The sequence below is a fragment of the Dermacentor andersoni genome, chromosome 3, assembly GCF_023375885.2.
Source record: "Dermacentor andersoni chromosome 3, qqDerAnde1_hic_scaffold, whole genome shotgun sequence".
Taxonomy (NCBI): Eukaryota; Metazoa; Arthropoda; class Arachnida; order Ixodida; family Ixodidae; genus Dermacentor; species Dermacentor andersoni.
In genome coordinates this window covers 32,400,106-32,544,284 of record NC_092816.1, presented here as the reverse complement: position 1 = coordinate 32,544,284, position 144,179 = coordinate 32,400,106, and the positions used below count along the sequence as shown (strand labels likewise).

The following is a 144,179-nucleotide window of genomic DNA, read 5'->3' as shown; positions in this document are numbered from 1 at the left end:
TATATATATATATATATATATATATATATATATATATATATATATGTAGGCTGGCGCATCTCAAGAAGAATCGCAGCAGCGCTTCTGTGGCTTCGGACATCGAAGACGCACGACGCCACGGTCCCAGGGTCTTCTCTTCTGTAAAGTGCCTGCCATCTAGCTAAGTGCCCTGAAGATGTCCGAAGGGCAATCCTCTAATCTTGATATTGTGTTGATTTTGTGAAACAAATTTGTAGACGCCTTCGTGTCAAACTATAGTTGACGTTAAACAATAGCTACAACGTCTCTTCTCTTCATAATTGATTGATTGATTGATTGATTGATTGATTGATTGATTGATTGATTGATTGTGTTTGACGTCGCAAAGAACACTGGGACTTAACGGGAGGTTGTTTTGGAGGGCTCCGGATCTATTTTCGCCAGCTAGGTCTTTAATTGGCACCAAATACAGGACACAGGAAAGTTTCTGCATGTAGTTCCCATCGGAAGGCACAGACCGCTTTCGGGAATGGAACCCGCGACATCGTGCTGAGAAGCCGACCGTTATAGGCATTGTATACGGCACCGTGCATGGTGGATCAGTAAACACTTAAAGGGACACTAAAGGCGAGTATTATGCCAACGTGGACTGTTAAAATACCACTCCAGAAACCAACGAGCGCTTCTTTAGTGCCATGAAAAGGCTTAGTTTAAGATAAAATTGCGTCCGAAGTGTCCGCATATCATTACCGCAGTTCAAACCTCTCGCTCCCGAGTGGGCGAGTGGTGACATTGCATACGCCATCACCGGCCTTTACCGCTGTTGGTGAGCAAAACGGCGCCCGACAGACGGCACTACGTTTTTTTTTTCTCTAAACGCAAACGCGCAGCCATGGGGAAACCGAGCCAGAACAGAGCGTTGGATTTGCCGCTGCAGCTGCTCCTGGCCAAGTAACGTGGGCCGTCCGGGCGTTCTGCGAGATCACACGTACGTGGCATTCTCTGCTACTTGCAGTTTGTGTGAGTTTCGCGAGCCAACATAACCAAGGCAGCACTACGCGACAACGAAACTACTGATACGCGGAAGTGCCGGCGGCGCAGAGTGGAGCGAAAACGAAACTTTTCGGCCGCCCGCGTTGTTGTCAAAGTAATGTCTACGAGTTCTCTAAAATCAAATAGAATTGGACAATCAGCATTATCTTCCGTGTTATAATGCAATGCAATGATATTTTTACTACAGGCTGTTGAGTACTAGTGGCACAATTATAATTAGGAGTGCCTACGTCATCGGGCTGGTACTTTAATGTCCCGGGGGAGTCTCAAATCGTGTCCTGCATTTACCCCAGTTTCTCGATTACTAAAGCTACGTTCTCGATAATATTGACGCCTTTGACAATGTCGAGCATTAATCTATATCACTTTAGCTTCACCTAATATTTGCCTTTAGTGTCCGTTAATCAAGCTGAACGAAAGGAACACTGAAGCTGAATTCACAGAGCTTTTTTGTTCGCAATAGCTCTTTGCCTCTGGTCGGCCTCTTTCGCAAATAATACTTGCAGCATCAACAATGGCTGGCATTTGTTCTTACGAACAAGCCTAGTGTACGAGTTGATTGTGAATACGGGCCCTGACTGTTGCAACAACTATAAGCGCGTGTGCACGCGCACTAACGCACGCTGACACTATATACACGAACACGAACACGCTCTTCAACATCTTCAGCTAACAAGGCATCCAAGACGCGCATTAAAGTACACATTGAGCAGTGTATTTAGAGAAAAGAGACCAAAGCCGCAATGGCGGAAACGGATGTGGCGGCTCGCTGCGTTCCCCAATGACGGTTCGGGATGGGGGAGGGGGGGAGAAAGAGAGAAAGATGGGACGAGCGAGCATTAGTGCGCTGGCCGCCAGGCCACCGCATGCATTCTGGACGCGCACTGATGCGGTTCCATTTTTGCTGTCCTCGTAACCTTAGCCGCGCCCTGCTCCGCTTGCATAACTGGGCCCCATAATCGAATGCCGTAATCTCTCGTTTACCCACATTTTCCTTTCCTTTTCCCCGCGTCTATTTAGTCGCGTCCTGCGTCTTTTCTCGGTCGCGCGCGTAGCACGGCCCCACTTGAAGAACGGATGTTTCTTCTCTGTCTGTAGTTGTGAGGAGCGAGAGAGCGGACGAGTGCCACTATACAGATGAAAAAAAAAAGTTACGGGAGAAAATGAAGAAACGAAGACAAGCTTGGGGAATGGCCGCGAAGGAAACCACGAGAAATCCCGGCGGTCGCGGGAAGATGCCTCCTGTCGTGAGGGTCGCGTAATATTACGCTCTGTTCATTCCGGGAACAGCGCCGGCAGCGAGGAAGCGCATCAAAACGCTACCACGGCTGTGCCGCGCGGGCGCGCGCTCGATTCGGGACTGTCGGGGTGTCGGGTGACATGCGAGCCATTGTGGTGTCTCCTATATAAGCTTTGCCTTATACCTCCGCCCCGCATCGTCTCCTCCCGCTCTGCTCTTGCTGCCCCCGTGGGCGTCTTCCTCTGGCTCTTCAGAGCGTGTAACTGCACACGTAAGTTAGTGGTTCGAGTACCGGGCTATATATACGAAAGAACTGCGCAGAAAAGGAAAGTCTGCAGAAACGCACGTATGCGGTCGGTTGGTCGGCTGGAGAAAAGAACAACGCGTCATGCACAGTTCTGGCGTTTCTTTTTTTTCTTTTCTTTCTTTCCGAGATGGCCGCTCCGGAACCGTGATCTGTGGCACTCAGCGGGGAGCAGGTCGTGCTGAGGGACAGCTTCGGCCGTTCTCGAAGTTCACTGCTACCACCGCAAAGAAGGAAAGAAAGAAAGAAAGAAAGAAAGAAAGAAGAGGGAGACAGCGAAATTGTGAACAAGCTGGCCTTTTAACAGGCCGTTCACTTCTCCGCCTCCTCTCAGCATCGATTTTTTTCCTTTTCGAGAAAGCATCATATGCGTGTTTCCCGGGCTGCGCCCCGAAAGAAGGGGCTCGTGCAATAAGAGATTTCAATAAGCCCTCTCTCCTGCTCGCACTGACCTCTGACATAAGGATGAGGTCTCTCCGCCCTGTGGTAGACTTAAATTTGCCCACTTCTTACGAAGAGAAACCGGAGACGCTGAGGCAGGAACTTGAGGTTGTGGCGGAGAATGACATTATGCAAGAGCAAGAGTGCGCCTTGCTCGCTCGCCTGCAGCCGTTCGTGGCTACGCAGCGGTGACAGGCGCGCGCGGACACCGTGCGTCCAGGAGGTAGCCGCATTGTAAGCGCATGGGCGGAGAACGCATTCCCGGACGCAGCGTTTTTGCGCACTCAGGAATGTCGTAGTCGTAAGCAGGGGAGGCGTGCAAAGCGCTGCATCGTCGTGATCCGAAATATCAGGAAGGTTTCGAAGGCTGTGCCTGAGAGGGCAGGATGCGTGTCGAAATTGTTTCCTAAAAGAAATCGTGCACGCTTTGAGCGTTCAAGGGTTTGATGGTCGCGTTGGCAACGATGATTATGAAGCGTTTGTTCGGGGCAGGACACGATCAGCGATAGAAATCTCGACATAGAAATTAAGGCGAGACGGATTAGGTGAGATTATATGAAGTGCGCCTACTGCTTGCTGCTTGCACGGTGTATAGAGCAATCCTTCGCGAAATACTTGCACCGATAACTGATACATCTGCATTGTTTGCTATCTATATATATATATATATATGAGAGAGAAGAAGGGGAACCGGGAAGCTCGATATTGTTATGACCACATAAGCCTACAGATAGTGAAGCCAAAAAAAGAAAAAGCACCGGGGAAATTAACCATAGAGAAAGAAATTTCAACTGAATTTCTTTCTCTATGAATTAACTGTAGCTGAAATTAAAATTTAGAAAGTAAGGAAGAAAAAGGAAACGAAAGTGGATGTAAAGATAACTTGTCGCCGGTGGGAACCGAGCCCACAACCTCCAAATTATGCGCACGTTGCACTACCAGTTGTGCAACGGTCACGGCCATCAATCCGTCCACTAACTTAGGTATTTATCTTTTACTCAATCTAGTCTTAGGAGTGTTAATTAGCCAGCGCCACTCAGAGCCACGGTGGGCACATATGAAACATTCTTTTTTTGCTCGATGGCGTCACTTAGCACGTGAACTTAGATTACTTTAGGAGCGCTTTGCTCGGACTCCTACGTTACAGTCTACCAGTGTTGTCAAATGCCTACAAGACGAACTTTCGCGCTTTGGAGAGCATACAAGATCCCTACGCACGTGTTTAGGGCTGCCTCGGTGCACGTCAACAGCAGCCACAATTGCCATCGCTGGGGCCATATGATCCAGATACACGTAGCTGTCGACTCTCTCAGAGCGTACATTCGCCATCTGTCAAGGATCCCCGACCATCATTTGGCCTCCCTACCAACCGAGAGACCTCAAGCGGCCTTTTCAAGAGTGATTAACGCTCATCAAGAGTGCATACCGTCATATTTTACACCGGCGATGAAGCCTTCATCTCCCCTGTGGTGCCTACGACAGCCTCAAGTGAATTTCGCTATTCTTGGAATTACAAAAAAAGTCCAATCATCCATTGCCGGCTCTGAAGCAACTTACGCTCCTATTACTGCACCATACGTATCATGACCGCATATATATATATACCGACGGTTCGACCTCACGTACCAGTTCAACTGCCGCATTCGTCGTTCCAGCCAAGAAGGTTACAATTAAATTCAAGTTGTCGCACACGACTACATCTACATCGGCAGAACTTGCAGCTCTCCATGCCGCTATGATGTACGTCACCGAAGAGCCAACAGAGAAATGGGTCGTATTTTGTGACTCTAAGGCAGCCCTTCAGAGCATCAAGTCTGCATTATGTCACAGAACTTACGAGCAGATGATATCTGACATCAGGGAAGTGCACCACCATGCTCTGGAAAGAGGGCGCACCATTACATTTCAATGGATTCCTGCTCACTGTGGCATCGCCGGCAACAAACTAGCTGACAAGGCTGCCTGGTCTGCCCACGAAGATACCCAGACGCGTTCAATATCTTTGACGAGGTCGGACGCTGCCAGGGAACTTCGCTTACATCCACGCAAAAAGTCGCAAGATCTCTGGAGTTCAGGTGCCTTCAAGTGCCGATTATACAAACAGGACCCCACGCTACGGCTACAACTGCCATCTAGCCATTCCCGCGGCGAAGAAACCTTGCTGTACCGCTTGTGGCTGGGAGTAGCGTTCACGAACTCATACTCCTATCGTTTGGGAATGGCCGAGAGCCCGATGTGCGATTCCTGTGGGTGCGAGGATACCATCGAGTACCTATTGTGTACCTGCCCCAGCTACGATGTACAACGCCTCTCTCTGCGGGAAACTTTACACCGACTGGACTTAAGACCGTTCACCGAGTCAAAGATACTCGGACCGTGGCGACACCCGTCACTGACACGAAAAGCGAATCGTGCATTAGTGCAATACTTGAAGTGCACCGGCTTAAGAGACCGTTTATAGTTTCCCTGTGCATAGTGTCCCGCCCACACGCACTCAGTGCTCACTCTCTCCCTTTTTCCTCTTTCTATTACCCTTTCCCCCATCCCCAGTGTAGGGTAGCAAACTGGATGCTCTTCTGGTTTACCTCCCTGCCTTTCCTGTCCTTGCTTACTCTGTCTCTCTCTTTGCTTGGCTTCACCGTCTGTTGGCTTTATGTGGTTTATATATATATATATATATATATATATATATATATATATATATATATATATATATATATATATACGCACGCACACACGCACGCACGCACAAGTGCAACTGACGGTGGTCTGCTCCTGATCACCGTCAGTTGAACTTCGCTCCTTGAAGAGGCTTGACGTGTGTCGAGCGAGCTTCGGAACAACACTTTGCAATGTGGTGAATTAACGCGGTTTACATCCCTGATCCGGCGCTTAAAAGAGGTGCGACGTAACGCTAACGCATTGCTCTTGCCTTTACCGCTAATACGCCACTAAATTTTTTTAGCGTAAGTATTGAATGGATCCTGACTTACCAGCTGGACCTTGACTAAGGATCTAGACATCTTCTACATGATTCCTTTTCTGAATAGATGATGATGATATAGTTGAATATCGGTGTCCGTTTTCGAATATACAAAAGGCCAGGGACGTTCCTGATATACTCTGGTGCGCACCACGTTGACCGTATTCCAGGTCATGTTCGACGTCTTCTGTATAAGTAAAACTCGCCCGCCGGGTGTTTCAGTCGAAGCAGCCGTGCCAGGAGACAGAAACTGTGTCTCTTCAAACGAATCTGGGACAGAGCGCTTGTTTATGTGTTTGATGAGGGATTAAGAGGCCGCCACCTTCTTTCGGCATCCTTTCTATGCTCCTGGCAAGCCGAGCATCTGGGACACACATCGGGCGCGGGCCCGACAGCACCGGCGTATACATCGGCGGCTGTAAACGTTTATCGACCGTAAAAGAGTTGGAACCCCAAAAGTAGAGGTCCGGGTCGCAAGGAGCGCGCGCAACACGTGAGCGCCTCTTTCTTCTCCCTTTTTTTTTTTGTCACTCTCACGCCGCGACACCTCAAGGCCGTGCGTAATCGGCTAAGATACGATTGCACACGGGGCCGGAAGGCCCGGCCCGTGCGCGTCAAACAAACCGTCTGCTTCTTCAGGCCGTCACAGTCTGTTTGGCTCAGGTGACGTCTGCTGCCGGGCCTCGCGCGCGCAGGTTGACGTCTATCACGAGATTCTACGAGAACGGAGTACGGTGCCTCGAACGTCTACTGAACGTGTACCGAAGCTGCTCTGCAGCCCCATACACTCCGCTCCTGTCCTCCCCGCCGTAGTCACATGCGAAGAAAAGAAAGGCCACGTATGAGAGGGAATAAAGAACGAACGATCCCTTGGACGACGAGGGCGTCGTCGCTTTTACGACCAGGCATGCGGGGACCCCGCCGCAACGCATCACGCCGTTCGCGCAGAGGCTGGCATAGTCCGAGTGTCATTAATGGAGTTTAATAATACGATATCTCTACTCGTAAAGCGCTCGCGCTTATATGGCGATCCGGGGCACGGGCACCCGTGGCCGCGTGCGCAAGGTATGCGCGATGTTTGCACCTTTTCGAGGTTCGAAATCGAGGGAAGGTGGGAGGGAGGAGTCGCGACCGCACTTTATATACGGTTAACGACGTGTGGCGCGACCTCGCTTCAGGTTTGTGGAAGTCGAGAAGAGAGGTTGAAACATACAAAACTAAAGAGAAAGATACCGGTCCTCCTATAGCCTCCTAACCCACACGCACCTCTGAACCGGTGGGCTTGACGGCTATATGGCTCGAGCCTTTCGCTCGAGCGTGTGTTCGCGCGCGCGCACAGTGGCACCGTTAAAAAGCACTCCTTTCGGGCCCCGAACGTATTCTTGGTGCTCGCGCCTGGGGAGCGCTGACGTGCGGGTAGTTTTATTCGCGGAAAATGCAAATTCCGTGACGGAAGTTATAAACGCTCCGTAGCGCGAGCCGTGCAACCGCGGCCCAGCGTCTGGAGTGAAGAAGTTTTATGGCACGCCGCGGGCTGACGGGCCGGCTGCCTTCTCGCAGTCCCGGCCGCTGGCCGCGAGTGACTGCTGCTGTCCTCATTGTACCGCCTTCCGAGATTCAGTGACGGTTACCGGAATAAAAATGAAGCTTTAGGGTTGAGAGAAAGGCTTTAAAGGGTGCTTTAATGATGCCCCCCTCGCCCCCCTCATATCCCGTATACCTTAACTCGATACGCCATGACTCCCGTTCTGAAAAGTTTCTTTTTTTCTTCTTTTTCTTTTTTTAGCGGAACCCACAGAGTGGTGCCGTTTATGGGGCGTAAGAAAAAGAAAGGGTTCCTATGAGGCAGGCGCATCGGAACGTCGTCGTGCCGTATGCCGTATCTACGAGGCTCGACGAAAGGGTATCGCTTGTATTTAGATTTTCATTTCTCTATTTTTCTCTTGATCACATTGAAAAAAAAATATATTGAGACAAAGGGAGACTCGGGAGACGTTTGCAAAAAAAAAAAAAAAAAGACAATCGCATCGTAAGAAAACACGAAAGAAACCCCGTTTCCAAGGAGTTCTGAATGAAGCTTCAGCAAAAGCCGACTCGCGGGCGGAGCTGCGACAAAAGTGACCGACGCGTGGACGCGCCGTGCCCGCTGGTGCAGTGGAACTCGTCCTTTCTAGGTTACGACCGTGGTTGACCGGTGCTGACCAGAAGTGGGCCCCGCACAGTCATGTAGTGGGGACAGTTCGACACGAGAGCTCACTCCCCATCGTAAACGTATCGGCGAGGGCGTAATAGGCATATATCGCAGTCAACCGATGCCGCAGCGTTTAATCATAAAACTGAGCAGCTGCCCGCGTGGCTTTTGTGTCACCTCACTCTCTCGCCATATCGTATACGGAGCTCGGGTGCGTCGGGACGCGGGGGAGAGGGTGAGGGCGTTTGGGGGGAGGTCTATAAAAGACTGGACGAGCAGAAGCACGTGTGCCGCGGGGAAGCGTCCCGCGGCTCCTTATATACGTGGCCGCTTGATGGATTCGCTTCAGCACCGCTCGTAAAATTAACAAGTCCCGCGCCTATTATACGGAAGCACACGTGGTCGCTTTCTTTGTTGCGCGAAACGGGCCTCACATTCTGTTTGTGCGTTGTTTGTTTGTGAATATATATACGTATATGTATACGTTAACGAAAGCGCATGCAGGATTCGCAGTGCTGCTCCTCGACTCATTGTTCTTTTTTACGGCCAATCCGTTCCTTCTTTCTTTTCCCCACCCTATTGTCGCACGCCACGTGGGTACGTAGCTGGTTTCGAAATCTCGGAGAGCGTCGATTGCGGATCTTACGCTTTTAGCTCCGTTTTATGTCCCCTTCTACGCAGAAAGTGTCCGTATTCCCGCACACTCTAGTAGTGGTATTTTTTTTATGAGCTCCTCCCCTTCTTCGGTCATTTCGTCCGGGTGAAAAAAAAGAAAAGAGGGATAATAAAATTAGGCTACCGTTTCTTTACGCGAAACTCTTCAAGGAGGGGAGCGCAACAGAATACAACCGCACGGCTATACGCATTTGAAGTGAGCACTTCTCCCTCTATCTAGGCTTTTTTCCAGGGTTTCTTCACAAAAAGGACGAGTAAAGGGAGTCGATAAGAGAAGGGCAGGGAGGACCACATCTGTATGGTTCGCTTTAGCGTTCGTGTTGAGTCCTGTATCCAAACGAGGTTGAAGTGGTCGGCTACACATACAATAAAGTGATTGACTTCGCGCCCCTATACGGACTTCTCACGCGGCCACCCACTTTTACTGTCTGGCTTTCATTCTCCTTGTGGAGTAGCTTTCGCTTGACCAACGGTTGTGTTCTTCCAGTGCACTGTGAGGAAGCCTGTAGCAAAAAAAAAAAAAAAAAGGAAGTAAACGCATCCAGGTTCACTTTGATCATGTCAACCTTCTTGTGGAGGACATCGTGAATCTCACGCGAGCGCGCGCCGGAGCGCCGAGCTGTGGACACCTGTGGCTTTTTCGCCAACACAGACGCACGCTCTGCTGCGTCGTGACGCAGCAGTTTTTTCGACCGATGTTTCGGCGAAAGTGTTCTTTGTGCTGAGTCAAGCCGCTATATCCATGCGCTAACTATGATACTGCTGCGTCAATGCGGGATTGGCTGAGTTGGATGCGCAGGCTGAAGCAGGGAGGCTGGGCTGTGGGGTGGGCGCTGGGAAGCACTCGTTGCAACTGTATTGCCCGAGGCAGAAGTACCATCCGTATACCAGTGTTTTCATCGGCGGCTACTTTCAAATGATATTGCCACGTGAAATTGTGTCCAGCGTTGTGTACAGCGTTGTGTCCCTCATGTTTTTTTTTTTTTTTTGTGGAGCGTTGGTGATGCTGCTGCTGCTGATGATCCCCTTTTATGGCTCGCAACCACTATGGGAGATAGGCTAAAAATCGGGCAGCAGGAGGTAGCATAAGGGAATTCTTATTCGAAAAGGAGAAACGCCAAGTAAAAAAAAAAGCAAGAGGATGCGCTGGAAAACTATAGACTAGTATGCGAGCGAGAAGTCAGTCTAACTGAAGGGAATATTTTAAAAGGGGGTTATAATCAGGGAGAGAATGAATGCAATGTTAATGAAGAAATGGGAGAAACCACTTTCACTGAAATGAATGCTTATTAGATAGGTAGAATAAAGCGACAATAATTAGCAGGGGACTCGCTTTGTTTCAGTTAAAAACTCAAACACTTCGCAACAAACGTCTCTGTGAGTATACCCTTGTGCCGAAGCCCCAAATGATAATATTACGGGTACACTGAATCCCAACCCAATTTCGTAGAGTGGAGGTTCTAGTAATATCTTTCTCTCGTGTGAATATCGTCGGCATGATAAAGAGAAGTGGCCTAGTGATTCAATTTTCTTACAATTGTGGCATAGAAGGGACATAATCAGACCAGCTCTATGTAAATAAATATGAAATTGCGGGATGCGACAGCGTAGTCTGGTGTATGTAAGTTCCACTTCCCCGGGAAGGACACCACTGTTTATCCCAGCAAAAACCGAGATGCTGAAAGTCTGGAGGTGTAATCAGCGTAATTTGTTTCAGTCATTTTGCAGGCAAATTTTTCTGTATCTTGATGCAGTGACGTAAGCTGTATCCGGTAAAACAGGAATCCTAAGTAGACTTAAAGATCTTCTGACTGAGAAATCTGGCATTTAGGTTAAGTATAACTCGTGTTGGCCTGGAACCCACAGTAAGTTATTTTTTTTTGTAAAGTTGTAGGGTTTAAATTTTGGAACACACTTATGATAGCTGCATTCGTTGCCGTGGAAAGCGACGAACATACCGGCAGGGAATCTGTAACTACGGCAGCTGATGACTGCTTCGCGGGAAGTTTGCGTAGCGCTAGAACAATCGCCAATACTTTTGCTATGAAAATAGGTGTGTAATCCGAAGGCAGATAGAAAAGGAGCGTCTAAGAGAAGGAGAGAAAATACTTACGCCAGCCTTCTCGTCTGACAATGAAGTATGAGTGGATATTAGATTGCTTGTTTCCAGGAGAGAAAAGTAATCTTGTAACTGGTCATTTATGTATTGGAATGACATTAGTCTAGCATTTGGGGGGAGAATATCGTCAAATTCAATCTGAAGGCTTCTCTTGGATTGCCTTGTGGGGTGAATACGTTGAATTCGCACATTCAGTGGTGTTAGCTGTGCCTGTACGAATACGATCTAAGGGGGGTGTAGTCCTGACCAATGATTATTAAATATTTACTTGGTTCATTAATGAAAACATACGTTAATCTTCTTTGAGAAAATCGTAAATTTTTAGGTACGTTTGGATTGCAAGCACCCGAATCTATATTTAAACATGGTATTCGTGCTTCCATATACAGAACGGTATTTGCAACACACTTAGGGAATCCAAGGCGCAATCGCAGAGCTTCCCTTTCCAATAGAACCAGAGGCTGAATTTTATAAGCTGCTGTTGATACTTCTCTTCAAGGTATTCGCCACCGTTAGAGAAAGAAGCCATCCTGGCGACTCGAGCTGTTGAGACAACAAGCGTCTCATGATAGTTCTTGAGGTGACCGACGTGATCATTGTCGTGTCCATGGTGACGGAGATCAGAAGGTCCATCAAACCGAAGAAAAAAATGGGGGAGGCCCACAGGGTGGCTGAAAGCACAAAGCCGGCACTAGATCACCGCGAGAGAAAACAGGTGGAAGAGCGTGGTTGTCATAGATCGTCTTCTGGCGCTGGTTCTCGGTGGTGGTAAAATGGTTTATCAACTGTCGGAATTCGTCGGCCTGTCGGGCAGTGGTCTCAGAGAATTTGTGCACACTTTCAAGCATAGGGGCAGTGTATAGGGTAGTGTGGGGTCCACGCTTTATGATAGGTGATGGAAATAACGCATAAAGTAAGAAGAAATCCCCGTATAGTTGTCTGGGTGGCAGTGTTATAGGCCAGCGTAACGAATGACAAAATGAGGTTCCAATTTGTGTGACCAGCTAGGCGCCACATACATGGTAAGTAAATCACCCACTGTGCGGTTGAAACGCTCGATGAGGTCATTGGTCTGAGGATGGTATGCTGCGGTAGTTCGTTGAATAACGTGACACTGAACGAGAAGGGCATGTATAGCCTTGGACAAAAAAAAAAAAGAAAAGAATCATGCTCTATTTTTGCTGAGCAGTTCTAGAGGATGGTCGTGACTGATGAGGAAACAACGAAGCATCGCGCGCCATAGTGTTGGAAAGAGCTGCGGTATCAGCTTATCGCGTGAGAGGGTCTACAGCGACGATGAACCAGCGGTTACCAGCAGATGTGTAAGAGAAGGGGCTCGTAGAGATAGATAGATAGATAGATAGATAGATAGATAGATAGATAGATAGATAGATAGATAGATAGATAGATAGATAGATAGATAGATAGATAGATAGATAGATAGATATCGAACCCACAGTAAGTATAATATAATACTAATATTGGGTCATATATAATATATAATACTGTGGGTTATATATTTGCTTATTATTATTTTGCTTATATTATTAATAATTCTTATATACATAAAACCCAGCGAGTGAAGTATTTAGGTGTTACACTCACAAGCAATTTAAGTTGGGAACCCCATATAGAAAACGTTTGCAGCAACGCGCTAAAAAAGCTGGCATTTTTGAAACGGAAATTGCGCCGTACTTCATCGACCGTTAATTTAACAGCATACAAAGCTCTTGTCAGACCAAAATTAGAATATGCGGATTTGATCTGGAGCCCTCATCAAAAATATTTAATCAAGAAAGTAGAAAGAGTGCAAAATTTAGCTTTGCGGTTTATATACTCCACATACTCGCGTTTTTGTAGCGTGTCCGTTCTTCGCGACAGGGCGAAATTGAAAAAACTAGCTCATCGCAGAATTGTATCCTGCATCAAATTTTTATATCAGCTGTACCATGGTCACTACAAAATAGCGCGTGAATGTCATTTACCTGAGCCCCCCATGCGCTCTGCTCGTACAAACCACAACAAAACAATTAATCAACCATTTAGTAACCTTAACATCCATCAATATTCTCTTTTTCCCCATGCAATTTCACTATGGAATAAATTACCTGAAGAAGTAGTTAACGCTAATACAACAGAATCGTTCGTTCAGCTTTCAAATAACCTTTTCTTTGACCTCTAAATTGCCGCAATGAAAGCAGTTTCTTTTGCGTTACGCTTTTTCATTGTTATTTTGTTTACGTATTGCACTGTTGTATGTTCATGTTTATTTCTGTTACGTATAGTGTTACAATGATGTATGTACATGTTTTGTTGTGTTCTTAATTGCTGATTGGCAGTTGTAATTTACGTTGTTGTATGTACCCACTCCTGCTTGGGCCCGAATAGGGCCTGCAGTATTTGTAAATAAATAAACAAATATAATATATAACCCACAGTATATATATACTGACTTGCGGAACAGCGCTACGGGAAAGCATTGCTTTGAAAGGTACTCCACACAATTTCAGTAAGTCGGCGTTGAACTCGTAATCCTCAGGACGAAAGGGAAGCGAGCACACTATGCGATTTTTCGGCTCTTTGCCCACGCGATGTGGCAGAGGCACGGCACTTAACCACTTTGAACGGAGAGGTTGACTCGTTGGCACACAGTGGTAAGTAACGTTTGATTCGCCGCTGCAACTGCCCTTGGCCATGTTCCGCGGACCATTCGCGCATCCCACGACATCACATGGACGTGGCATTCTCGCTGCTTGTTCCAAATGCAAGTTTCGCGAGCCAGCAGAACCAGCGCAGCACGACGCGATAACGAAACGGCTGAAACTCCAAAGCGCGCACGGCGCAGAGTCGAGCGCGCAGAGTCGAGCGAAAACGAAACCTTTCGACACCCGCACTACTGAAGGGTAACGTCAAAATGTTATTTTTTTTTCTTGGAATCGAACAGAAGTAGACAAGTAGCGTTTTATTCCGTCTTATAACCTAATGAAATGTTCTTTTTAATACGAGTAGTTGAGTACTAGTGACATAAATTATGATGAGGAGTGCCTTCGTCATCCGGCTAGTACCGTAATGTCACTGGGGGGTCTGAAATCGTGTCATGCATTTACCTCAATTTCTCAGTTACTAAAGCTCTGTTCGCGGTTATGTTGACGCCTTAGACGTTCTAGAGCATTGCTTTATCACTTTAACTTGGCTTCATAGTAACCTTTAGTGTCCCTTTAAGGGCCTTGTGTCGCAGAAAATTCGGCGTCGACGTCGGTGGCGTTGTCCAAATCATCTGTATATATTTAGGTACATGTAATACCACGCCTTGTAATATGACGTGAGATATACGTGGTTTATGTTGCGACACCATTCTATCACTTAAGTTGCTCATACCTTGCCTTGACAAAGTTGCTCCTCGGAATTTTGAGAATGACAGCCCCCAAACAGATGTCATGAAACAAAACACCGACAGCGCATGCATTTAACGTTAAATATTTTCAGACCTAAATATTAAAAGTGCGAAGCAATAACGGAAACCTGAATATGTAATTTTTCTGGCGCGGCTGGGCACTACGTCTGGGATCGGCCCACGAAGAAGGGCGCGTTTCCACCAGAAAGCGCGCCTTCGTGCATGTCGTTCGCCGACAACGATTCCCGGTAAACATTAAGGTTACATAAGCTGCAGTTGGCAAGAAGCGTGAGAAGCAGTCAGGTATTTTTGAACGCTATCGTGCTCCACTCTTAAAGGCGAAGCTCAAGCGTCCTGCAAGTTTTTTGCCAGCAATCGCACCGTCATCGCACTGTCATCGTCGTTGCGGTCGTCAATGGGCTAGGTATACTGCAGTATCTGATGTTACGGTTTTCCTCCGCGTGGTCACCTACCGTTTTTTTTTTTTCGTTCTCTATGCGGTCATTGATTTATTGACCACTCGTCATCACGTCTGTGAAGTTCATTGTCATGAAGAAGATACTGATTCTGTGCTCATTCTCCTTCCCTGCCAAACGAGACTTGTGCGACTTCCGGTGCCGCGCCTCCTCACTCTGATATATGTAGGCCAAACAGCCGGGCTTTGAAAGAAGGAAAAGAAAGAAAGAAAGAAAGAAAGAACGAAAGAAAGAAAGAAAGAATCTTCATCGCAAGAGGGTGCAGAACACGTGCAGGTGGCAGTAGCACGCGCTCGTTTTCGCACGCTCCGTGTGCAGACCACGTGCCCGAGAGAGTGAAGCGAGGGCTCGGCCTATAAAGTGAATGGACGAACGGACCTAGACAAACAAAAGCACTGACCTCAGCATCGCGAGGACAACTTTCCGCTCCCCCTATAGCCCCACTTTGATCCATCTCTACGCTTCTCACCATATACGCACACCCGCATGCCTACACGCAAAGGACGCAAGCGGCGAAAGCGAAGACTCTCGCACGAACAAACAACGCACCCTCACCGGCTTGCTCGTCCATGTAGTTACATAGCCGTCCTTCCCACGCGTGCCCTAGAAAAAAAGAAAAAAAAAATATTGGAGAGAGGTAGTGGGGGGAGCACGTGTAACAATGGTTTCGCGAAAGACGATCCGAGCGGTCAAGCGAAACCGCTGCAGGTGTGCCCTGTTTGTCCGGATCGCGGCACGGGCGATCGAGAGAGCTGCGGCTTGCTTCCATGCAAACAAAACAGAGCTACCGTGGAGTCCGTAGGTTCGACAGCGAGTGTAATTCCTGTGTTTGCAAACAGAATTTCGTTCGGGACAGTGTGGTCTCATAAAGAATGGTGTTGCTGATGTCCAAAGTGGCAGGGTACTACATATGCCAAAGTGAACGGGTTTAGAACGCAACAGCTGTATTTTGTAACAAATGATTCCACTTTTCATTATTTCATAATTATGTAGCGTCCAGTCACCGACCTTGGACAGTAGCACTGACCGCGCAAATGTCGAAGTGCCGGAAAGGATGAAAAATAGAATGAAACAAAATATAGTCACAGATTTCATAGTTGGCATACGTTTGATCCACATCTCGAGAAGCCACCTGGCGACTCTCGACCAGGCTCGGCGAGCCGCAAAAGCTAGTGGGGCCCTGCAATAGGGGCTTCACCCATAGACATCCCTCTGTTTTATGTTGCAATAAAGTTGCTCTTCATCTTCAGAAAGGACGAACCGTTCTTCGGCCTTGCGCGCGACGCTTCTGCCGTTTTCGAGAATCTATATCGGCTTTGGCACTTCGATGTCATTAGACAACGATGCTATCGGGCCCGAACTTATTATCGCAATGATAGAAGACGCTGCAGAATCGTGATTTATCGCTTCCAGGAACGCTTACAGAGCTGAATGGATCTGAAACGTGACGATGAATCGAAAGGAACAGACGGCATGTCTGCTGCGGCGCACAGGCCGGCACATTCTTCCTTTAGGACACACAAAGCAACGGCAACGTATAAGCCCGACTGCGGCCACAAGTCACGAAACGTGTGAAACATTTATAGGAGTCAAGCTCAGCGCCCTTCCGTGTTCTTCGCGCATGAAGACGGGGAGTGGACTGCGATGCCAGTGTTGCGCACCTCCTCCTGAATACATTGCGCGGGTTAAGCGAAAGAACCCAGACACAGTGTCGGGGCTGGGGGGGGGCGTAGTACGACGAGTGGTCAATCCTTTGAGCAGCGCTCGCACCCTTTTCTCCATCTCGCTTTAAGAGGAAAGCGTCGGCTGGGACAAAGTTCGTGCTTGCGGATGGTTCTGGCACCCTTCCGGATTATCCGGCCCATACAGTGGATTATCCGCTCCGGCGTGAATCAACCGGGCAGGTCCTAAATCAACAACAGACCGCCTTCGCCACAGTGCCGAAAGTCAAAACATGACGCGAAACTCTTATTTCTTTTCTTCCTACGCGAGTCTCACCGATGCAGGAAGGTCAGTTTCAAAAGCCCCTCGCCTTATAACGTCCCTGCGGATAGCTCCGTTTTTCAAGTCGGCTTAAAATCCATCCCACACCGAAGCGGAGAGGCGGCGTATATATATCGGGACGAAACGAAACGTAAGAAAGGGTTCCACCCATCCGCGTTCCCTTGGCATCCGAGCAAACTTGGCGCCTCCTTCGGTGAAAGAAAGGGGCAGGGTAGCCTTCCCTGCCTGCCCTTCGCTTTATGCGGGGGAGTAGCTTTGCCGTCCAATGTTTGCCCACGGTCCCGCTCGTCCTCGGGTCGGACCGACGGTCACCCAGCGCGCGGCATGCCTTTCTTCGCGCGTCGCTAATCCGTCCTTTGGCCGCGGCACCGGCGAAACTGGCCGTGGCCGCGCGTCGAAACGGCCGAAGCCGCTCGATCGCGTGTGCGCACATCTGTTGACCGAAGCCGCTGCGAGAGACGGATGGCCGCACCTGCAAGTCACGCGCACGCTTCGTTTTCTTCAGAAACGAGACGGCAACAAAGGCTGACGGCAACAGCAGTTATGGCAGAAGCCGAGAGGTACCTCTACACGGACACCACCGGGGTGCCTGTTTGGCGGGTAAACTTTTCCCATAAGGAAGGACGCTCGCGGTGCCAGTTGGCGCCACGTCGTTTAACGAACAATGTAGCGTTGAAGAGAAATGCGGTCAGAGACAAGGTATAGGGAGCTTGACGAGACGACGCTCTAATAATATGCTATTAAGATTGGCTGGTGCCTTTTCGTGCGAACTGCTTTTGCTTGGGAACTATCGATTATGTGCAGAATGGCTCGCAAGAACTGGTTTTAATAACGTTACTGACGGTGGTTGGCCGATGAAGAACAGTTATTACGAAAGGAAAGCTTAGTGAATTCGGCACCTTAAGCTCGTATTCACAAAACAGTGCGTATGATGGAGATGATCTCAAGATCAAACGTACAACAACCGCTATTATGAAACGAATTAGCGAAGAAGGCCGTCGGTTAATCGAAAGAACAGTTATTCCAAACTAAAAACGCCGTTAATGCAGCCCGTATTTTTAAACTTAACTTAGTTGAAATAAAGCGGATGCCGTGGTCACTTGAAGGCACGTCTCGAATTCACGCACACTATAGAACAGTTCGTAATAACAGCCGCAAACAGATCGTTACAGCCAACATATCGCTACAGTCGGCGGCGAGCCACCGAAGATAACTTCTTACGAATGAAAATCTTCCCGAGTTCAACTCCATACTCACGTGTCAAGTATATAAATGCGCCTGGCCAATGGTCGGCCTTTTCCCTATCGTATCGGTGGTCATCAGAACCACCATCCGCGAAAACTTAGGGACCATGACTGTCTTCCATTACTTGCCGCCGTAGCTTAGTGGCTATGGAGTTCTGCTGCAGGGGCGCGAGGTCGCGGGCTCGACTTCCGGCCACACCGGCTGCATTCCAATGGAAACGGAATGCAAAAGAAAACGCTAGCGTTTTTTAATCTTAATACATGTTAAATAACTCCAGGTGGTCCAAATGCATCGGGAGCACATACGGCATCTCTCACATCTCGTGTGGTTGTTCGAGACGTTAGGCACCACAGTTTGATTTAATTTTTATTCTCATACTGAGTACTAACTCCGGGAGTCGGATGCCGGTCGCGGCTGCCGCAGATTCTAGCGGGGGCACTGTAATGCTAAATACGTGCCTGTGTTCAGTGGCGCTGAAGGGCCCGTGTTGCCAAAGTTATTTCTGACGCCTCCCTCCCCCCTCCCCCCCCCCCCCCCCCCCCCCCACTACCACGGCTACTATGTTTGCCCACTTGTTGTCGAAAGCAAATTTAATGGTCAAATGTACGAGGATAAAATGCGGGGCACGTATAAGGGGCAGTTTCTTGAATTAGCTGAATATTCTGAACACTGTATTGCCAGTTCATAAAGATGACGCACGTGAATATAGCTTGCACGTAATACTTACTTGGTTTTGATTATAGGGGCTGAAAGAGGGCAATTTCCAAACCGATTACGAACGTTCAAGAAAAACTGCTTTCGAATTTCAAATATTTCTAAAGAGAGTGAAATGTAAAGTTTGTGTGGAAATGGTACGGTTAAAAAAAAAGAAAAAGAGAGAAAAGGATTGTATTTATTATTTTATGCTTGCATGTAATGTCATTCGCTACTTGACGCCCGTTCAGCTGAGGAGCTATGATACGAGAAACAACTGGTTTAAGTTGTCTGGTGCGCCATGACCAGTAGCAGTAATGAAATCAGGGAACAGCGCGTCACCATATGCACGTACAACGTTGTGTTCGTTGAAGGAGGCTGGTGCGATACTACAGCGCGTAACACTGCTTTAAAGTGAAACAATAAGTTGATTTCCCTGAATCAAGACAATAAATTTGTATATTGGCCACCTTGAAGCAAGACTTTCATACTGAGTGATTGAAAATTATTGAGCAGATGTTTGCACCTTGCGTTTGTTCAGGAACTGGGTCCGAATTCACAAAGCTTTTTTTTTCGTAAGTGTCCCTCGGCATTGGCTGGCCGTCTTTGCTAATAATATGTCCAGCATCGGGAGTGACTGAAATTTTCTCTTGCGAATAATAATATCGCAAGAGGTTTTTGCGAGTATACGGGGCCCTGGTGCCGCCGTGCGCAAGAACTCCCTGCTCACCTGCGGCATAATTTTGGGTAGTGTATCCTCGATTTGAATACAAACCGTATAGGAAAAACTATTCAATTATCGCTCGAAATTTTGTATATTCCACATTCGTAGTTCTCTACTTATCGATAAATATTTTATTAGACTGTGCTCCGAACTGCAGTTTCATGTGTCGTCTTTCCTCGTACTTTTTCTTTCGCCGTGGCACTGCCTTCAAGTATGAATCGACTAGACCGCGAAAAAAGTCCTTATTTGTCCTCAGTCGCATGTATTTGGAGCGCCTAGAGTAAAGAAAAGTCACCAGTTGACGAAACGATTGATCACTAAACAGGGGTAGAATTCGCAAAGCTTTTCGTTCCTAAGAACTATCTACCATTGGCTGGCCGTCGCCATTACTAATAAGATCTTCAACATAATTAGCTGGTAGCTGCTCTTAAAAAACAGCGTAAGATTTCTTTTTTGTGAATACGGGCCGAGGTCGTAACAAGCCGTTACACGAGGCTGGCCTGTCACGAAGTGTTCTTTCGTAAGAGACGTTTTGTTAATGCGACCGATGAATCTCCGCGGTGCTTTCTGGTTGCATTTCTCATAAATTTCGAACACGCACTTCAGCAATTTGTTAGAAGCAGATGCATCACGTCGTAATAAAACGCGAGGAAGAAATAAAGGAACACATCTCACGCTTAATTACTTGAAAATAAGATGTTTGAACGTGACGTAGCCGGAAGGGGATAGCACTCCGGGTCTAGCTGTTCCGGACATCGTCAAATTGTTCCATATTGTCGAATTAGCCATCTTGTGAGCTCTGATTGGTCCAGTGGGCTGCTACGGCCTCTCTGATTGGCTCAAGACGCCACCATTTCTGAATTCGACAATATGGCGGAATCTGACGATGTCCCCAATAGCATCCTGGCTGGAAAACTAAGCTCGCTCTGTGAATTGATCACCTCAGTGTCATACACAACTACGAACGTGGAAACGGTCATTCAACTTGAATTTTGTTTTCTCATGTTCGCGTTTCATTTTGACTAGAGTATACCTTGTTCTTTGGAGATTCAGTTGCGCACATCGCAGAGTTGTAGGAGCTCTTATAGCATGACGGGCTAAAACATGCACCGTGTACCAAACTTTGCTGTTGACAGAAAGAAATGAAATAGACAATGCCAAGGATTTCAACTCAATATTTATTGTCATTTTTTCATCAGGTGACAGTTTACTTACTTCACGTAGTGCTCACTAAGTCAGAGTTTAACGGCACATCGCAAGCCTCTTTAACATGCACGCATCTTTCAATGCGCTTAGTGCATAACATATCTGACTATATCACGTGGGTTGACAATACACGCTCTAAACATATCTGGATGAAATTATCCTGAACAAGCAATCTCATTCCTTTGTTATTTACATATTTACACATCAACGCGTTTAACACGAAGCGTTGTCCCAGTAGGGACGTTAATAAATACGGATGCAAAAACTAATACAGACACGCAACGCATAACTAAGTTCAGCAAGTGATCCATCGCAACAGACACGTGATCAAGAACAGAAAACCTATTATTATGCATATCGTTTAACACAATAAAGGCACATGGCTCCGACTTCTGTTTGCCAAATGACTGGATCTGTATTTCCTTTGCGTCAGCAGCTCAAAAGCTTGCACAGACTTCACGACAAGTAAATTCTTATCTTAGCGGCTATGTCTACCTTCGCGTGAAATCTCACGCATAACGTAGCGCTTAAGAACGAAAATAATTTTAATGGCCTTTATAAGTTAAACAACTTAATTCAGTTCTTTGGTACATAGCGAAAAGATTTTGATCTCTCACATTTCAAGCCACTTAGACTCCCCCATCTCTGCAAAAAGGAAGGGTGCAACAACTATCCAAGTGCAATATCGTATGAACGTTTTTTAGGCAATAAATGAAAGTTAAATATAAAATATCAGCACTGTCGGCCCCCGTGGTCTCGTTGGTTTTGCCGAATTGCCTATGTATACAGGTGGCGCGACAAACGCTTGGGATGCGTTGTATGCACGTATCCGCATCTTCACACTTGCTAAAGTGCTCTTTTAATTAAAAGCCACACTTTCCTCCTTTACTTTTGATTACAGTGCTCCGCACTATTAAAAAAATACTGCATCAATTGTAACGCACGCCGGTATGCTAACCTTGTCTACATAACTTGTTTCATAATAGTGTCGTACAGAATATACTTTCTTTAACTGCTCTAGTTGTGGCATTTCACCCGCCCTCAGAACTGTCCCTAATTTTGCTCAGGTACATCAGGAGGAGGAGGCAATAAAGAGAGATGTCAGCTATGTTAACCGGAAATGCGTCTGGTTGGCTACCTTACTCTGGGGGACGGTAAAGTGGGAATACATCAGGAGGGATACACAAGACAAGTTCTCATCAGATTTTCCCGGCAAACTGAACATCGTGATGCTTTCACATTACTTTGAACAGCTTTCAATCTCCATTTAGGAATAAAAAAGGTTCTTAATAATAATGATACATCTAAACTTTATGCTATACGATCTCCCGTTTTAGAATTTCAACGAGCGATTGCAGCGTTGACAAACTGGTCACATACAGGTCGGCCTTGTGCGGCCCTGCTTCAGCGCTATATGGATGTCCTGTTATTGAATCAAACCGGTCTGTCGAAGTATGCGTTGCTGTATGAAGGAAACGTTCCGTTTACCTCTTCTATACGCGGATTGACAGAATTCGATAACAGCGTAACCATATGGCAATTTCGTTCGCTCTCGAGCGGCACACCGTCTCCGTCGTGCAGCTACCACGGCCTCCACATGGGCTCGTTGGAGCCGTCGTGGTCCAGCCTCTCGTCCCTGTGCAGGCGGTAGTCGCGAGGTTCGTCCTGACAACCGGAGCGCACGAATGGCTCGGCGTCGAGAGAGGCCGCGTCGCCGTAGTCCGAAGACGACGACTCCTCTTCGCTGGCGTCGCTCACGGAGCCAGCCTCGTAACGGTAATCGAGCAGCCTTGCGGGACTCCCGACTCCCGATCGCAGGTCCGGCGCATCGCCGTTGGTCGACGAGACGGCCTCGTCCGCGTAGGCCGGCTGCACGCCGGTTCTGCCCGTGCTGGCCGCCAGGTGGTGCAGCCTGGACTGCAGGTGGGTGAGCAGGGTGTCCCGCAGCTGCGGCTCCATGGCGCTCGCGTACCGGGACACCTCGAAGACGCAGTGCCGGTAACCTTCGTGGAACCGCTGCGTGCGCTCGGCTTCTTCGTGGGAATCTGCAAAGCAATGGGAGTTAGGCATGTGGCAGTAGGCTTTCTGTAGTTATTTGCGCGGGCAGGCAAAGTGACGCAAGAAATTAAGTAAGGCGCTCTGTCAGCGCAGAGAAGGAGCGTGTAACTTCCCTTCCCTGCGGTGTTTTAAAGGGGTTATACAGAGGTTATGCCGGGATATTGGCGTATATTATAAATGTGGAGAAGTTCGAGGGTGAAAGGACAAAAATATAGGTAGAAGAGAGTGTTAAAGTGAACGCGCTCTCAGTGATAAGCGCAAGTGTGGAGCGCGCATGCGCCCTTCTTTCATTTGTTTTCTCCCCTGCCCTGTCCCTCCTTTCTCATATATATATATATATGCTGCGAAAAATGACATGGTGACATGGACCACTTCTTGTCAGAGGCGCCGTGACCACCGACAAAATAACAGAGAGAACGAAGAAAAGCAAAGGTGGAACCTAATGATGGCGGCATATTGTAATTTATGGTTCTGAACGATTATGAGAATAAAAATTTCCAATATCAAAAGTGAGCAGTGGCTAGAATTGCACTCTGTTCGCTATCCGCAGTGGGTGAAAAGCACTCGGCGATGATAGTTAAAGAAAGTGAATAGACAAGTGATAGCGAATCGTCAGAAGGAACATGAAATAAAGCCGGTGATGGAGATAAAACTGTCGCCATTTAACCAGATGAAAAAGAGCCGAAAGCAATTTACTGTCTCGACGCGGTTCGTATGTAATTATCATAAACGCTAAAGGTAAAAAAAAAAAAAATCACACAGTAAGGACATAGAGACGAAATGTATGAAAGCTGGAGTTCAGGAATACGACCGTATGCGCGAAAATATTACTTGATAACAGGTGGTATCGAGCTAGACGGTAACGAAGGTGCCGGTCACTGAGAACCACTTCGTAAGAAAAAAAAAAAAAAAAGGAAAAGCCTTTTGAATTATATAGTCCTCGTTGCTAATGACTTTGGCAGTACCCCTGCTTGCATAATGTTGTTTCTCTTCACGACCTGCAAGCTTACACGGATGGCGAGAGGAAAGATGCCATTGCTTACCACCTTCGATGTGGAACTGCCGCTGGCGGAGGAACTTGACGGTCATCTCGAGGATGTCGGCCTTCTCGATGCGTTGCGACCTCGAGCTCTGCTTCTCAAAGGTGCCGCCGTCGTTGGCCATTAGGAACCGCTTCAGCTCCGAGAGGCAGTTGTTGATGCGAGCCCTGCGACGCTTCTCCATCAAGGGCTTCATCACCTAGCCGGAGTGATTGAGAGGGAGAGAGAGAAAGATGCTTACTTTAACGAGAAGCTGTGGGTGTCTACCTGGCGTAGTACTCCAGGTGTCGGGTGAGAAATGATATTGTTACGTACAATCATCAAAGAAACACCTTGTGGCACATAGCGAACACACGAACAAATGCTAGCAGATACACGTTAGAGCAATATTTCGAGGGTGTAGTTCTTCGGCCAGAGACAAAGAAATCGAAATTGCCGAAAGAGAGGTTAGTACAGTCCTATGTGGCTATTCGCGAACGGCTTGCGTTATAGCTGAATGGAAGTGGGTCTGGTTTATTTTCATAACAATTCGCTAAGCACGCCTCGACAGTTTCTTTATCGGTTGCGCCACAACGTAACCCAGTGTTCAACCTAGGCACTGTGGCTTCAAGTTATACAGTCGACCAGCATTTCAGCGAGAATCCACTGGTCTCACTCATTAGCGCAAGTTGGCTTGAGTACTACCCTACATTGTTTATGGGAGGTCTTTGACGACCGGTCGAATTAAGTCGTAACAAAAACAACTTACAGTTGGAGGTGTTCAAAAACGGGCACCAAAGTTATGCATGAAGTACTCATCACCAGCGTTGTTAGGTACCTCATCATACGAGATCGCAGCAAACTCCAAATGAACGGTGTAGTCTGCTAAAAATATTTCTGTAGATATTTAGTAGTTGTGTTTTCAACAAATAATATTCAGCCTGAAAGAACTTGTGATTTACTTTCTAGCGGATTTGATTCTTGCGGCCTGCAAAGCACTTTGTGTGTGTATGTGTGTGCGTGTGTGCCATGTTTTCAAAGCAACGATCGTAGCCGATAATCCGCATATTTGCATACGTGCTTGTCTGCCATCTTTATATTGCTTCATTCAACCTTTACCTTCCATTACTTTCCTTCCATATGACATGAAATATCAATCAAAACTTTTATGCTCATACCTTCATTTTTGCACACAAGTTATTCCTCTGTTACAGAAGAGATAGTGAATTTTGACGAAGCGCATTCAAGGGCTAAGCAATGAGTTTTCAATGAGTCTTTGTGGTACAGTTGACAAACACAGCAGCTAAGGGCCTCTCACCTTTCTTCTGAGGAACGCCGTCGACTGTTGGTGGCACGTAGGCGACTGCATGATGGCTCGGGTCGGGCCGTAGGCGTCTTCGCAATACGTCGGTCGAAGCTTCGTCAACAGCGCGGCATGTCTTGAACACCGGGAAGGACCAGAAGAAGAACAACTCTCCAGGCCCGTAGGCCTAGCACGTAGGTCAAGCGAAGCGAGCGAGCTCACACAGGTTCTAGCGCCCCCGGAGACAGTACACAAGTCCGCTCAGGCGCCCGTCCAGGGTCAGTCCGAAACTCCGAAGCACGCGTGCGACGTGGCGCTGGTTCGGACGGGAGAGGAACCGCTGCCTCTTTGATTACGGAGAACTCGCGTTCTAACGCCGTCCCGAGTGAGCAGCTTTCTTTTCAAGGCACACGAAGACGTGGCGAGAAGGAAACAGGCGACATTGTTCATCGTTTTTCCCTTTTTATTTCCTTTCTTTTTGTCACCATGGGTAGGGGGCAAGGGTCCTGCCGAAGGCAGGGACACCGCGCATGCCTCCCCGGCGTTATGTGGACACCCCCTTCTTGTGACCCTCCCCACAAGACCCCCGCCAACACTTCTACGCTCGCTCTGTGCACAAGAGCCCGCTTCTCCTTGTTACGTGGGGGGAAGGGGGAAAAAGGAGGACCCCCCTTTTGGGGAAGATACCCCCGCTCCCAGTCCCGCCCACCGTAACCCTCCTGTTCTTGTGCTCGTTTCCTTTTGCTCTCTTCACCGTACCGTAGCTACGGTTTTCCTTTCTGCGCCCCGTGCCCAGTGCCCTTCTCAATGTTGCCTCCCTTCTCCTCTCGTTTCTTATCGTTGTCGCCGTCGACGCGTTTTGTTGTTTGTCTATTAATCGCGCCCGCTCCTCTTCGTCCGGACCCGCTCCTCTTTTCTCGCGTCGCTAAGGAGCGTTTAGCAAGTGGTGTGTAGTACCCGCTGACTCTCCAGGTGACGAAATAATGGTGACTCCTTCCCAGCAGGCGCAATGCATGCGACGCGCGTGCTCGCTCGCTGCGTAACCGCTGAAAGGTTCTTGCGCACGGGGGCGGTGTCCACGCGGGCTGCTCGGTTGCGGCCGCAAAAGGCCGGCGCGCACACACTGGTGGCCGCGGGCAGTGGTCCAAGAAGGGACATTGTACGTTCGGGAGGAGGGATGACGCAGAAGCGCTCTATACCGACGCCCTTGCGGTGAGACCGCGTAGGCGTACAAAAGCTGTCGAAAGAAAAATTGACTTTTCCGCTAATGGACGAAGTTCAAAAGGAGACCCCTTTCGGTACGAGGTTCTTGTGCTGTAACGCACGATGATTCTCACAAAATAGTTTCACGAGGGCAGAAAGAAAGCGTGTGCTTTAGTGCAAGTTTGGTGCGAAGATGTTATGGCGCCAAATATGCGAGATAGGCCAATATACAGACATCAAGTGGCGCCACATTCATCCGCCGCGCTTCCGACCACCTGCCAACATTATGTCGAGAGTGAATGCGTCACCAGCTTGAACGCCCTTGAACGCCCTGCGATAGTGGAGAAGGAGGTGGACGAAGAACAAAGGAGGTGGACGAAGAACAAAGGCAGTGTTCGGGCGACCATGTTTGTCTGCGTCTGCAACCACCTGCTCGCGTCACACTAGTCGACAGAATAAAGACCTGCCAGCCACTTCATCGGCTTCACATCATGATGCAAGTTCTCAACACCACGGCGTGAATCCAGAGCGCACAGCTCCACCACCGACACCGACCAGTATCATGACCGCATCACCGCAAGTCTTGGTCATACCCAAGTACACCGGATCAGCGGACGATGGGCCCGTGGAAGATTGGTTTCGCCTATTTGTGTTCCACGCATCCGCTGCATCATGGTCGCAATGGGATATGGTCGCAAATTTCAACGATTACGTCACCGGTGCGGCATTTCGCTTCTAACTCACGCACATACTTGAAAACAGTGAATAATAGAATAAAATCGAAGACGGAATGATCAGCCAATTTAATGTTTACGACCCCTCCATTATCGACGAGCTGCAGACATTTCAACTGGGTCGTCGCAGTCACACACAGTTTCGATGTAGCGATCATCATCATTCCGAAACAAAGCCCCATATTAACAGATCCTCGGCGAATTTTTCTTGCCATGATGTTCCCACGAAGAAGACGCGCAATCGCACGTTTAGCATGAACTTGACATTCCCAATAAAAGAAAAGCCACTGCGCACTAAACGATCCGCACACCTATTCGCTCCTTCGAAATCCAACATTGAACCAGGTTTGACCTCCGTACATGAGTCAACAATATCTACGTCTTCAGCAAGCTGCAGCGCTGATGTCGTTCGTCGTTGAAGCTTCTGACGGATTCTACCGCTCGTCTCAAATGCACGGGCCACTATGCACTTTCAAGTCACACGACTCTTGTATGAACATTAGGCCGCAGTGCATGATTGAGCACGATGCCACGACATCGCAGGCAGACGAACTTTCTTCGAGAGAACATGAGCGCTCAATCACCAGGAATTCGAAACAGCATGGGCACAAACTTCTTTATCAGCAACAAAAATCGAGAAAATAACGCAACAGTCAGTTGTTCTCGTGAAACGAAGCCAAATTGCTTACTGCCAAGACGAAACCAGAATACGAGTACCAGCACCAACCCATGTAACTTGCAAGGTGAAGACAATTTGGAACAACGTACATGGAACCAGATTCCCGTAAACACTGTATCCATCAGCGATAATTTCTCGTTTCGTGATGCCTTAACCAACATTACTTGCCAGAATGCGGTTTCATGTATTTGGATATCTTGTCCTTTTTTTGTAATAGCTTTTGTAATTGCTCATTGTACTGCTACTAAATTATTTGTCAAATCATATTTTTATGTTGTATTTTTTTATTTTTTTTTCTTGTAGTACTGTTTTGAATTTACGTGTTACCCAGTCCCCTCTGTAAAACCTCCAAGCCTTGAGGGTATAATAAATGAAATGAAGCGAAATATAGAGATCAAGGTGCTCCGCGACTCTCAAGTCTTCTTCTGCGTACTACAACTCAACAAGCCGCTGCCACTTCAGTAGCTTCGCACGTGCCGAGCAGCATCGCACGCTGTCAAATGACAAAAGCCTGTAAACTGAATGACGTCGCAGCAGTCTCGGAAGAGTCTTTTAAGAAGCCTGGCATGCTGCACTCGCCCCCAGACAAGTCCCACAACAAGGAACGACATACAAGCTACCTATTCATCTCCACGTCAATTTGCGCACGCAATCAAAGGCATATTCAAATAGATAAGCTGCATCAACAACTGTCGCAACAACATAACAAAGATCAACATCAACAACATCAAGAACAGTTGCAACGAGGAAAACGTCAGTGCGCAAGGCAACTAAACCCGAGGCGAACGCAACGAATATGACGTTTTGTAAGAAAGAAACGTTGTCGAACACACCTTCAGCACCACCTATCAGGACTGCTCCCTAGCCAAGGATTCTTGCGACAACGCTGTGCACAAGGACCAAAAAGACACAGACATTTTCTAGACGTACCAGACCAACAGAGACGCCGCCTTAATGACCCAGTCCACCGTAGGTTCGAGCAGGAGACACCGCGTGTCTCCAAGTCGCAACGGCACCTGAGTTCCCACGGCTTCCTTGCGTCCAAATCTTCCTTCATAGGGGCATGCATATGTCTTCCGGAGTGCAACAGCCAGCCTCGGCCACCTGAGCACTGGTGGACGTCACCGGACTGCCAGACTGACATCGTTCATATGTGAGGACATTATGACGGTATCAACTGCCCTTGTACCTACGACTCTCTCGGCGGGAGGGGGAAGCGTGTGACGAATCGCACAACACGTACGGTGCGCGGTGCAATAGTGGAGAAGGAGGTAGAAGAATAGTGGAGAAGGAGGTAGAAGAATAAAGGCAGTGTTCGGGCGACCGTGTTTGTCTCCGTCCGCGACCTCCTACTGGCGCGCGCGCACACACGCACGCACGCACGCACGCACGCACGCACGCACGCACGCACGCACGCACGCACGCACGCACGCACGCACGCACGCACGCACGCACGCACGCACGCACGCACGCACGCACGCACGCACGCACGCACGCACGCACGCGTATATTAAAACGATAAAAAAGGAGAAAAATTAACTTTGAGGAAACGTCTCCTCGCAAGACAGAAGACAGAATCCTTTTGAATCTCTTAGCATAGAAGATATTCAAATGTAATTAGCGACTGCTATGTACAGTCGCGTTCAATATGAGCTGCGACGCGCTGCCCGTGGAAGAAGAAGTGGCCCCAAGGCTGCATAGCGGCGGCGACAAACTAAAAGCCCAGAGAACTGAATACTGATCAAATTACTCATGTTTATGAAACCGATTTTTTTCTTGCAATGTGTTTGCACCTCCGTAAGGTCTTGATCGAAGCTCCTTCGACCACGGGTGCAGCGTGTTGCAACTCGTATGGAACGCGACTGCGCACAAATTTGCTTGCACTTCGACGAAATCAGTTGGCGTTCACCCAACGCCACCCACGGATACGCAGTTTCTTTAAATGCAAATATGAATTTTTAAAGATTCTTGTTTTGGTTGCAAAAAGTTCTTGAGCGAAGGCTTTCGTGCGAGCCACGCGTTGGCTTCACAACGAACCCAGCAAAAGGCGGTGCACGTGCTCGATGGATGTGCGCTGAGTAAAACAAAACACCTTTCAATTCAATTTGGCATGGATTCACTTTGGCATGACACGTCGGCACCTCACTATCTGGGTTGCTTCAAAACAAGGCGGCTTAAGCTGCCGTATAGAGTCGCGATTGTCATGTGTTTCCTCGCCGGCATACCTCTGGCGTTTCAGCGTAGGAACGCGGGTATATCGACACAATTGCGATACTTGAAGATGCTTATAAGCCAACAAATGTCCCATTGTGTAGGACCACTGCGCAGTGATCATTGTATACGAAAAGCGGTCTTCATGTACTAGAAACGGCGTGCCTTGTACCGGGAAATACAGCTGCGTCTTATACTGATGAACCATCCGACGCCTCGAATTCATGAGACCGTGAAAGCAGCTATAGATTGCCAACTGTTCACTGTTCGTAACAATACGGCGATACAATGAAAGAACGCTCGCGCTTCGGATTTCAGCATGCATTCGGTCGATGGTAGAACTATACAACAACGACGAACAAAGGGATGAAACACCTTCGACTGGCTGAACAGGAGCGCGCGACAGTTTCAGGTTCGCGCAAACTTCTGCTTCAAGAACTGGAGGAAGTGTTCACGCGCGGCGTGACACAAATGCACGTGCATGCGCCTCGGAATTCGCTTCTCGCCTTCGTCTCGCGGGCGTTTCTTCCACTGTCTGAACGCGCCATTCCGCTTCGTCGATCCTCTTCTGTCGCGCTGACGAAGCGGCAACGGGTAAACAGACTGAAGGAACCACGACACTCTGGCGCTGCGTACACGTGCGAATGGCCTCGGCAGTCGTGGCCCGCGTAGTCTTCTGAGAGAGAGAGACCATCGCTAAAAGGAGCGAAGCGAATGCAACCTTCCGCCGCATTAGATCGGGTTTCTGGGCAGGCATTCGATGCGGTCAGTTCGTGCGGGTACGTGTGGCGTGAAACTTCGTTTATCCCGGTGTGGGAACGAGAAAAGGTTCGCGCGTTGCGCGCAAGAAAGGTTCCTCCTACAGCCACGAACTGGACGGGACCCAAACGAAAAAAGAAGAACGCCGAGCTGGAACCGCAAGAGAAGGTGTTTTGGGAGTGCAGAGAAGGCAGAAAGGGTCCGGCCGATGCCAGAAGGTAACGCAACAGCCTCGGTCGAACCAAAGGGTGTTCGGGCGTCGCTCGCTCGCCCGCCCGCCCCCTTTCTGCTGTCAAAATATTTCAGGGCGCCGCCGTGACGCCGACGCTTCCATTCAGTGAAGTCGTTCGAGCGGACATCTTCACCGCGCAGCGGGGGCGACCGCCTCCGCGTTTACATAACAAACGGGAAAGATATCTTCGCGCGCACCCCGCGTACGCGGGAGACGAACGGGATAAAAACCGCCGTGCCTCTCTCCGTCGATGCCCCTGACCCGCAACTCGCGCCCGGGCTATACCGCGTCCCACCTACTATCGCGCTGCTTTCTGCGTGCCGGCCGTTTTCGTGTTCTGCGGTTCGCCTCGGAACGCGGCGAGAAATGATGGTATACATGCGGCTTGGTGTCGCGAATTTCCCTTGCAGTGTATCCAACTGAGATCGGAGCGACCTCGAAGCGATCGCGCCCGAAAGAGGAGTCATCCCGTGTAGCTGCGGCATGTTTTCTCGAGTCCTTTGTTATTGCTTAATGGCGCTCTCAACGAATGATGGCCGCGGTAACATGCAAATTTTCGTTTTCGAAGCACCCGTCGGTTTAGCAGCTACCCGTGTAGTGCATGGTGGCAGCGTATTTCCAGATTTATTTTGGTTCCGTAGGTTAAGTCGGCTCCGTTATAGGCTTACCGTCCCGGATAGCGACGACCTTGCTTAATTCGAATATTTTCTTTTTTTTTCTGGCATGACATATCTGATATTCGCCACATATCGGTTCGGGTCACGCCAGCTCGACGGTGCGCTTCGCTTGCTACTCGTGTTTCTGTGCGTGCGTGAGCGAATGTTAGCGTTCAACGGTTCTCTGCTGATATATTGTTGGCTTATCGGTCGTCTGTTTAGGAAGCAGAAGAAAGGTAAAATTTAGGGTAAAAATTGGCCACGCCCATCGGTAGTTTCTATGCGCTGTGCTTTGAGTTGGAGACAAGGACAAAGTGTTCACATATTCAGAGGTTAAAAACCGCTAGAGGTGTCTCCGTTCCTTCAAAATTACAAATACATTTCACTGTCGCCACCAAGCAGTGATAATAATAATTACCGTGGAAACACTAACGACCCACGATAACGCCGCTGAATGCAATTGGAAGTTACCTATCGCAGTAATTTCTGTGATACTCTCAGTCTATACATTTAACCGACGAACTGACAGTGACGCAATGAATCTCAAACGCCGATAAGAGCAATGCGTCTCGTTCGTTTCGATCTCGTCTATATCGACGCCATATCGTGGAAAGATATATGTCCCTAGAAGGGATGCCCAGCGAGTCGAGGTAATTAAAGCTCAAACACAGCTGCCGGATTAAAATCGGGAGCCGAGTTCCTGTTTCGCACGGGGCGAACGCACGCACGCGCGCTGCGGCATTTGGCGGCTTCCTTCCGCGTGCATGGCTTCACAACTGGGACACCTCGTCCCGTACAGCTCCCGCAGGAAACAGTGCGGTGCCCACAATGGCCGTTCAGCGCGGAAGGAAAACCACCAGCTTCCTTCACGTCGGGACGTCCTGCTCCGGTCGGGGCTCAGTGCAAAGCGTTCCGAGACCCTCAAGACCGCGGGTGGACCGCAGCCCTCGGGTTCGAGTCATTCAAGGCGTTTAATCCCCTTCACGGGCCTCGCATTCAGAGAGCTTTCGTCGCCACCCGCCGCTTTCTTCATATTCGCGAGCGATTTGTGACGCGATACAAATGAGCAGAGGAAGCAGCCGCATAGGTTGCTATACGCGAGACAGCAGCGAAAAGAGGAATAAAAAACAACAACTAGAAAACGCATAACACGTACAGCAGGACACCGCGACACCCTTGTCTGCGTCCTTTGGATGCCGCCCGCCCGGAAACAAACACTTCATGACCCTGACCGACGTCACGCGGGGTGACGGAATTTAAGCATGTAGACGCATGCGAGCCCGCGGAGAGCCCGAAACCTTCAAGAAGGCGAGACAACAACGCCGGATCGAGGGTAGAATAGACTGGGGGCAGTTAAGGTGTTGTGTAAACTCTTCGATCAAAACAACGCGACTTATGCCTTCTCGTATATTCCTTCCACCATCTCCGATCGATCCAGGCCTTTAGCCTAAACTATATCCCCCGCAAGGCCTCACCGCAAGCTCCCTCCCTCCCAGCTGCCCTCATCGTATGCTGCCTTCTCCACTACTTTGGTGGCCCTCTTCAGGAGGGTTTCGCGCATGGACTCAAAAACTAAACGGTCTTGTCCGGCCCGGTGGCCGAGGTCGGCCGGTGTTTTCCGCGCGCACACATAGGCACACACGCGGGAAGAAGAACGAGCCGGGTCAAGGAGGTGTTTGGGTGTCGGCACGGTGCGTTTATTTTGGGGTCGAAGGCTCGAGATGTGGACATAGCAAACTGAGCTGTGTCGTGCTTTTCCTTCTTTCTGTCCGTCTTTTTTTGTTTGTTTTTCACGACTATGGTGTGCGATACTATGCGGGAACCGAGAAGGCCAAGTACAAGGTCGCTTATCAAAGCCCGTTCTTCTCATTGACGGACTGTGCTTGCCCGCCGCAGAGACCTGGAAGAGAGTTTGGGAGAAAGATGTGGTTACGTGTTGGACAGCTTAGAGTTGACCGCGTCCGTTCAGGTAACAGTGTGTTCATCTGTGCGGCTTGCCCAAGTGGACAGCTTATTTTTTGATCGATTACGGGCGTCTATATTCTATCGTTTAGGTGTTCTGATTTTCCTATTCGATCCCTAGATAAAAAAAAGAAAAAGAAACTCTAGCCTCACCGGCTGTGTAGTATAGAAGCGCCCGTTTGTTCTGGTTTATAGATACACTGAAAACTAGAACACAAAGTGCAGTGGAACTAGGAATGGCAACCGCTCTTCAGGCGGTCGCCCTTTAACTACATCCTGCATCTGACTACATCCTCTGGTCACCGAGAGACCAGAGCACATATTCCTTTCTAAATTATTTTCCCGCCACGCTCTTTTAGGCACTTGCCTGCGATCACAGGCATCTCAATAACTCGCAACTATCAATCAGTAGCTGACGTCAGTTACATGATAAAAACACGTCATATAAATTATGGGATCCATTATGATAGGTGTACTTACGCAGTTTCGTGACCGCGGCTTCTGCGACGACTAGAAGTAATCAGGGAAGACTCTCTCCTGCGAATAAAAGACCGGTTGCGTTCTGAATAAATTGTAACCTCCTGCCGCAGCTCTTCACATTCTCCGCAATAACTCTGCACGTGAACTGGCGCACGTTCGTAGACAGGGCAGCCTCTGCCTTCGAGCACCGCAGCTGAATGCTCTAACCATTGAGCCACGATCGCACGCGTGCTTCTCTCGTACCAAAGTCGCCTTTTGAAACTGCTGGCGCGCGCGTCACGTGATAGTTTATCATATTCTTCCCTAGTGACAGCTATAGCGCTTTAGAGACGTTGTGTCTCAAATGTTTTTTTATGCCACGCGATGGTACCCCCAAAGTCGGTGAAGTCCTCCTACAATGCTACATCGCATTAAAATGACATCAGGCTTACATACATTAACACGCTATACCATTCGCAATTAGACGTCAGGGTACCTGAGGAGCTTGTGAATGATAAACAATTGGTTTCGATTAGCTGGATCACCATGGTAATCACAGTAATGAAACAAGGGAACAACATTCTGGCAGATGCACGCACAGCGCTGTGTTCGCTAAAGCAGAGGAGCCTTATACTCCACTGTATGTGGTTTGAAAGGTTTTAAACGTGGTGAGACCATCGATATAATAAATCGGAACAAACTCCTATATGGGCCGCCTAATAGCTAGCCATTCTGTTTAATGACTATGGAAATTACAGAGAAGTTAGCTGCCCCGTGTATTCATTAAGAAAATGATGCCCATTTGCCACAACCGCAGCTATCCTGCCGTGTAATCTTTCGAAACAGTGCGCGCATCTATCGCTCTGCCTTCCTCGAGAGCGGAATAAGTGCTTTAATCCTTTATGCATGCGAGAGAAGCGAATACTCGACAACTTCGAATAGTGAATTTTCAAATCGAATGCGAGTCGAATAGCAGGAACTATTCGATTCGTATTTGAAATTTCGGATATTTGCACACTCGTAATTTTTAGATAAGGTCTCTGTGATAGTGGATGTTCTACAAGCCACCTGTATACAATATATATATTATAAGTGCATATGAGGCTACTAGCCTATAGACAGTCTATACCACACCACCTGCATCTACGAACGCACATACCCATTGCTTTGCGGTTATGTAGTGCATAAAGAATATATATATATATATATATATATATATATATATATATATATATATATATATATATATATATTTATATATATATATATATATATATATAGAGAGAGAGAGAGAGAGAGAGAGAGAGAAAGAGAGGGAGAGAGAGAACGCGAAAGTAGATTGTAAGCTGTTCGTAGATACTCTACAAGCAACCTACATCTTTTCAATGAACGAAGGTTTACTGAATTTTCCCGCAGAATAAACTATGAAATGTTCTCCGCATGATCTGCGAGATAAATCTACGCTCGTAGATGCCTTTGTTTGTGCGTCCTTCATTTAACTTTCTGCGCGTTGCCCTTGCGTATATCACGTTTTCTTGCACACGTCATGCGAGCGGCTGAAGTCGTGAATTCCCTGAAGAAGCGTCGTACCAACTGCCTTTTGTCTACATACTGAAAGCTTACAAACGCAAAGTTGTGCGCTACATGCACACTCTGTGGTGGAGGTCCTCGCGGCTTTCAATGGAAGAACGTTTTCGAAAGTTCGCGTCCGAGGCCGAATTCGGAACCCATCCGCTGCAGCAAATCCGCATAAATTTCAGGCCACTACATCATTTATAAGTGTTAAGGTCAGGTGATCAGGAGTTTGTTGTGCCTTACACGCATATATGGTGACCTTCGTCATCAGGCAGCTCGCTCTCTCGGACAACGTGGCCATAGCCCTTTGTCAAACGTTACGAAACCACTGGTTGCGTGAACCGGTCATCGCTCTCTGTGCATTCGGATCTGCATGCAACACCATTTGCTGCAAAGGCCGATGCTCCTCGCCCTACCGAGCGTAGTGGCGCCTGACAGAATGTTGCACCCGTGACCCACAAGAAGGCTCGGCAACAGGGTTCTTTCCTCTCGTAGAGTGGCTTCTAATGCTCTGACATTGACTGTATCGTATGCCTAGAATATAGTCTTAACCTCGTTCCATGAACGTTCCAGTAAATTGAATACATTTCACAACATATTCCACTGAACTTGTAGAGCGTATTAAGAGAGTAGCGATTACCCTGGCATTGTCGCTCTGGCCGGTAAAGCGTGAAGCACCGCGTGTAAAACACAGTGCGCTGACACTACTCGCCTGTATGTGTATGGCGACGGCGGGCACCTCGGCTGACGCGTCGACGCTCAGCTCGGCGAAACCGTCTTGGCGCACGCGCACCACGTGGCCCGAGCAAGTGCGCGCGTCGTGGCGGGAGCCGCTCAGCACGTCGCAGTAGTAACCCGCAGGCAGGGTGGTGTTGAACAGGCCGCGCGCCACCGAACGGCCGTTGTTGACGAGCACGAAACCGCGGCGGAGGCGCGCGAACGCCACGGCGTCTTCGTCGTCGTCCCACCAGTTGACGGCGGCCGCGGCGGCCACCGAGTTGCGGAAGCGCACCATGTTGCGAATGGGCAGCCACCTGAAACACGCCGTTTTTTACTGTACTGTGCGGAGAAGTAAGCGCCGCAATATTTGAGACATATGCCGAAATTAGAGCATAAGTGACACGCTACGGTTAACTCTACATGTCACTCAGTGGTGTGTATTTGGCATGCAGGCTCATTGGCAACACTTTACTAAATGTTTGCGTGGGGAGGAAGATTGGTTGGTTGTGCGCGAGGAAACAGTTGAAATGTGCAAACCAATGTCGTCCGGAATGCTAATTACGTGTCCTCTCTTCGTGCGTTCTGCACCATCTTCAACGGGTCTACAAACTTGTATAGAATCAAGCAAATGTTCGGAGGCAGCTGCCCTTTCTGATGAGTCAGTCATCACGGAGTGTGCGGTCCTCCCCTCATGGTGCACACGAGTGCTTCGGAGCTCGCCACACTGTCATGTTACTTTCTGATTGACTGGAGCTAATGGTGGAGCTGACGAAATACGTTTCCACCGATACGACCATCCCTCGTAGTTTCCTCTCATGAGCCCATTATGCTTAGCAATAAGCCAGCGCTCGTGTCTCGTGTGCATGTGTATTTTCTTATGCTATTTCCGTCAAATATCAAATGTATTGTCTCTGGTAATCACTGATCTTTATTTGATATGCTGTAGCGCTGGCCTCATCATGTGTGAGTTCCTGACTTACATGGGCTTGTGGCACCATGCATAATTTTGATCCAGATAATATTTCCCCGTTAATGTTGAATGCATTAGCCAGCCTAGTAGTAAATGTGACAGCTTATAGCAGTTATCACCGTAATTCCTCACAGAATACTGGGAAACTTAATAGCTCCTGAGTGAGCCGCCCTTCGAGTGTGCGCAGTAAAGTGTCTCCGTGTCGCTGCTCGAAACTAAAGCGAGCCGCAGCGTGGAATCTCAGCCACGACGCTTCGGAATGCGGCTAGAGCTCGGCGTCAGCGTTTTCATCACGCGAAGCGCGCACGCAGTGCGAGCGTGCACAGTGGGAAATGCCGAGCCGTCTCAGCGTTTCACAGCATCGCTGCGAGGTTCACGTTCCTGGGACTGGAAAGCGCTTTGCGCAATGCGGAACGCAAGGTCCGGACCGAGTGCATGTATACGCATACCAAAGAAACGTGAACGTCGGATATGGATTCTGTACAATCCGCGTCGCAGGACAGCTGCCCCAAAGTGGCGTCAGAACTGAGTTGGCAAACCGATTCCAAGGCCGAGAAGCACTTGGGGCTTCCTCGGGACTGAAATTTGGACTGCGCATTCTTATATTTTCGTTTACTATATATGCGTAGCTTGAATGTCCCACATTGCGTGCATGCGTGTGATCATTTCTTGCTCGATCGTGGCAGACTCCGTATATTACGATGCAAGAGAGTGACTTTGTTCTAGTATATGAGGCACTTCCTGAGCGTGTTACACAACTCTCTGCACCGGAGCGCCCGCAGTGTCGTACTCGTCTGAGCAAATGCTAGAGTGGCGAAGCTGCTCAGTGCGGGAAACTATACGTGTAACTTTATTTGCGCAACATTACGCGACTATGCGCATCTTTAGTTGAGTGAAAGAATGCGTAACATTAGAATACAATGACCAGGAGAAATGAAAGCACTGCAGTCATTGCAGCTAGGTTTATCCTGCGTTCGCACCTCATCCTCGAAACGCTAGTGTAGGTCAAATTTGCTGCTTCTAAATTTTATTTCTGCAGCGTCCCATTGCTGTACCTGATGAGTTGCTCCCGCTTCACCTTGTCATTTAATCATTAGTTTCTCAACTGGCGCGGGCTTGCTTTGCAAAGAAGGAAGATGGAGAAACGAAGAGAAAGTCAAACTTTCACAACACAAAACGGAGAAGAACACTACTTGCGACTGCGAGCTGTGCTGGAATTTTTTGTGATCCTGGGGCAGTTAACTATAAGAATTGTACCACATCACTGTGGTCATCTCGTTGGCATTATGTCGCCGTTCGGAAACCAAAAGATCAGTGCGTATATGTTGTAGTAAACCAGGTCAAGAAACCCTTCATGAGCTCAGAACTAGAGTTGGGTAGAGATGAGCGTTTCAAGAAAAAGCGACTCATTAAGCGCCTCATTTCACTTGCCCGCGGCAGGGTGTGAAAGGCGAAGAAATGAGCAAACAATGGGAGTGGCACCTGTGTTCGCATATCCAGCCGTTGTAGCACTCGAAGTTCTCCTTCATGAGCACTGGTTTGGTGTTGAACAGGTGGTCGAAGGGCGGTCCCAGCACCTTGGGCGGCACATACGTGTCGAACTTCCTGTCGAGCGCGTAGCTACTCATCACTCGCGGCACGCCACGCGGCTGCGCCAGCATGAGCACGGTGGCCAGAACGTGTCGCTTACGGTCCTGATACGAAACCACGTCGCCCACAGCGTTGAACACGTCTACGCCGCGCTGCGTCTCGTGGTTGTCCACGTAAATCACCTGGGCAGCATGACCTGCATCTTGTGCTTCCATGATGAAGGGCCGCAGATCCTTTAGCTGGCTTCCTCGCACCTTATTCAGGGCGTTGGCTGCGGCATGTGAGTCAATTCGTAACAGCTGCACGCATGTATTTCATGTTCTTTACGTGAAGAGCGGGAGCAAACCCGTTGCACGTTGACTAGGCTGCCACCCACATTTAATATGGGTAACAATCACAAATCTAACATATTGAAAGTTATCAACATGCTCGAAACAATATTCCTGAACATCGCATTTGATGAACCAGACTTAGAGATCACGGGTTCAAAACAAAAGTGTCATCCGCTGAAATGAAAGTGGGGAATGCCCTAACTCTGTGATTACGGGACCGAATTGCGGTGTTTACGTTAGTCTGCGCTGGTGCTTCGCCTTTACCCCAGTTGTCTGCTTTTAGGCTACCCTTACGCTCGAACTCACCACTCGCATTTTCAGAATGCGAGTGGTGAGTGGAAGCGAGTGGAAGCGAACTAGTTTGTAGTGAAGTTTCAAGCGAAGTAGAACTCAGAGCAGGTTCCTCAAGCATCGCGCGTCACAAGTGCAATATTTCTGCAAAGAACACTTGAAGCAGGTTTTACACGAAGGTAACTCAAAACTCACCTCGGAACTGTAATCTGTAGAATATTAAATACGCAGGGAGAGCGTAAGAATGTCTAAACAAATGCGCATTAGAGTGTAAAGATAAGTGTTTTCATTTATGAAGCTTGCTCGCCCATTACAATGCGCCTTTTAGCGAAATATCGCGAACAGTTGCTGCTCCTTCATCAACCGAAGGCAAGACTCGACTTCGCATTCTATAGATTGTAAGTCATGTGATCGCATCGTCACTTTGTGCATTCAAAGTATGCTCACCGTACGTCGTAAAGGACGTGGCATTCGTAACAGCTCCTATCCTTTCGTACTCCTTCGTCCAGGGCAGGTTGAGTACCGACATCTCGTGATAAATAAACGGGCCATCAAAATGCGAAGCAAACCGCGGAGGGGTAACTGTTTCACCACCCTGGTGCACTGTCGTGTCTCGCTTTCTCACGTTCGAGGAAGTATGCGTGTGCACTGTTGTCCTTTCTGCGGTCACGCCAGGAGTATCCGAGGGTGGATCAGAGGGGGAATCCGATGAAATATCCGCAGGAGTGTCTGAAGGAGTCTCCGAGGGAGTATTTGAGGGAGTTTCTGAGGGAGTCTCCGAGGGTGCTTCGGAAGGAGTCTCTGAGGGAGCCTCCGGAAGTGTTTCCGACGCACTCTCTGATAGGGTTTCCGTCAAGCTATCTGAGGCAGTGTCAGCCTCGTAGAACTCTATCTTCTCCACGTCCGGTTCCTTCAGTCGGCTGTAAATGACCTCCAGGTCGTCTGGCCACATGTAGTCTGCACCGTCGATCCTAAAGCCGCTCACGCCAAGCGACAGCAGCTGCTTGAGGTAGTCAGTGATTTTGGAGCGGACTCCCTCAAGCCTGTGGTTCAGGTCTGCGCGATCACGGAACTTGCAGTTACGTACCTGAAAAAGTGTGAAGGCGAAGTAGAAAACTCCGTCATTGCTTGTGTTAATCCTTCTGAGGCGGCAGCTGCGCATAACCAGTGTTGGAGGAGGGCGGGGCCATGACACACGTAAAAAAACTTCTGCTTCAACTTTAACATAGAACACATTGGCTTATGGGTAGCAGATGGGGGAGTCGCTTGTTCATGTCCTTCCACATTTTCCTTCTCCTCAAGCTGGCTGAATCGGGCAGCTACACTAAAGAGTAAAGGGCTGAATATATTTGCAAGCTATTTGTATTGTAGGCTAGTGCTCCTTTAATCTCTTTTTATCTACATTTGGAGGAAAATGGACACCTATTCATACTTCAAAAAATGAATAGCCCATATCATTCTTTGGGCAGTTACACCCAACATGGGCAAAAAATTATCTGAAAGCCAAGTGCTGAGTCGTGCAGGAATTCTTTTAACTTTATCGAAATTATTTGGGAATTTCTCAAATTGCGGCCATCTCACAGAGGAACCAGCTGCTGCTGAATTTATATTGTAGATAAAAAAGAAAAGAAAAATGGATAGCAGTTGTTCGTATGTAATTGCCTTGCAATGTATTTTGCGTCTGTGTGCTGCCTGTATTGCGATGTTTACAGGCAAAACTACTGTTATAACTGACTTGTAAACAAAACGTAACATTTGGGTCAAATAAGTTATGTGGAAGTCGAACTCCTTGGACGACTAACTGGGTTAGTGGTTTTTCTAATAATATTGAAAGGGATTGTCAAAAGACGTAACACGATAATAAGTAGACGTTTGCGCGAATTCCCAGAAACATCAAGCGGAGTGAGCGAGCGTCAGTATGAAAGCACTGCAGCGTACCTGACACGAGTACGTGTCACGAATTAAGGACCCCCTCGCGTTAAGTGAATTTGCGTGCATGTGTACACTACTTCATGTCTCGTATTCAGGTCCCATTGCTGAGCGTACCTGTACTTCGTTGAAGTAGTCCTCAATCATGCCGCTGGTGGTGCCGCAATCGGCGTGCGAGTGGAAGTCGCTGGCGCTGTACGGGACGCCGTCATAGGCGAAGATGTCCGAGTTGAACTCGGTTCCGTCGTAACCATGGCCCTTGCCGATGTTTGAGGTCATGTGGTTCAGCACCACGTCCACGAATACCCTGTCACAATGATCGTACGTGCATTATACAATAGTCTTGTCATCAGCGTGGTCGACTGTTCATGCCGAAGGAGGGTCACGGACGCAACATAAAGGAGAGGACAACAAAGCCCCCGAAAATAACGCCAACCACCAGTCAAAGCTTTCTGCACAATGACCCGTCACAAACTAATTGCCTGGAGATAAATTAAGCGTGACAGCAGACACATACAGAAAAAGAAGGCAAGCAGAGAACGCAAGTACTTTGTCATTTGCTTCCGCGGTGTCCGTTGTCACCTTTTACGTATTTTAAGTATGCGCCAACTGTGTTCTCATCAGGTCCCCTTAAAAAAAGTCATTTATCTGCGCATCGTTTAAGAGGAGTTTGCGAGTTGCATCTATTGTGAAATGCAGTGATATCTGAGAAAGACAATGCCGAGCAATGTAACGTGTTCACATGAACTTGTCGGCTCCAGATAGCGTAATATTTGATCATTCCTTCACCCCGGATTCTAAGTTTTGATGAGGCGCTGCGGAGAGTGGATCCGTTTGAGATGTTTGGCCGCCTGCGAACACTGGCCAAAATAGTCACCGTGCAATGGGTGGGTGCACTGCTCGCGTGAAGTTGTCATACCCCCCTAATCGTTTTATACTCCTGCACATGCACGCCTGTGACTCATGTTCACTACGCTCCGACCGAGAAGACCTGATCTCGGAACTTCGTCAAGACATTCCCTATATTATTTGAAGATGTGCGTTCCCATTCTTTAAAAATATTACAGGTGTTTATGTTACAACTTGGCGTCCGTAATGCGATAGGATTATGGTGATCTGCCATTCAATGATTGTCTATACACATACACCTGAACTTTCTCCTGCTCCCACGGTCATCCGTGAGCTGTTAGACTTCATACGTAAGCTATTATACTGATTCTATTTGCTCATGATGAATCAATTGTACATGCTTCCACTATATATACAGTGGTTATTACGCCCTATGGTCAGTAGTCCATCAGTACCGCGACAGCATAATCGCAGCTCAACGGTTAAGGCTCGTGAATAAAAGCACACACTTATTTTGTCCTTCTTAGTGTCTGTGTCGCTTACAACGCTTGACATATATCGTGCACTGGTATTAGAATCACCCACCCTCCCTTACCCATTCCCTCAATTCCTTTAAGCAAACCTCCTTCGGGATGAGCCTTCTGAAAGTTGTGCATCATCACGGATGAAAGCCGATGATTTCCCTGTACAATGCTGCCGCATAAAAAAAAAAAAAAATGAAAACGACCAGCGAAGGCACGTTCTTTGAAGGGATAAATCATTCACTCTGGCTTAATTTAAACCTTTCACAATGGTCAACTGTGCAGAGTATTCAATCGGACAGTTAATCTGGTTTACATCTCCACCTTTCATCTATTCTCTCTCTCTCTCTCCCTGTTAAGCAGTTTCTGTTCATGCTTCCGTGTTCATTCGCTACTAAGTGTTCTTTACATGAAGGTGCTCACATTTGAATCAAATAAGAAAATAAACTGAGGTCCATTCACGTCATCCGGCCACTCGTGCATGCAGGTGTTTGGCAACGAACACTCTGGCATACCTTACGTGGCTCTCGTTACACCTGCGCACCATGTCGGCGAACTCTTGCAGGTCGCCGCTGGGCGATGCGATGTGGTAGCTGACGGGCTCGTAGCGCTCGTGCCAGGACCTCACGCTCACTCCGCCAGGGGTCGTGTAGAGCAACACGGCGTTCTCGCTTGGCGGGGACACCTGCCAGCGGTAACAGATTTCTATAGACCGAATCACTAGGTCTCCGAAAACAGGCAAAGTTGATATGTTACTGTGGCTTTTAAACGTGGGCATAGTTTGTGAAACGAAATGTTACGAAACTTTTGTAAACAAAGCAGCTGTCCCGTTCGGGCTGGCAATTAATACATTTTACCGTTTTAGGTAGTATAATAAATGCGTTTTACAGAGCTGCGAAACATTCTTCAGTACGAAGTTGATAGCAAACTTGGTACTTCAATTTCTTTATTATGCTTTCCAATCTTGAGCAATTTCTTAAAATAAAGAAAACTAATGAAAATAGCTTCTGATCTACGATCACTAGAATTTAATGATTTCTTCGAATGGTTCAACGAATGTTTTTCAAATCAGTCGGAAAAGTTGCATAATGAGAACATTCCTGCTTATGATGTACCGGAATCTAAGCTGATCTCGAGGCAAAGCTTCACATTAACAGAATGATTTCTTTCATTTACCGACCCGGATGTTTCGTTCAATTCATGCAAAGCTGTTCTCCCGCTAAATGCATGCAATACACTTTTACGTACCTGCACTGCTCCGTAGCCGAACGGTCCGAGAAAATCGACGCACTCCTGGGCGACGTCGGGCCAGGCCCATTCGAAAAGCTCCACTATTGTAGTGCGGTCGCCCAAAAAACCCGGGTCTTGAAAGCGGCGCTCAGCAGCGCACAGTGCATTACCCGACAGGCAACAAGCTATCACCACCAACCACGCCGTAATCCATTGTCTTGACAATACCGTCGGCCTGTACCACTTTAACGGAGGCATGTCTTCTTTGGCACGTGTTCAAACCGATTCGCACAACAGTATAACGACGAGAAGCGAAAAACTGCAGGAGGATGCGTTGTTTGCGAAGCGGGATGCACCTCCAATTGAAGCGACGAACAGCACTCCAGAACACGCAGACGTCGGCACTCTGCGTTAATGCCAACGTGTTCAAGCAGAACCGCACAAAAGTGCGTCGTCGAAGCGCATCCTTGCGTCAGTTTTCGTTCACTTTAAAAGTTAAGGCGTGCGTTAATCAAACCATGGTTGCCAAGGTGCTTTCACGACATGTTTCACTCACGATGCTGAACACGCTGCGTGATTTTGCTTAGAAGCGCAGGTCAAACATACAGCGTGCGCACGCAACATGCCACACAGCTTCACACGCTTGCTAACAGCCGTTCAAGACATAACCACTCGGTATGATATTTATATAGAGCAAGCACTTCCAGGAACAAGTTTCTTCGCCGAGCGTGACGCTGACGAATCCCCTCCTACGTTGCCTGCAGTTCACTCCGGCGCCACTACGTCCTCGACACTGCAGTGTACAACAGGCACGGATACCATGTGTATATTCTTCCACACAATGTCGTTGTGCTAGAAGTAGCGTGGGTTCAGGTCGCGTTCGGTTCCGCCTAGGAGCAACGTCGACACGTCGCCGGCGTTAACGCCCCAATACACACGGCTGGCAACAGGCACTGCACAAAACAGGTCAGGCAACGGAAAGTCTTCGAAACCCGTGCAGTATGCCGTCGGTCAGAAGAGGTGTTTCTGTCACTCGGATCCCACAGGAAGCCGTCGTTAAGCACGCAAGTGGTTCATCCGTCACAGGGGCTTCGTGCATACGGTGCGCCCACCTCGGAAAAAGCTCACAGATGCCAAATCGCAAGACGCACACTCGCGATAACGAATAAATAAGATGGCCGTGGCGCGCGCTATATCATCTCAGTGGACTGACGCCACCGGCGGTTTATCTTATCGGACGTGTATATACGCACATCGCCAGGTGTGGCGGAGGTGTGAGGAGAGAGGCGTACAGGGGCCCTCGGTTGGCCGGCACGCGTCAACTCGGTGCTGTGCGAGCATCGCCGCCGCCGCCGCCAGCCGTCGCCGAAGAAAGGCCGGAAGCTCGGCCGTCCTTCGGCGGCGTGCCGTTTTTTGACGCTCCCGTTGCCACAGCGAAGGACGGCGTGCTCGAAATATGTGCCGACACGTATACATGCTTGGGGTCGCAGGAAACATCAATCGCACCGTGCGGTTCCGTTTATTTACTTACGTCTTCGTGTATGCAGGAGTCCGGAGGGCGAATGCTGAATTCGTTCGGCACTGACTGGGTGCCGACGGCGATGAAGTCCCACAGATAGCGGTAATTGTAGCTGAAGTTTGGCTGATTGCTTTAAAAGAGATTACGACTATATCATCTTCATGCCCGAAGACAGCTTTGGGTGCAGAGTGGAATAACGCACATACAAGGCGCACAAGGCTGCACAGACTAAAAAAACTCTTCACTGCAACTCGGACCTCCGGCCGGACTGCACCGACGCGAAGCCTCTCTTCCGTTTCGGTTGGGGCTTGGAGTTGCCTTCACGAATGCCTACGCAGCACTAATGGGAATGGCTGATAGTCCTGTATGTGATGTTTGCCGATGCGAGGAGAACACTGACCACTTATTGTGCCACTGTCCTCAATTTCAAGCACAAAGACCGTCTTTGTCCAACACATTGAGGAAATTAGATGATCGTCCTCTGAGTGAACAGAAAGTACTGAAGCACCGTCTCGACCGATCATCGGCTCAGAAGGCAGTGAAGGCACTTTTGTGCTTTCTCAGAACGTGTGGTTTGCGCGAGCCGCTTTAACTCAAGCGCTGTCCTTGCACCGTCTCTATGCAATCTCTCTCTTTCCCTTCTCTCTCTTCCCCTTCTTACTTACCCCAGCGTAGGGTAGACAACCAGACTCTTGACTGGTTAACCTCCCTGCCTTCCTTATATTCCTCCCTCTCTCTCTCTCTTGTAGCTTTGCAGGTCGGTTCCTTCACATCAGCCGGCTTGTTACAAACGTTAAAAAAACAAATTTGTTTGCATGACTAATATGGTAAGATTAGAAAGACCGCATCTCCAGTACGTGAAGAAAGTAACTTTCTCAGCACGTTTCTAGTACTAGAAGAGAAAAGAACTTTTCATTTCTTAAACACAGACATGATACGTTTTGCGGTAAGATGGATGTTAACATGGCATCCTGGATTTTAATGTCAGCTCGATGTATCTGAAACGCCCTTCACTGGTGTTTTTGGTTGTCTGTGACGACAGAAGGGCCAATATCACTGAATCAGTGTCAATTTTTTGCGATAGCTGGGGGCAAGAGAGAGAGAGAGAGAGAGAGAGAGGAAAGGCAGGGAGGTTAACCGGAGGCGAGATCCTGGTTTGCTACCCTGCACTGGGGTGGAAGAAGTAGGGGCTGTAAAGACGACAAAGAGCAAGAGGAAAAGATGCAGGTAACAGAAAAGGCGTTCCAATCACAGGCGTTCATACAGGCCGGACGGTCTCAAGAAGTGCAGTAGCGCTTGCACGGCCTTTTGATGCGATGTTAAATCGCGTCGATGTTTCAAAATTATTTCTTCCGACAGAGGCTGGTCGTCCAACTGGTTCAGCACAACTGAAAACGATTATCTCTGCACACTGTGTCGCGGGCACTGGCAAAGAACATGACAAATTGCTTCCACGTCGCCGCAATCGCCACATGCTGCGGTGTCGGCCATCCCTATGCGGAACCCGTAGGCATTGGTAAACGCGACGCCAAACGATAGCCTACACAAAAGGGCCGCGTTTCTTCGGGGAAGTCTTGGTGCAAGTTGGAGGCTTAAGGTTAGATCCAGGGTGTATGAATGGGCGTGCATAAACTGTGGTTCATTCCACTCTGATGTAGTGCATTGGAGTGCAAGTAGGCGGAGCATCCTCGCAGCATTTGTCCTAGACAGCGGGATCGATAGGCGGTCGTCTTCTACATGAGCGGAACGAGCAGCTTGATCGGCACGTCCACTGCCGATGATAGCAGAGTGACTTGCTAGCCAGTGAAAAATTATTTCATATCCTTTCTCAATCTGGAAACCAACCGTTCATGCGGACCGCGCCGTAAGGCTGCCAATAAACACTCTAGTGCCGTCTTCGAGTCGCAGAAAATCGACTTTGTTGGTTCGTCATTAATAAAGTATAGTGCGACTCGAAGAACTGTAAGTTCTGCTGCCATCGACGTTGTCAAATTACGTTTTTAACTTGATAGTGGTGGACAGCTGCGGTAGAGCTTATAGCAGCACCAACGAGGCAACGCACCGAAAGATGGGACCGAGCTACCGCCGACACCGTCCGCGTTCCGTCCGCGTTTCGTCCGCGTTTCGCCGCGTTCATGCCGAACGCGCCCAGTGGCCGGAACTACAGCCAGCGACGGCGGTTCGGCAACTTTATTAGACTATTCGAGGAGGGACGGACTCGCTCGTAGTGTAGCGTCGGAAGTCGGGGCCTCTCCATCGCGCGACGTTTCTGATAGAAGTTCCTGTTGTAGACATGTGTTTACTTGTGTTTACGCAATTGCATCTCGTAAACACACGCACGTGACACCTACAAGCTCTTCGGTACGGTGGAGCCGTCGGTGTATATGTGGGTGTAATACCAGTACTTCTCATAAAATAGGAGTAAGGTAAGCTGTTCAAGGGCTGGCGATGACATAGATATCTGCTTTTTTTTCTGGACGTCAGGTATTATCAGGTTGGTCTTTGGCCAAATGAGGCACCAAGGAGGAGTCGAAGGTCTCGCGGCAGGAGTGAAGCAAGATGGTATAACCTCACGATGTGCCGATACCGCCCGCTCACCCTAGATGACACAGAGCTCTGTAAGAAATTCCATCAGGTCCTGGTGAAGACGTACGTTCTATAATTTTATATCAAATTCAGTGAATTTCTAAGAGCACATTAGAGTACGCGTATTGTCTTTCACAGTGCTCGTGATTGTATCTTCCAAATTATGTAGTAAATCACCCTGATAGAGGTCTTCCATAACAGACTGAAATTTAGGCCAGTCCACTCTTTGCATTGTATTACTTGAGTTGAAAGAGGACAGTCTTCTGATCTTGACATACGTGGGAATATGGTCACTCGCGGGCGTTTACGATGTCCGTAAACCACACAGTACGCCTGAGGAGACTTCGTGAGACTAAGACCAAGTCAAGACAGCTGCTGTATGTGGAGCCGCGTAGAACTGTAGGACTGCCGTCATCTAAAAGCCAGAGTTCGCTGTCGGAGGCGAAAGATGACAAGTCTGTGCCATCTCGTTGATTTTCGTACTTCCCCAGAGTGTATGATGAGCGTTGAAGTCCTCTGGTGATAATACATGGAGCAGGAGACGTTGACAGGATGTCTCGTAATCTTTTGTAATCAAATTTACTTGATGGTGATACGTAGGCACCCACAACACAACAGTAACGGTGTTTTTTCTTTACTGTTAAGCATACGTATTGGTTATCGTCTTGAGGCGGTTCAGGCTGAAGAATGTAAGTGAGGTCACGGCGAATAAACACCATAACCTTGCTGTTTTCACGAATAGTTGGCGACGTAAATGATTTATAGCAGGGCAGCCTGATTGAATTCGATAACTTCGGCTCGCAGATGATGATAATGATTGGAAGCTTGCTGGCGTACACGAATCGTCGGAAATCGTCGATGCGAGATCGGAGTCCCCGGGAATTGCACTAGAAAACTGCTGTTTTTTGGACCTCCTCCCGAAAAGATAGCTGCTGGGAAGCCATGGTTTACTCAAGGGCTGCCAGCACCGGACTTGCAGTGCACTTCTGGCTGACGTGGTGTGCATGTTGCTCAGCAACACGCGAATGGCACTCATTAAGGATCGCAGTAGCGATACCACTTGCTGATCAACATTTCGCACCTCATCTGACGGAGCAGCTTGCTTTACTGGATGCGGCACCTGCTGTTGCTCTTCTATAGGTCGTGTACTTGGAAGCGATGGCCATTGGTTTGAAAAGGGACGTTTCGTAGTTTTCTGCCGTCCAGCATCAACGTTTGCTGTGCTGGGAACTGCAGGTGACATCGTTACTTGAAGAGGTAACGCACTTTTCGAAGCAGTCGCACTCCTACGTGAGGGCCATCTACGACGACGTCGTCTATTTCGCACTGTTCCAGCGGCGTCCTTGTGGGCTGAATTGTCGTTAACCATTTGTTTGAGCACACAAAATTCTTTCCTAATCTTCGGGCAGTCTTTGGAAGAAGCGCTATGAGCGCCTTGACAGTCAGAGCACTTCAATACAGTCGCACTACAGTTTTGTTCTGAGTGGAGCTCGGCGCATCGGGGACACATGGCAGAATTTGTGCAAACGCCCTTCACACGGCCGATCCTCTGGCAATTAAAACATTGCAGCGGTTTTGGAACAAACGGTCGAACCGGTTGGCGCAAATGGGCAACCTTCACGTAGGAGGGAAGGCTGTCACCCTTGAATGTTAATTTCACACAAGGTGTCTCACAAGGACGACCGGCGTGCACAATAACATTGTTCTCACTCGCTGGTTTTATGTGCACCAGAAGGTCGGCATCGGGGATCTCAGTGTCAGTGTCATGAATGACCCCTGCGATGGTGGTACCGTCCGCTGGGACAATGAACCGAACCCTTATGTTGCCCAGCTGCGTTACACGCTGCAGAGGGCTCAGAGCACTCGGGGTCATCACGTCGATGGCGAAGATGTTTTCCCGTGTATTTAGTCTCACGTCCTTGATCTCGTTTGGTAAAGCGTTCTCAAGAAACAAGGTCAGTGCTTGTCTGTTGAGAACGCGCAGATCGTCAGCCGAGTTCCGTGGCACAAGCAGGATGGTATGAGGCCATCGTTGAAGCGCATCTTTTTACGGTGCGCGAACTTGACACTGAAGATGCATTGACGATCCTTCGCTTGGCTTTGCGCGGTGCAAGAGAGGTTCAAAACCGTCTTGCGATGACTCGTCATCAGCTGATCCGGAGTGCAGCTCAGTGTCAGCGTTGCAGCTAGGTGTATTTTCCCGCTCCCTCGAAGCGATTCCCGCTGATGAAGCGGAACGGGACGGGGCCTCGCGATGTTGCACGTACATCACCGTGAAAGGTGGGGCGGCAGACCCCACAAGAGCAGTGAAAAGTCCTGAAAAGCAGTGAGACGGGCAGCTTGTATTCCACAGAAGATGTGCTTCTTCTGGCGGCAAACATATGGTTAAAGTTACATACTGTTCAGATGAATGCAGTATACTCGCACAAGAATGGGGTTTACTTGACATGTTCACGCGATCTATGGCCTTTGAGCCCTCATAATTTCTGAATATTCTTAAATACAGTCTCCTCTTCACTGACGTAAAATTAGCGAGAACTCAGTGAAACATATGTTTGTCACTGGAGGAGGGAAGAAGCAGTCGCCAACGTCCGAATAGCTGGACAGCTTGAATGCAGGAGGTCACGGCCTCTTCTGCACTGGATGATGGCCGGAGAAAGAAGCGGCGATTTGCAAGAGCACGTACCAACAGAAAGAACCAACAAATCAAACGCTTTATTTTCACGTGAAGAAGGTAACAGGTATACAAAAAACAGGGTTTCCTTAACGAATCTTTCAACACGTGTTGTAAAGCGAACGGATGACTGTAGGTGTGCCTTCCACAGGTACACAGGTAATGATTGCAGTATACAACGATGACTGTTTTACATATGTATGACTGTCGGAATGACTCCCTCGTTCATCTCGCACTGCACGGTAACTATAGCCTCGCTCTGTGCGCTGTTATGTAGCATATGACGTCAAATATAAGGGGGTGGGGGGAAGGGAAGTATAAGTGACATCGATGTGTATACAGTGCGGGAATGCGAAGTTTTAAAAACCTCTCAACGCCGACATTCTGATGCCGTTGCAACGAATGAATACTGCTCAAATAACGGGTGATATGATGACTTTTATGCAAGTTAAGCAAGCATATGTCGCCTCTGCAAGCGTCTGAAAAGAGCATTCGACACAAGAAATGCCATCAGGAGTGCTTTTCTGGCATCGATCTGTGCCAGTAACAAACACGCAATTTAATTGTGATGAGCGTAAGAGGAACGAGGCGGATAATGCATCCGCGAACTTTAGAGTATTTGAACAATAAAAAAATAATAAATATGAAGAGAAGGAACTAGCGGGAATGAATTGTGTGGTTTCTAACGTTGCTGTTTTCGTGGTGTGAAAGCGTGCATAAACTAGTGGCTTAATTCTTTTCACTTTTCAAAGATGGACAGGCTAACAGCGTGTATAATAACATATACGATTTTGACTGATATTTAAATAACAAAAACAAAGAGACGGTTTAATGACGACAACAGCGACAAGAACAGAGTGATCGCAACTTTTTTGGCATCAAAAATAAGCAAACTGCCTTCCAAATTTGACGAGGTGACTGCACGAAAATACAACAAATAGGAAATAAAGCGAGAGAGGAAAATAACAAATGTGCTATTATGGGATGACATTGAAAAACTATGTAAAAATGCAAGTTACCTGACCTCCGGGAATGTGGCCGCCGACTTTGCATGCTTTCAGTTCTCGGAGGCCATGCACGTCAGGATAACAAAAATGTCTGGCGAATAGGAAATGGCGGCCGCAAACATTGGCCAGTAATGAAACCAACGGTGTTTAACAATGCACATCAGCCAACAACATTCTTTTTTTAACATGCAAGTGTCAACATTTTTCTTGCCTTCATTTTTACATATTGTAACAAGAAAAAAGATCACCGATATGGTCATACAGAACAGTACATAAAGCACACAAACACGCTGTAGTCGGCGTCGTAAAAGACAGCTTTTAAGAGAGTGATCTCACAGCAGACGGTGATATGCGTGAAACATGAATGGTCTGGAGTGTAGCCTCTGCACTGTTGATTTTTGCTGTAGTTGGAAAAAGGAAGCGTTAGGTTAAGCTAAATGGCAGAACACGCTTCTAGAAGTGTCTTCCTAGTAGCTTCTGGTGGTGTCTTGCCCATCGTTTCCCCCCAAAATAAAATAATAAATAAAGGAATTTCTCTTGCGTTCCTGAGTCAATAGCGTTCAGCCCGTCAATATTGATGCAATTTTCGTGCTCGAAATGGACCTCAATAACGTGAAGATGTTGTGATGTCTGCGATTCCACCAATAATTAATGATTGCCGTGGTTTGGGGTTATAAATCCAAGGGAAATAATGTTACGCCTACATTCTAAAAGCTAGCAAAAGCCCTTTCCACCGAAGGTATGCAAAGCGAATTCTGAAGGAGCAATTTTAAAGCCTAGGACCGCTTTTACGTAGTACCATTGTGTGGCCAGACGTTTACAAAGATTCTACATTGCGTTTTCTTTGAACACGAGAAAAAAACCTTGAAATACTGGTATAATGCAAATGAGTATTGTCATTTGCTGTTCAGTAGCGGTTCACAGCAAGGTCGCCTTGAAATAATCCAATAATAAGACACACGATGTAATTTTTTTCCTTGAATGAATGCTGAAAAGTGTATAAGGCCAAACATGACAATATTATCAATGCTATGAACAATGCGTTCCCTTCTGTCTCACTTTTGAAGTATACACAACTCACCGTAACGGACTAGGTGTATTACTATGGCAGAAGTGTCGAAAGGATATCGCAACAACAAAACATTTTTTACATAATAAGGGAAATGGCGTTCAGCTTACGTTACCAACAGCAACGCCGACTCATGCTAATATGAGAAAATAAATATTGAATGAAAAAAAAAAAACAAGCACTAAGGGTAGCTTAATCGTCTGAAGGCTCACCGGTATCTAGCTTCGCCTTCCGACACGAACTTTTCTTCGGAATGTTTATCTTCTAATCGTGATTTGTAGATAACCTGCCTATGGGCAACTTATTTTCACACTTTCTACGTTTTAGTAAAGATGTGAGGTATCATTGGCACCTTTACGAGGTTTATATTCACTTGCCGTTTAAGAAAAGGAACGACAATATGACTAATCAGGCAACAGAATTGAATTGCCAACAATCAAGCTCAGAAGTTGGAGTTGTGAACAAGAAGTGACGAGCGCATGTATGCGATCCTCTCTTACTGCTATAGTGTGTGTACAGAGAAGTTTATCCTTGTTTCAGTCCACATATGTCCGCGAGAGTAAGTCCAGAAACTGTCTTGTTATGCGGCGCCTTGCACATTCGGCCACATGGGGACCCATGACCTGCTTAATATCCACTGCTCTATTTGAATAAATAAGTGGATGAGACATGAGCGCTGCCTTCTAATATGCATTTAGGTCGCCATGATGGAGGTCCTGACGTCGTCGATGCAAGTGATTCACAGGCACTTTTCACCACTCGAAGTCGTCATGATGGATGTGTGGGTATACGCACTCGTAGTATGGTAAGATTTATAAAAGTGCGTATTTGAACATTGAAGGGTAACAATGTGCTGATAAGGGCATAAACGACGCCCGGCGGTGATTTTACGCATGAGGTGCTCCTCGTGAGAAGTAAACAAAACATCAAAACCTGCACGTTTGTTACAATTACTTGAGGCAGTCGCCGGTAACGGTTGCCTCTGAATGCGAAAATATGCAACCTTATAAAGGATACCACGACGATAATGTATTGGCCGGTAAATGGGGAACGGAGCCGAGTGAGATCTGGAACAGCTCCTTGTTCGACCGCAAAACCCCCGCTTCCAACTGTATATACTACCACATAAAAACCGTGCAGCGCTTTGTAAAGCTGTAGGTGGCGTCAGGAATTCAAGAGAGTGGATGTTCAAAGATATGCGCAAGGAAGATTAGTCATTAGCAGTCCTGTGCCTTGATTACTGTGCCGTACGTCGGCTACATACATGCTCCAGAACGTGCCTCAAAGGAAATATGGCGGGACTGAGTCCTGTGCTGATGCAAGCAAAAGTGACGACCCCTCTAAAACTATGACGTGCGCGAGCTGGGCTGTGGAAGTACTGAACGGAATTTATGCGAATCCGCTGGCAGAAGCTTGGTCAAAAGACAAGGCTAAACATATAGCACGTCGATAGTCCGTGCGTGAGCCCACTTAGTCCTTTCTGCACAAGCCTATCCACGCTTATCGCAATTCCCTCTTTGTTCGCAAGCATGCAGTTTGTTTTTCCGTGGCTGGCCGCCAGACGGGAGGAGGTGAATCATAAACCGTTATTACTTGAAGAGAGATTTGTTAACTCTGCCCCTGATTAGCTGAAGCCAGCTAGAGCTTTCATAACGCTGCATGGTCCTGGCGAGGCAGGGCGTAACTTTTGTTGCGATGATGTGAGGACTCGGCAAGCGATCAGTGTGGGCAAGTGTGTGTGGGAAGGCTTCGACAGCTGTAGACTTGAGGACAGAACTTCCGCAGGACGTATCCTTGTCGCGATGGCGCCGGTCAGGAACGCGACGAGCGTCCGCGGAATAAGCCCCGACGGAAAAGTTCTGTTTGCAGTGATGAAGCATCCGCCGATTTCGGCCCCGTCCATGTGCGTAATGCTGTTTTTTCTACCAGACGACGCATTTCTTCGTTGGGTTCATGGGACTGTCCGGTTTGCAGTGGTAGGCCCTGGCGAAGTCAACAGAATTGGACACCACGCCGACAACCCTGCGTGAATGAGAGGCGAAAGAGAAAATGTAGCGTCATAGGCGCCAAGAGACCTTCAGCGGCAGAAAAAAGCAGAATGGCTTCTACGATTACCGCGTTTTCGCCAATCCCTTCATCCTACAATCCCTATTCATATATTCAGAAAGCGTCTAGAATGTTAATAAGGGCGATCTATCTTACTTCCCTCTGTACGTTTTCTCTTTGCATAAGTATGGACAGCCTATAGCATTAGAGAAAAAGCAACGCCAATTCACGAGTGGCACAGTGGCTTCTCAGTGCGCGGTTCCTGGTCGCAGCTGAAGCCACAAGAAAAAAGATCCAACGAGCGCAAACGGCTCGCAAGGACGAACGATAAAACCAATATCTAAAAACAGAGGAAAAGCAAAAAAAGAAAAAGGAAAGTAGAAAGGCATGTTGCTACGTTGTTTTTTGAATGGTTGGCCGGAACAGTCTTGCCTTCTAAGCTCTTATAAGTCAGTACAAGTAGGCAAACAGCAGTGCCGAAAAGGACCGTCGCGTTATACCTGAAGCGTCCTGGACTGTGGTTTCCGGTGCGAATGGTATTGACAGCGTGCTCTGGCCTCGTGGTGCCACACCAGATCTGGGCGTAAGTGAGAAAGAAGAGCTGGTCGTGTGTCAGGTTCAGGCCAGGCAGGTGCGGTTCGGGACCCCAGCGCTTCACGCTGCTCTTGTACGCCTGGACAGCAAGCAGAGTACGTTGCTCAGCGCGAGTGGTACTAAGAGTTACGCGGGAAACACAATAGCGCAACCAGATTTTGACGTTCTGAACAGTGGGGAGAAAGAGATAGAGAGATAGATACAGAGAGAGAGAGAGAGATAATACAAAGAGAAGAAGGTAGGGAGGTAAACTGGTAACGCGTCTGGTTGACTACCCTACGCGGGAGCGCAGGCAGGTTTTCGACGTTGTGAACAGTGCGGAGAGAGAGATGGAGAGATAGATACAGAGAGAGAGAGGGAGAGAGAGAGAGAGAGATGGTACAAAGAGAAGAAGGTAGGGAGGTCAGCTGGCAACGCGTCTGGTCCTCCCTACGCCGGAGAAAGGGTAGGAGGGAACAAGACAGATGACAGAGAATAAGAGAAAGTTCTGTGGTGAACCGCAGCGTAAACAGTGATCGCACAGGGAAAAGAAGAACCCATTTCGAAGTGTCGGCAATATCCTTGTCCAGTAATTGCAGCATGCGGAGCGCTGCGTCATCGCACTTGTTACTCGTACTGGTTGGGGTGTCAGCGATGCGCTACTGGACACTCTTTTACACGTTCGCACCGTCTGCTATGTGTGTTGAGGCGCGTACTTGTGCTGAAAGCGTAATTTTGCGCTCATAAATTGTCACATAGGCATTTCGGGCTCCCTGTTACTTCTGAATTACTGCGCGTACTTCTAGTGGAAGTGTCCTTACCTGCTTTTCAACTACTTATGCAGTGGTAAGATGCTGGATAGATTTATGAGAATGGACATCTCCGCTTTCGGCTAGCGTCGATAAGAATAATTGGAAAGGCTAATAGTTTTGCTTTCGCGCGTACGTCTTTTCTGTTTTACATCTACATACGCTACATCTCTTACACAATGTTACTGTGAAAGGTTTTACGCTACAGCTAGGTTAGTCTGTTTCACTTTGTCTTGCGGTATTAATACAAATAACATACGACGAATGCCGCCGTCATGCTACCTATTAAATTAATAAGGAGAGAGAAGACAACTGCTTACTTTGAACGCTTGCTTGACGCCTCCATTGTCAGCGATGTTTTCACCTTGGGTGTTTACACCGTTGACCTGAACATAATGCACCAAATTATTAAATCAGATCACCTTGATCACAGTTGTTCTCAATGAGAACTCGCTATAACACTAGGACCTATTTTTAAAGAAAGCAGGAAAATTTCTTTCTTAGCGGTTTGCTTCGCAGCTTCAGGATATTTCCAGCTGGTTTCCTATTTTCCCTTTCGTTGCGGATTATTCCATGTCCGTGATCCGCAGTTTCCAACACGTCGCAAGTGAACTACATTCCCACTTAGCACCTGTATGGGCTTTTTTTGTTTGTATCTATACTTTCTATTGAATAGCAATGTTGAGTTTTGAACGAAAATTAAGTTTGAGTTGATCTAAAGGCATTGGAGTCTTCGTATACAAAGCGTAAAGCCGCGTTGATACCTTTTCTCCGCTTGAAGCACCAGCCGAGCATAATCACAGCAGCGTAGGCAAAGTGCATGGGAAATGAAAAAGAAAAAAAAGTAGAGGAGTAGATACAACCGTTGCTCTCCGGCCACGGTGGCCACATTTCGATGGCGGCGAAATGCGAAAACATCCGTGTACTTAGATTTAGATGCACGTTAAAGAACCCCAGGTGGTTCAAATTTCTGGAGTACCCTACTACGACGTGCCTCATAATCAGAAAGTGGTTTTGGCGCGTAAAGCCCTATAATTTAATTGATTAATTTTAAGCGTCACTCTCTTGAATAGCGTTCTCTCTATCTTGAAAGAAAGGAAAATTATGACCACAGCTTTAGTTAAATATTAAAATTTTAAATTATGGGGTTTTACGTGCCAAAACCACTTTCTGATTATGAAGCACGCCGTAGTGGGGGACTCCGAAAATTTCTACCACCTGGGGTTCTTTAACGTGCACCTAGATCTAAGTACACGGGTGCTTTCGCATTTCGCCCCCATCGAAATGCGGCCGCCGTGGCCGGGATTCATTCCCGCGACCTCGTGCATAGCAGCCCAACACCATAGCCACTAAGCAACCACGGCGGGCCACAGCTTTAGTTATTCAATATGAAATGAAATCGTAAACGAGAATGATTGGTCTACTGATCGATTGGAAGAATTCAGTTAAAATTCAAAAGCAGGTCGGGGGCAGCACGAGACGACGTGGTATAGAGGGCTGCGGAATAATTTTGGCCATCCGGGTGTTTTTACCGTGCACGCAGTGCTTGGTAGAGGAGCACGCATACCGTGACCACCGGGATGCGGTCGCTGCGGCCGCAAATCGAGTCCGATACTTCGTTCTCTGCAGAACGTCATTAGTCACGAAGCCGCGGAGACTAGCCGTGGTGGCGTAGTGGCTTTGGCGTTGCGCTGCTAAGCCCGAGGGCGTGTGATCAAATCCCGGTCGCTGTGGCCGCATTTCGATGGCGGTGAAATGCAAGAACGCCCGTGTACTATGCACTGGGTGCACGTTAAAGAAAAAGAAAACAAGTGGTCGAAATTATTCCTGCGTCCACCACTACGGCGTGCCTCATGATCATGTCGTTGTTTTGGTACCAAAAACCCCAGGATCTAACTTTCTATTTCTTTCTGTCTTCTTTTTTAAAGCCGTGGCGGTGGGTCCTAAACGAGACGAGGAGGAGAAGTAATTAAGGGAAGGTTTTTTTTTTTTTTTTTGCATAAGGGGCACGAGTTATTACAGAAACCAAGAAAACAACAGGGCCAAGGATACAATTATTTTCCTATTCGGGCTTCGTCAAGAGGTCCGAGCGAGGATCCGTCTGCATTATCACCAGGTTGGGCCAGTCGGGAGCGGTGGGTGATAACAAATGAATAGAATCGTGAAAAAGGGATCGCTGCATTATAATTTATACCGACTCAGGATTATATCGCAATACTCCGATATATACCGATTAATACTAATTCATACAATAAAAATAATTAAAAAAACATCATTGCGTGATCCGAAGACGGCTTCCTCAGTCAGAGGGACGTCTGAATGGACGCAATGCCTTCTTTGCTAGTAGAATTTATATCGTCTTTCTTTGCTATGACGACAAGGTGATTTTATTATTCTCTATAGGCTTGAAATATGCTGACTCGTCCAGTCATGTACAAAACTGTGCACTTCTGTGTGCGTCTTTGGACTGCTTCAAGTAGCATTTATTTATGCAACCCTACATGTTTATCTTGTGTGGCTTCCTATCTGACTATATTCTGCGGATTCCTATCTGATTATCTCCTGTGGCTTCCTGGATACAAGCACAGAACTTTTTTTTATTGACATGATGTAATAGGAGAGGTTGGTGACTTTAGAAGCCATCGGCTACTGCTCGTCGCTTGGCAAGGAAAAATATTGTCTCCAAATTTGTAGCAAAATGGAGCACAAAAGACTCGCAAAAACAGTCAGTCAGCAATATCACAAGGTTCTGTACATGAGTCCACGCACTCACAGTAGGCGATCACGTATTCTGTAGCATATGTAAACACATGTGCTTCGTATTGTTCGAGAACAGATAAAGAAGTTCAGTTTCACAGACAAAGAAGTTCAGTTTCACAGACGAGTGCACAAATCGTAAGTATACTCATACATAACACGCTCCATAAACTTTCGACAAACTTTCAAGCACAGACTTACAGTACGTCATACACGTATCTTTCAGCGGCCACTAAAATTTAATACATAGACAAAGTTTTCTAAGAAAACATTTTTCGTGCGACGAGGATTCGACGGTGGCACCTGAGGATGCCAACATCTCATCTGAAACTATGTCACTAAGAATATGCTAAATAAGGATGTCTCAGACGTGGCCAGCCTGTCTGAGGCACGTCACCCTGGCTCTGCGTTCTATATATTTCTTTTTTTTTATCCCAGCATGGCTTTCACGTAGACTTTGCATCGGCCTGACCACCTCGACTTGACTTAGTAAAGGATGCTGTACACGAAGTCACATTGTCACAGCCCGCATGCAGGTTGTCACTTACGGCCATGTTGACTTCAGGCAATACGTATCTGCTGTACTGATCAATCATGCACTGCGCCTTGGAGTGGAACAAGTTGAGCGCCTCAGGTTTCCACCACTGCTTCAGGTTGCCATGTTGGTCGAACTGACGTCCTGTAACAAGTACCATGGAACGTGCGCTCATGAAATGACGGCTACACAAACAGCCTCAACGAAATTATCGACAGAAATGTTCCGGACTTGAAAACCGCCAGGTATATTTAATACAGAGCATGTCATTTCAAGCCGATCTCGAGAACATGACTCGGTGCTATTGGCAAACGAATCCGCCTCTATAGTGATTCAGATGCCTAAGTGCTGCAAGTGCTACTGTGCTGTGCGGTGACAGTATGCGGCGACAGTGACCGAGTGTGATTATATGTCTGTGCTCCTTTCTTTCTTTATCTCTAATTTGTTATCACTTTACCTCCCCCTCCCCTCATTTCCCGGCGTAGGGTAGCAAACCGGATCTTCCCTTCTGGTTAACCTCCCTGCCTTTCTCCTTTCCTCTCTCTCTCTCTCTAAGCGAAGACTATCAAATTCCTGCCTACAATTCTTCAGACAAGAAAAACAAGACATTTCTGTCGCGGCAAGAAAAGGCTTTGCGTACTCACCTTTGTCGTCGAAGCCGTGGGTTATCTCGTGCCCGATGACGACGCCGATGCCGCCGTAATTGACAGACCTTCGAATAAGAAATAAGAAACAGTGGATGACTAACGCTACCTTTCTCAGTCTTTTACCATTCCCACAAGTTCATTGAATGTACAATGTTGCGCGAACGCAACAACGTGCCACCCACCTTAGAATAGCTTCGTGAACTCTACATCCTTTATGTAAGCGTAATGCTTTGTCGCAGTTAACACCGCTAAGAGCCCCTGTGATTAATTGCACCCGCGGTTAGAACATGCCCATCTGATGTGCTCAGAATGTTCGAGGGTACTTGACGAATGCGCAGTACGGGAAGAGCATCTTGCTCACTCACGAACCGGCAAAAGGTGCTCCCTATTCAGGAAGCCAGGACACTCCCGTTCTTGAAGAACTTTTCTGGGTGTAACACGCAGTAGCATCGTCATTGAAAGCGCACTAGCGCCACAGTGTGCTGGGGCCCTATAACGTAAAGCTATTCCAATATGTTTTTATTCCAATCTACTGACGTCACATTTACGTAACTGCCGACGCAAGCATCGGGCAGTGACTCGCAGTGTTGACAGAGCCGCCCAATCAAGCGCTCTCCTCGTTTATAGGAGGTCATTTTTGTTTGCTTTCAAGATGAATAACATTGCGTACGTTGAGCGGTTTTCTAATTGGCTGACAACAGGCGAGGAGCACGCTAAAGTGGAGAGGGTTTGGTGAGGCCGAGCCAACGCATTGAAAAAAGATTACGGGATGAAGAGGGACGTGCCAGCGTCTGCGATTGGTCCGCTTTTCCTTACTTTGCTCGCGGTGGGTGATCGAAAATCGCGATGGCATGCAATGGAAGGTTAAGAATGCCGCTAAAAAGAATGTTCAACAAAGAAGAGTTGGCAGAGCGATGTCGCGTACGTGCCGAAAGGGCTTGATAACGGTATACGGCCACGCAGAAAGTTTGTTATACGCAAATAAACCCATGCTCTCCGGCAGGTGCGAGTAGCCAGTGCCTGAGCGATCGGCGACAGCCATCTTCTATTCCTTTCGGAAAGGAGCAGTCTCCGGCTATTCAGAAAAAAATCCAGTTTTGTCTGGCATATTAGTGCATCTTTAAAGCGTGTGCGTCACTTTGACGCAATGAGTTTTCGAGGTTTTGTGACGTTGAGTGACAGACAGGTGAAGTAGGTGCAGCCTGGAACCTTTTGACCAATAGCAGAGAGCTAATGGCGAAAAGCCGTCGAATCAAAAATAATTATTTTTCTTTTTTTTCTGTCCAATCATGCATAATCAGTGTGTACACATCATATCAGATGAAGAGCTATCGCGGTTTTCGTGACGTTGCGTGAGAGACAGGCGAAGTGGGGGTGGTCCAGAAAAGTTTCTGACCAATCGCGGAGGGCTGATTGCAGAATTGGAACAGGAAAGTTTGGAATAGCTTTACGTTATGGCACCCTTGTGCACGTACGCAGGAAGGGCTTGACGTATCACGTCTTTATAGTGTTAACACATCGCAGGAACACCAATAAATCAACCATCACTTGAATGATGGCTTCGGTCTCTGTGCCGAGAAAGAGCCCATATATTTTCGTTTCACTCGAATGGACTTCCATATGAGAGAGCTTGAGGTCCACTGTAACTTGTCTGCCGGAAGTTTTACTGCATATCGAGATTCGCCTAGTTCTGTACAAATGCGCCCAACATTTTCCCGCTTTCCGCAGCTCATAGGAAGGTAGCGCGACAGAGTTGCCCAGGTACTCCTTAAGCCGCTTCACCGAACGATCATCGCCATGAGTGTGAAATCTAAGACATCCTGAGCTGCAAGCTCGACGGCCATGGTGCAGCACTAAGTCATTTTGGGTGTAAGAATGTTGACTGTGTGTGCCCACAGTTTTTATGCTATCAGAAATTCGTTGCTTTACAGCAATCACATTATTTAGAATCTCTAAGATGAAAATTTAAAAAATTCAATTAATACGCAAGCGTTATACGTATATTATTAACAATTACGCTAATGAACACAGATTGCATGAAATCGGTCAGTTTCGGACTAGTTAATAAACGAGAATTTTTTTGTTGCTTTTTTGCTGCACCTCACGAAGTGCGAACTCACCAGCAAATTTTTCGTATGCCCTTATTCGTTCCTCGTGAACAAAATGAGGCAGGTGATGACGCTGTTCTTATATTCGCCGTAATATTTGCGAGATTGGCAGGAATTTAAAAAAAAGTGATCGTACTTGGGATAGTGCTGGTGGTACAGAGGAGGCTGCAGCACTCCGGCCGGAAAACCTGCGCAATAACACGTCGACATGGCGAGCACTAGAATGACGCAGCTGTTGTCAAAGAGCATTTGTGCTAAGTGTAATAGGCTTACTGATGAAGTTCTTCGATCTCGTGTAGAACGCGTTGACGACGGCGGGGTAAGTGATCCACCTAAAAAGAGAATTAGACACGAAAAACTCTTTTAGCACGCATGCACATTAGTATGGCGTGCCACGGTAACAGAGGTATTAAGATTTTCAAAAAAAAAAAACATAAGAAAAGGTCTATTATTATTGTCGGAACGAAGAATGACTTTCAACTTTTGTGAATTTGTTTATACTATCATTTGCCGTTTGATGAAGTATACTTCACTTAAAGCGAGCAGAAAAAAAGAAATCACACTGGGCTCTAAATCTCGGGCTTATGTTTTAGGCCATAGGATTAGAAAACTTATACATCACTGTTGAGGTTTTATCATTTCAACGTACTTACTCGTTTTTGTCCACGTCGTTCCTGAGCTTCATTTCGATCTTCAGTGCGCTGTGGCGAAGGCTCTTGATGATGTTCTCAAAGTATGTGTCGGGTCTGAACTCTACCTGAGACAATAATATCATCGTGAGACGAACTTTAATTCCAATATATTTTTTGCGAAGAGTGGCCTGCAATCGGAAGTGCCTGGAGATACGCTTCAGTCAAATTTGCTTGCAAAAGCTTGCAATGAAAATATGGCAATTGCTGCGGCTAGAAATGAATAATCCAGTTATGGGAATATAAAGTCAGCAATGTATGCACTTGGACATCGCCGAACAGGCAGTTGATATTAAAGCGCTGGGTACTAAAATCCAGTGTAATTTTGGAAACGTAATGAACAAGCATGATACAGTTCATATTCAGTATTTACGCACGTGACGGAAGAGACTAGTGTGGTCACAAATGTCAGGAGCAAAACACTCGGGCATCAATGTGCTTACCTCGTATTCTTTGTCCAGTTCTTGCGGAGCTGATATGTACTCAGGGTATCCTATCTTCTGAGTCATAAGCTCGGCCTGCAATTAGCGCGTAAAGACGTCGGCATGTAATGCGAGTTTCGCGAGAAATAAGTCATCTGCGTCTGTAAGCTGCAAAATTAATTTGTTTGAGTTCTTTGCCACCATTCATCTCTATAAACCAAGCAATACAGTTTTCTCGTCGCGTAATCATCACAGAAGTAGGTTTACGAGTTGCTTTTGTGGTAAAAGATGCTTTTGCTATAATGTGACTAAGCTGCACCTGAAGATCGTAGCATGCTCGCCAAAAAATGCATTTTGCAAATATATAAACGTAAAAAAAAATGAAATAAGAACAGAAAAGAAAAATAAAAGGCGAACCTTTTCTCTGGCCACTTCCCTGGTTTCGTTGTCCATCCAGTCAACATTCATTAGAATTTCCAAGAACGCCTCCTTGATGTCATTGATCATTTCCTCGGCCTTGGGTAGTAGGAAGGAAGGGTGGAAAGGAAATGCGAAATTATTCGTGGAAACGTAAGGAAAGCTCTCCGACATCAGTTTACAAAATCTAGGCATAATCAGCGAAAACAAACATTATGAGAAATTGACCCGGCTCCTGACGTCGTGCAGTAACTATGATGTGTGCATCGCAAGCCCATAATGGGATAGATTCAATTACTGTATGAACTGCACCAGTGTGAATGTTCTTCGCCCCAATTTGAAGAGCCCGTAGATCATCGCTATAATTGGATGCGTGCAGGGTAGCCAACCGGAACTACCTCTGGTTAGCCTCCCTGCCTTTCTATGCATCATTTCTCTCTCTCTGGATGCGTTTTGAGGACATTCGCTCGACGAGTTTTTTACATCAAAGAAGCCAACAAAATGTTGCTGAGGAAAAGGGTTCTTGGCACTTAATTATTTATGTTAACACTTGGCGACCAGCACGAAAAAAAAAAAAATTCGAGGCAAGAACAGACAATTGGCGTTGTTGGTTCTATAGGACTCTAACAGTGAGAAAAAAAGTACTAACTAAAGACAGATTAGTGCACCAGACAGCGCAGTGCCTCACTCTGTCTGTTATGCCGCGTTTTCTCTTTCTTTCTTTTTCTTTCTTCCTTTTTATTTCTTTTTGACCTGTACTCGGGCGAAACGAGCAAGCCCAACTTCTCCAGCTCTAGTAACTGGTTTAACCGATGACGGGGTGAGGATTTTACGTGGGGTGGATTAGAGCGAAGACGACTGTTCGGCGGCGCACCTTCTTTTTGCTCTTGTCGTTGAAGTGCCGCCGCACAAAGAGAGCCCCGACGGCCATGCCCATCTTCTTGTTGACCAGAAGCGTGCAGCTCTTCCAACGCGGGGGCGTCGACTGGGTGCCGTAGATGGCGCCGTAATACTCCTGTTGCTTGTCCACGAACCGCTTGTCCAAGCTGCCCACCAGCTTCGAGACGAAGCGCCACAAGATGTAGTTAGCCACCACCCTGCGGAAAATACAGCGCGCCACGAGGATTCCGCTCAGCAGACGTCGCAGATGGGCGGAGAAACTAGCCTTGCCGCGATTTCGTAGCGATGCCTTCTGTTTGATTCTATCCCGCTCTCATCATCCACTGTTCAGGGCCGGCTGATCCCGCTGATAACAAGGGTGGGGCGTCGGTCTGACAAAGCGCGAGAAGCGCGAAGAGGAATAGCATCGGAAAAGTCACCGGCATAAATCCCTCTCTGTAAGTAACACGAAAGCTTCCTTTCGCTCGTTTCTATTCGTTCCTTATGATACATCGTTCACGGCTGCTATATCCCGGAGATAAAGTGGGTACAGCGGGGACCAAGTGGACCACTTACGAAGAACGAAAGGGAATACCATTGGAATGGAATCGTTGTATTATTTCGGCCACGAATTTACCGCACTTTTTTGTACGCATATCATAAAACGTACTCATATGACCAATATGACCAGGTTCGCCTGCGTGATCGCTTGAACACACTTGACAGACATCCTCTCACCTTGAGCAAAGTGCTTGTACCTTGGTCATGCCCTAAGAAATGCCCGACTTTTTAGCAGAGAGTAATTTTATGGAGTGCCTACAAGTGACATTACTGTTTTTGTTACTCTTGTGTATTTTGTTAGCAAAACCTCGTTTCATGCACTGAATCACGCAAGTAACTGGAACGTAAATGCATTTCTCCGCAAAGTTCGGGAATTTGTATCTCGAAACTGGTGTCGTCCTGAGAATCCGTTCCAAGTGGATCCGCCTTGCGAAGTCCACTGATAGAATTTGTAAATTGCACTATGGGTCATAAGATAAATAGCTAAAATTTAATAAGCCAATTCTTGTTAATTAGTCGATTAGCTAAGATTAGATGTTAATGAGCTCCAACGTCTCATTTACACTCACGCGAATAAGACGAATATAAATATGATGGAAACTGCACATATCCACTCCAAGATGACAAGTTTAAATAACTGCCTTAAATCTTGTTGTGTGGTGATTTATAAAACGGGAAATTAGAAGACAATGCGTCGCTGCAAATGTTCAGATGTGACGTAGTCTGGGGCAGATACGCTCCATGAAATCTGCTTGAAAAAAAAAGAACTTCAATATTCGCGTTTGGCAAATTGACACGGTGCTGCAAACATTAGCTCGAAAAGCGAAAAAAATTTCCAGCTTCTGATATCACTTTTTACTTGTATGCTTTCATTCAATTATATTTATATGAAAATGCACATGTGAAATGACTAAAATTTACAAACCACTGCTTTCAACTTGGCGGAGCTCCTCTTCAATATAGAGTATACGCACCCACCGTATGTGGCCGTAGGGTGTAGGAAGTAAAGCCATGGTTCTGGATACCACAAAGAACTCTAACCGCAGCCCACTTCGCACATATTTGCGTCGAATTGTACCAGCACAAATTACCTAACGCGACGGCTATAAATCAGTATGTCGGCTTTTGAGGTTTACGTGAAAAAAAAAAATAACGAAATCAATATGACACGAAACCTCGCTGAGCCACCCGCCCGTCACTGCACTGAACTGGACTGAACTGCCAGAACTGCAGTGCGCGGAGGAATCGCGCGGTGGCGCCAGTTGCCCGAAAAGCAAGTACGGTTCGCCTTCACCGCGATGCGCGCATGATACGTGGCGAAGCGTATGCGCGAAGTTATGCAGAAGCGCGTCTAAAAATTTATTTATTTCGCTTGTTTTTAACGAATCAGCACAACCTGCCAAGACCATTCGTTCATGTGGCACTGAAAAACATATATGCGTGTGGTATCGCTATCTTTCGCAAATGCCACAGTTCTCTAATGCATTAGTCTTGTCCGATGAAGTGGTTCGCGTGCTGTTAGGCGAAAAAAAAAAACTATTTTGAAGTACTGCTGCCTTTTGTGAATGCCACAGTTCACAATTTCACTAATCTTGTACATGTAAAAAAACGAACAATTTCCAAAGATGCAAATTTGTGGGTAGTTCTTATTCAAAATGCTGAAATCGTAAAGCGAATTCAACGGGATTAATAATGAAAGTTTTGCCTGAAGTGGCCTTTAATAATTCAATCTCATCAATAAACCGTAAACGTACAGATATGCAACTTTATACAATTAGTTTGCACGTGTATAGAGTTTATACAGTGTGTTTATTTCACTCTACGAGGACTGTGAAAGCTTCTGATTATTTTTTTAGTTGAATTGTTCTCCCGCGTAGCGTTTTTGACATGTGTGTGTGTGTGTGTGTGTGTGTGTGTGTGTGTGTGTGTGTGTGTGTGTGTGTGTGTGTGTGTGTGTGTGTGTGTGTGTGTGTGTGTGTGTGTGTGTGTGTGTTTGTGTGTGCGTGTGTGCGTGTGTTTGTGTGTGCGTGTGTGCGTGTGTGCGTGTGTTTGTGTGTGTGTGTGTGTGTGTGTTTGTGTGTGTGTTTTAAGCTACCATTTTTGAAAAGTGGGCTCTTTATAGCCAAACTTCCCATGCTTTCGCATTTAATAAACAAGGAAATTAAATGCAAGCGCTGCACTCAGCGCACCAAGTAGGGTTAATGCTTGGGCGGGCGCCCCCATAAACTGACGTACATCGTCACACATATACCGCATAAAGATTGCCTCGCATTCTAAGTGCTCTCGATTGTTTCATCGTGTGCGTTTCGCTAAGCATTTCGACTAAGCAGAGAGCGTTCGTGCGAGTGATATGATTAGTGGAAACCATGGAGTTCATTGCAATATTAGCGCTGATACCAGGCACGTGCATTTAAAACGCGCCCCACACGGTTAATTTGTGCATATTTTACACAATAATCGTACCAACAGTGCGGCGTGTAATTTTTGCGGGTGCGATGAGACCACAGAGCTCCTTCTGTCTCATTGCCCATCCTTTGAAACTCAACGACGTACTTTACAAGCGAAACTCAACCTGCTAGACAATAGGGCGCTCTCAGAAGAAGATATCCTTGGACCATGGCCTATGCGTTCTTGCATGGAAAAGGCCACAAAAGCCCTTCTGTGTTTCTTGAAGGACACTGGATTATATGAACGCTTGTTACAGTGGAGATTCCTCTGCGACTGACTGTGAATAACCAACAATTATTTTTCTTTTCTCTCCTTATCTGTTCTTTCCCTTTCCACTCCCCCAGTGTAGGGTAGCCAACCTTGCACGTCCTTGGTTAACCTCCCTACCTTTCCCTCTTCGTTTCTCTCTCTCTCCTCGTCCCTTTCTTTCTTTCTTTCTTTCTTTCTTTCTTTCTTTCTTTCTTTCTTTCTTATCCTTCACATTGACCTCCACTGTTTGATTGCCTTTGTTTCTCTTCATTTCACTTTACTGTTGTTGCTGTGTTAATACCGTCTCGCTCAGAGACTCAAGCTGTTGGGATGAGCTGCTCTGGCTAGCCAGCACTCATTAAGTCTGACTTACGTGGCTGCCTTTGTGTACTGGAGAAAGAGGAAGGAATAGAACGACAAAACAAATTGATTGTCTGCATTTATTGTTGTGGCTGGCTGCGGAAGCCACCAAATACTTCGTTGATGAGCTTAATTGAGAAGCGTGGGCCTCTTTCACAGCGTAAGTTTAGTGCGTTCGTGTGTGCATGTGAATGGTACGATGCGTTGCTGACCTATAGAAAACGATGACCCCGACTGATTTTAGGCGTAAATGCGGACTAATTTTTTTCATGCCCGTCTGTCGCTAAAATTAACAGCGTCTCAAGGAACTGCACACGAAAGATGCATCATAACGGACAAGTACGGATTTTTATTGAATTCGGTATTTGGGAGCAGCGAGCTCAGAATCCTAACGCTAACAAAGTGAACACGCAAACAGTCTGGAGTACCATTGGCTGAATACACATACATTTTTATTCGTAAAAGCTGCTTGGCATTTTTGTAACACCTGTTTGGTGTGCCGAATTCATCGCCAGAAGATTCTTTCAGGACTCTCCGCGTTGCTAAAATTGACACGGGCGTCACACTATAGGCATCTCGGTGCAGTGGGGCGAAACCGGGCCGCACGGAAACAAAAATATGGAAAACATTTCCTTTCCCACGATCCAAGCTCTTCCGTCTTCTCCTTTAACATGCGCCCGTAAATGCGCTTTTTTCGATCTGTTATATTTAGGCAGCTTACCTTTTGGGAACAGTTTGGAGAAGCTCAGACATCGCCTTGATGTACTTCGGTGCGAAGATGACAACTTCTTCGGAAAGTGGTATATCCATGGGCATGACGACTTCAAAGTAGTGCGTCCAGTTCACCTTGCGGGAGGGTAAAGAAAATAATAACGAGAGATTTAAATACGTCACTGGGTTTATAATTTAGGCGAAGTTGCCTTTAAACTTGGGTATTAAGTGACGAAAAGCGGCGAAATAAGATATAGTATGTAATATGTTTCATTATTAATATATCAGAATGATATTATGATATATTCATAACGAAATGTCATTGTGAATGAAGTACACCTGATGTATAATAAAGGAAACTTATTTATGAAATTACAGAGAAGGGGGGAGGGTTGTTTGCGATGTATATGTAGACTGTTTTACCAATGGCTGTGTTGCGCAGCGATAATGTTTAAATGTTTAGAAATGCAAATTGATGACTTTAAACAGTTCACTATAATGTTAAAAATTTTTTGATTTCATTGGATTTCTATGGAAAAGGCCCTGCGTTTCCGAGTTGTTGATAGACATGCCGAAAAGAGCAAGGTAACGCAGGCACTCGCATTGCTATAAGTTAATCAGTAGGATGGTGTTTCCACTTTTATCTAAAGGAATTTGGGCAGTTATATAAGTGAGAGAAGAAGGAGGAAACAAGCAGGGAGTTTAACTGAAGGAAATGCCCGGTTCTTTATCCTGTATCGGAGGAAAGGGAAAGGGTACGGAGGTGTGCGGAGAAAGCAAACGGAAACGCGAAAGAAGGTACTGTCAGAGCGTACGTGGTGAGACGCCTGACAGAATTCAGTCTCTCGCACAGGTTTGGTGCCTAAGAAAATGCAGAACAACATATTCAATGTCACTCGAGCCTACATAGGTTGGAACCAGTGTGCAAGTGCTGTCTTCCTGAGGGGTCGGTGGTCGAGTGTGTTCTTCGCGGAAGATGTGAACGACTGATTAATGTTCTGACGGAACAAAACAGAAAAGAATTGCAGGGTCGCAGAGTGACGTCCGATACTAACCAGAGGGATCCTCGTCTGTAGCTCCTGTACCGTCCACTTGTTGTACATGGCCGTGAAGTTGCGCCGCAGCTCGCTTGGTTCCGTCAGCTGCGTTTAAACACCGAGGAAAACGCAAACTCAGACCCCCGACAGTCGCAAGCAGTACGGCGCAATTGGCTTCCTCCAAATAAGTCCACAAGAAAAAGCAGGAGCAACGAAATCATTGAAAAACACCTCAACAGGAAACCTACACCAAGAGTACGAACACTCCGCATATTAGGTTTTCACACGCAATGCAACCACTGCAATAATGACACTATAGAATGAGTGGATGGTAGGAATGTTGGTTCGGATTCACTATTATGGCGGGGCAGCGCGACTTAACACGGACGGCAGAGACGTAGAGACAATGTCCTGTCCTTCTTCTACGTCTCTGCAGTGCGTGTTAAGTCGCGCTGCGCAGCCATGGTCGTGAACCGCGCTATATATATGCTAAGACAAACTACCTACAGCGTAGCTCGTATGATTAAGACTTACTCAATCATTATTACCAGAGACTACTCATGCTGAAACGTTGCTTTGTCAGTAAAGCGAATAAAATGTCATTAACGGTGAAATGTCATCATGGCAATAAATTGGCACATAAAAGAAAAAAAGAAAATCACACCACGTCATCTGAAATGTCGCTGACATTAGGAAATTGCACTGAGGGTACGCTGAGATAAAAAGTGCGTCACACAAATTATGCACCACAATTCGCAAAAAGCTAGTAAGGTAATAAGTAATAAGCTTTCACTGCTGAGGTTGTAAAGCGAGCGCGTTTAGAGCAGTGACCAGCTGAGTATGCATCGTGTCAAGTGGGAAATGACCAAGGTTAATAACTTCGGTTACAAAAGTAACGCAAGAAAGCAACCAATTATAAAAGCAGGTTATAACATTGCTTTAGCGAGCCCATCGGTGATGTTAACGGACAAATTTTGCCGTCCTGGCACGGCACAAGTACTCGCACTAGCGGCTTTCATACAGCTCATTGTCGGTTTACGTATATGTTTTGACTCAGTGTTTGTATAACGTCAGCCTACACTGAAACTAGTTGGTAGCGCAGTCAAAAACTAAACGTGGCTCCCAGACAACTGGCGTCTAGGTTGCATAATCCTTTTCTTGTCTTTCTTTCTTTCTTTCTTTCTTTCTTTCTTTTTTTGGTTCTTGTGGTCTTCCGCGTGAAGGGAATGAAAAGTAGCATGGAGGGAACGGTACATGACAAATTTGAAGTCTATATATATATCTATAATAGCAGCAGAGGTGGGCGGGAGGGGGGAGGGCATACATGGCAAGGAAAACTGGAGTCAGAGGAGGCTCGCTTACGAAAGTTGGCGGTATAACGACGTCCGTTCTTCTTGTGCTGCAATTTCCTGGGTTTTTAAATTGCAGGGTTGTTTTCCATGGCATTTAACAAAATGTTGGCTGGTACGGGGTAAGAAAATTACGGACTTGACGCGAGGAGGCACAGAACAGTGAAAACCATGTCCCGAAAAAAAAAAAAAATATTGCGCTAAGCGTCGCCCACATCCACCACAGAAATGTATGAGCTCTTTGCATTCACGCGTGACGTCATGGGTCAAGGTGTGCAGGTTAGTTATCTGGGAGATGTTGTCGTAACCACGTGTCAGACGGTGCGTGTTTCAGTACAAAAGAAATTACATCTTTGCTGTGTTTTGGAAGTGGTGTGGTGCTAAACATGTTGCGTCATTCTGAATAGTGCGGTTGCTCAAAGTGTCGCCGGCGTTGATTTCACGAGCCACGCATGTTTCTACCGAGGCGCACTGGCCAAACACAAAAGGCGCCCTTACTTGCAGCAGCCTTGCAAGCGCATACAAGCGGCATTGTTTTGTCCACGCAGTAGGCTGGCGACGAGGTAACTTCAGTCAGGCTGGCCCATTGTACCCAGAGACCATTGTCGGAAGAAATGGAGCCGCTGTACTCGCAATTCACAGTTGACAACGTGATTTATAGGCGGCCTGTTGTTGCATCCACACATTTTCGAAGCTCTAGGAACGGCATGAAACTCTTGCCCCGTCACTCCACAGCTTTTTAGCGCCAGGAGTTCAGCGGTCGCTGAACTCCTGGCGCAGCGACGCCTCAGCGGCATTCGTTCCCTTAGCGGCCTCGTTTGTTTTGGCGAAGACTGCAGTATCTGGTACTGCCTCATGCTGATGCACAGCAGGTGACATTGTGTTGGCGGGGACACTGAAGAAGACGCGTCGTGCAGGAACATGCTGACTCACGTTGGCCAGCCTGGCCTCCAGCATGAGGGCGTCCTCCATGTCGCGCATGGCCGTCGTCCGATTGGCTCCCAGCAGCTGCGCCACGGAGACCATGAACCGCAGGTAGGCCTCCACCTGCTGCGTCCCGCGAATGTAGTAGTCGCGGCTCGGAAGACCCGTCTCGGCCTGGTCCAGCTGCACGACAAACATGACAGTATGTGGGCCAATTACTGCGGCTGCTTAGATTGCAGTTGCTCATTGATGAGCTGTGTGCGTGCACGTCGGATTGCACAAGGAACTTGAGACATCGGACTCAAGCCGCTCGCATGCACTATTGACGCCTTACTTTAGTGGACCTTAGGGTATTTACAGAAATAGCGTTGACAATCCTGCGCTTGCGCAGAACACAAGCTCCTTCGCACGTAGGACGGATTCGCTGGGCTAATGGGACCACCCAATGCACTTGAGTGCGCTATGGTCCATTAAGCTAATAATGCTCAGCTTAATTAATCTCAGCCCACCTAAGGAACAGCGTCGGTCGTACTACCCATTTACAGAACCTAAACTCTGCTGTACTGATGGCCGATAGCATCCGTTTACTTTAGGTCTGCTACTTGCAATCCTTATTTTTAAGTGAATGAGCATTCCTAACGAACACCGTAAGCCTAAATGGTGTTCCAGAGTTTAAGAGAAAGCGTTAGGAGCTGTAGCTTCTTGACACTGTGTCAGAAGCGTCCTAGTTCTCTGGCACCTACCAGAAGTTGCTTTCGCTTGTCGATTATAATTGTAACGCTAATAGGGTGTTAAGCGTGGTCAAAGGAATGGAGGGATTTAGAGAAGGCGATAAAGTGACGGGAACGTATAACTCAATAACGGGACAATAGCGGAAAATAGTCGAGGGGCCTGTCTTCGATTTCACGCCTTTTCCAACGACCAGTTTTGGCTATCGTATGATGTTGACTGACCACGGGTTCACTTGTGATGTGCGGCAAGCGGAAGGCAGGTCAGTGCATTAGCTTCTCTCCAGGACCTCTACCGATGAGTTAGGCGAGCTCATTTAGTTTAGTTTCTATTTTACACTGTTCTCTAAATCGTAGACTGCATAGATACATACTTTTTTACCACTGATTTGGCATGTTATCAAGAGGTGATACGCCGGAGTAGCAAACATTGGGGCACATGAAACAATGCTGAAGTGGGTTGCACAGTTCAGAGCTTGAAAAGCGTGTTAGCTCAGACGAGAAAGAAATCGAGGCGGGTACATCGGCCTTACGTGTATGACGTTTACGGTCGAGTTCTTGCTGTCCGCGGAGACCCACTGCGCGAAGAGGATGTCGTTGCTGTGCCTGCGCATGATGGCCGTCAGGTTGAGCCAGTCGAAGCCCTCCTCCGTCCAGTTGGGCGTGATGACGGGCCACGAGCCGACGGTCTGCAGCAGATCTAGCAGCGGCTTCTCACGCAGGGCCTCGATCACGGCTGCACGGAAGTGAAGGAGACATTACAGTTTCAACTGGTACGCGGACTCTTAAGCGTTATCGCTCTACCGTATATTATGGGAACGGAGTAACCGCGTGATATACTCTGGAAGGATAGAGCCAGTACATTTCAACTAGGTTAGCGGGTTATGCCTAGATTGTTTTTTTTTTTACAATGAATAATTTACAGTTGGCTGCCTGCCTCTGCACTTGACGCCAAATCTCAATATGGCGTGAAAGGACGTGTCTCATAAAGGTAAGCTAGTTGGTCACGGTATTGAGCGAAGGACGGGCTGAACCCACGGCCAAACATAATGCGAGGACATATAATACAAAATGTGTCGACAGTTCGGACAAAGTATGTCCTCGCATTGTCTTTGTCTATATTTGCGTTTAACAGGCGTTTTGTACAAGTCATTGCTCAAAGTGCGCAGACGTCCCGCAATCTAAGAGGGTGGCGATATGGGCTTGTTTGTCGGTCATCATTGAGAAGTATGATGACCAACAAAACAAGGCCACAAGAAGAAACGAGAAGAAGCGCTTGTCTTCGTCTTCGTTTCTTCTTGTGTCCTTGTTTTGTTGCGCAAAACAGATACCTTTTAGCGGTGTATACGTTGCAATTCTTTCGAGCATAAGGCTTGTTCGTGTCTCGTATTATTATATAGATACTCCAGGTGAATTTCCACCGTCGCCGTCGCAGTGATGTTGGGTATAAAATCCAAGTGTGATAAAATTGCTGCCGCGCACCGTGTGCTGCCGGTGCGAGGGAGAACCAAGGACGACGGCGGCTTCGTGCGGCGGCGTCTTGGGCGCACAGGGAGGGCAGTGGGGCGGATGGGCGCCGTCTCCTCGAGTGCACGAGGGGGTGGGAGCGGGAAGGTGTGCAATGAATTTCCTTTAGGTGGGGAGGGGGAGGCAAATTGGCAGCGTGGTTCGATCGTCTACTGCGGGGGCGGTTGCGAATACCGCGAGTGAGCACGACCGCGTGCGCCATATACCTTGGAGGTAATCTGCTGTGGGTGCAATGGCTACGGGCGCCTATGGCTGACAGCTTCCTGTGCGCTGTGTTCTTCGGCACCTACATCGCGTTAAAACGGGAGTCATCCCGACGGGCGATTCGCTCGTCGCTTCTGCCGCTCTTCATTGCGCCAGTGTTATCATAACGAGTGCTCGCGGTCATCTAGTGAGATCTGCTCATGTTTGCCCGTGCACGCGTGACAGCATCTTTAGTAGTGCCATTAATAAGGGAATGTCAACTGCAATTCATACGACCAATGAAACTACGAGCCTGGCTTCGTGTTGTTGTCTAATGCTTAGCTATCGTAAATCATTGCTTCGCTTTTCGGGCAAAACTGTGGCTGTGTTTTTTACTTCTCAAAGCTCGCTGTATAATAGTATTTTCCTCTTCTTTAAGTCGTTCACAGGTAGGGACGGTGAAGCAAGGTACCCGCGACCGCGAAATCGTAATGGCATATTGGCTCTGCTGCTGAGCGCAAGGTCGTTAATTCGAATCACGACTACGGCGATGTGCGAGGTTTCCTTTCGGTGGGTAGGGTATTAAAAAGCAAAGAAGATAAGAAAGCCCCGACGCATTGTGGTTCCGGTGGACGTTGGGGAGATTTACAAGATCAAAATGAAACCGAACTTCCTCAACACCGCATCCCTCAAGCTTCGCAGCTTGGCGACAATAACATAGCCACAGAACAAATCGTACTCCCAAAATTTTCTGTGGCCCGTTAGTGCCCGGCAAAATTCACTTGAAAAGATGTCGTGTTTGGTTTACATTTACGTTAGTGACAATGAAGAGGTCAGAATTGCCATGCGTCTATAAACATACTTCTGCACGTGGCCAACGGAGAATCAACATTACGCGCGCGAACAGTGCTGCAGCGGAATACACCAATCACGATTTGGATTCAAACACTCGAAAGAGCAAATGAACCGCATCCTCGCGTGCACTGTACATATGAAACGTAACGTGGTCGCGCAACAGCTCGATGATGAACAAAACTAATTAGATTAGTAGGTAAGAGCTATACTCGAACAAGGCGTACAGAATCACGCCAGTAGGAGCCACGAGGAATGCGGAAGCCACAGTTATTATATAACTGGTCCGAAGTAGCCCGTGTTGCCACGCTAATCGTATTGCTGTGCAGGTGGTCGTGTTCACAATTAAGGAAAGAAAACATAATAATAAAAGGTTTCCGAGGCATTATGGGCATCGTTATGCAAACGAGAAACGTAACGCCGTCGCAACGAGGATGATTAGAGGGGTTTCCGGGTGTTTCTGCCTAAATATGTCGCGCAGAACAGGATTCTGAGAAGGAGAACAGATTTTATGCGACTTTGGTCGCTTCACCTCAAACGACTTTGGTGGGTATATTGTGCGTTCGTTCAATTTTGAAAAGTGGGGGTATAGCCGCTGGCAACACGCGTTCCGCGGCCCAGTCAGAGTGGTCCGCCAAGGATGGCGCCGAGAGTGCTTGGCGGACCCCCCCCTCCTCCTTCCTGTACGCTAAATTCACCTTCACCACCCGGAACCAAGGCACGGCGGCAGGGCGGCAGATGCCGGGTCTCCGAGCCTATATGGTTATCGATTTCGGGGCGAAAGATGTACAGTGTTTTATCATGTTGCGTTGTAGTAGAAGCAGCGCATTCGTACTGTGTATGCGTTATGTAAACACCAGTGCCGTAGCGTATTCTGCGCCAAATACAAAAATTTTTTATTAGGCTAGTGCCTCGCATAACGACAGGTGTCCACAGCAGAGATATTTGCTTTGCAGTGAATATAAAGGAGGCTGCTCGTTATGACAGTGAACAGCACGGCAATCACATGCAGCGCGATGTGGTCATGCACCAAATGGTCGCCGCGGGCCAAATCGACTACAAAATTCAGAGACGGGAGGAGTGTTACACAAAACGCGACCTGCAGCACTCGATCGTATTTCGGCTACACGGAACGCATTTCACTCGTGTAGATTTGGTGCGGTGATCGCCCGGCGCCCGCGACCATTTCGCGATGCATCTGATTATACCGCGCCGTTCACTGTCATAATGATGAGCAGTCTATTTTGTGTTCGCTGCGAGACAAATAATACATCTGCTGTAGTGACCTGTTCGTTACTTATGCGCGGCACTGGCATGCCGTTCACTATATATATAGGAAGTGTCCGAAGGAAACGTTACGACTACGTTGTTCAGACCTGCAAGCCTGCGTTGCGCTCAACCAGACAACACGAATGCACGTTTCTAGGCGTCATTACACCTTCGCAGGCTTGTTTCGATGCACGGTTGCCCACGCTGCATGCACTGGCGTTTCACGGAGCGCGTCGGCGTGCTCCCCTGTTCACGCTAAGCGTGATCTACACTGCACCATTATTAAGTGTCATCAGGATAACAGCAAAACTATCATATGTACTAAGCGGCAAAAGGACTAAATGAACAAAGGAATTTGAAGACCAACTCTCATTGAGGCAGGACGTGTAAAAGTTCTTCGCGTTGATGGTGGCGTTGCTGTCGGATGCGTCGATCGGCGACTCCAACAGCTCTGAAAAAAAAAGAAGGAAAAAGTGCAAAGTTGGTTAGTGCCCTAAAAAAAAAAGAAAAAGAACAAAAAGAAGCACAGTAATTGTGCTGCGGCATTCGAGATGATACTCGAGAAATAGTTTCCAATGTTTTCCGTTTCACCGACAATAAGCGAAAATTTCACCGAGAGTAAGCGCAATACAATTTCAGCAGCTGTACAGTGCACATAATACGAACTGCCAAGAGTCTGTATCTAGCTGCCAAAAAAAAAAAGAAAAATAAGAAAAATAGAAAAAAAAAACACACAGCCGATTTTGCCGATGAGTAAGAGCCATTGCGATATTGAGATGAAAAGGAAGAAGCGAGTTTTTTGTCGCTGTATGCTGGCAAAGACACTTTTTATTTGGCTATTAAATTAAATAAGATTTACACATAAGAAAATATTAGGGACAAAACAAAATTTAGTAAACAAAGCGTGAAGCCCTCCGTGAAAAGATGTCAAACAGAAGCCACATGATATGGCTCGCGCGATGCAGTCAATCTATCGACCAACATGCATCGATGGTGTCTTGGTGTCCGCCTAGACTAAAAACATTAGTTTAAGAGTCTTATTGAGGGAGACAAGTCCTGCCATCATCAACGCAGTCGGTGTTATGCAATCAGTGCCTGCAGAATAAGAATCCAGTAGGGTCAGAGGTGATTAACGCTGCGTGTCGCAGCATATTATTATTATTATTATTATTATTATTATTATTATTATTATTATTATTATTATTATTATTATTATTCGTTTTGAAAAGATGTATAGAAATTACAGGAAAGGGAAAGCGAGAAGCAGACCAACAACTCCCACCGGAAGGGGCACTATACGCCAGCGTAGACACAATAAAGAGACACACGTTATCGGAGAAAATTATCTGATTTCCCTACATTGTATAATGAGTGTTTCTTGCCGATGCATTTACATGTGGGCAGTAACACACTTGCCCAGTGCCTACAGTACTTTCAATGCTCCAGGTGAAGCTGCACAACAACGAATCGCAATACTTAGGAAACTGGCGGTGAGCTATCGGTGCGCATAGACAGCGGTGCAGCTCTCACAATTTTCTTTCTCTATAGATTTTTGTAGCTCATCCTGTCTTGAAGAATGTTCCCAAAATTCTGAAGCTCACCGTTTGCACAATTTGAATTGTCCTTTCCGTGCCGTCCTCGAGACAGATTTAGAGTTTCCCGCAGTTGGTCATCGCTTATTCATCGTATCACGCGCGACGACAGTTCCCGTTCTGTGTACCAAGAACACTGGTAGGGCATTTATAGTGTCAGTATAAGTAAGGGACGTCCTTCGTGGATGGGGTCCTAATAGGGGCTAACGTTGAAGAGACAGTTAAGTCACTGTGGAGTTTAGCACGCGAAGCTCCCATGGCAAGTCACACTTAGCCCGATCTCCTTTCCACCTACGCGCTTCCTCAAAAGTATATTATTCTGTCTGTTCGAACATACTCTAGCGATGAGTACAACACCTCTCGGACAAGCGGTTATCCCCGAAAAAAAGGAGTGACCGGTATTCCATTTAGGGCTCAATCACAGCGGCAACTGACAGAGGTCGCGCGACCGACCGCGACCGACGGCGAAACCAGCGCGCGCGACTCGCCCGTCGCCACACGCACGAAATGTCTCGCGATGAATGCCATTCACGTCTGCTCGCACTGCCATTGCCCAGTAAAATCAGCGCCAGCGTGTAAAGACGTTCTGTTTCTGCGCCGCTGATTTCTTCAGTAAGTTGGCAACTCCAGGCGCACGACTGAAAGAAAAAACAATCAAGCAGCGCGTGACTGACCCAAACGGAGTTGTTTTTCGACCAAAGCGACCACATGCGAGAATTAGCGACCGGCCCCCTCGCTTTGTGACCAACTTGGTCTCGCGACCTCTGCGAGTCGCAGGCGTGAATGAGCCTTACTCTTATAGAGTCTGCGTGTAATGGGTATACTACAATATAGGCCCTTGTTTTTATACCGACACGGGCGTTTTCCGCCTGCGGGTCCCTTTTCCTGTTAGTTGGCCTCGGATATAAGCGCAGATATCGAGTGTCTCGGCGAGAACAACAGACCAAAGTGAGTCATCGCGTGAACCCATAGTTTCCTACGCTGGTTGTTCCATCATATATATAGCGGACAACCTAGAGCAATCCGCACACGACACGTATACGAAGGTGGCGAGCATCCCAGGGACTATACAATAACACATAGCGATCACACACTGTGTCGAAATAGCCGTGCCTTCGATAGCCATTTCGTCGCGCAAATAGTAATACTTCTGTTTTCTGTACAAATAACCAGCCGGTGTAATGTCCCTTTTTGTATTTCTAGAGGCGCGATCGGTCACGAAAGCATCCGCGTCATATACGTTTCTTGACGACGCGTGGCACGTCAGGCTCGCACTTATAGGAAGCAGACAGGCCCTCAAGCGATATACACGTTCGGCGGGTCATTTATTGTGCGTTCCAAGCATAGATCACGTCAGAGATAAAGTAAATATCCTCGACGACATGAATGGTGCTGCTTCACAGCCACCATTCACGGGCCCAGTCATAGATGCAGCAACATGCCCACATCGCTACCCTTGTCGTCTGCTATAGCTTGCCTACGCCAAGCCCCGGAAGAGAAGTCAGAGGCTGCCTATTTGTCTCGGTCGGAGATCGTGCACCTAAGAAGCGCTGCAACCCCATTTTCGTCAACAAGTCGGCCACATATATACGTACAAGAAGCAATTCACATTTGTTTTGATATCAAGGGAGAAATGACTTCTTCAAAGACATAAGCGAGAAATGGTACATGGCCATTTCAACCAAGAAGCTGTTCCGCATCCCACGTCGTCAATTCTAGGCTCATCGCTGCGGAAGCAATAAAGTTGTGACCGCGTAGTACTCGGCGTCATTGGCACGCCCACTCTCGCAGCGTCTATGCGCGTATACGGACTACGAGCGCCGTGTGCCCGGCTCGTATATACCACGGGCGTTGTCAGCGTGGGTGCGGTTTACCTTTGAGCAGTACCTTGAGTTCGTCCTTCATGACGGCGAACGTGTCCGAGTGCGGCCGGTCGGGCGGCAGCACGTGGTACTGTTTCCAGCGGCCGCACGCGAAGTCGTAGAAGTCCGAGCACGGGTCCACGTTGGGGTCCATGTTCCGCAGTATGGCGGCCGCTGCACGCGTGCATACACAGACAGACACGGTGACGGGACAGCGACGCGAACGGTGGCTGTTCGCCTAGGCACCCAGAAGAACTCCTTTACTGTTCTTTTTGTTGTTTTAACCGTACAAAAATGGGAAGAGAGCTTCGATCATTACAGATGAAGTCGCATTACGTTGGCCGGGCCCCGTGTTTTAGCAGCTGGACGCAGTGAGAGATGAAAAGTGATGGGGTCTGCTGACTGTCGCGTCACCGCTGGGCAACAATACTAGCTATAACGTTGCACTTTCTGAGTAGCCCAATAAGAAAAAAAAAAGAAAACAAAGAAAAGAAAAGTGGACGAGGGGGAGGGAACGTGCACGCGCATGAAAAGTTTACAATCAAAGTCACGCGAATGTGACATTACGAACATCTTTATCTCGCGATAGGCGACAACACATACAAGCAAGGTTTTGTTCTGTTGCTCATTGGTGGCGTATCAGTCACTTCACCCCCCATTCAGCCTCATCCAGTTATACCCAAATCATTCCAGGAGTTTGAAGCGGAGTTTCGATATAGCTGGTACACGGTTCAAAAACTTTGCCTAGAAGCACTGGGCTTCACTGTACACCGTATACGACATTCTTCGTGACCTGGCCTCTTCCCCGCCACCCTAAGAGAAAGTGACACAGGCCCGCATGCAAGTGTGCCCGCACTTCCCGACTCCTTTCCCATTGCCGTCTTCCACCACTGGCCGCAGTAGAATTTCTATTGTGTAAGCGACGGTAAAAGCAAACTCGGTATATGCTAACTGTGTCTCTTGTATTACATATTTAGACACCGAATTATACTATCCGTAGAGCGTTCATGTGTGTTACCTTACGCATCGAGCAGTGCGCTCAACCGGGTTAAGCACTTTCATTTTAAAGTTTTCGACGCGTGCTCCCTAAGCAAGAACAAAGGAAGGAAAAACCAATGTTTTAAATCCGACACGTACCGTACAATGGATGGGCACGTGCGTAGCAGAAACGGTACGCTCGCATAAAACAACAACAACAACAACAACAACAAAAAGAAGACATCGTACAGATTATCATTCCAGAGAAGCTGACGTCCCCTTCGGGAGCATCCCGGATCAACCTTAGAACCAACGTTTAAAGCTGCAGTTGATAGCCCTAGTTTCAAGCCCTTCGTAGTCGTCGTTATCCTGCCGCCGTCGAATACACGGGAATCCCGAGAGGGACTTCAGTTTTTGAAAGAGACGGGATTGGACAAGCGGCTCTGACAGTGTTATCACGTACAATGCCAGATTGATGGACTCTACCGGATGATGTTTGTGTGCTGTGCTATGTGCTCTCTCTCTCTCTTCCCCTTCCCCATCTTTCATCGCCCCCATCCCTCTCCCATGTGTAGGGTAGCAAGCCGGTTATGCTAAACTGGTTAACCTCCCTACCTTTCCTTCTTTACTTTTTCCTTCCTTCCGAGAGGGACGTGTCGAGAGTTGCGATGTAACGTGGCGGAAATTTAGCGATACACTCGCCAAGCGAAATCCTTTCGTGCACCGTCGCTCAGCCAGCGAGCTGTAACTCCTCCATTTTGAAACAGTCGGGTGGCAAGGTCTTTCTTTTCTCGAACACAACAGACCGTATATAAGAGACCGTCAAAGCTCTCGCCCGTGGAATTGTCTTCGCTTTGTAATACGTACCGGCTTTAACGCAGGCCTCCGTGATACACACGCTTTTGCATGCTGCGCCGAAGCACTCTGAAAAAAAAACAAGAAAGAATAAACGTCGCTTACCATCAGATAAGTAATCGTTTCTAAGCTACTACAAATGTAATCGATGAATAGCGCTCCACAAACATATTTTAAGAATCTGATGATAGAAACAATGTAATTATAACCTTTGGGAAGGGGTAGCATGTGTCGATTAAGTTCTTCTTTAAATACTAGCAAAGATGAAGTCTGTTTAGTGCTAAAGTACGTCAGAATTCAAAAGCCACGCACGATGCAGTTTGTTATCGCATAGCTAGCAAAACAAATAAGTTTAGCATTATAGCACACTTCCTCGCTTCTTGAGTACACCTGCTTTGCATACGCGAGAAAGAGAACGCAAGGCAAAATAAACACAACTTTCCAATGAATACGTGCAATGGCATAATGTGCGTCAGTATCTGTGCAGTTCTGATAATGGCTGTTAACGAAAACTCTCTACTTTACCTTTCCTTGTACTAGATGCGTTGCTGGGTGTCTCGTCTGGAAAGATAGGAGGAGAAATTAAGGAATGGCGCAAACTTCAGATTAAAGTCACTAAGTTACCTTAACCGGAACTATAATGTTAGGACAGTGATTTCTTATTTATTATTAATAGAGTAATGCATGATTGCGTATCTTTTTTTTTTCTGATTAAGTCGCTCCTAATTTGTCCGACCGAATCCTCGTTAAAATTCAGAGCGTCCAAGATTGATATTGAAGGCTTCGAACGCGCCTGCGAGTGAGTCGACGCTGTGGGCGTTACTCGTTAGATCCGTACGTGAAGTTTTCGCGAGAAGGCGGGCCTTTAATTGCATTATAAAAGCGCTGTGTGGTCTGTGCTACTGTTTGAGTGTTCTAGCGCGAACGTCTGCCCGGCGTGTTATCTCCGCGCTGGCCTGACGAATATGAAATGAGGCCTCATCTCAAAAGCAGCTCTTATTCCAGGTCACTTGAATTGTCGGATCGACGATGGGCATAGAAAAAAAAAGAAACATTACGTGGAACAATAGTCTTTAGTTCTTCCGTAATATGCTGCATAAGTTGGGAAACTTTGGAAAAATACATTTTGTGCAGTTGAATAAAAATCGGTGTTGCTCGGGCAACGACCACTGATCCCCGATTTTATTGCGTTTACAACAGGCACCCGCGCAAAAACACACGCGAAAGAAGGTAGTCATAGAATTTGGATAAAAAATGAAATACGAGGGAAAAGTAGAATACTAGAGGGCGTTCCAGATGGTACATGCAGCTCAAGTAACGCTATTACCTGTGGCCTTCCATTTGGACACTGGCCTGAACGAGACACTTCAGTTGCCTGTTACTGTCTGTGCTTTGTGCCTGTTGTGTGTGTTTGTACTATGTATGAATGTGTCATTTCGCGCATCACTATTGTCATCTGGAGTAGAATGCTAGGCGTATAGTCCAGCGAACATCTCCAGCACCCAGTGAAGAATGTCTCTATCTCGCCAGTAGATTATGTGCTAGAGTTATATATGTATTATTCAATGGCTGCTGCTGTCGTGTATGCAGCATAGCAAGTAGGTAATGCACAGATTGAAGTCGTTAAATGTCAGGTCTGATGTCAATGAAGATCGGCGCCGCTTTCAAAGCAAGGTCAGATTGAAAGGGCGGGTAGCTATGGTTAATCAGGTAAAACATGCGTAACGCACTATCCTCCTTTTATTTAGATTACGGCTAGTGAGAGTAACGGACAAGGCTTGTTGCTCACTTGAAATGGCAGTCCTTTATTTTTTTGCCGCAAACAAATACACTATATTTTTTTCTGTTTTCCACAGATGAATTCCACCTATTTCTCTCAGACGACAAAGCATCCCTGATTTCTATGTTGCCCTCTGAAACGTAGGTGGTTGACGCCGAGCTCTTGCTCGGGATTCAAACATTTCTCGTGCTTTATACTTGGTTGATATTTGTGTGCGTTAAGATATAATAAAATGTCATGTGCAACAAGTGTGATCAACACCTGCGAACTTCTGCTTTAAAACTTCGTCCTCGAGCATCCAGTTCCAGCCTGAGCAGCATTTCCTCTAAGATTGTCAATATTTATCGTTGAACGTCCCCTCCAGCGTGTCCACAAATCTCAAACTCAGACATTTGCATCTTATTGCTTCGAAAAGTTTCTGTCCTAAGTTTTCATTTTTGCGGCGATACACTGCTGTCTGCCTTGACAGATGAGTTTGCTTAGAGCCTCGGACGCCGGCTATTTTTAACACTCCAAGCAATATCAATGCTGCCTGGGTATAAGTTCACGAGAAGTCATTTCCAGTTTCCTCTGAGTATATCAAAACCTAATGTGCCAGCAGCGCCGACTATTGCGTTATCCAGTTCTCGACAGATGCTCATGCATACTACGATAAAAAGGCTCAGTTAAGCACAGTGCCTCGCCCCAACCCCTCACACCAGTTGCTGGCGCATTATAGCCCTGGTCGCTTTTCCACTATACAAACAAGCAAACAAACAAACAAACAAACAAACAAACAAACAAACAAACAAACAAACAAACAAACAAACAAACAAACAAACAAACAAACAAACAAACAAACAACAAACAAACAAACAAACAAACAAACACCTTTTGCGGAGGTTTTTCTCACCGTTCAACGGCACCCGCTGCTGTGGCGTGGGCGGCCTGGCCAGAAGGATGAGCATAATAGCACACACTGACGTCATCACCACCAGAAGCAACAGCAGGATTCTCTCCAGGGGCGTTCGGTCCAGGCGGAGACATCGCTTCGTCCTGTTTTTAAGAGATGCCGGCGGGCGTTCGATATTCTTGTCTGTGCTGTACGCTCACAGCAGTCTCCTGACGGTCTTATACTCAGCCGAATATAATTTCTTGCGCGCCCGTCTTCAGTAACTGGCTCCAGTGTAAAATGAGCATTTCTATGTCTTTTGTTGCGTACGCATGCCTGGTTGAGTGGTTAAGGGTATATGCATGCGTTGTAGCAAGAAGAATAAATCAGTTGTTAGTTAGTGCCAGTGGTTGTGTCGTCACTTCTTTGTGGGTTGTACTGGGAGCTTGCGCTGGATTTTTCACGTTCAAAATACCATGTAACAACTAGCCCCAACAGAAGTTTTATTGAGGCTTAGCTAAGCTGGCGTCATCGCGTAAGCGTTCAGGAAGAGGAGACTTGGAGGGAGTGCACTGTTACGGACATACGACCATCCATGCACTCAAGTGAAGTGTAAACGCACGGCTGTCACTAAGTCCTTGCACTGTAGTCAAAGCTGTGGCATGGACCTTACTCTAACACTGGTAGTTCCGTGTAGAGGTGGCACCGTGCTCCCACTCCGTTTATACCGCAGAAACGTGGCTGCTACGCAGCTGTTTCCAACGATCACGCCCTCACACACAGCTACGCCCACAATAAGTGCGTCTAACGCCGTGTTGCCGAAATCAAACACCGCTGTTTACATCCAGTAGCCTCGGCGCACCACTTAGACGACTGTGGGTTTCCATCGTGCTTGAGTAAATTGAACCTAGCAAGCCAGTAGCAATGGCTGCGCATTGTACTACGCGTGGCGAGTTCCTTCTGCAACTCCTCGGGCTGCGAGTCTTTTCTAGCTATTGTACTTGCCGAACTCGTAATGGCTTCGTACAGCACGTTCGCTTCCCCGATTGGATGACGCAACCCGCTGACCTGGCAGCTCTGAGCGTTCTTGGCGATAAGCAGTGCGGGAGACCCTATTTCAAAAGATACAGGTAGTCTAGAGAAACAGTCTGAGCTAAAGCCGCGGTTTAAGTCTATTGTGGGCTAGCAGAAAACGCAGACCAAGTCAGGATTGTACTTATAGATTGCGCCGGTCCTCGAGCGCTGACATTTGCTAACATGTTCTCTTCCTGAAGGTTATCCCATTGAGGGCATTCCTACCACGGCCGACAGCAATGCCACACTGTTATTATTTTACTTTGTTTCAGCGTTTGTCTACATTTTCTTTACGAGGTAGGCTTTGTCAGAGAAGCACAAAAATGTTAGGCAGTGCAAAATCCGCCTGACTACATCCTACTGAAATATTGCGGTAAAGGGCTTGACAGATAAGCGATGAAGTCAGATAAAAAGAAAGGAAAAGAAATATGCGTGCAGCTCTTTCAGGTTGTATCGAGCCTTTCTCAAAAGCATACATGGCGGATGCGGTACAGCTGATGCCTGAGAGCTTCGGAAGGACAGTAAAAGAAGTTTTTTTTTTTTAATCTCATCGGGTTTAAAGCTCGATCGCGGGTTCCAAATAGGGACGTTATTAAAGCACCAACGTCAGGTGCGGTCACACGCGGTGCATGTACGCGTTATATGTTAAGTTTTCTTACAAAATTCTACTTCAGCTCTCGCGCTTTCATTCACTCATATGTCAGATTAGTACACTAATGGTAGCTAGCGCCAGTTTAAGGAAGCTTACGTTGGTAGCGAACTGATGCTTCGTTGAACGACAGGATTCCCGGCTTCGGCGTCTGTTGCCATCGTGCTGCAAAGAAGGAAGATCTCTTGTAGCTTTATTGAACCAAATACAATAGAGAGAGATAGAGATAGACGGGATAGGTGACCTTCGTGGTAGAAGATCATTAATAATCTAAACTAAGGTGGTTCCGTATCAGGAACAAACGGGAGTAAGTGTTCCTATGACGCTGACGTTAATATTTGAGCAGATAGCAACTAATAGCCTCACTCAAGAGAACAACAACGCAAAAGAGGCGTGCTGTTGGAGCACACACACACACACACACACACACACACACACACACACACACACGCACACGCACACGCACACGCACACGCACACACACACACACACACACACACACACGATCTGATGACCTGATTTTGTTGCTCTAAATATTTATCTAAACTACAACTGTAGATAAGGCATGCTGTTGGAGTACCCCTTTCAAAGACGGCCTTCGACATGTTCCTTACTTAGCGCTTCATTCAAGCTCTTGGCACCGCCGTCAGTCTGCGCCTGATTAGTATGAAGCGCTCGCGCCCTCATTCTTTACACCACGGCTATAAGCCATTAATGCGGTCAAAAAGAGAACTCAGTTGTGCAAGTATACAAAGACATTGAGACGCAACAACAGAAGAGGCTTCGCAATTATAACCTGAGACGTTGCTTCGGAAGGTCCGCGTTTGGTTAAAGGTAATCTGAAGAACACGTTTACAAGCCGGAAGCGAAAGCAGGCCTTTCTTTTATATACCAGAGCACGCCCTAAGGGCACTTACAAAATAAATTGCTGCATCCGCGACGTTCTAGCAGGTCATAAGCGCATATACATCCCTGGAGGTCACTAGCGAATTTAAGAGTTAGTTCAAAGAAAGTCAGTTATGGAATGATGAACATGCAAGCCGCATGAAAGGTCTACATAGCCGTCAAATATGACGCAGGTTTTATTTACTACGGATTAGAAATGCGACGCGATTGATTCATTCATCCCACTGTCGCTTTGAAGCTCGTTAGTCCATTCTTTTGCGGGTAAAGTAATATCGTGCTTGTTATATATATATATATATATATATATATATATATATATATATATATATATATATATATATATATATATATATATATATATATATATATATATATATATATATATATATATATATATATATATATATATATATATATATAACGGGTGTTCAAAATTAAGCTTTATGGTTTTCTTAAAGTTGGGCACTGGGAGGCACGCGAAGACCACCTGTGCAAATAAGTTATGTAGCCAAGGGGACAGAAAGTGAGATGATAATTATCGCTGTCAGCAGCCCAATTAACAAAAATTGAATAACTAACTTTTTATTGGCTGCAGTAAGTGTGTATGGTTTTATTCAAAAGTTAGAGAGAGTCGTATTTCTCCACAGTTTCAATTGTAAGAATTCTTCTAGCGTGTCTGTGCTCCTAGATATCCGACTCTAAAGTTTAATTGTCGTTCGCGTGATTACGCATGTAAGAGAGTGAGGATCGGCACCAAGCTCCTGCCTGACGTGGCGCGGCTGTTGCGTGCGGCGTTTAGTCTGACAAGGCGGAGGCATAGGCAAAGATCATAACTGCTCCCCTTCTCCTCTTGGCTGGCCACTATCGTCGTTTCACTCTCGCATGCTTTCACTCGCACCTACTGCATACAGTGTGCGGCGATGATGTTATCGCCCTCGAACTTTATACGGAACATCAGGGTGACGGCGATGGCGACGGCAAAAATCCGCCTGGAGTGTCCATATAATTGCTATCGCAACAAACGCTGAAAGTGGTTGCGCGATAATCATACTACGACACTCTTGGAGTACATCCAGAGAAAGAAAGAGAGGAGAAGCAAGGAAATACAGAGAGGTTAACCAGACGCACGTCCGGTTTGCTACCCTGCACAGGGAAAGAGGCTAAAAGGCTGAAAGGAGAGAGAAAAAAGGGAGAGGGAAAGTCACCAGTTGAGCGCACAGTTGAATTTGTGCAACGAGTGTATATAAATGGTCACAGAGACCTGTACTTCAGCAACGTCCTCGTTGCTTTCTCTGCCAAGGGGTTCACCTAACCCAGTGTTATGGATATAGGTCTCTCCTGCCTTTCATTGGTATATTTCATTGGTATATTCATTGGTATTGGCAGACTAGACTCGAGACCGTTCACCGAGTCAAAGATACTCGGACCGTGGCCACAACCGTCACTGGCTCGAAAAGCGATTCGTGCACTAGTGCGGTACTTGAAGTGCACGGGCTTAAGAGACCGCTTATAGTGTCATTGTGTACGCTGTCCCTCCCACACGTACTCAGTACTTACTCTCTCCCTTTCTTCCTCTTTCTATTCCCCTTTCCCCCACACCCAGTGTAGGCTAGCAAACCGGATGCTGTTCTGGTTGACCTCCCTGTCTTTCCTACCCATGCTTTCTCTCTCTCTCTCTCATTGGTATATTTGGTGTATTGGTACATTGGTGTCACTGGTGCAGAAGGACTACCCTAGCACATAAGCCCAAGCTATATGGTGAATGTTGCCGACAAACGAAGCAAACACTTGCGACGTCGCAGGTCCGCTCTGACATCGAACATGAGCGCCTGCACGCACCCAGGGTAGTTTGCAAAACTGTGCATGGACAGAACGTTATAATTGCTTATTACACCATGGCTTTACTACGCGAAGCAGCGCGGCCAATCCTCCGCGTTTGCCTCAGAGTAAAAAAAATTACTGCATGCTTGTTGATTAAAGTTTCTCGTTTCTATTTCTCGGCCGAATTTCGCTCCCTTTTGCTGTATTTATCCCCGAGGTCGATAAATGAGGACTTCGGACTTTTTTTTCTCAGATTTTTTTTTTGTTTCTCCCTGTCGCCGTAGAGCAGAGACGAGCAATGTGCGTGTACTTACTTCGACACGAGAACACGACATTCGCGAGGTGCATGACGCGGCTGCCGCGGGAGCGCATATTATTAGACCGCGCCGTCCAATATATAGCGCTCAGCCAACTTAGTTGGGCCAATTTTCTCGATCATTCACGCCCGCGTGCCCGCACCTCCTCGACCAGCAAGCGACGCGCGCTCCTCGCAGTGATCCCCAGCGTTTTCGTCGAAGTGTTTTGCCGCATGCTCGCGCCGCGATCAGCATCGGCGTAATTCGCTCCGCCACCGACACTGGGGAGAGGGAGGGGGAGCGATTTCTCGGAGCGATTTCTCGTTCGCGCCTAACTGGACGCATCGGGATGGAGCGTTTACAAGATTATGCAACTCTACCGATGCGTTTCGCCAGTCGCCCGAATAACAGCGACGAAAATGAAAAAAAGAAAAGAAACGCAAGAACGAGCGACACCTGCGTTGCGTCGTTGAATCGGTACCGCGTTTTCGCGTTTTATTTGCATAAGATGCGCGCATGCTCGAGAGAAGCGAGCGAACGCTCTTTTGCCAGCCCTGTGCGTTCGCGGGGCGCGTATTTGCCGGTGCGGGGCTTATGTTTTATGCGTGCGCGAGTGCACGCGTGCGTGTTAAGACGCTCTGCCACCAGCGCCGCCCAATTTCCGCGTATATACGTTCGGACGACGGCGGCAGAAACGAGTGTCGCTGCTTGGCTTTGGCTTTATTATCGCGGAACTCTTTCGAGAATGCGAGAGTTCGTTGGAATTGCAGGCGCACTCGGTTTCATCGTTCGCACGGCCAGGCGCCACGTTTTGCCAATGTCCATTTTCGCCGACTCCATTCACTGTTCCATACAAGTAATCTCTCGGTGCAAGACGCCACCTACACGCTGTACCCGAAATTTCACGAGCTTTGTCGCCAGTTATATGTCAACAAGGACATGTACGACCAGATTGAGTATGCGTCGCGAACAGCGCTGACATTCTGGAATGTCGTTGTGCGCGAGAACCAGCGAATACTCTGTAATTTACGCTGAGTCATTTATAAACAGAAGACGCACTTGGTCCATGAGATTAGATTCGACTACCGACGACTGTGCTGGCTGCTACCGTTGTGATACGAGTGTTGCATGTGTTTCTTGGTACAAGTTCGCCCGACTTTCCGACCGTGTTTTTTTTTTTCCGCCGTCACTGCAATGTGACAATCTAAACGTTGCAATGTTAGTCGTGCCGTGTATATTATACACTATTCTCAAAATATGTTTTTTTTATTAAATGGTGAGACCATGGAAAATGGACCACCAGATGGCTGGCTATCCCAGTGATGAGAAAATAAACTGCAGCGACTAAAGGGTGCAGGTATAAAAAAAATAGAGAGAGAAAAAAGGAAAAAGAAATTCTAAAAGGGAATATATCAGCGAAATACGAGTAGGAAGAATAGGAAGAGGTGGAATAGTTCTCAACTTAAGAGCGCAGTAAGATCACCGCCCAAAATTATTTCGCTCAGAAGTTGGTAGGTTCTAGCGCTTGTTTCCATTTCTTACATATTCCTCATTGTCGAAGCCCGAGCTTTATGATACTTTGCATCGTCGGTATAAAGGTCGAAAGAACAATAACATAAAGGACGATCTAACAATAACCGAAGCTAAGCAGATTCATCCCAAGCGAGCCGTCGCGGCGAGAATACTCATTATTACGCATCACTTCGCGCGCTTAACGAAAAATAGAACGGCCGCTTCTTGTATAAAACTGGAACCGGACGCATTTCTCGTGGCAGAACTGTAATTAAAAACCGCATGCCTTAGCGAGACCGCATATGACAGTCCCCCCCTCCCCTCCACCCCGCCTTACCTAATATAACATAGAATACGTTCTCGGAGTCTTTCGTGTAAAGCTGTGTTGAGGCGGCTCTCGCAAAATTAAATAAATCAAAATGCTTTATGTCTAATATTTATTACTTTTCTTGCGAGGCTCGCGTGGTTCCTTCCTGTGGCGGATTATTTCGGCTCCTTAATGGGATTTATGATTGCAGGGACCGGACCCTTTAAGAAAGATTTGTTTTTAATGCTTTTAAAATCCTGTACGTCCAAGCGTCAAAATATTGGCCTACTTTGTACGGTCGGTGATAGTTTTAACATCGGTTGGCTGTATCTGGTTCAGAGTTTCTCACGTGAACGAACGTGGCGTGGTAAGGCTTTGCCATCTGGCAGGTTTCTTTTTCTTAAGTTTTGTTTATTATCTATCTATCTATCTATCTATCTATCTATCTATCTATCTATCTATCTATCTATCTATCTATCTATCTATCTATCTATCTATCTATCTATCTATCTATCTATCTATCTATCTATCTATATGTCTGTCTGTCTGTCTGTCTGTCTGTCTGTCTGTCTGTCTGTCTGTCTGTCTGTCTGTCTATCTATCTATCTATCTATCTATCTATCTATCTATCTATCTATCTATCTATCTATCTATCTATCTATCTATCTATCTTATTACGACAGCAATTATATCAATTATATGGACATTCCAAGCGCATTTCTGCCGTCGGCGTCGCCGTGAGGTCCCGCGTAAAGTCCAAGGGCGATAACACCGTCGCCGCGCGCCCTATGCTGTATGTGCGAGTGGAAGCGTGCGAGGGGCGCCATGATCGCGGCCGAATCTCGCCGGCGCGAAAGGGACGAATACGAAAAAGAAGCGCACCGTCTTCTCTCGCGCGCGAGACACCCAACGTTGCAAGGCGCTGGGGGAAGGGCAGGGAGGGGGCGACATTCTCTCCGGCTGCAACTGCGCATGTGGCGGCTGTGCGCGGCGGCCGTATGTTGAGCGCGATCTGCGTTGGGGCAGAGTAAGTTTGTCGGTGGTTCGTAGCTTTGTGCGTGCTGTGTGTCCTCGGCACTCGTTTTGCGTTGAAGCGATAGACAGCACGAATGTCACTTCGCTTGCTGCCTCTGCCGCGTTTCCTCACGCGAGCGTTTTAACAGCGAGAGTGTCCGCAGACATCGAGTGTGATGTGTTCATGTTTGCTGTGCGCGCTGAAACCATGCGTATTAATTTAGTTAGCAAGCGAATGTTTACAAGTTTAGACGGCTGATAAAAGTACTTTCCTTCGTACGGCTCTGTGATAATTAGCTATAGCAATCGATGCTTCGCCTTTCGGGCAAAACTGCGTTTTTTTCTAAGGAAAGCAGTAGTGGTAGATGCGTCTTTATTGAAGTTGAGGGGATGACCCCGAGGTCTGCAACAGGATAGGTGTAAAAATATCGCTACGCTCAACTGTTCACAGTTTAGCGGTTACATATGGGCCACCAAACCGGCCTCCCATATGTAAGAGAGGAGCTTGCGGTACGATGTGTCGTTCACCCACGTCTGTTGGCCATTTTTATTTTGCAGGGCATGAGACCGCGCTAGTTGGTATTTCATGCTGAAGTGACTAGCGAAAAAGTGGACACGGGACACTAAAAAGGCGACAAGGACAAGCGCAGAAGATCTTTGTCCTCGTCGCCTTTTTAGTGTCCCGTGTCCACTCTTGCACTAGTCACTTCTTCATTTCGCATGCTGACTTAGGCTTGGGCAGTATGACGACGTCTAATATATACCGTACTTACAGCAACTGGGCAAGTCTACAGAAAGTGTGAAAGGTGCGTGCTTTTAATTATTGACGGTACAAGTTCTCAATGATTTCTTTTTCCTTACTTTAAAATAGTCGACACGTGCGCTCTCATTAACGAAAATTCGAGAACTGTACCGCGCCTGTATCGTCTTATGTATTTCCTTATCCGAGTCATCCTGTATCAGTACTTATTCGCCTAACACGGCTGACCCACCCACCTGGTGCTCAATATTTTTTTTCTCTTTTTTTACGTGCTAAAAAAGTCTTCGTGCCGCCAGTCGACGCACCCAATAAAACAAGGTTCCCTCGTCAGGCTTATTTTTCAGTCTTCATGCGAAGGTTTCTCAGAACATCCTGCATCATGTTTGTCGTCGTTCGCTTTATTATAGATGTTATCGAAGATATTACCGTATTTCAGCACAATACGCGTTTCATTTGCCGGGTATAGTGCAATATCAAGATTGTTCGTTTATACTGCGATTCTTAAGCGTTTCGCAATGTTGTTGTTCTAGAAGTGGAACTGGCTAGACCGCATGCAATATGTGATCATGTATTAACCGTAAAATTCGGTTGAGCAAGCTGCCCGTTTGTATACAAAGGGACATCTTCACGCTTGCTGCATGAAAAAAATAATAAATGAAAAAATAATAAAGAAAGACAATTACATTGACGCTGCGCTTCTTCTTATCGCTATCCGTAGATTCCAAGAAAAATTATCGGCAATGGCTTTTTGCACACGTACAGTCGAGAGCAAAATTCTAGATACCGTGGCATCAGCAAAAAAAAAATCGAGCACAGTGTTGCAACATGAAATTGTCTGGATGCATGACGCCGGTCCAACAGGCGCACGTAGGCAGTTCTTATGCTCAGGCTGCGAAAAAAAAAAAAAATTAGCGGCACCTCTGGCCCCCAAATTTCTGCTCGACTGTGGGTTAAAAAAAACATTATACGAAGGCAGTAACTGCTTCATTCGCTAACGTTGTTGATTTGTTACTAATTCTGCAATAACCACTCACTAGCGTGAAACCCATAGTCGATGCGGATTATGGGTCAATAAACACGACTACCCGTTTCGGCCTGTACGTTCGATCCGTTTGTTTGCGTGATGACGGCCCTAAGGCGTCGTTATAATGACGTAGTACCATTTCGTTGATGATGCGGCGTCAGCATTCCTGCGCTACTTGCATGAATACATAATCGTGGGCAAAGAGTTCCAATAATACACTAGAGAACGTCATGCACTTGTGCGAAAGCCGCCTCGCTCGCAATGCCTATTGGCATGCTTGAGATTATGGTACAGCAAGGACATGCACGTCGACTGTACATCATAACCATGATTTTGCGACTTCGCAGTGATGACGACGTGTACTGTGCCCGTGACGCGCCAGTGGATGCGTTAACTAAGTTTACTGCTGCCAGAGTCCCACTGTACTAAGAAACTATAGTGACGACTTTGATACACTGAGCTCATCTCAGCAAGCATGTCGGTTTGATTCTTCTCCTTTTTCAGAACGGAAACTCCGAAGTATTCGATCTCTGTTAGAAAGCTTAGGGGGTACTCGCCTTCGTGGAGTAGTGGCTTTGATGTTGCGCTGCTAAGCCTGAGGGCGCGGGATCAAATTCCGGTCGCGGCGGTCGCATTTCGATAGGGGGCGAAATGCAAAAACGGCCCTGTTCCGTGCATTGGGTGCACGTTAAAAAACTTCGGGTGGTCAGAATTAGTCGGCAGTCCGCCCACGACGGCGTGCCTCATAATCAGATAGCGGTTTTGGCACGTAAACCCGCAGAATTAGAATTAAGCTTAGGGCGGCGTCGCCATAACTACGTTGCGTCACACGCTGTAGCTTTTCCTGTTCGATAGCTGGCGGCGCTGCGCACCTCCACCACCGCCGATATTTTTCTTCGTTTCTAGGTGAATATAATGAAATCGCATCTGTGCGCACTGGTGCGATGATGATTGGATGAAACGGCGCCCCGGTGCGATTTGCCGAATTCGCCACAAGTTAGTCCGATTAGCAGGCTTTCCGCGTCAGTGTTACCTGTGTGTCGTTCAGGTTCGCGCTTTTCGTCCCCAGCACGCGATAATGTATAGAGTATCTGTCGTTTTTCACACAGCGTGGGAGTCGTAAAACAGATTTGCCGAGCAGCACTTGACTTGCGCTGGAGCAACGAAGTAACACTCGACTGGGAAAGGCAAACGATCGTCGTATGCGGATATGGCTGGGTGCCGGTAGCGGCATTCCTCCGTTGTTTATCTCCACTTGTTCGGAGGCCGTTAGTTTACGAGGCAGGCGACGCCCGCTTGACCATCTGGGACGACGGCGCAGTGCTGCGTATAGTGTATAACGGGCCAAGGTCCTCGTTGGGGACACGCTGCGCCGCTCACAGAGTTGGGCCATAGCGACGACGACGTCGGGCCAGATTATTTCAGCCAAGGTGAGCGTGGTTTGCAGCCATATGCAGATTCAGTGGCTGGCCGCTTTACAGCGGTTGATTCATTCATTCCGGATGCTTTCTTCGGCGGGTACCAGGTGGCGGTGAACAAGTAAAAAGGTGCGAGATCGGGTTGCCTTAGAACACGCACCTATAAAGCGATATATAAGAAGGAAGAAGAAGCATGTGCTTGCTGCGGTAAAGCTAGGGAAACTATGGAGCATGTTTCATTGGAATGTGAAGACGTCTGCCCAGCAGTCGATTTAGGCACCTCTGGCCTCCTTGGAGCCCTTGGGTTCAGCGAGAGCAGCGGAAAAGTAAATATGCCCGCAATAGGGATTAGTAAGAGGCGATTGGAGGATTGGTGGAAGAAAAGTAGGCAAACGAAAAAAAACGGAGACGTACAAAAGCACAGTTCACAATAGGGGATTAGAAAGTTTGGTTGTGGGAGTTCATAGTGTTTTCTTTTTCTTTTTGTATAGTTTAACCTAGGTAGGACATTAGGCAGTATAATAACAAGAGCTTGGTGGCGCAACCCACCGCCCCGTCCCAAAGGGGACGCTCATAACATCCATCCGATGCGATGCGTGCGTGTCAAGGATTTTGACAGCTTACATTTCACTTGAGAAAATTCAATGAAGAATGCAATCAAATTATAGGGTTTATTGTCCAGAATCAACTTGCCGGCCATGAGAGAAGAGGTAGGGGGAAGCAGGGAATTTCGACCAGCTGTGGTTCTTTAACGGGCACCCGAAACACGACAAACCAGCGTTTTTGAATTCGGTCGCTTGAAAAGATGAGTATACAAAGCCGAGAACAAACGGAGCCAGGAGGTGACTGGGAAATTAATAAAGCGTTTTTCACGTTACACAGTGAAATATGTAGGCAGGTGCCGGAACGAAGAAAGAAAAATTGGCTGATTCAATGTTCCATACTCTGCAGGTGGCACGATTATAGCTGTACACGCAAATTCACAACACGGAATAACCGCTCATAAATGTTTCAAAGCGTTGTTTCCAGAAATGTCCGCAGTACTGGCTGACCGTCGTTTTAGGAACGTTCTAAGGTCAGTAAAAAAGTCTGCACCAGTTTTATGTGCTGCACAACACTTTAAATAAGATCGAAACTCATGCCGGCGTCTGTACTCAAGAATATTTAAAAAGGAAAAACAAGAAACTATAACTTGACTTAGAGAAAGAAAAGATTAGCTCGTATCTAACGAGGTTTGCTTGATGTCGATATCTCGCCGATACTATTGATTTTGCACTGCATGCCGTCTCTCTTTAATTGAGGGCAAAATTGTGTCAACGTCAGCCGCGGGTAATCTAGCGCAGCTCTTTCACTTTTCGAGCACGATGATGTACCACATGATGTACATGATGTACCCAACAATTTTACGAATTCCCGCTCTTGCGTTATGGCCAAGAGGCCCAGCTATCAGTTCTGCTGCGGCCAAGATGCCTTTTATGCTTACCTCGTTTAACTAGTCATTTACTATCGTTGCGCTGTTGTAAACCTGACGCCGTAAAAACACGACGGCACCTCTTGTCCCCAGAGAGAGAGATAGCAAATCTACGGGAACTTGCCAGAAGATGAGATGACAGAAGTTTCGTGACCGATTAAGCCAGCTACAGCACGCCTTGGCATACCACAGCTGCCATAAGCTAATTTCAGTCGCTAGTTTTATAGCCTCGAGAAGTTAAGGAGCAAAGAGGGAAGACCGGCGCAGAAAGTAAGAGCCGTCTCAGTCTATATATGCAGATGCAGAAAATCGCGACCTTGGTGCGACAAAAAAAAAAAAAAGAAAGAAAGAAAATCGCTCGATCGCGCAGCGCTGAATGGAGTTTGGCGCGGTCGACAACCTCCCGCTGTGCGCGCGGCTTAACCGGGGCAAGGCTCGGCTGCACTGTTGCGATATGCGAAGGGACGAAAGTGGTGGACGACGCTGCCGCTTTCGCCGACCCGACAATTAAGAGACGAAACCTTTCAAGGCCAAGCACGCGAAGTGGTTTCGCCAGCGAAAGGACCCATGCGCGGACAGATACACACGAACAGCTTGCCGTTTCTTGCCTTTACGTTTCTTCATTTTTTTTTCCGACGTAAGAAAACGAGATCAGGGACGTTTGTTTAACGGAGGGGCGCGCCTTTCCGCCCTCGCTCGGCTGTATTCTGCTCGGTCTGGTTCGCTGCGTTTCTTGCGCGAACAGTTGGTTGCTTTTTCTGCAGCCTGCGTTGTTGCGGTTCGTCGCTGTCTTCCTTTTTTTTTTCTTGCGACGAAATTCTCCAGGATAGTAGCGCACGGCTGGCTCTTTCGCCAGCGTTTGTGTTCAGAGGAACAGACAGATGAGTAGCGGTGTGTGGCGTTCCGTCGAGCCGCGGCAGCGTCGCCGTACCTTGCCGTTTATTTAATTCATCCGTAGAGAGAATAAACACACTGATGGTGCGAACCGAATAGACTGCATCCATGCAGTGAGTGCTTGGACGAACGCTTGGTGGCGTCAGCCTTCGTTGCGCTTCTGCTTGCTGTCTTGAGAGATCACTTTCCATGACATTCCGAATGTAAGCACTCTGTCGTGGTTGAGTTCCTAGCTGAACTGAGCGTTTACTTCTGTCACACAAGTGGGAGAGGCTTCACGAGCATTTTTGATTTAGTACTGTGCGAAAACCAATGGTTGGCCTGAGCACCTCATCGAAGTGCGCGAAATTTTCTTTGCCCCTTCGCCTCCTCTCTCTCCATCCTCTCATTCCTCTCTTACATCATGTCGTCCGGCCTGGACATTATGTGGTGGGAGATGGAGCCGCAAGTTGGCCGTGATGTCAGTCTTTGAATAAAGACGTGTGGGGAAGGGGGGAAGAGAAAAGCAGAAGGCAGGGAGGTTTACAAGAATAACGTCCGGTTGGCTACCCTACACCGGGGGAACGGGAAAGGGAGAACAAAGCTGACAAGGAGAAAGAGGAGGGAAGGAAAGAAGGAAATTAACGGTGAGTCCGCTGACGCGTGTGGTATAATAGAAATTGCATTAATAGTCACAGACGCTCGCACAAGCCCGTCGTCCTCAAGAAGCACAAAAGCGCCCTCATCGCTTGATGGGCCGGCGAGTGTGTGTGTCACCATCACTTAGCAGAGCCCTATGCTACGTAGCATAGGGCATGGTCAATACTTCGGATGGGGCCCCCTTGTTGTCACTTGGTTCCTTAGTTTGCAAGAAATGTGAGCGCAAGGGTGCCGTTCCTCTTTTGACTCTGCACAGCCTCAATCCGTCTAGAAACATTAAATGTTCTAAATACTTCCACAGCTACGCGTTCCTCCTCCACTTGGCTCAGACTGCAAGCAATTAAGTTAATAAAGAGGAACACTTTGTGGGTGGCGGCGCGGAGAGGTAGCCGCCGTAGTCACGGTTTATTTATTCCGACCAGCCATGGTGCGGCGGGCTCTCCGGAGCGGCCGACACCGAGGCCGCTTAGGTCGAACGCGCCATCGTCTTCTATCCTCGCGCGACCTGCACGTTCTTCTTCGCCGGCTTTGGAGGCTGTTACGTCTCAACACCACAAAGGCGTTCATTAGACGTTTGCCACGAGACAAACCCGCACCCATCCATCAGCGCCTATTCAGACGTCAACGCAGCATGGACACCGACTGTTGACGGGTCCACAAAAGGCCACTACCGCTACTTGGCGGCGTGAGCCAATGATGACAGGGCCAACATCAAGTGCTACCGAAGAACGATGGCGACCTTAAGGATTCGCAGGTTGCTATCCTGCCACATATTCCATATCATCGGGTTTCAGAGGCGGTGTTACTGCGGAGCGTTGCGGTAGCATGGGCCTGGTATCGCAACGGATTCGGCGATTGTGATTTGCTGATAGACAGTCTTCAGATTCCCTAGTCGACTAACCTAGGGAAGACGACGATATTAAAAGCGGGGACTTTTCGTGCAGTAGGCGGAGGGTACTGATGTGAACTCGGACGTTTAACTTGTTCCTGCATGGAGTGGGCTTCCCGTAACTGGAGCCGCGTAACTAAGCCAATAAACCCCTTTTCCTTCATTTCTACTACTGGACGTATTCGTCGATGGGCATGGTGGATTTCTTACCCTAACTCCACCAAGAGCCGCAAGAAGGCGACAGTCGCGCCGCTAATCATACAGTTATGTAAAATGCTTCGGCGCAGACGGAAAAGGATTAACTGACAGCGTGTGATCCTTTCTGTCACAGAACGCAGGCACTGCCTTTTTATTGTTTCTGTCAGCCCAACATGATGTATGTCGATCTTCCCAAACGAACCATCAACTGCTGACAGCGTCCGCAGTTCATGGTTTGTTTGGAAGGATCAACGTATATATAGAGCCTGTTAAGGAGGAAAGAGAAAAGCAGAAGGCAGGGAGGTTAACCAGAATAACGTCCAGTTGGCTACCCTACACCGGGGGAATGGAAAAGGGGAAAACAAAGCTGACAGGGAGAGAGACGAAGGAAGGAAAGAAGGAAATTAGTGGTGAGTTCGCTGACGCGTGTGGTCTAATAGAAATTGCATTAATAGTCGCAGGCGTTCACACAAGCTCGTCGTCCTCAAGAAGCACAAAATCGCCTTCACCGCTTTACGAGCCGACGAGCGATGGGGGCGGTGTTCTAGCAGCACCTGCACAGAAAGCGGCCGATTGTCCAGTTTTTGGAGAGCGTTGGCAAGTTATTGTCTTTCTGGGGCATATCGTGGACAGTGGCACAGCAGGTGGTCCATATTTTCTTCGGTGCCGCAGACCTCGCATGCTGCACTGTCGGTCACTCCAATTAATGTAGAGTATGCCTTTGTGAAGGCACCTCCTAACCAAAGGTGACAGAGAAGCGTAGCTTCACGTCGAGAAAGTCCGAGTGGAGGTCGGAGTTGCACTGAGGGATTTAATCGATGCAGTCGTGTAAGTCTTAAGTTTGGCCAGTTCCACTCGGTCAGTAAGAGACTGCGTGCCAGGTGTCGAAACGTCTGTCATCGAAAGCGGAATTGGAACGCTGTGTTCTTCTTGGTGTGCTGAGCGAGCAGCGTAATCGGCGGAATCATTGCCACTGAATGCCCAATGGGGCTAGGTACCCACTGAAAAACAATCTCGTGACCTTTTTGTTGGACGTGATGCTGAAGTTTCACGATTTCGTATGTCAACTGTACATGACATCCGCGTCGCAGAACTGACTGCGTGCACTGTAATGCCGGTTTTGAGTCAGAGAACACGGCCCATTTCCTAGGTCTTTCAGAATCAATGAATTCCAGAGCACGTCGCAGAGCCGTTAGTTCTGCCGCCGTTGAGGTCGTGACATGCGTGTCTTGAACCGCAATTTTATTCCTCTCGTTGGTATAACCACTGCACCACCAGAACTGGACGACGTAGTCGATCCATCGGTATAGATGTGCACGTGGTTGCTGTACTTTTGATGCAGAAGAAGAGCTTGTTAAGACTGTTTAAACACGCCAAGCGTCTAAACTCACAAAGAGAGACCGACTTAGATCTGCGAATAATGATGACCAAAGCAGGACGACGTGATCCCGCCAGATGTGCGCGATTGCAGTCAGCGTTTCTCCACGATGAAAAGAGGTTTCACGAACCTCTTTGCACGAGGAGCGTAGAATATCAGTTCCACGCGGTGAACAATTCAATTAAAAAGCGATGCATGCAGATGCATGCCTAGGACGATGCACGGGGTTAGTGTCCGCACGTCAACTTTGTATTCAGAGGCAGCATTCGATTAAGTCAGCTGTTTTAATCACTCATCCCAGTGCGAAAGGCGACGCAATGGGCGCCGATCAGGTGGTACGAAGTATCAAGAGGTCAATGCCCGGTTATCTATAAGGACATTTGACCAACCTGCCCAACAAGAGCTTCTCCTGACGTTGGCACCTACTTGGCGGTGTGGGACAGACAGTGATGCGGGAGAGATTGTAGACGGATTGCGTCGTCGACATCAGCATACATCACCATCGTACTTGGTGGTCACTTCTTGCTATTCTCCAGCGGCGCGCAATGCAGAACAGGAAAAGAACACTGCAACTGGAATTGCTGAGCACACGTAAAGCAGCTCTAAATGTTGACGGTACCGCTGCTGCTCAGCAATCCTCGTTTTATGGGACGACGGTCGCAGAACATCAATGTTGCGTCTATGCATTGCACCAAGCACGGCACCTTCGGCGATATAGGAAAGATACAACGTTGCTCGTTGCAGATACAGACGGCACTGAGCGATAAACGGCGCACTCTGTGCAATGAAACAATTCGCCGGAGAAGGAGCGAGTGCAAGGGCGGGACGGAGCGGAGAGCGGCAAAGGGGCAGACCCGCGTACAATGCCGCGAGCCGAAAAAAAACAAAAACAAAGCACGTGTGCCATAGATATATGTAGGCTGGAACAAGAACAAGAGAGTCGGCAACGAGTTCGGGGGGTCCTTTCTCCGAGAGCCCACTTCCGCGAGCAACAATGTCGGCGAGCGGACGTTAATCGCTGACAGCCTTTCAGCGATAGCAGTGCCGGAGCCGAGAGGCACGGCTGGTCGCGCGCCTATGCGGCGAGCGCGTGTACATCGTATACCGTACGCTCGATAGTGCAGGACGGCGACAAAGCGGACCCGCTCGAAGGACTGACCTGGACGCTGCTCGTGCTGGGAAGGCCGGCACTCGTCCGGCATGCAAATGAGCCTTGTTTTCCTTCCGCTCCACACCTCGACTCCACTTTTTTGATCGTCGCCGCATGCGCTTCGCGACACGAGAAAAGCGAGTGGACATCAATTCGCGCGCGCAGCGGGAGCGCGGTGCCGGCACGTGATAGGGCAGGTGGAGCGCAAGCCTGCGTCGAAAAGTGAAACCCTTATCACACCCAGTCCACTCGTTCAGTTGAGCAAGGTGTGGCGGTATATCGCCATCCTCGCGTCTCTCGTATACATCGGATTGAAATGGATTCGCCTCTGTGGAAACTGCGCTGGGCCGGGTGCTATGAATTACGTGGATAAATTGAGCTGGTCAGTGTAAGCTTGCGGGTCGTACGCGCACAGTAATATGTTAAAGTTGCGACTGATCATTCTTCGAAAGGACTGGCGCAAGTCTCGTGTTATTAGTGATGGTTAGAATGGTCGAATGGAGACGAAGTGCTCGCGACATCGGTGTCGCGTGTAGCGCACAAGCTGCCATTGCCGAATATGACGATCCCTATATTAACTCAGCACGACAATACACAACCAACGGCGTGCCTTAGTCAGGTCTGTGTTACATAATACTCGCAATACGGCAGCCGCTATGGCGTTCTGCTCATTCTCACAACGTCGCGGGTTAGGCACTCGACCGCGGCAGCCGCAATTCAATGAAGGCGGTATGCAAAAGAGCCCGCTAGTACCTGGACTTGAGTACACCTTACAGAAGCCCGGGTGGTGAAAATTAAATCGTAGTTCCCAACACCGCCGTCTTTACAGCCCTGGCACAAGTTTTGCACGTAACACGCTGTCAGGAGCATAGTACTTCTATTACTCAGCAGGGATCACGGTTGCTTCGCACAAACATGTAGAACCTTGATGGAGGCTTAGATAAAGGGTTTTTGGATGTAGGTCTGTTGTAAATATATAGGACAGAGCAGTGCCGTTAGCACGCGAAATGTACAGAGGCGGAATAACTATTAAAGAAACCCATACATGTTTCTCTTTCTGATGACTGACTTCGAGAAGCACAATGCGACGTTGTAGATCGAGGGGCACCAGATATTATCGCAGAAAACTAATTCAGTAAGAACCGTCACCCCTTATAGGCGGGGTACACAAGCGCAATCATTAATGTGCTTAACTCAAAGAATGTGTGCATGCGCTCGTTGTGAAACGTAGCAGAGGCGTTAAGAACTTGGGAGAACGGGACACTGAATAATATTACAATTAATCGTCATTCGTGGAGCGTCTGGTGAAATGAAGGTACCTTTAAATATCACAAGTGTAGAGAAGTTACAGCATCGCTGCCAGCATGCGTGTCCCGATTGTTTTCTCGCTGTCCTGTTTCGACGATGCTGCAGTGCGAGATGAAAAACCATCCAGACTAGACAAACACGCATCGTACCATTATCTGCATTGCGCACAGAATGTGTACTCTAATATAACTAGAGCAAACAAAAACACAAACTTGTCTTCCTATTGCCTTTGTTTTGCGTTGCCCATTTCAGAAGCTATGTATGCAACAGCTTGCACAACATCAACGATTGCACATGGCCGTTGCGAAGGAGGGTATGAAAAAGAAAAAGAAAGGAGGACGAAGGTGGCTAAAACCTGACTTCAAAGTCAAAGTCAAAGTATTTTATTGAGGCATCAAAACAGTTGCCTAGGTGGCAGACATGAAGGCAATTAATGCCTGATAGAGTTGTCAGTCCTCTTCATTCAACTTATGTTTAATTTCCTTTTCATTTCAAGAAGCTGTGATCTATTGTGTTTGTACTACCCAATTCTTGGCCAATCCATGAGAGCTAGTATATGCCACTTCCACAAAAGGGACAACGCTACACTTAAACTAATTTCATGCAGTATTTCAAATTGGCGTAGTCGACTGCATTTCACTGTGCACATTCACGTCCCTCAGATGGATGGACTACGCAGAACGCGTTTCGCAAGACATTGCAGCACTCGGGCAGTCCCCGCATCACACACAACCCGAATATCCACAAACTCAAAGCACAGGATAACGCGCGACGGCCGCGCAAGCCGCCGCCAACCAGAGCGTATAACCGCGCGGAGAACCAACTCGACCTCGCCGCTCACGGCTTTCATCACGCGATTGAGCCGAGAGGCTATATACTGTACAGTGTTTGCAAACAAGACACCTATTAGGTCACATATATGGGACCACTTCCGCGGAGCAAAAGAGCGTCAGCGGTTCCTTCCGCTTGGCGAAGCACTAATTTGCCGAGACCTCTCCCCCTTGCCTCCCTTCTGCCCCGGTCTTTCGGTCACGGTGAAACGGAAACGCGGCAAAACCACAAAATCACCCTGCCGCCGGGACGCGAACAGTAGGGCATCCGACGCGTGCATACACTGCTTGCGCCGCGGCCTCTGCCCGTTGCCATGGTCAGTCTGGCCCTGTCGGTGCCGGCCATGTGGCGCATTGGCTGCAAGCGCGGAGGAGGCCTGCAGCCCGCTGCGAAAGCGATCTTTGCGAGACGCGACCGGCTCGCCGGGGTTTCGAGGTCGTGGCGCGGGCATGCTCTTCGGAAATGTGTCGAATCGGCGGCGGCTGCCGGTGAGCTTACAAGTCTCGGCCTCTCAGCCACCCTCCTTTCTCTGTAGAGGGCACCGAGACAATGCAAACAGAAAGGAAATAATTGAACGGAGAGAAAGAGGGTTAAGGATACGTGCGATGGTTGAAGCCGAGCCAACATTATACGCGATGAAAGAACAGGAACGAGAAGCGAGATAAGGGGGGCAGTTTCGCCACTCCTTCGCTTTCGCCCCGAGGTGGTTCTCGCTAGTTCTCGCAGGGCCGCGTATTATCGCGTATATATCGCGCGTCCAGCGCGCGCGTGCGCGCTCGCGCGTGGTTTTAGCATTTGTGTTATTCGCGCCTCGTTAATGGGCGGCCGGCAAAGACCAAAGCGCATACCCCCGCACCGACTCTGCAGTGTTGACGCTTGTCTGCAGCCGAGTTGCGTGAGAGTCAGTTAAGCGGCGACCGGTATAGGTCTGGTCATCACTGTCTCGCGACCAACGTGCAAGGCGAGAAAGGAACGGTTAATGCGAGTCCCGATTGTATAATGGTCTTTAATTGGACATTTGTTCTCGGGACATTTTGACCGGACCCTTCCATTGACACGTTTCAAGCCCTCGCCTTGGTCTCTCTTTGTTGCGTTGTCCTCCTTTGCTGGGTACGGAATAACCAACCGGAACTACAGCTCAGAATAGCCTCGTCGCTTGGCGTCCCTTACTTTTGTTTTATTGTATTTCTGCTGATAACAGCTGCACCCGGTGTCCTCGGTGATTTCCAAGGACATCTGATGGCGATAAACTGCCATGATCGAGACTACCTTCCGTAAAGTAAATCTTACTTTCATCGAGCGGGGGGCTTTCACGGAACTGTTTTCGTGCGTTTCTGACAATGAGAATCATTATGAACGCTAAACACTTGTTTTCATACGAAGCGCAGCAATACTTTGTCACAAAGTCCCGTACTATGCGATGAGAACGATGGGGCGAATTATCCAGGAATATTCATTCGAGGGAGATAAACTGACGAACGGTTTCACTGATCCGACTGGCATGAACATTTAGCACTAGAAGCAGGGAAAGAAAGAAAGAAGCCGAAAGTGATGGTGTGGCAAGAATTAAGCACACGAACAACGGTTTGGCTATTGAAACAAATGGTGTAGCCTTCACCAGGACTCTTTGGTGCCATTAATATCTCCAGCCTGACCGTCAAGAGTCACTCGAGGTTTGTAAGCAGAAGGAAAGCAACAGAGCTCCTTGCTTCGGGGGCGCACATTTGTCAACGGCGTGCCAAGGCGTGGGCGCAGGCCAGCGTCGTACCCAGACAATACGCGCAATGATTAAGAAACTATGTCATGGCGCGAGCGCTGTTTAACGATAATGAATGCTTAACTTCGTCACCCATCGTCAGGCTGAAATTTTTCGGCTCGCGCATCTGCCATAAAACATTACTAAGATAACTTTCCAGACTTGCGTATTTCCCGAATCGTGTTTCTTCTTGTGCCGTCCCTGTTTAGTGCATGGTGCTGATGCCAACAACTCGAAATTGAGGACGACAAAAATGTGTGACTGGACTGTCAAAATTTTTCACCTGTGTGCTTTCACATCAAAAGCCACACGCTGACATCATTGGTGATGATAGCTACCGTACAATAGCCAGCGCAGCCCCCACAATAAGCGACAAATATGTAGAGGCGCAACGAAAAAGAAAGTAACAGCATAAAAGATGTAAAACAACTATTTTTCTCTTCACGCGGAACAAAGCGGAGGGAAAAGAGGGAGAAGGACACGGAGATTATCCAGTGTAAACAGCGGCTGTCTTCTACCCTGAGTAAAGGGTAAATGTAATAACAACAGGGGAGAAAAGAGTGTTCGAAAGCACATTACCTAATTCACTGACTGCAATATGTTAATTGTCTGCCCGCTTCTGGCATCTAGCCATCTCGCTACACTGAGACTGATTCCATGTTCACAAATCTGATATACCCGCCGTGGTTGCTCAGTGGCTATAGTGTTGGGCTGCTGAGCACGAGGTCGCGGGGTCGAATCCCGGCCACGGCTGCCGCATTTCGATGGGGGCGAAATGCGAAAACACCCATGTACTTAGATTTAGGTGCATGTTGAAGAACCCCAGGTGGTAGAAATTTCCGGAGTCCCCCACTACGGCATAGCTCATAATCAGAAACTGGTTTTAGCACGTAAAACCCCATAAATCCGAAATATTTCTTGCTTTCTTACGCAGAATAAGCGTAAAAGAAATGATACCAATGACCCATTCAACTGGTTGCTTTTGAATGCGCTCTCGCCGTGCGGTTTGCATTCGGCGAGTGGGAATCGGAGGTGCCCGCACCTTCTAGCTGGTAGTGCGAGCGAGATCCGACAGATTATACCGGTCACGTGGCTCATCCAATTGCGCTGTGATCAGCTGAACGTTCGGCTGGAGCAGGTTTCTTTTTTTCTGGCTCCAATCACGAGAAGGTTTCGCATCGCTACAAACCGAATTGGAGCGAGGTAGGAACCAGTCATATGTGTCATAAGTAATCAGCCTTCCTGTGTGCGCATTCATCAAATAGCGTGGCGCGATGCTTTTTGCAGTTTAAGAAAGAGTGACAGGTTATTTTCGGGGACAACTCAACAAACCATGACTGTTCGTCCTCCGGAATAAACGACAGCATACACGTGAAATCACAGTTTGTATCAGGAAGCCTCGTTTACTCGAGCTGCCAGCTACGAAGTAGTAGCTGCAACAATCATCACAGATTGTGATGGCCACACGAGGTGAGCGGCATTTCTCGGACTGCACCACTGCTTCGGGGTCGATATCCGCATGAAGCGCAGAACAGCAAAACGAAGACGCAGCGATGACAGCACGCTTCTGCAAAGCCGCTGCCGGGAGGGCCTACATCCGACAGATCACTCGGACCACCGTCGTCGTTCTGACGTCTTCAATACCAGAGATAGAGAGAGAGAGAGAGAGAGAGAGAGAGAGAGAGAGAGAGAGATCGAGACGACTCGATTATGAGGTTTAAGGTAAAAGCTAACGAAGGAGATGCATGCAGCGATGTGCACATTAGAGGGCGATTCAGGGCCAGAGTTCACGGACAACTTTGTACGTATAAAATTATTGACTGGAGACCTCTCGCGTGGCTCCGTGGCTATGACGCTCGGCTGCTGAGGACGAGGTAGCGAGTGCGATTCCTGGCGGTGGCGGCGGCCACATCGGCCACATTTTTGATGAAACGTGGAATCTATCTATCTATCTATCTATCTATCTATCTATCTATCTATCTATCTATCTATCTATCTATCTATCTATCTATCTATCTATCTATCTATCTATCTATCTATCTATCTATCTATCTATCTATCTATCTATCTATCTATCTATCTATCTATCTATCTATCTATCTAACTAACTAACTAACTAACTAACTAACTAACTAACTAACTAACTAACTAACTAACTAACTAACTAACTAACTAACTAACTAACTAACTAACTAACTAACTAACTAACTAACTAACTAACTAACTAACTAACTAACTAACTAATATTTTGAATGCGGTGAAAAGAGAGATAGGTACATGAGATGCGAAAGGGGAGAGAAGTTAACCGGAAGATAGACATCCAGTTTGCTACCCAGCACTGGGGAAGAGGTAAAGGAAGACAGAAAGATAAAGAAAAAATGCACACACATGGAAACAGAGGGAGATGAAATAGAAAATCAATATGCCGTGAAGAACTTCCTACACATCCCAGCAGCCTGGTCATTTAAACGCAAATTGTGCTTTTTGGGGACGTCTCCCCCGCTGTGGGCATCTAAACTATTTCCATGTGTACCCTGCGTCACAGGTTAGTTAACTCTAGTTCGGTCCTTCACATTGCTTCACCATTTTCTAGGTTCTGAGTTCGCGATCGCGTCGGTTAACTGGTCGGCTGAAGACTCGAATGCGCGGGCCTTCGCCGCCGGCAGCCATGGCATTGCGAGCGAAGAATGGAAGCGGCCGGAACTGACTCGCGCGAGAGGAGTCGCTCCGCACGCAGACAGCCGCAAGATTGCCGGTAATCCCGGTTCCGGCCGAGTGTGGAAATGCTGCGCCGAGCAATATCTCGCGGTCGGAGTGAATGCAGCGTTTCTGCTGGTTCACGATCGCTATATAGCGGCGAACCGAAATGACGGAGATGCTTTATACGTAGCTTTCCAGTGCCGCCACGGACTATAGCCGGAAGCAGCGAGATTGATTCTGCAGATTAGAATGCGCGAGTGCTGTCCCTTGGGGCAGACTCATCGGCATTCCCGCTAGGATGATAGGCGGGACTTCGGGCTGGACCCAGCTTATCAAGAAGCTGCAACCAGATTGTGTTCCCGTGGGGCCGTTTCGAATGCCAGGGTCTTCGTCGCTTGTCGTCTTCGCACCTTATTTTTCTTTTATTAAAAATCGTTTTCTATTGCTCTGCCTTCATCAGAGGGAGGGGGGGGGGGAGGAGGGGAATTCCTTGCACTTTGGCGTTTGAGCTAACTTGGAAGCAGGTTTTCAAAACTAACTCTCCGTTACTTTGCTTCATCACGGACAGCGTCGTTCTACCTGTCTACAAATATGTGTGCTGATGCTGAAACATTAATGAATCCACTATCATACACTCTAAATACAGTTGCACCTTTTGGGGTGTATATTTGCCACACAACGACAATCGTCATCTGTCTTGTCCGCATTTCCTTTCTTTAACGCGGCGAGCCCGGTACTTTCCCGTAACGAACGGCATGCGCGTTATCAGCATAACATAGCATTCCCGACAGGGAAGTAACGAGCGCAGCGTTTTCGAAAAAGGAAATGCGGGCGCGACAGATTACGATTATTGTTGTGTGGCAAATATACACTCCAAAGGGTGTAAACTTTTCTGAGAGTGTAAATATTGGATATTTGAAGCCAGCCTAGATAGACAGATAAAGAGGGAGGGGGACGTTTATGTTCCAGTGCCATGCAAATGCCTCTGCTGGGCCTAAGCGAAAGAGACTGTTGATTGACTTTGCACGAAAGCAACCATATAGCAATGGCTCTAGCGCCTAAATCTCCTTAAATGTTGCCGAGGGTTCCAAAGCTATATCGATGTACTCAGAGCTGGGCAAAGATACTTTGCACTTGTATCATGATTATATACCAGATACTTGGGCAACAAGTATTTGAGATACAGGTACAAGATACTATACCGCAAATTATGTATCCGATACGATACTTTCCTTTTGTATCTTAAGATACTCCGACGCATTCGCAAATTTCTTATTATACATCTATATAATGTTGCAGCGAACGCGTGTGCACAAAAATGTTTGCTTGGAAATTTCTTAACTCCGACTAACCTTTTTTTACTTGAATAGGATGTCTGTTAGTATCTCAAAATTTATGTCTTCTTGCGCAAAGTTTCATTATGAAACAATTTATTGGGGTTGCTTTAGCTGATTGACATGAGAGACATCACCTTGATATGCTTGGAGCGTGTTAACTATAAAAATCGAGCAGATAAATTTTCATAACGTATAAACAAGCGCTAGTCCATCCGTATATGCAGCTTTTGTAGCTTATTCATATTTCGCAGAACTCTTAGGATGTAACCTAGTCCAAAAAATTGCTTTTGGTGCTTGCGAGCAACAATCACGCACACAAAATAGCCACCTTCACGTACACAAATAGCACAATTCTCCCGGAAGTAGCGCCATCCAGGCTTTGTTCACAACAGTCAAACTTACATCCACTAGATCCTTCAAATCGCTGATGTGTGAAAGCCACTAGACGCTAGGCAACCCCTTGTTTGTATTCTTTTGACTTCGCAACAAAGCACCACGCAAGAGAAACTTCGATAACGACATTATAGCGGCATCAGAATTTTTATCGAAAGACCCCGCTCGCTCTCGCATTGGCGCACGCAGCACAGTACGGTGGCTTCGAGCAAGTGTCATAGCACCGATGCAACAAACAACAAAAAGTCAAGAAAACAAAACGCAAGCTTTGCGCTCATGTCCGTGCACTTGTTTTTCTCGAGACGGCGCGAGCGCCACCACGTGTCTTTGCTGCACCAATAGCGACGGGAAGGCCTCATCGCCTGCCCTCGCTGGAAGGCTCTGGCGGAAATATAACAAAATGTTCCTGGCTTAAGTTTTATTCAGGAGGCTTAGTGGCAGGAGTATCAGCTTGAGAAGCGAAGTTCAGCCAACGTTTATAGTTTCGCAATGTGATGTTTGAAATAGTAGTATCTTGTATCTTAAGATACACGATACATTCTTTCATGTATCGAAATACAGATACTGATACACGTCTTAGTTTTGCCAGACGCATCATCATACAGATTCGACATACCCTAAGAGTATCGAAGGTAGTATGTAAGATACATGTATCTTCGATGCTGCCCAGTACTGGATGTACTAAATCGTCTGCAGCAGTGGCGATGAAAACAGCAGATTACAAACCGCAGGAAAAGATGAACTTGCAAGTGAAGAAGATGCACTTTAGCTCGAAGTCTGAGGAAATACAAACAGCAGTGTGCTATCGGGGGAGGGATTACAGTATCCCTTCCCTTTCCGTGGGATGCAGCGAACATGAAATATGATACTTAAGCACCGAACAAAAACATCCCTTTCCTCTTGTCTCGAAAATGGAGGAATGGGAGTTCCAATAAAAATAAATTGGTGCCACGATTTGATAGTTTCCGCAATGCGTATTGTAAGTCACCTGACTTCACGATACCTTGTACAGACACGAGAAGGAAACCTGACTCGCCAGAAGCTCATGGAGCGATGTTGACATCGATATCTCCGTGAAGCCGCCAGAGAGTCGAGCTCACGTCCACGTGTCATCAACGAGCGTTTTTTTCTCTCTTTCCTTCCCCCCGGCATCAGATTTGTTACCGCGAAAAGGGGCCTTTCAGCGTTTGGGATGTGATGGTTACACCCGACAGGTGACTAACGGTACTGACGGCGCGGCGATGAAAAAGCAGTTTTTGACTTCGTTCCAATCCAATGCCCGCAAACATGTTGGTTGATAACTTGCGAAAACACGAGAACTAAATAGAACGAAAGGGAGGCGTGACTGGCGCTGCAGACATAAGCGAAGAAAAACCTGTCTTAAAGCTCGCCCGCCCTCTCCATCTCGGATCAGTTGTTTTCAACGCACCGAAATAAAAAGAAACGTAATCGAATTGCGTATTTGTGGCTTTCGAAGGAACTCTTCATTAGTGTACATGGGTTTCCAGTCGAAAGCTGTAGTTTTCAATGCTGTTGCATTAATTCGACTCTAACCTCGGTTACGCCTCCGCATTTGCCACCCGAATATGAAAAGAATCCCGTTGAAAGTGATACCACGGCGCTAAACAAAAATTTTCTTGCACGATGCGTTTCGGTGCGAATGCAACCTTTCGGTATAAATAACTAACCTGTCATGTTTAGGAATGAATGCCGCGTTCTTGACGTGGACCGCGCAATCATGTCCGTGGCATGCTGCCGAAAAGGTACAAAGATAAAGTGATCGCTTTGTGTGCTTCCGCTCGACATTACCTGGAACACGACAGGGGCATGGTTGGAGACGCGTTACTGCTTGCAGCCGCGCACTTAGCTGCATAGTTGCAATGCCTAAAGAAGTAGGAGTCTGCCAAGAAACTCTCTTATAGCGGAATCCAGGAGCCTTTGTCGTACAAAGGCTCTAGGTTGGAAGTGGGCTCCAGGTTGGGAATGACAGAAATGCCCTAGTAATCGTCGTGGTTGGCAACTACGGTCGTGCTTACTTCTGTCTTTCAGTCTTCCCTGTACGTCATGTTAAAGAATGAAAAAGAAATGCAGTGCGGTTCTCTTATCTTAATTTTTTTTAGTCATTCTACCTTGTACGGTTGTTGTAATACTACTTCGTGCTTGTCGTGTATGCACAAGCGAATTCTACACTTGATTGTTGTAATAAGTCCGGGTCCTTGCTTTCTATAACCACAGAACCACTTCCTCAATGTATTTTATCCTTATGAAGAGATAAATATAATCGTAGCACTCGTCTAACATGTGCATAGTGAGCTGCAGCATATCCAACTTGTTATTTCCTTATAAGGAGAGAGAGAGAAACCGAGAGAACAAAAGGAAAGGCAGGGAAGTTAATCAGAAAAAAGTCTTCTTTGATATTGCTACCCTGTACGGGGGGGAAAATGGATTTAAAGAGATAGGAAGGGCGAAAGACGAGCATAGAAACCGGAATCGCTGTATGAAATTGTAGCGGCAGACGTGACACTATCACAGCCTATCTCGCAGGCTCGTATAGCTACAAGCTACGCAAGCTACAAGCTCCTATTCCACTGAAACAATTGCATTTTTAAAAGCTCCCTGATTCATTCGGACAATGCCTCACCTTATCCCACTGCATATATATAATGACTGTTTATCACTGCTTCGTGCTTTAACAAACCGAACTACGCTAAATGCACATACCCGTGAAATTAAGCAGTTCCTATTCCACGTCGTTTCTAGTACACGCATACAATTGTTCCACGCACCAGCCTATATCAGGGCGCATTTGGCAACGAAGTCGCTGATACCGCCACATCAGCTACTGCCATCAACAGGCACATATCGTGCACTTATTTGTAGCATTATTCACATCCATTCGTGCAAACGCCGCTGGTTCCGCCGCCGTTGCTGTGTGTATTCCCGCTGGAGGGCGCATACGCGGTGCGTCCAGAGACGCCCAGAGCGCTTGGTTGCAACTGCGGCCGCTTGAACGGCCTCGAACAAGACGTATTTTGGGGTAGCGGCCGTACAATAACAATGAAGCGAAGTCGACGCACATGCACCCGTGTGGACGCACCGTATCCTTTCACTGTTTACAAACATAGGCCCGGGACGGCTTCCGGTTTTGGCCACTGCCACAGTCCGCTGAACAAAGAGCAAGAAAGACAACGGCATGGCAAGGGCGTTAAAACAGAAGCCCGCAAATTTTCAAGACTTTCTCCCGTAGATAACGACGATGTTAAAGTCAACATTACCATAACATATGCGAAAAATTTCAGGCATTCATCTTGAGACATTACGCGCATTTAAAATAATTAAGGTAATGACAATGCTTAAATCATTACTTACAAACGTTACCCGCCGTAGTTGCTTAGCGCCTATGGTGTTGCGCTACTAAGCACGAGGGCGCGGGATCGAATCCCGGCCACGGCGGTCGCATTTCGATGGGGGCGAGAACACCCGTGTACTTAAATTTAGGTGCACGTTAAAGAACCCCAGGTGGTCAAAATTGCCGGAGTCCCCCACTACGGCGTGCCTCATAATCAGAAAGTGGTTTTCACACGTAAAACACCATATTTTTTTTTTTTTACTTACAAACGTTATGGCACGTATTTACATTGAAGTGTTGGAGGGACTCCTCGTAAAAGTCTAGTTATGTGTTGTTCCTGTGCTTCAAAATGCACCCCCCCCATCCCCTCTTGTTATGTAGAAGCATGGCGCAAAATGAAACTGCCGTCGCACTTCTATCTTCCGAAGAACTAATTCTGATAGGCGCTGTGAGTAGCTCCCGGTTAGACGCATCGTCACTGATGTAGCAGGGGCGAGACAGACCGCTTTCTTGCGAGATGTTGCGAAGCTTCATTTCACGCCACTCTCCTATACGTCACAGAGAGGGTTGCACCGTTATTCGCGCTTCGCGGTGCCGCTTGCGTAATCAGGTGAATTCAGCGAATAATTTGACGCCAGTTGTTTCGGTGCGCATTGACATCTTGAAATGTAGAAACGCGTGAGTGGACTTTTACCGTGATTCCCTCCAACTTCGCAATAAAGACATGTGTGGTAAAGTTTGTAATAAAGAAGTTAATTGTAATTAGTTTCACTAGTGAACACACAGCTTTCATTTCTCGTACAGATGATCAGACACGCATGCACGTACGCTCTCTCTCTCTCTCTCTCTCTCTCTCTCTCTCTCTCACACACACACACACACACACACACACACACACACACACACACACACACACACACACACACACACACACACACACACACACACACACACACACACACACACACACACACACACACACACACACACACACACACACACACACACATGCACACGCACACGCACACGCTGTAGTATAGCGCGTTAAAACTCGTCGGCTTTTTGTAAAAACCTTGCGTGCGGTTTGGATACGCTACAGGATCGCCTTTGTACGGTAACCGCGTGCCGTAACAGATGTGGCGGCGATAAGCGGCCTGAGCGTCTCCGCGCGTCCTTCGGGAAATCGACTCCTCCGGCGCTCCCACTATCGCGAATGCGCGGAGAGAAAGGCGGTCAGATGGAGCGACGCGTCGAACGAAATGGAATCTGCCGGCGAAGATTGCCTTTTCTTCGAACCCTTGACGGTCCAGTCGCGCCTCGCCTGTCGGCGCTGGCCTTCAGATACGCGCGCCGACGGTTGCAGCAGGCTCCGCTATCAACCGCCGAAGTTTGCGTAGCGCGGGTAGCGCGAACTATATCCGCGCACGTAGTGTTTCCTAGAAAATTGTACTGTATTCACCCTAAGCATTATTATGTCCTTAAGAGGAAGCTCGTGCCCAACTCCGATGCCGCCTATTCGAAGACATGTAAAACGCAGAAACGTTTTTCTGAGATAACCCTTGGACAGATTTTAATGAAATTTATTGCATTTGAGAGAGAAAGTCAAATTCTAGTGACTGTTTGAAGCGGACTTTCTATTTAAGTCCTGAATTTTCTTGCAAGAATTTTCAGAAACTTAAAGGTTTGAAAAAATAGAAGCACGAATTTTACAAATTCATAGCTCTGCATCAAAAACAGATATCGCGGTTCCGTAAACGGCATCCATTAGACTATTGAAAGCGGACCAATTCGGCATGTCATTTTATATTTTACATGAATTTGTTACGTTATCTACAAGGGTTCTGCAAAATATGCATTTCCATCTTACTAAATTCTTTTAGATTCATGAATAACATATCAATTTTGTCCACCTTAGATGTACTATTAGATACAATTTACAGAATTGTATTATCATTTTTCGTTGCTGAGCTACAGAGTCGTATACTTGATAGTTTCGTTTTTGAAAATTTTCGATTTTTGCCATTTTCTTATAAAAAGAAAATGAGAACCTAAATCGAGAATTCGAAACCAACAGTCACTAGATGTTAAGTTTGTCTTTTAAATCCAACAAACCTGGTCAAATTTGGTGCAGCGGTTACCGAGAAAAACGAATTCTTCTTTTACATATATTTAAATAGAAGCACTCGAGCTAAAAGCTTCCTCTTAAGAGGAAGCTTTTAGCTCGTGCCCAACTTCGATGCCGCCTATTCAAAGACATGTAAAACGTGGCAATGGTTTTCTGAGGTAATCACTTGGCCGATTTTAATGAAGTTTGTCGCATTTGAGAGAAAAAAGTTAATTCTAGCGACTGCTCAAAGCGGAATTTTGATTTGAGGACTGAACTTTCTAAAATAAATTTTCAAAAATTTGTATTTGAGAAAAATTCACGAAGCTAACGAATTCGTAGCTCTGCAGCAAGAACAGATATCGCAGTTTTATAAACCGCATCCGTTAGGACATTGAAAGCGGAAAAATTTTATATATCATTTTGTATCTTACGTCAATTCGTTCCATTGTTTACAAGAGTTCTGTTTACATATTAGTGGCATATTTGAGAGCCATGTATAATACATCAAATTTGTCCACTTTAGATGTATTATTAGATGCAATTGACAGAACTGTGATACAATTTTCGTTGCTGAGTTACAGAGTTGTAAGCTTGATAGTTTCGTTTTCTGAAAATTTGTGATTTTCAACCATATTTATTAAACATTTATGGCATAAATAAGAAATTCGCTACCTACAGTCACGAGCGTTTAACTTTTTCTTTTAAATGCAACAAGCATCATCAAGTTCGGTGCAGTACGCAGCGTTTGCCGAGAAATATAATTTCTCCTTTTCCATGGATTTAGCTAGGAGCTTTCGAACTAAAGCTTCCTCTTAAGGGTGTTGGCTTGTCCCATGGCTATCACCTTCAGATTTAGGGCTATAAGAGAATTAATTGCGCAAGACAGTGAACTCCAACTAAACGTGAGAAAAGAAAGGCGTAGCTGAAAACTGTGTGTCAATTCCATTGGAGCGCGCAGAAAAATTTTACACGCGAATTTGACAGCGATAGCGATGAAAATTTATTTAATACACGTTTCGTGTCGTCTATCGCAGTGTCGCCATTTTTAGCCTGCTAAAAAATATCGACAATCAAGAAAACTTCATTTGTCCTCACCGACGATTCTATCTTACTCCCTACACAGGAAGGTGTTAGCCATTACAGAACCAAGCACCTTTTATACACCAATAAACTTATTTAAATGTCTAGTGTATATATATAGGAAGAAGCTCTGAAGTAATGCTAGGGGCGGGGCTAATATGGAGGTTTAGCCAACGCAGGAATGATGGCTATTGTACATGGATTTGACTAAAATCCGTTCGTCCGGCTTCAAACGGCATTGTGGCACTGCGAATTTATCATTTCGCGACAAAAGATTGCGTTACAAATGCAATATTTCGCAATGATCACGCGCGTGCGCGAAGACATATGCCCTTGCTGCGCTTAGAAAACTGTGATTGCTTGGAAATTTATAAATATAAAGCGTAATAAATAACATTGGGAGGAGGTATGAAACTATCACGCACTGACATCAGACAAACACATCATTCTCATGATAGTTGAACGATTGCAGCCCCGGAGTTGTCTCTTGCAATTCTTGTAGGGCACTCTATGGCCGCAAGTTTCTGCGTATAGTGTAGGCGCGGTGCCCTGTATCAAGGAAAACCGGATTGTTCACAGCTAAAGCGTAACTTAAGGGGTCGAATAAGTTAATCTTAACTTTGTGCTGTTCTGGAAAACCGAAAAGGACGGTCTCACCAAGAGCCTCGAGGGAGCCTACATGCCTTACTTCTTGCATCGCATAAAAAAAATGACATCATGCGGCTGCCCGTAATGCAGCGCAATGGAATCCTCTGGTAATCACTGTCTTTTCGAGTGTCGACAACGTGACCAGCAGCGAGAGATCTCTCGCCGTCGTCTGGACTCTCTCAGCGCAGACAGTGCTTGGACCCTGGTCGTGCTACGAGTGACAGAGATTCGCTCTCGAGACTAACATGTTTTCTCGTAGACAAGTCTATCGATAAACTCCTCGCGAACGGCAGCTAATGTGCACTTTTGATTTCGTCCATGTTGGCATCAGCTGTGTATGCTTGTGGTACATTTTTTTTTAATTGAAATGAAAATAAAAGAAAGAGACGTAGTCGCCTTATAATGGTGACGGCTACTCCTTTTCTCATATCAGAAGCTTGTGCTATTCTAAGATATGCCTCAGAGAGACAAGAACTTGCCAAAGCTTTCCGAAAACTGGACAATCGGCCGCTTTATGTGCAGGTGCTGCTAGAACACCGCCCTCATCGCCCGTCGGCCCATAAAGCGGTGAAGGCGCTTTTGTGTTTCTTAAGGACGACGGGTTTGTGCGACCACCTGTGACTATTAACGCGATTTCTGTAAGACCACACGCGTCAGCGAACTTGCCGCAATTTCCTTCTTTCCTTCCCTCCTCTCTCTCCCTGTGATCTTTGTTTTCCCCTTTCCCATTCCCCCGGTGTAGGGTAGCCAACCGGACGTTATTCTCGTTAACCTCCCTGCCTTCTACTTTTCTGTTTCCTCCTCCCTTGTGCTATTCTTGTAGTCTCACAACCTCTTACTCCCCCCCCCCCCCCCCCCATGAACTAAGGACTCGGCTTGCTAGTGCTTTGCCGCTTCGCTATAGACTTGACAGTGCTTTGTATGTTCATTATTATTTGTCGTCGTCATACTTGCTGTTGTTTTCCATTCCTATGAGATTGCGATCACCGGTCATATTTGCTGCCAAGTTTTCCCGTTTTTCACAATTAATACTAGAAGAACGGAAGCTTGGCGAGCCAGAAAAGACGGAAAGAGAGGTGGAGACACCACCTGTAAGTTCACGCTCTGGTTCCCAGCGACTTCATAAATTGTGACCACCTCGGTTCGAAATGAGGTAATACTTTGTTCCTAAGGGAACCAATAATTTAGCCTCGTAAATCTTCGACGCCTTCTTTTCTTATTTTCCCCCCCTACACAGAGCTCAATAAGCACGTGAAACTATGTTGAAATAATACCAATAACTAGCTTGAATCAAGCTAGCTGGTTACTCACAGCGAAAGCATTTCACGACGTTTAATTAAATGACGGGGATGAGGCCTTTCTTTTATTTGTCTCGTCCCCGTCTTTTTATTGTCGTTGCGTGCTTTCGTTATTTCGAAGTCCGTGACGTCGTGCGTGTCGCAGCTGCGTTCTGGGGCGTGAAATTCAAGAAGAGTAAATTAACATAGGAGGTATTTTTCTGCTATAGAAAGTGGAAGTAAGTGCTACAGTATGTTTATGCCGAACGAATGAAAAGGGCATCTAGAAAGAATACCTCGTCAGTCTAAGATAATTAGTGGCATTTTTAATTGCCGCGTTAAATGTGTTGATATTAATCGCTCATATCACCACCATCATCGTGGGTTGTTGCATGATGCATGTCAGCTCACACACGACAAGCAAAGGGCCATCGCCTGGCGTAGGCGTGGCACTGGACGATTTTTTTTTTTATTTGCATGCACGTTTTCTATAAACAAGACATGCCCTTGGAACAACTTTTGCCGCTTGACGTGGCCAGTTACGATTCAGAACAAACGCATGTCAGCATGTCAGTGCTAGAAGCTACCTTCGTCGACTGTGACAAGTTATTCTACATTTCGAATTGATTTCTGGTAGTACAGAACGATTGAAGTTCTTGCCCTCTGTCCTAGGTATCGCAGTCCGTGGAAACGACCGACTCGAAGAGGGAACCATCACACCTACGATTTAAATGAACCGACTCGCCATAGTGACATTGATTCCGAGAGTGGTATTTATTTATTTATTTATTTATTTATTTATTTATTTATTTATTTATTTTTAATCACAGGGCCTTTCGGCATTGAAGAGGGAAGTAGCATTACATTACAGACAAAAAGGTGGTGGAATACGACATAAGACACATTATTGCCTAAATATACAATGTCAGCTGAGGGTTTTTAAAGTGTAGCATTCCAGCATAGGATATAGTAACAGTAGCCTAAAACACTCAACATTAGTTTTGCAGATGCTTGCTATCATAGTATATTAGGCAATGCTTTTATAAAACACACACACGCACAAGGCAATCGTTCTCGCGCATTCTGCCCCTGAAGATACAAAAACCAACATGCCCAAATTTCCATGCTGGAGTCGCCACAAGTGCATATCCTGCAACTAGCTGTCTGTGCGCAAAGGAAGGTTCCTTCGCACTCTTGAATTTTTACTCTATCTATAGGCTGCCGTCACTATAATTTCCTAAGGCTCATTTTGCCCAGTTCTTTTTACTTTGTTAGTATGTGCGCTGGAGGGGAATTGGCCTTTTTTTCAACAGTTACATGGTTCCTGAAGTGCGAGACGGGCCGGGAGTTCGTTTGTTCGTTGGGCAAGTTGCTATTCATTTACTGAGTTACTAGTGAGTTAGCTAGCTAGTTATACAGGTAGCCAATTATCTAACTCACAGTTGCCTATATGGCTACCCAACTGTAAAAAAATAAATAAAAAAAGAACGTAGGGGACGAGAGAGGGGGGGTGAGGGCGGGGGGGGGGGGGGGGGGCTCGCACGCAAATAATACAACATACCAGCAAGAAATGAAGAGCCAAACAAAAGAAAACAAGACAAGAATCCAAAACGAAATATCGACTGCAAACATCGTCCATCTCTTCAGTTGAGCAATAGGGCACCATACCCTTTTGCACAATTTGACGTATGAGGCAACGAATGGATCGCATGTGGCTGTTGATCCTATTACGTGAAGGTACCGCTGAACGCTGAACAAAATGGCGCCCGTCCAAAATAAACTCAAGTGGGCTAACTAAACTCGAGCTATTCGCTTGGACGAAGTCCTTACTGCAAGAGATCGCTGTTTGAGATCTGTCTGTGTTGAGGGTCATTGCAGCGTTGTCGTTATTGATAATAAGATAAAACAAGCAAAATCAAGTAGGTGTCGGCAATCTGACTATCGTGTGTCCACGCCTCCTTGAAACCACCGAAAAGAATATCGAGCGCTTTCAAACGCACAGGGAGCACTACTATGAATACCAAATCATTAAAATAAAAACTTGGTGGACTATCGCACTAGAATCAACAATATTTTCTGCTCACGTTAAAATGAGAGTGCCTGTTATGACAGAATGACGTAGCGTAGCAAACGACGCTAGCTACAAATAGTTGGTGGTACTTATCTAAATCCGAAATTTGCACAGATGAGTGTTACTGCTTTTTTGCAGTAACGCTTACCTGCAGTCATGACGAAACACTGTGTTCTGTCATATACTAGCCAAGATCTGTGAGAAAGCTGTCTAACTATACAGCGCCGAAACTATATACGTATGTATGCAAACATACCTTTATAGTGTTTTGCTTTGTAAATGTGCTACGAATGTGCTCTAGTTAATAAAGGAAAAATCAGACATCCACCCGTTCGTAGCAATTGCTACAAAGGAAACCCATACGGGTTCCTCAAAAGAAACGCCTCGCAGTTGAAGAAAAATTCGTCCTGGTCCGGGACTCGAACCCGGGACCACCGCCTTTCCGGGGCAGCCGCTCTACCATCTAGTTATTACCATCTAGTTTGCGCGCAGACTAGATGTGCTCTAGTCTGCGTTATCGTTAACTGTTCTTGAACCATATATTAATAGCACCGCGCGTGATAATTTTTCAGCAGGAATGCGACTGAGAGAGTGCTTGCGATAAGTAAGGCGTGGCCTGCTATAGCACAAGCTTTCCGAAGCTCCGCTGCGCTTGTCATTGTCATTATAATAACAGATGATGTTAAAGCTGTGGTGTGATCCGTCGAACTCAGGAATACTCCGGGCGGTAAACAAGAAATTCTGGAGGGACGAGATGCGCTATTTCATATACGGGCTATAACCATATTACAAAATGTGAGTTCATTAGGTCTATTTCGCAGTGCTGACCTTGGTATTTGGCCATGTATAAGCCTCTCGGGAAGCGCCAGGATATTTGGAGGATCCTAGCTCGTGCGCTTTATTGAACTTTTTGGCTTCTGAATATTTCGGTGGGCAGAAGCGCCAGCACGATGTTGACCTAGCTCTGATCAGAGACAAAAATTTGTGACAGTACTGCTGCTGCTTGGCGCCTCACTTTGTCTTTCGTGTTTTTGAGCGGTTAAAGTGGTTCCTGCTTTGTGTACACAAGTTTCGCAAACTTGATTTACTTGCACCTAAGTTTTCCCGACGCCGTGAGACAACTTCTGCAGGAAGGGTTACTGTTTACCTAAGTAATAAGTAGGAATATTTGTTCTTCCCTCCTCTGCCCGATAACGGAAGCTATGAGAACGTGCGAAAGAACTTGAACACTGTCGTTCTATTACTTTCTTCGACACTTATTCAAACACGTGTATGTATTCAGACATGTACTTACTATGCTTGTCACTACACAAAGCCTATGATTCCAGAGAGATGTGTTCTTGTATGTCACTCCTTCATTGTACGATTGTTCTTGTATTGCGATGTACGGTGCATTGTATGCTCTTCGCTCTTTTCTACCTGTTATTTTCTCGCACAGGCAACATCGAGTTTGTGTTCTGGCTTGCGAACTTGTGGCTTGTGTGACACGACGTGATAACTACTTGCGGGAAATCGCCCTCGAGTGCTTGTTTGTATCGCTGTTAATTTCTTCATCTCAGGGTGTTTCTATATTTATTGCCCGGTGGAGCACAGAAGTAGATGGCGCCTCGTAGTGCCGATAATTCTGCTTACATAGATATAGTTTTCTGAAATTGAACACTTATGAAAGAGTTGCAGCGGTCCGATTTACTGACGTATAATGGCAGGGTGTCATTGAATATCATCTTTGATGATTAACTTTAAATTTTGTCATAGTAAATAATGAAACCTTCGAGTTGTTGCACGTGCAGCCGTTCATGGGAGAACACAGAACATGGCCCGGTAAGCTGTCCTAAATTTGAACAGCTAGGATGTGCTTCGAGGACGACGATCGAAAGCGTTGACGATCGTTGTTTAGGCATAAAAAGGTTGCTTTAGCCACGGGGTAACGTGTTACTACAGCGATTAGCTCTAAAAACTTTAATAAATTTTGTAACTAAGTGATACTTTATCACTTTATCACTTTAATAACGCTTACTGTTATCGTGTCCCTTTTTACTGAAACTGATATTTATTTATTTATTTATTTATTTATTTATTTATTTATTTATTTATTTATTTATTTATTTATTTATTTATTTAAATATACCTTACAGGCCCCAAGAGGCATTGTGTAAGGGTGGAGAGTACCCTCAAAGGTTATACAATGATTAGTACACACAAGGGCATTTAGTATGTCCTTGTGTGTTTATTTATTTGTTTTGTAATGTTAGATTGACAAGATATTTGCTTGCGCTTAAATGAAGAAAGCGCAGAATGTGTCGTTTTGTTGGTGTTTCTTTTTCTAGATTGACTGTTTACCTGTTTAAACCTGCTTACGCATTGTACATTGTAGCCGGAACGTTCTTCATATCGCCTCAAGTTATCAAACTTTGATAATTGAAGAATGTATTGTTTGCAGAGAATCCGGGGACACAATGGTTGGCAACATTTCCAATTTCTTCCTACTAAATTGCTCACTCACGCCTCTGAGCCTCTCTAAACAGGACTCGTGGACTATAAGCGACTCTTGTTCTATTGGAACTTGCGCACGACTCGCATATCTGGTGCAGCGTACGGGCATAATAATCCAGTTCTTAATACGGCGTATAGTCGTGATCGACAAGCATATTTAGTCCCGTCCGGCGACCATGAAGAAAGGGCAGAAGCACATACTGAACCGCATGCGCACGATCTGATCGTTGCACTACTTGAATTACAAGGCAGTGGTGCCAAGGCATTTGCCGTCCAAACTTCCGGTTTCGGTGCTGCCTTCAAGGTAAGAAACATGTACAGCCGATTAGCAGGCCGGTAGAGCTTGCCGTATGACAGGTAGGGTAATTCATGCGCCTACGAACGTACGTGTTTGATTTGTGAATCGGAATGTGTGATCGGCCCCCAAAACTTGTTGGCTGGGCTGTATAAACCACCCCGCGATGAACAACTCGGATTTAATAATCCAACGATTTGATCCTGCTTACACTTTGCGTTGGGAATGTTGGTTTGGCAGGATGCTATAGTAGCGCTGGGGTACATGGTCTCTTTTCACTGCCCACCAGTGGTAGTACCACACCACGGTTCTGCCTAACCGAAACCACACAACATGCGCCCGGGACCGTGGCCGTAAATTGAGCGCCTGCCGTCAGGGCGTCGCGTTCACCGAGAGACTGCTTTTGTCAGGAATCTTTGCATACAGGCTGTCACTAACGCGCGCAAGTAATATTATGGCTGTCGAGAAATCTTGTTTGCACTTCTGTACCTTGGCTTTTATTCGTCAGTATGCCCCACGGAATCGAGCGTATCTGAGGCCTCCGTGCACACTCTTTCGTTTTGTTTTCTTTCGTAGAATGCACGCTGTGCCAGCAGCGTAGGGGCTTCACCGTATGGCTGCTTCCATCGCTTCCGTTGGCTTTACCATGCAGCAGCAGCAGCTAAAGCTCAGAAACAAAACCAACGAAAGGAATGGGGGGAAAACGAGAGGCGTGTTGACAACGTCCACATAATATCTTTCCTTGATTAATAATCGCCTCTTTACTGATGCCTCAAACTAAAGTAGAAAGGTGCAAGCGACGCAAGACCATCGGCCACACATCGCACACGCATCGTGCGGTGTGCATCGAGTTTTTCTTAAGTGACGGCCCCTGTGTTGTCCTCACTGCTTCGAGTGGTTGATTCCCGCAGTCCCCGCAAACGAGTTCGAACGTGTGTGGACTCTTCGAAGTTATCTGGGCATATATTTCTTTTCTCTCTCTCTCTCTCTCTTAGCGGCCTACATGTTTATCTTTCGCAGGAGTTATGACATACCATTTTTCATTTCCTTCGTGGGCCTCCGTTATCAACCCGGCCGCTCCCGAATGCCTCTTGACGTGTTGACGCTCCAGCCAAAGCGTGTGCGTAACGTTGCCACGGAATCACTTTAGTTCGACAAACTTGTTCCGCAAGGGCAAACGCAATTGTTCAAAATTTTCAGCAATATATACGTCCGAAAGAAAAAACACATATCGAATAATACGTATCCCGTCGAACAACATTACTTGCAACACGCTGTTACTTCCAGCGCACTACGCAAACACGGTATATAACGTGCCGAATTCAATGTCCCTGGTGTGTCGACGCTACACAATTTGTCGCTCCCGACGAATATAGCGGAAGACGTGCCGTACGAGTTTATATTTAACACGCCCATTACTTGTCTCTTAATTACTCACGAAAGTGACGACGTTCTTCCTACTATCAAACTGTTTTGATTCAGAAACAGGCCATATGTGTACTACTCAAACACGGTATAGCACCGAACAGAGTATTGCTTTGCGGGTACGAGGCACAATATATTGTGGGCGTGCAATAACGGGAACTGTACCCCTCCAATTCATGAAGGTATATTAAAAAGAAGCTGCCCATTATTTGCTTTCAATTAATGAACAATGAAAGTGACAGAAAAAAAAGAAGACAATGACTTTGCACTCTGGAATTGTAATCCCGTTCAGTATGTCTGAAAACGCAGGCGAATATAGATCTCGTGTTTGCTCGGTGCTAGCGATGTGGATAGGTAAACGCAGAACGAGTTCTGAGACCAAGCGAAACCTAGCACGTCACAACTGAAGCACTGCAAGATTTTTTCTGCAGTCCCTTGTTATGCCAACATGATAGGAACATGTTTTGTCAACACGGTTCGGATAACTACACGCCTACTTACACGGGACTTGTTCTTTTTCTACGGAACAGGGGAACTTAAGGAAGCAATTGAGACTTAGTGTGACTGGTATGCAAACGGGTAAACAAAGCCTTTAGCAATTTAAAAGGAGTACTAACGATGGCAGTTAGATTGTGTTTCGCTCTTACGGTCTCGGGTCTCCTCTGCAGATACCGTCTATAGCCTGTGTTAAAAAGAAGATGACAGGGGACATTGATGAGTATCGAAAACTGAAATTGCAAGTACTGAAAAAAAAAGGACCAATTCTTTTCTGAACATTTAAATTTTTGCATTACCTCCACCATGACAAATGTTGTACGCACGAAACAGCCTCCTAGGGGAAAATGACCGCTCCACTCTGTGGCACATTGCGATTTCAGTTTCGCGCGCTCTGGTGATTTTTTTCCTAATTAACAAAGTGTTTTCATTTGTGTTGCTTAACACATATACCGTGGGCGCACAGATTCCGCACCGATCACGAGATAAAACGTTCTGCGCAATGTTACTACCTAATCTTTCTAAAAGTGCTGAACCACTGTTTATTCGTTGTCTGCGAGTTTCGTAATGTTCGCAATACATTCAAAATGAAAGCTCCTGCCCGTAAGTGTTTTTGTGGTTATTCGGTAATATAAGAAACTGATCATACGGTAAGTGTTATGAAATAGCGTGCCGGCAATAAACGCGATCCAAGACACACCACCATAAGCCACATCTATTCCATTAGTGTGCAAATGACCTCTTTTATCGCTCTGCGCACATTCTTTGTCAGTGTATACAGTTTAGTTCAAGTTCAACATCGACTTCATTACAGATATTTGCAATTGTGCTCAGAGAAACCACGGTACACGAAGAGGAGATAAAGTACACAGGCGCCGGAGAAACTTTTAAAAAAACACTAAAATAAAGGAAGGCTTTTTCGGTTGTACTAACGTCCTACTAACGATCTACTAACGCTCACAGTTGAAAAAAGTGAGCTTGCATGTAAATTCTATTCTAGTTGGGTGGTGTCAATATGTATATATCGGCATGTGGTTGCTCATCTTGTATACCCATTAGGTCTGGTTTTGTGGGTTTTGATATACTTTTCCGTCTTAACGCTTGATATCGATTATCATGTAACTCTGACAGAGTGATTACGCCGTTTCTTTTAACTGCCTAGTTCCTTTCTCCGCGCTACTTTTCAGCTCAAATAACTATGGAAATGGTGACCATTCAAAGGCAGATGAAGTGTCATAGGCGAGCGTTAGCGCTTTTCACGCCATTTGTGACGTCATATTGTGCTATTCGCGTCTACGCCATATATCTCACGTTCGCACTCCTTTGATTGACTTGTGCAAAATGTATTAACTTGACGAATTTCCGCCTTTTCTTTATTTGCATGGATATCACAATACATTCGCTTATGAGTTTCTATTATAGGCATCGTCGTTGTTCCGAACTTGGGCTGTGCAATCCCAATTCTACTAAATTGATCCTAAAGTTAATACGAATTTCTGCGTGCAATAAATGTGGAGCTCGTATATTCCACCGTTCCATACGTATTGCTTACTAATTATAAAATTATCTATACTTCGTTGATCGTAACTAGCCTGAGGCTAGAAATACAGATGCTGCCTTGTTGCAAAGATAACGTAGCATAATGTGAAACGATACGAATAAATTGAAAATGCGAGACGATAAGATTAACTTAAATTGAATCGCCACCTCGCGCCTGATAAAACACAATATCCACGCGCACCAATACGTTCCGCCAACATTTTCGCCAAATTACCTTTCGGAAACGCTGGCATAACAATTTGAAAAAAAAAAAAGAAGAAGAAATAGACACTCACAACGCGCGTAAAACGTGACCGAAGGAAAAGAGAAAGCACATGTTTCGTTGTGAGGAGAAGCCCACCTTCCGGGATGCATGCCTCCGTGGCGCGTTCCTTGTAGCCCCGCGTCCGTCCAAGGGAGAGCGGCGTCACGGGAAGCTCAAGAGCCGCGCGGAGGCGCGTCAGAAGCAGCGACTACGACGGGAAGGAACGGCGCTCATCCGGTATCGGCCGTCGCCGTGCATTCTCTGGCGAGGCGCACCACGCCGTCTCGCCGCCGCGTCGCACACACCGCGCCCGCGAACGCGATCGGAGTCGTCAGAGAGCGGTGCTAGCGAAAGGCGCGCGCGCGCACGCGCACTTTCCTCTCTTCCTCCCCCGCCGCCGCCGACTTTCTCCTTCCAACCTTCGTCATCACCAGCCGCTCCTCGCTTTCACTTTCCTCCGCTTCCGAAGCGCGTTGGTTCCCGCCGAGGCGAGAGTTGGAGAAGCGGAAGCCACCTCCTCCCTCCCCCCTCCCCCATCCCCGGGTGAAGTTCGACTACCCTCACCCCCTCCCCCCCTATTCCGAGGCTATCTCCGCTTCAATCCCGGCTATCTCCTTCCCCTCGCAACGCCCGCGACTCCTCCGCGCTCTCCCTTTAAGTTTCAACTTTCGGAAGCATGTCGTCCCGACTGAGACTTTCTGGTCGTCGGCACAATCGAGCAGAGAGCGGTCGACGACAGCGGCAGCTCACCTGGTTTGGCGAGAATTGCGCGGCGGCCCCGCTTCGAGGCAGGTGCATCTGATAGCCGCCGTGTCACGTTCGCGGTCAGCAGTGGCGCGTCGACGCTAAATCTGTACGCGTAATCCGATAGCGCCCCCTTTGAGAGTGGAGCGCGCCCGTAAACCTCGCACTGGGGACGCTTGCACGCGCAGCTCGCCGGAGCGGACGCGGCTGCATGCACGGCAAACGTACGCGGCTCTATTCAAAGAGGTTCGCGATGCGCGGTGGATTTGCATGCGCCCGCGCGGCCTCGAATGCCACTGACTGCGTTGAAAGGCGAGCGGAATTGGCTGTCTATCTAAAGCGTAGGTTTGGAGTTCTGGGGCGCTTCCATGATGCGGACGACGCTGCATCTGACGTTTCACTAACTGTCGCCGTAAACCCACCTGCCAAAGAGGTACGGAACATTTCTCGCAACAGTTCGCACGTGTTTGTTTCCGGTATCAGAGCAACTTAATCGACGGGAACGATACTACCGACAGGGTTAAACAGATCATCCTTGGCTGTATTGAATATGAATACTCATCTACGGAGCGTGAGAGAGAAACTTCATTGGAAGACGTATATTTTTGACGGCGTGTGTACGACGGATGATCTGTGTAGCGAGTAATCTTCGAAGCGAGGTTGCAGGCTAATCTCTGTAGTTTCCTTATCACATATTCATCGTTTCTCGTTGACATCGCAGTCCTTTTGCTCTGTTCCTCTATCCCTCGCTCCTTGACTCACACATTGAATCACTCATTGACTTACTCCCTCACTCAGTGACATGAAGTAGTAGTTCGCCTCTGAAAGGAAACTTTAGTTGAAGAGCACCGAGGTACTGTAATGTGTCAACATTTGGATTTAGAAACAATATAGATGGAATTTAAGGCAGATCAAAACGATATACTACAATGATGATAGCAAAATATTAAAAACAGTCATGCAAACAGGGAAGTGGAGGGAGAGTCTGGCTGATGGCCTGTTACCATAATTATTCTGAATCTCACTCAAGAGCTACCGCAGTTAGGTAACGTTACATGAAAAGTACAAACGCAGTTTTTTTGTTAACCAAAATAAGCGCGCGTGTGCATGTGGCTATAGCGTGAAACGTCGTAGTTCGTAAAGGAGATTCTGCATAACCTGAGTTAGCGGCGTGCCCGTTTAAGTGGCGTTCCGATAAACTGTGCAGTACTGAATCGAACTTCAAATTGTAAAGTTTGAGCTGGCTCCGCTTGGTTATCTCATCGCTCTCTCTGTTTATTTGCAGAGATCGTCGTTAATTAGACGCATTAAGCGTATCACGACAGTTGCGCCGTGCAGAGGACAACGACAGCGGAGACAGGTGTGCCACCGTTTTGTTGTCCCTGTCCTGGAAACTGCGAAATTTTCGCCGTGTGCAGCACCTACCAGCCCACCGCTTTGCTTTGCTTGAACTTAGATGGAAGCGACGTGACGTAGACGACGAGAAGCCATCGTTTCTGGTTTTCTGTTTCGTTTTGTTTTGTTTGTTCCCGCGACCAGGCACCGTTCTCGCATCGGATGCGATCGCGATATCGTACTCGTCACGTTCGCGGTCAGGTGCTCTGTCCCGCATCGCACCGCACGTCTGATAGGCGTGGCTTGGACACTTGGAACAACGTGCTGCTGGAAAAAGTTGTGGCGCGTGCCGCACGTTGCCCGCCGATTGCGTCCCACTTCCTGTCCTTTTGGCCAGCGGCACCTCGCCAACACCTTCGACGCTCTCGTTGGAGCTCGAGTAAACCGAATCTGGCACAATCTGGCACCCTGCATAATATATACGCTGTCCGCGTGTTGGCGCTCCGTTTTCGCGACGAAGTTGTGCACCGAACCAAGCATTAGAGATACTTGTTCGAAGAACACTTGAGCTGGTCCCAGCATATTAATAAAATTCATGCCAAGGTATCTAGGTCACTCAGTGTACTCTACAAAATTAGAAGCATTGTTCCCAAATGGCTGAAACGGCAGTTATATTACACTATAATAAATTCTCATCTTCACTATTGTATACTGATATGGGGGGTCTACAACCAAAACTAAGCTTATGAGGTTGATAACATTACAGAAAAAAGCGATACGATATGTCGAAAATCTCTCGTATAACGACCATACAGGTTTGTACTTCTTCGAACACTCTGTTCTAAAAGTGAATAAATTATATGAGTTTAAATTGCTTTCTTACGTCTATAACGAAATCAAGCTCGATCCTTATAAATATCTTGAATTGCACTCTAGTAGTAATGTGCCTTACAAATTAAGGCACGACCATTACAGAACTTCACTTGTGAGGACCAACTACGGAACCCAAATGCTTTCATACTTAATTCCCTGTCTTCTCAACAGACATACACAGGCCATAGAAATTATTCAGAAATGCGTGTCCCTGAACTCTTTCAAAAAGAATGTTAAAGCTTACCTCCTTTCCTGTCCTAACAATCAATAGGTTGTGTATACATAATTTTTTTATGATCCTCAGGTTCCTTATTTGTACAAATTTTCCTTTAAGACTGTAAAAGCTTGTACCTTGTTCGGTTTTTTTTACTTTGTATAAAACTGTGTTGTGTATGTGACGGTAGTGTATTATGTTCTTTCTGTTGCCACAGGCTCTGAGTGTGTGTATTCGGGTACTTGGGTCCCGACAGGCAGAACACATCTGCCTTTTACCCTTGTATCCGAGACCTTGTTGTCTGAAATAAAGATTATTATTATTATATTATAGTGGACGGAAGGTTACCGATTCTTCTGGTAACCGTGCAATGATTGTTCTATGCTGACAGATGACTCAATTGCAGAGAAAATTGCAATCAGCCTTACATTTCTACACTTCAAATCATATGCAACGAACATGATCTGTTACATAGATGCAATCCCTCTGCCCTTTCTTATCAGTAAACTGTCTCTGCTTGTCTCTCTAAGCTGCCCCGACAAAGTCAGAGGCCATGCTCTGTGGGTGCCTACTACCTGCTGTAAATCAGAGGCCCACACAGAAAGCGTGCTACACTCCTATTGGAAATGTGAGAGAGCAGTGTGAAGATGTGGCGCACACAAGTTCAATCGGAAATTTAAATGAAACTGGAAATACTGCACTTTATTTCGTGTTAAAATGCAACACAATTGAATTTAGCTTATGGGAACCTTAGAAATAGTAACTGGAGTTGTTATTGTCATTCCTTGAGCCCATTGTTTACTAAAGGTAACAATTGTTGCAATTACTTTGATGTTACTGTGTTCTTGAAGGCTCGATGAAAAAAACTAGTTTGAGTGGCAAGACACGTGACTTGCAGGGAAAAGTTAGCATCCAACTGAAAGTAGCATGAAGCTACAAAGAAGCCCATGGGGAAAACTCGGAAATAAAGCTGTATGTCCGAAGTTCTGTAGTTATCATGCTTTGGGAGAGTGCAAAAGTGAGCTGGTTAGCATGTATTATGACAAAATAAAAACGCAGTGCCAGGACCAGACAAAGGGAAGCGTCTCGTGAAGTGTGAATAAAAAGGCATGTTCTCTGAGACAGTCGTTGGATTCACCGGACACTTTAGCCAACGGAGCATTTCAATAATTTAGCGTTTGATTCAGATGGTCATAGAGGCACTTGCTAGTTTGGTTGATGTGCTGGAAATAGCATTTCACATATATTATTGGCACACAGACTTCCTTTTGTATCTTTTAATGACCTCATTCCCTCCTCTCTCCCTTTTGGCACCTTGATTTATTTTCCTTGGATGCAATTAATTTTGGTTGACGGTAGGCGCTTTATCTGTGCCTTCCATTTGTCCTGTGCCTACGTGGTGTCTCCTTTTAGCTGCATCACGCTTTATTTATCGCTTGGTACACCATTATGTTGCCATCCAAATTATGTGACGTAGTAAACCTTGTGATTTTCTTATATTTGTGCATGTGTGGCAATTTTTTCCCTGTCTGATTGTGCTGGCTCACTACGGTCTTCGGCCGCTCCGCATGAGGCCGCAGGTTTGATAACCCGCCTTGCTTAAAAAAAAATAATTAAGGGGTTTTACTTGCCAAAACCACTTTCTGATTATGAGGCATGCTGTAGCGGGAGACTCCGGAATTGTGGACTGCTTGGGGTTCTTTAACGTGCACCTAAATCTAAGTCTAAATCTATATCCCCATCGAAATGCTGCCGCCGTTGCCGGGATTCGATCCCGCGACCTCGTACTTAGCAGTCACCCCGCCTTGGTGGTCGTATTCGAATGGGGGCAAAATGAAAAAAAAATAATGCTTGTCTACTCAGAATCCTAGCTGAAAGGGCAAAGTTGCCATCCATCTGGACTGTAGTATGAAGCCACGAAGGAAACCCATATGGGTTTCTCTGAAAAAAGCCTTCGAAGGGGAAGAAAAATTCATCCTGGTCCGGTACATCACTCCCGTCAACCGACTCCACTGTATGCCTGCAAGTTTCGCACTCTCACCATCCGTCCAGTCCCATGGCAACTGCATTTCCCTTTCCTTGGCACTCTTTATGTAGCTATATATATAGACCACTGCTTATTTCCTTTACCAATTATAAGACATGCAAAACTCTATGTCATCCTGTTATTATTAACTTAAATATGAGCTGACCGCTTTTACACTATCATAACCGCCGTTGCGCGGTCCGTAGTTTCTCGATTTTGCTATCATCCAAGTAGTGGTAGAATGCACTGGTGGTGATAAACTTTATTGAAAGGGGAAGGGTAAAGAGGGACGTGGCTGAGGGTTTGGGCTCAAGTAAGGTTCTGGGCCTGCTTGGCCTTTTCCGCCCAGTCCACCAGTTCAAGTTGTCGGCCGACGTCCCCGGAACTGAGCCAGGCTGTCCAGTCAGTCTCGCTGCTGACGGGGGGATGAGAGAACATCCTGTGAACACTCACACACATATCTTTGAACACTCACACACATTATGTGTGTGAGTGTTCCTGTTTCTGAACAGAGCCTACATTTGTCGCTTTCCTTGCCCCCTGTGATTTTGTTAATGTATTTTGGGTGTGGGTATGTGTTTGTCTGAAGTCGCCGAAACGCGACCGCTTGCGTTTTGTCGAGTTGCTTCGTCGGTGGTGGGAGCACGCGACGCCTCAAGCGATACCCATGGGTTATTTCATAATAAGTCTCGCAGGGTTCCTCGTGTCTCTTCTCATTCACGACGTCCTCATCTGCGGACGAGGCTTGGCGCGCGAGATCTCGAGCCAAACTGTGAGCCGACGGGTTGCCGGGCACAGCCGCGTGAGCGGGGGTCCACACGAGGGTTTTCAAGCCGATTAGGGGGCGTCGTGCGAGGACATGGTACGCCTGTTTGGAAATTCTACCTCGGACGAAATTGCCGATGGCCTGCTTGCTGTCGCTGATGACGGTAGAATGCACTGGTTAGGTACTTCTTTTTTTCGTGGATGTTCGCATGCTTACAGCTAATGACTTCAAATTACTTATACTATGCGCTACAACCCACATGTATTCGTCTTGACACAATGCACTCGCTATCCGGGTCGCCTGCGGCTACTCGGGCTAGAGATAAACGTGTACCTTTGTACAATTTCAGGAAGCCGACTAGCAATCCCGAACTCTTGTTCCTTTGCTAGCTTGTCGAACAATGCCTCAGTATTTTGCATGTTGATTCTCAGACCTATCTCAGAGTTCACCTAAGTAATTTGTTGTAGTTCATCACTAGTGTTGCTCAATATGCCAACATTATCGTCAAAGCGCCATCGAGAACGTTTATGCCTAATTCATTGCAATCTATCATCTTTTCATTACTTCTTTCAAACAGTAAATAGCAACGTTTTGCGTGTTGATATTCAGACCTATCTTAAAGTTTGCCTGAGTATTTTGGTGTGATTCATGCAGCGTTGCTCAATATGCTTACGTTATCTACAGACCGTAAGAAAGCAGGAATAGACGGAAAGATAGGGTGACTAGCCAGTTTTTAGACCGGCTGACTACCCGGTGGTGGGGAAAGGGGGCAAGGGGAATAAAAGATAATAGCAAAGATATGTTACAAAAATCAAAACAAGAACAAAAAGGAAAATGGAAAAAGGAAAGGAGAATATGGCACTGCTTACAGTCGGTCTCTAAGGCCAGTTATCCGCAAGAAGTGCAACAACGCTTTTGTAAGTCTGTGATAACGCTTATGCCCTAATCATCTGCAATCTACATCACGTTCAGTACTTCTTGCAAATAGTAAACAACAAAGGAAAAAGTGTGTCTCTTTGTCTCACCATCACACGCCACCATTACACGTCATTTGCAAAACGTAAAAATAATCCTCCTCACTTCACGCATCCGCCTACGCCACATCCACGGTCACGAAACCCGGAGAGGTTCGCAAAGAAAAGCTTCGCTTTTAAAAGCACCCGTAATTCTGCTCTTGTTGCGTACAAAATGTTGCAGTTGCGTCCGTAATATCGATATTGCAGGACCGGGGGGGTGTTTAGTTTTATGCACAGGGACGCATCGCATTAACACGACTGAACGACCGGCATTTGTGTACAGTGCAGCACTGCAACATCGACCTCGCCTTTCATTGGCGCACAAGGCTCCGAATGCGCTATATTGTTAGGGAAGGTGGACTGACCTTTGATCGCATGACATTTCCATTGTGCTAGCACATGTCCAGGAAACCATATCTTTCTATCTCATCTTTTGATATCATTTTTCTAACCTACTTACTTTTCTGTGTAGGGTAGCCAACCGGATACTTTTCCATTTTACCTTCCTACGTTCCTCTCTTTCATATTATGTTTCTCTGCCACTGTCCTCGATACAACGCACGGAGACAAATGCTCGCGACTGCACTAGTTCTTATCGATCACTGACCATTGTCAAAAGAATTTTAGTATATCGACTTCACAAGCCGTGGCAGCAGATGATTATAAATGCATTGGTGACGTTCTTACGGACAACAAACCTGCGCGAGCGACTCTAGCAAGTTGTCAAGTGTGAACAGCAATAGAAAACTCTCTGTGAACAGCAGTCATTTTGGGCATGTGCCTGGTCTCTCTCTCTCTCTCTCTCTCTCTCTCTCTCTCTCTGTTTCCTTTTTAAATGCGTAAGCATTTCTTAGCTTACTGTTAAGGGGACGGGGTTCGAACCAGCCTGACCATCGGAGAGGGTTCGGTAGGGAAAATGAGATGACGTAAGAACAAATAACAGCAGTTTAATACATCGTTACGGGTGAGTGGTGCGCTCCAAGGAAAGCATAACAACGTTCAGCGTGCGTGCACCTACACGCAAGGGCAGAGAAGATGCGACCGCTCGTGACGGCTTGTTGGCTTTCTTGTATACCCTCCACCGTCCGGGCGCCCTCCTTCTCTGCTGCCCCCTGGTTAAGGGGCTTGCCAGGACACGCCGGGTCAACCCACACAGAGAGGCATGGGAGGGAAACCACTCCTTGGCGTAGAGTGGCTGAGCGTAGGACACGTTGGGGGTAACTCGCACAGAGGGCACCGGAGGGAATCCACTCCTTGGGGTAGAGGGTTTGAACGTAGGACAGAGGGGAGTGTGATTTGCACTTTCGGCGTGTAATCCCGTCACACGCACCCGACGGACAAATCTTTTCATTTTGACGAGCATGACGATTAGGCAAGCCTTGTCCCAGGCGTTTGGCATTTGTTCCATTCATCGCCGTACAAAGTGAACCGTAACGCTACCCAACGAGGAAACCTGTCCGTCACGTAAGACGAATAACTGTAAAGAAAATATTGTATAAAGCATTGTTTCCATGAAGGCTTTGTTGAAATATTTGGTGGTGTTGGAATAAAAGCCATCTCAGGACTACACGTAGAGCTGACTTGGTGCATTATAGACATCGGGAAAATTACGATTTTGTGAAAATTGCCAAGCACGCCACATCCCCGTTGCGTTACGGTGGTCGCGGGATGCATCCTCCGTTGGCGTTTTCCTTCACCGACCAAAACGCCACCGATCTATGAGGGCTCATGCGCTTCACGTCGCGCAACACAGACAGATAAGCAGTCAATTGGTTAGCACAGAAGCTGTCTTAAACCTCATACTAAATCTTGATACAAAGAAAAGTGAAGGGCCTGATGGAATCCCGAATTTGTTTCACGTTCGGTATGCCTTATGGACTTCACGATACCTTACTCTTATCTTCAAGAAATCACTAACTTCCGGCATAGTACCTTCATCATGGAAGATGGCTAAGGTGCTTCCGTTACATAAGTCAGGTAGTAAGCAGCATCTTTCTAACTACCGGCCAATATCTTTAACACCATATTCATGCAAAATACTAGAGCATATAATACACAAACACATTATGGAATTGCTTGAATCAAATAACATTCTCTTTAATTTAAACATGGATTCAGACGCGGTTTTAGCACCATAACACAACTTGTCGAGTTCACGCATGACATAGCTTCTAACCTGGATAAGGGATTTCAAATTGACGCTACATTCATAAATTTTTCCAAAGCTTTCGATACCGTACTTCACTCAAAACTACTGTCCAAACTAAATGCCATTCTTAACAACCCTCAATTAGTGAACTGGATAGAAAGTTTTTTGTCTCACCGCACTCAATTTGTAAGCTTTAACTCGATCAATCGTTCGGTGGTGGATGTGTCATCAGGCGTCCCTCGAGGCTCGGTCCTCGGACCTCTACTTTTCTTACTATATATTAATGATTTGCCACGCGAGATATCATCTAAAATTCGAATGTATGCAAATGACTGCGTATTGTATGACATCATTTCATCTCCCTCTGAGCATGTTCGCCTTAGTGAATCATTCGTCAGATTTTCTACATGGTGTGAAACATGGCAAATGAATATTAACTTCCGTAAGACTGTCGTTATGTCCTTCTCTAATAAAGCTAACCCGTTCATTTTTAGCTACGGATTTAATGATAATTTAATTCAACGCGTTTCTGAATATAAATATCTTGGTCTCACATTCACCACAAACCTGTCCTGGTCAAAGCACATTGATTCCATTACGACTAAAGCTCTACAAAAACTCGGTTATTTACGTCGTACTCTGTCTAATTCTCCGCGCGACACTAAATTACTGTTATATAGAACTATTGTTCGCCCTATACTTGATTATGGTAGTATCGTTTGGAATCCCTACAAGCAGTACGAAATAGACAGAGTTGAGGCCATACAAAGGAAAGCCATTAGATTTGTCTACCGACGGTATGACCACCAGTTCTCACCATCGTCAGTCATGTCCTCACTCAACCTGACATCTCTCGCCGAACAGCGACACGTTAATTCTTTAAAATCTTTTCATGGCATTATTCACTCATCTTGTCGCCTCTCCAGCAATGAATATATCACCTTTGCAAAAATCTCTTCTAGTAGGAGACATCACGCGCTTAACATTACACCATTTTTTGCACGCACTAATACTTTTAAGTATAGCTTTTTCCCTAAAACAATTGAAACATGGAATTCGCTACCAGGAACCAACCGTTCTCTCCCATTAAATGAATTCCTGTCTGTACTCCCTCAACACTGCGCCTAAACTTTCTTTGTTGCCTATTCTATTTCTTTCTTGTATTGTATTGTCCACTCCTGCTATAGACCCAGCAAGGGCTGCAGTATGTGTAAATAAATAAATAAATAAATAAATAAATAAATAAATAAATTACTTGATGAGGATGATAAGGAGTGCTGAGGGGTCATATGGGTCTCATCACGGTTGATAATGGTTCGACGCCGATGGATAGGGTGCTAAAGAGTGATAAGGTCGTATATTGGTCGGATCAATTCTGATAATGTTAATAAGCACTGATAACGATTGATAAGGGTCGGATCTAGTCCAATAAGGTTGATAACGACTGATAAGGGTTGATAAGCTTTATACTGGTCGAATCAAGTTTCATAACATTGATAATGACACCGGGCTGCATGGAGATGAGCTAGTGGCACAATGCTTGCGCATACTTCGACAACTCCCAGAGGAGTTTCTTCGTGAATTTTTATCTTTCAATTTACCCCTCCGTGTAGGGTATCAAATAGGATTTCTTTCTGGTTGACCTACCTGCCTTTTAATTCTTTCATCCCTCTCTCTCTAACTTTCTCTCTTTTTAGAAAATCTTATCAGTCACTCACAGTCGCACACAAAATCAGCCACCACAGGCGCTTTCCACAGCGACCGCAACTCTTGCACCGTTTGTGTCTTCCATGTCGAAGTCGTCGAAAGCACTAACCGCGCACTCTCGCGGCCATCACAGCGCAATGTGCACCACTTGGGCGAAAGTGTGCGTGTGTGTGCGTTAGCGCGTGGATGCGTGCGCGCTCCTTTTCTCTTGTAGACACAATCACATCGTATTACCCTGGAGTTGTCTGGTCTCCTCTCGTACAGCTCTTGTGCTGTACCGCAGAGAAGTTCCTTCCCTTACGCGCAGGAACACCCTTTTGGTGTTCACTCGGGTTGTCCCAAGAGGACAATGTGACCGCTTTCTGCTGTACGTCCCTCGTTCCCTTCCGATGGAGCCTTTACTGTCAATGCTCTCTTCCCCACTTCTCGGCGCGAGATTGCATCTCGTCCTGTCTGGTTCCGGGCAAATTGCGCTCGTAAAAATGGGGAGAGAGCTTTTTCTTTCCTGCCTACGTAAACGATCCCTCAACTACGTCGCTTTTTTTTTTCTCCCGATAACAATGAGCGAGAATAAAGGGATTAGTCCTGAGGAAGGTTGTTTGATTTCCTACTCCTTTTACTTTGTTCTTTCTCGCTCGAACACGAGAACTTCTATGATGCTGATGAGAACACGTTAATTAAGAAACGATGAAAGGAACGATGAAAAATAAATGAAAGAAAGAACTTACCGAACGACATGTGCGTCGCTGTCTCCGCAGCCGTAACTCTGCATGAGAACTTCAGTCAGTCGCGTAATGCTCAACTTTGCGCAAAACACCAAAAGCCGATGTTATGGCATTTGATCCTCTTTATTAACAACAGTATAGGCTGTCGGTCAAACGTGGAGGAGAAAATAAGTATACCTAATGATCGCTCCAGTGTTATGGAACTTTTCTGAACAATGTACTTTCTCCAAAACAAGAGAGAAACTTGACAAACAACGAAGGTCATACAGGGTAGCATAGGCGCCAACTACGAGAAGGCTCTGGGGACCGAGCTCACTCCAAATTTTTCCGGGGGGGGGGAGGTGCCGGAACTTACCCCCTTCCCCCCCCCCCCCCACACACACACACTTAAAGTGTCATTACTAGAGATTTTTCACCTACGTCATTTGAGGTTACTTTTGACTCGCCTCGACCTTTTCAATTAAAATTTTATTATGGCTAATAGCTCACTACATCATTGTTGGCGCGGACGTGCATTGCTTTTAATTCATACTATCGCTTTAGTTCTGCAAATCTCGACAATAGGAGGACAAGTGCATTAGAAGTACCAGGGGCGGCTGCCACATCCGCATTTTCTCACTTCAACATTGTTTAGATTTACACTGTAAGCACTATGCACATACACACAATATATTTAAATATATATACACAGGACAAATTTCATTATATTTTTGAAAGAGAAGGAGGTAGCCAATTAACAATCATTTCAAAAAGCTATGGATAGCCTATGCCTAGAGAAAGAATATGTTGCTGTATGTTCACCTGGCTCCAAATTGCTTTGCGTGCTTTTCTGACCGTGGGAAAAAAACCTGCAGATTTTAGTGACCTTTCGGCAGACTCTTTATCAATGATGTGTGAAATGTAAGTCAAGCATGTGGTTCTCAGAATTGCTTCTCTTTCCAGTAAACAGTTCTACCGACTCATGAAAAACATTTCTAATAATATATAACATTTATAAGGGATGGAAACATCATGACTTGCATACAGAGTTCATAAATATATACAGGGTGTCCAAATGAACTATAATTAACCAGGATTTAAAAAAGAACAATGCGTTACTTGAAGAAAATCTAGTGCATATTGTTTTCAGTGCAGTGGAGTTGCTGTTAGTCATTTTTTCGTTACTGAGACTTAATTAGGCATTTGTAGGCACAGCCAAAGAACAGCTAACGGTAATATTTTCAGCGACGTACTAATTGCGTACAAATTTTTTACGATTGATAAATAAAACCTGTGAAATAAGGAGAATACCACGTGACTGCGCTCCCACGCTCATCGTAAAGCAGCGCTCTCGAACATGCTCCCTATGAGTTAACCCGGACGAAATAAATGAAATAAAGAAAAACATCCTGATCGGGCTAGTGCCTTATCTGCCGCACCCCGGCCGAAGTAACACGTCGCGTTTGGTGTTAGTTGGAAAACACTGTGATAGCTGTTGTCTTAGCGTAGATAAAGTGCGTGGATGTTTTTTTTTTTTTTACATAAAACCTATCACCACAAAAGCGAATTCACAACGTCACTGCAAATGTTTAAAGGTGCGTTTTGTTCCGTGCCAGTCGCCACGTCTTTCTCTGATGAGCAGAAGGAAAACATGTTCCTTGGCTTGGGAGCTGCAAACGTAAACAAGAGGAAGGCCGCAAATATATATCAGTCATGGAAGTGTGGTGGTATACCAAATGCATCAACTATCAACAGAAATTATGAAAACCTGAGACAAATCAGCACCTTTGAGTCTTTGAGTCCTCGCCTACGCACGGATGTTCTACAATTTATGGCCTCAAACCCTCATGCTAGCGTGTGTGATGTGGCCGCCCAGGTACCAATTTCCAAGTCATCAGTTTGGGGGATTCTAAATGACGGCCTTTCACTCGTACCACTTTAACCAGCACCAATGCTTGGAAGATAGGGACCTGTAGAATCGCCTAGATTTCTCGAATTGGGCCCTCACAAAAGCCGATGAGTCACCAAATTTGTTGAGCAACATCATGTCCACAGATGAAGCCAATTTTCGCAGAAAAGCCCAGGTAAATTTGCATAATGCACACTATTGAAGTGACTCCAATGCACACTGGGTAAAGCGCAATGGGCACCATTACTAGTGAGCGTTCAATGTGTGGTTCGGAATTTACAACGGTGCTATAATCGGTCCCATCTTCTTCGATCACACAGTGAGACTGGACAGCGTTACGTGGACGAAATCTTTGAAGGAGTGGTTGATGAGTTTCTCAGCGAAGTCCCGCTGTCATGTCTTTCACTTCTGTGACATCCGCAATATGGGGCACCCATACACAGCTGCAGCCGAGCACGGCTGCAGCTTTGTGTGTGCACGCTGGATGCGACTTTACATGCGCAATAGACTGGAAGGTTAGAACGACAGAAAGCTGAGCTAGTTGGTAAGGATTCGTAGTCCAAAAAAGGGTAAGGCGGGCAGACACGGACAGTGATCTTAACATCACTACTCCGCCAAAGACAACGTACTAGCTTGAAACATCTTGTTTTTATTTTCCGATTGGCCAAGCGTTTGCATTATCAGAGCAAAGTCATTAAGCTGTGAGCGAACTGCACCTGGCCCAGATCTCTTTCAGAGGTGAAGGGCAGGTGGTTTTCTTTTTGTTTGTGGAGCTTGTTTGTAATTCTTAGGTCGTGACTGACTATAGTCGCTTTGTTCATCGTTAAATTATTGCGATAGTCCAAGGGCGATAACATCGTCCCCGCGCGATGTATGCCGTATGTGCGAGTGAAAGCGTGCGAGAGTGAGCCCACGATGGCGGCTCATACCCGTGACACACGGGCACAAAAAACTACATTCGTTCGTTAATGCCTTAAATCCCCTAACAATATCTTTTTTCGATGGAGCTGCCACGCGTCCAAATTTAATGACATTTTATGTGGGGATGTCGATCACAGCTCCTTCTGAAGTGAGAAACATTAAGGCACTGAACAAAAGTAAATGTGCATTTACAAGTTTATTTTGCGCCTTCATGAATAATGAACCATAAAAGCAAGCACACTATAGTGCCGTTAGCTTGAGCTTGTTGCTGTCTTGTACAACACAGCAACCGACCTTAGCAGCTTCAACCATTCGAAGTCAAATCCAAAGACCAGAATCAAAACGGCGCTTGGCCCGTCGAAGCCTGACGAATTTTAATGCTGATCTGAGGAATTTCACCAAGTACAACTTCTTAACCTGAGCGCTGTAGTTAAAAAATAAGTTATATTTTGCCTGGTAGGGACTGTTTCAAATAATTCAATTATACGACACTGCGCAAGGTATGGAGTCGAGGGTACGCATTTCTCAGTCATTAAGGTAAATGACGCTAGGTTTGTGCGTGTGGCATCACGCAAATGGCAATAAAATTTAACGCATTAACAATTTAATGACATTTTCTGTGCCCCTGTGGCACGGGTATCAATCTCGTGCGGGCAAGGGAGGAAAGCAGGGAAGAAGCGCGCCGTGTTCCGTCGCGCGCAAGGCACCGAGGGGAGGGGAAGAGAGGAGGGGGCATTCTACTCTGGCGGCTGTTGCATATGCGCGGCCCCGCGGGCCTCATCTTGAAAGCGATCTGCGATGTGGACAGTGCGCCGAGTGCTGATAGTTTCGTGTGCACTGTGTTTTCGCCGCTTAGTATCGCGTTGAAGCGAGAGGCAGCACGAAGGTCAATTCGCTCGCTGCTGCGGCCACACTTCCTCCCTCCAGCGTTTTGACAGCGAGTTTCCGCGGTCACGAGTGATATGTGTTCATGTTTGCTTGCGCGTGCGTGACACCGTGCTTGTTAATTTAGTTAGTAAGCGAATGTTTAAAAGTTCATACGATCGATAAAACTACTATCATTGCTTCGTACAGCTGTCTACCAATTTGCTATCGCAATCGATGCTTCGCTTTTCTGGCGAAACTGACTTTTTTTCGTCCGATGAATACCTACAAAATAGGCAAATCAACAAACAGTATGCAGAAACTCCACTTTAGTTGTCTAAGTATGCTTCAGCATGCCCCCAAATTTCAGTTGGCCCAACCCAAAATTTCAAATTGGCCCACCCGTCAACTTCAATTTGGTCCACTCCTAAATTTCAAGCTGGCCTACCCCCAATTTCAACTTGGCCCACCCCCAAATTTCAAATTGGCCCACACCTACTATAGGCTTCTCCAAGCATTTTCTATGGAGCGATATGTATACCTATGGGTATGCATAAGTTATGGTTAGCCTCTGTTCAATTCTTTTTCAATTGTTCCTTTACCTGTATTTACATTATTATAATGATTAGATGTCCTAGCTTCGCAAATTACGCATTCTACAGCGAAGCTGTCTATGGCTAGGCTTCCGTAGATTTTTCGTGCGTGTGTGCAAAAACCATGGGCCAATTGCGAAGATAGTGCACAAAGGGTCCAAACACAATGGCACATACCCCTGTGAACTTCAGATGGTTGGCTCCGGGACCTGTAACGCGCCCTTGAACTACCCTTGTCTCACCTGGGACCCCAAAAGATCCCAGGCATAAGGGTAAGAACAGATGATTTTATTCCAACGTTGAAAAATAATTACAAAGGTAAGAAAAAAATTAAACAAAAAAAACCGGTGTCAAAGTAAACAGAAAAAGACAAAAGTGTCAGATAGATTAGAGTTCTAGCTACGATATCGGATCTTAGCCCAAAACATGGAGGAAGGAAAAAACGCCGACCCGCGTCGGCCACTTCTACTTTCGGACCGGCCTCTCTTTGTCGGCGTTCGAAGCGCTTGCGCGTCTAGTTTCCTTTCCTTCAAGTCAACTGCTACTAGAATGTCTGGTCGTCCTCTGCAAAATTTCCTCTCGCGGTTGATGGTGGTATGCAGAAGCCCTGAGATCAACGTCGATCCCAAACATCTGATCTGGTCCTGTCCTGCCACAGCCACCCTCAGGGACAAGCACACCCGACCTGAAAGGTGGCATCGTACGAA

At 46.8% G+C, this 144,179-nt stretch overlaps 3 protein-coding genes and 1 long non-coding RNA gene across 4 annotated transcripts; all 4 read right to left on the bottom strand.

Annotated features, from left to right (window-relative positions):
- Nucleotides 1-20,679: 20,679 nt before the first annotated feature.
- Nucleotides 20,680-28,978, bottom strand: LOC126520868 (transcription factor HES-2-like). The gene is made up of 3 exons (XM_050169671.3): nucleotides 25,123-28,978; nucleotides 23,829-24,024; nucleotides 20,680-22,772 (listed from the first exon to the last, which is right to left on the bottom strand). The coding sequence occupies exons 1-3, from the start codon at nucleotides 25,171-25,173 to the stop codon at nucleotides 22,309-22,311; spliced, it is 711 nt and encodes a 236-aa protein (XP_050025628.1). The 5' UTR covers nucleotides 25,174-28,978; the 3' UTR covers nucleotides 20,680-22,308.
- A 4,276-nt stretch (nucleotides 28,979-33,254) lies between these two features.
- On the bottom strand, nucleotides 33,255-34,083 carry LOC140216703 (uncharacterized). The gene is made up of 2 exons (XR_011893336.1): nucleotides 34,024-34,083; nucleotides 33,255-33,481 (listed from the first exon to the last, which is right to left on the bottom strand). It is a non-coding gene; the product is annotated as an uncharacterized lncRNA (long non-coding RNA).
- Nucleotides 34,084-35,679: 1,596 nt separating this feature from the next.
- Nucleotides 35,680-45,351, bottom strand: LOC126520853 (alpha-amylase 1-like). The gene is made up of 7 exons (XM_072286663.1): nucleotides 44,028-45,351; nucleotides 43,295-43,464; nucleotides 41,527-41,716; nucleotides 39,928-40,567; nucleotides 38,750-39,128; nucleotides 36,290-36,611; nucleotides 35,680-35,736 (listed from the first exon to the last, which is right to left on the bottom strand). Exons 1-7 carry the CDS (start codon nucleotides 44,265-44,267, stop codon nucleotides 35,680-35,682), a joined length of 1,998 nt encoding a protein of 665 aa, XP_072142764.1. The 5' UTR covers nucleotides 44,268-45,351.
- A 5,458-nt stretch (nucleotides 45,352-50,809) lies between these two features.
- LOC126520849 (neprilysin-1-like) lies at nucleotides 50,810-128,252 on the bottom strand. The gene is made up of 22 exons (XM_050169647.3): nucleotides 127,748-128,252; nucleotides 86,705-86,770; nucleotides 84,904-85,046; nucleotides 82,757-82,792; nucleotides 82,244-82,300; nucleotides 80,411-80,572; nucleotides 77,312-77,395; nucleotides 73,647-73,849; nucleotides 72,395-72,568; nucleotides 70,131-70,217; nucleotides 69,086-69,210; nucleotides 64,742-64,964; nucleotides 63,868-63,966; nucleotides 63,472-63,546; nucleotides 62,993-63,096; nucleotides 62,613-62,671; nucleotides 62,476-62,527; nucleotides 60,229-60,296; nucleotides 59,598-59,728; nucleotides 56,613-56,678; nucleotides 55,411-55,583; nucleotides 50,810-54,886 (listed from the first exon to the last, which is right to left on the bottom strand). Exons 1-22 carry the CDS (start codon nucleotides 127,759-127,761, stop codon nucleotides 54,787-54,789), a joined length of 2,301 nt encoding a protein of 766 aa, XP_050025604.2. The 5' UTR covers nucleotides 127,762-128,252; the 3' UTR covers nucleotides 50,810-54,786.
- Between the last annotated feature and the right edge of the window lie 15,927 nt (nucleotides 128,253-144,179).

What these genes read in the sequence shown, in the direction of transcription:
- LOC126520868 (XM_050169671.3), bottom strand. Translation starts at nt 25,173, where the DNA reads ATGCAGTCGCCTACGTGCCACCAACAGTCGACGGCGTTCCTCAGAAGA. An exon ending in CGGCGTTCCTCAGAAGAAAG is followed by an intron (nt 24,025 to 25,122) that starts GTGAGAGGCCCT and finishes CACTCCGGCTAG; the next exon opens with GTGATGAAGCCCTTGATGGA. An exon ending in GCAGTTCCACATCGAAGGTG is followed by an intron (nt 22,773 to 23,828) that starts GTAAGCAATGGC and finishes ATTGCTTTGCAG; the next exon opens with ATTCCCACGAAGAAGCCGAG.
- LOC126520849 (XM_050169647.3), bottom strand. An exon ending in ACTCAAGGTACTGCTCAAAG is followed by an intron (nt 77,396 to 80,410) that starts GTAAACCGCACC and finishes TTTTTTTTTCAG; the next exon opens with AGCTGTTGGAGTCGCCGATC. An exon ending in CACGTCCTGCCTCAATGAGA is followed by an intron (nt 73,850 to 77,311) that starts GTTGGTCTTCAA and finishes ACTTCCGTGCAG; the next exon opens with CCGTGATCGAGGCCCTGCGT.
- LOC126520853 (XM_072286663.1), bottom strand. Translation starts at nt 44,267, where the DNA reads ATGCCTCCGTTAAAGTGGTACAGGCCGACGGTATTGTCAAGACAATGG. An exon ending in ACTACTTCAACGAAGTACAG is followed by an intron (nt 40,568 to 41,526) that starts GTACGCTCAGCA and finishes ACACTTTTTCAG; the next exon opens with GTACGTAACTGCAAGTTCCG. An exon ending in GGCTGGATATGCGAACACAG is followed by an intron (nt 36,612 to 38,749) that starts GTGCCACTCCCA and finishes GGCGTGTTTCAG; the next exon opens with GTGGCTGCCCATTCGCAACA.